Source organism: Netta rufina (assembly GCF_964035555.1).
Source record: "Netta rufina genome assembly, chromosome: 20".
In the NCBI taxonomy this organism is placed as follows: domain Eukaryota; kingdom Metazoa; phylum Chordata; class Aves; order Anseriformes; family Anatidae; genus Netta; species Netta rufina.
Window position 1 is genome coordinate 3,695,507 of NC_140144.1, and position 144,179 is coordinate 3,839,685.

General features: G+C 42.1%; 2 protein-coding genes across 3 annotated transcripts in view; both read right to left on the minus strand.

The window, feature by feature from the left end:
* TNFSF8 (TNF superfamily member 8) overlaps positions 1-364 on the minus strand; it is a gene marked incomplete at both ends in the record, with an annotated part of 14,043 nt that extends 13,679 nt beyond the window's left edge. The window contains one exon of the mRNA XM_084298787.1: positions 170-364. Within this exon, the coding sequence (XP_084154913.1) occupies positions 170-364 (195 nt within the window). The remainder of the gene's footprint in view (positions 1-169) is intronic.
* A 31,496-nt stretch (positions 365-31,860) lies between these two features.
* Positions 31,861-105,044, minus strand: TNC (tenascin C). 2 transcript variants are annotated; one of them, XM_084299179.1, is made up of 24 exons: positions 104,976-105,044; positions 78,613-79,205; positions 76,356-77,669; positions 74,351-74,614; positions 73,282-73,397; positions 73,023-73,179; positions 72,136-72,405; positions 70,808-70,993; positions 69,999-70,088; positions 69,035-69,298; positions 58,826-59,098; positions 56,510-56,782; positions 48,398-48,670; positions 42,806-42,928; positions 41,547-41,690; positions 40,256-40,375; positions 39,640-39,783; positions 38,675-38,805; positions 37,595-37,727; positions 35,700-35,851; positions 34,661-34,757; positions 33,863-34,024; positions 32,475-32,638; positions 31,861-31,997 (listed from the first exon to the last, which is right to left on the minus strand). In XM_084299179.1, the coding sequence occupies exons 2-24, from the start codon at positions 79,073-79,075 to the stop codon at positions 31,887-31,889; spliced, it is 5,424 nt and encodes a 1,807-aa protein (XP_084155305.1). In that variant the 5' UTR covers positions 79,076-79,205; positions 104,976-105,044; the 3' UTR covers positions 31,861-31,886. The 2 variants fall into 2 exon arrangements, with proteins under 2 accessions (XP_084155305.1, XP_084155306.1); XM_084299180.1 differs by lacking the exons at positions 48,398-48,670; positions 56,510-56,782; positions 58,826-59,098.
* Between the last annotated feature and the right edge of the window lie 39,135 nt (positions 105,045-144,179).

Here is a 144,179-nt window from a genome sequence, read left to right on the forward strand (position 1 = left end):
TTGCTCTCCCTCTTTGTTTTGTCCCCTATCTTGTGTGTGTACTCATTACAGGTGGCAGAGATTGATCTGCTAGCTACAGAATATTATTTGGAGAGAGGGAGGTTACATTAGAAAATAAAGAAAAAAGAACAAAAGAAAAAGGCAATGAATTAAGTGAGAAATTGCTTACCGTCCTCTGAATGACTAAGACCATGATGGTGGCTAGTGCAAAGACGAGTAATGTGGCGAGGGTAGCGATGATGAAATACAAACATGTTTTGTTAGTGGCTCCAAGCCTCCTTGAAACGGTGTCTTCACTCACATGCATGGCTGATTCATGAGAGTCCTTCACCTGAAAAAGTGTTTGCTCTTGTGCCGAGCACATTCTTATATAGCTCTCAGGGTACTGCTCTGTATCTCCCCTTGGTCAGGTTCAGGTCGCAGCCCATCTCTGTTCCTGGCAGGATTTTCCCCCTTCATCCTGGCTCATGTGATCTGGAAAAAAAACTTCATCACTTGTGGTATGAAGAAAGAAGGACCTGGGGGCGTGATGCAGGTTGCAGCTGTGAAGAGGGGAAGGAGCTTCATGTTCTTGATCAGGGATTTCGCGACAGCCGTCTTGTATGCTGCATTGGAGGTTTCTGATGTCAGAAGGTGAATAGTTACCAAGATCAGTCCCCCCCCTCCCTGCCGCTGGCTTTCTGTGAAACAGAGAGCTATGCAAATTTTGTTTCATTTTATACTCAGTGCAGCTACAGCTCGGTACAGTACCTCACCCCAGAGCGCTGCCTTCCTGTTGCACAGAGTAATCTCTTGTGATTCTCCGCAGCGTCCCAGCGCTGTGATCGCCGGCGCTCTGCATTGACCTGGGCTTTGTGTCTGGTGGCTGCTGCTCCTGCCTCTGAAGTCTGCAGATGGTGGGTGAGATTATGCTTGAACATTTCTCAGAAATTGTCAGGAAGATGTCTCTGATGCAGGACACAAATTCTAGGCAAAGGCATAGACAGAAAGTGGTCACACCAAAGTAACTGAAAGCATGATGTCAGGATGTGCCTGCAGAGCATGTCTGTATTTGCTTCCATGCCCTGACAGCAGCTGCTGAATTTATCCTGGTTTATCCCTTGCCCACAAGTATCTCTGTTCCAGGCTTGTTCTAGCACCCAGCCATGAAGTTTATCACCAAACCCAATCGAGACTTCTCTAACTGGAAGCACCGCCACTGCTTTCCAGCGTGGAATCATCAGTAATACCTAACCCTGCATTTTTTGTGTGAGATGACTGCTTGCTTTCTGGCTAGCCCAACTCGAAAGACATTTTGGTGTTCTGAAAATTTTCACAGTTAGATGCATGTCCTCTTTTGATTCATAACTATGGAAACCAAATAACTTGTGTAACAGATCAGGATGACTAGGATTATTATTTATCTTAGCTATTCCCAGTTCAGTGATATACGGTCATCAGAATGAACAAACAGGATCTTACCAATGGTCCATCTATCTCAACAGCTTGCCTTCTGTAGAGCACAACAGGAGATGCCTTGGGAAAGATATCAGAACAGAAAAAGCAGGTAAAGTTATTTATTGAGTGTAATTATCCAGGTTCCTCTGATTTTGGCTAATGGGACTCCCAAGCCAGACGTGGTACCTTTCTATTTTAATCTAGTTCTGCTTTATACCCCTGACATTAAGACATCCTGGCACCTTACTGTTATTAATACTTAGCTTTAAAAAATATCATCAGAGCACAGCAGTACAAAAGCTTGTATAGATTTCCAAACAGTGTTTTTCAGAGCATCACTTATCACTGTGGAAACAAGCAGTCTATTTTAATCAGGAGACAAAGGGAAGAATCCTCTCCTGAAAGATGAGATGGTACAGTAAGATGCTTGGTCAGGGCTTCCTCAGGAAGTCTGTCACTCAAGCCTGGGAGGTTGGATGAGGTGGATCTTCACCCTCTCAGTCCTGCCTCATGGCAGCAAACATTTTGGACAGCACCTGAAAGCAGTGGTTCTCAATCACCCTGCTATGCACTGGAAATTAGTCTTGATTTGCAAGGAAAAGAACTGCACATTCCTGAAGGCTCTTTTGACCCCTTCCAGCAGCCAGTCCTGCAGAGCTTCAAACCTATCCTTGGGAAAGCAGAGCGTGGAGGCGTTTCCAAAGAGCATCATTGCTCCGTAGCAATGTGACAATTGTGAAATGCAGGAAGATCCAAACTGCAAAGATCTTGCAGTGACTGACGGCATCTATTATACTTTAAAAGACATTAAGCATCTCTTGCTCATGGTGGAGCAGATACATACCTCAGCAAGGAAGATGACTTGCATGAGAGTAATGGTGTTGTAGTTTTAAGAATGTCCCAGCATCTTCAGTGTCATGAGGAGAGCACCGTCCTCTGTGAGCTTGTAGGTGTTTGTGGCTGTACAGAGATGTGCATGGTCAGTTCTACCTGCAAATGTCAAATACTTGTGCTAGCCTTACGTATAAGTAGATAACCAGATACTGTAGTGGTGATAATGATAAAATGAGATCAATGAAGGCCATTAAAGGGAAATGGGAAAAGTTCAGCCCCTGTGCAAGCAGGTGCAAACCAGATTAAATTTGGCTTGTTACTTTCTAGACTAAATTCAGTCAACCCACTAGCATGGCACTTGAATGCTGCAGTGTTTAGTGAGCCAGCAAAGTCTGCTCGGAAGGTCACATATAAAATATATGGCAGGCACAGAGCGTCTGCTTGTGCAATGATATCATGCAGTACAGATTTCAAAGACAGCAAACACCTAAGAATGCCCCAGGTAACAGCAGGATCAACAGATGATTCCTCTTCTTTCACCGAGGAGGGTGAAATGCCTTGAATTGTCGAAGGGAAATACTGCTCAGCCGAGCCAGATGTACAGCTAAGGCAGCCAGTAGTTTTGCAGCAGGATAACATGACAGGTTGACTGGATGCTTCTGCTCCTGTAGCTTTGTCTTAGGCAGTAGATAAACCACCTCACCTCCCTGTGAAATAGCTGCTCTTGGGGTACAGTGGCTGTATACCCTGGCTTGAGGGTGGTGATGCACTTTAAGACATAACTTTAATGCAATGCTCTGTTACCCTTTATGTCCAACAACCTCACTCTACAAAACCTATCATGCCAGCTGCCTGATTATGCCTGATTTCCAGAGCCCAGTTCACTGTTTTCATGCCTTCTGAGCAATGTTGCATCCATTCTCACAAGCTCCAGTTGAGAGGCTAAATAGCAAGTGCTTGCCCTGTATTTGCATTGACTCTTCAATATGAGGCGCCTGCTGCATCCTCTGCAGCAAAGAGCTTTGCTTAAAAGGACAAAGAGGGAGAAAACAAGTGAACCACAAAATCAGCAGTTCTAATGATTTCTTGGTAGAGTTTTCAAGTGAGTGTCTTTAGAAGAAAAATATGAAATATCCCAGCCCCCTTTTTAATATTTATTTATCTACTCCTCCACTGAAAGGAACCAAATAAACTTTCTGAGAACTGAAAACTCATCCATGTGGTCAATGGAAATTCACCTTTGACTGAAGTTTGTGAGAACTGAAAACTTTTCTGAAAGACATTAAAAGCCAATTCTTCAGAGACATGTATGTGCCCAGCTGCCACTAAAATCCAGAGGCGTGAAGAGTGCAAATGCCTTTATCAGTTTCTGTTTTGATCCTCAGTGGGAACTGGGTCCGTTTCTCATCAAAACCATCATTCATGTTTATGCTCATATAGTTTACTGCCAAAGCTTTGTCTTTAGATTTCCACGATCTAAGAGAGCTTAGAATATGTACCATGATGTATCTTTTATTATCGTGTATGATTCCTCACCTCATCCCCCTAATTAAGGGTTTTAGATAGCAAATATGCTTTTGGGCTCTTACCTTCAAAGAGACCCTCTTAAAGAAAGAGCTCTTTGACTACAGCTAAATTGTAAATCACTTGAAATGGAAATGCAACATCAGTAAACTGAGGTTACTGCAAAACATCATTAGTACTCAAGGTATGAATCACAGGATTTTAAGTTTCCTCCGATGAATCATTCTCTTGTATTGTGCTTTGGTGTTATGTTTGTACTCCGCATCTCAGCCTGAGCTGAGGGAGATGGATGCCTGGGCCAGGGTCCTTCTGCTTGAGCACTCCTCGCTCCTGAAAAATGCTTCAGTGCTTGATCCTGCAGGAGTAGCACATGCACTCATAACCATGGATCAGCAGAGGTCTGGTCCACCTTGCCTTTCATTTACTGAGACATGGTAAAGTACATTACCTGCTAGATGGGCAGGTTATTGTGAGCATCTCCAGAACAGTTCTGCCCCCCACCAACTTCCACCAGGGGGAGGAACTAAGAGGATATTCAAAATCCCAGTGATGCCTAATTTCCATTGAAAGTCAGCAATTCAAGGATTGAGAAAGATCTTTTAAAATGGTATTTATTAAAAACTGTACCTATTTGTGTGATCCTGATCCAAGGCTGGTCACAGAAGGAAGTAAATGACATTCCAGTATCACACTAACACTGCTGTGATGATATTGTTGGCAGTTACCATAAAAGAGTTTTCTGAAGGAGATGCTGCATATCTCATCCAGGCTTTCTTCTGCTCTTGCAACACATTGGAAGGATTCCAAGAAAAGCAATGTTCTTTTCTCATTTTGTTTCTGCAGTAAAATTACGGAATAAAAATAGACATCAGACAGTAGGAAAATAAGAGAAAAGAAAAAAGGTTAGAACTGCCATTGCACAGTATTATCTCCTCGGGAAGCTACGTAATGTTTATTTGTGCTGTGCGACTGTCTTTGTTGTTCAAAAGAATTATATCACTCAGCCTTGTAAGGCAATAGAAACACAGGTATATTAAATTAGCTGAAAATTGGCTATAGGGGGAAAAACATCTTTTTATACTGGAGGTGATATGCACCATCCATCTCTCTAGAAGTACAGGTAGAAAGCAGAGGTGTTAAGATAGATAATAAAATGCAGTAATAAAGCAGTATAAATGGAACAGTTATAAAAGTACAATAACTTCCACAGATTTGTCAGAGAGTGCATTTGCTCAGTAGGAGTTATTCTCTTCCCAGACAGTACCAGTTCTGCCCATGTAGCATCCTTCCCAAAGAAAGGAGCTACCTACTCTCCTGGAAAATCTTTGGTATTTTTCAGCAACATTTGCTGTCAAGAGTCAATCAAAACAGAAATGTTCTTTTCGGAGCACTAATCCCCTCTGCATTCTGATGAATGGCTTGGGAGTAACAGGAAGGAGGTAATGCATGAATCACCAAGCTGTAAGAAATAGGAAGATTAAAAACATACCTTAAATCAAAAGTGCAGAGTTCTTTAGAATGTGATTTTTTCAAGCATGTCTGGAGTTTTCAGGTACCTCAAATTCCAATTATTCAGTGAAAAAACACTGGGAGAATCTTCATGCCCAGCATGGTGTTCATCACTTCCTGAACACCAGGCCATTTCTGAGTGATTCGAGCAGCGTAATCAAAAATGGAGCCACCCAGAGCTATACTCAGGCTCTGGTGCCTACTCTGGATTCTACATGTAAAAGAAGAAGGAGGCGTGCATCACTTTGCATGGCAGGAAGAAATAGCTGTAAGCACTGAAAGTTGCAGAACCAAAGGACTTTTGGAAGAGGTCTGCAGAGACCATGCTTTGACCCTCTGCTGTGAGGGAAGGCAGCACTGCAACCTGCCGCATCCAGACATCCCAGGGCTGGCAGAGAGATGCAGCACTGTGACCAGGGCATCTTAGAAAAGGATCTTACAGTCAACATACATAATAGATTCCTAGCTTTTAAGTCACGAAGGGGCCATTAGATCACATAATCTGGCATGCTAATTCAGGTAAAGGCCATACAATATTACTCAGTCGTTCTCAGATCGGCCAAAAACCTTGTTGGTTATTTTGTTTGTTTATTTGTTTTCAGGAAAAAAAAAAAAAAAGAATCAGGTTGATGAGCCATGCAAAGAAACATCAGGTGAGGGCTGACTTGTGAGACAGGCAGATTTTTGTTTTGCTTGAGTTGTGAGACTCAAACAGATTTTTGCAGTTGTGTATGGCCATCCCACCCAAAATAAAGAAGGGTGAGGCACACAGACACCTGGGGCTGCAGGTGAGCAATGGATTTGGTAATGATGACAGTGCCGCTTAGGTGGAAAGGGGAACTGAGGTCTCTTTGAAGACATCAACATAAGTGCCTAGGGGGAGGAAATGCCCTAGGAGGGGCATTGCTCTGGAAAGTTGAGTTTGCAAGAACAGGAATTTTCCTGTGTATGAATATGAATATGAAACTTAGTAACTGGTAAGAAATTGAATCCTGAACTAACAACTAGTTGATCTGAGTTATGTCAAAAACTATTATTTGTGTTCCTTGCATGAGAAGAGTGTATCGAAAACTTTTGATTGAGGAGCGATGAGTAATTTGGAGATCAGGTGAAAAACAGTGAAACATTTCCAGGGGATCAAATCATCTCTGGTTAAACTTCACTAGAAGGGCAGAATTACATGACACCTGAATTTAGCTGACAGTGTAACATACACAGATCAGAAATAAAGGCCACATGAAAGCTGGTCTTTATTTGATGGCTAATAAATCTCCCTGTATCTTATAAAAAGGGAAATATACATAACTTGCTCGGTGTGGCATCTTTACCTTAAACCCTATCAGGAAATAATATGTGAACCAGGGAAAAGTCAGTCACACCTAGCTTGAAGCACAGTTCATGTATCACAGCAGGAGCATAACTGCATTGTGAAAGCATATTTATAATTCTGGAAAGGTGAAAGACTTCTGTAGTTCATCCTCCTCAAAATAGTAAAATACCATCACTCATCTTCTCAAAGAGGAGCCTGGGAAGTTGTTTATTTTTTCCCAGTCCTTATAATGTGAGGAAGGAAAGAGTTTGCAAAAGCTGTTACACCACTGTAGGCATATTGTGGAGTACATGCTATTGTATACATACTGTACATACATGTGTAGTGGGTTTACGTGGCAAGGTTTTGGTAGCAGGGGGCCATAGGGGTGGTTTCTGTGAGAAGGATCTAGAAGCTGCCCCATGTTTGGTAAGGGCCCCACTGCTGACCAGAGCCGAGCCAATAAGCAATGTTGTTTTGCGCCTCTGTGAGAGCATATTTAAGACAGGGAAAAAAACGCTGCACCACACAGCAGCTGGGAGAGTGATAGGAGTGAGGAACAGCCTTGCAGTCACCAAGGTCAGTGCAGAAGGAGGGGGAGAGGTGCTTCAGGCGCCGGAGCAGAAGTGCCCTGCGGCCTGTGGTGAGGCCCATGGTGAAGCAGGATGTCCCCCTGCAGCCCATGGAGTACCACGGTGGAGCAGGGTTCCACGCTGCAGCCTGTAGAGGAGACCATGGTGGAGCAGGTGGCCCTGCACCGACAGAGGCTGCTGCCTGTGGAAGACCCCTGCCGGAGCAGATTCCGGGCCGGTCCTGTAGCCCGTGGAGAGGAGACCACGCAGGAGCAGGTGACCTGGCAGGAGCTGCTGCCCGTGGGGGAGCCAGGTTGGAGCAGTTTCTCCTGAGGGATGGACCCCGTGGTACAGACCCGTATCTGGAGCAGTTCTGGAAGAGCTGCTGCCTGTGGGAAGCCCACGCTGGATCAGTTCATCAAGGACTGCATCCCGTGGGGGGGACCCCACAGCACAGGGGACGAGAGTGACCGAGAAGGAGCGGCAGAGAAGAAGTGCTGTAGACTGACCATAACCCCCATTCCCCCGTTCCCCTGCACCGCTCGGGGGGAGGAGGTGGAAGAGAGTGAACGGGGGGGTGGAAGGTGCTTTTGGTTTCTTTCCTTTGTTTCTCACTTCTCTAGCTTGTTAGTAATAAGCAATAAATCTTACTATCTTCTTATGCCGAGTCTGTTTTGCCCGTTACAATAATTACTGCATGATTACTGCACCGATGGGCTGAGGTCAACTGCATGAAGTTCAACAAGGCCAAGTGCCGGGTCCTGCACCTGGGGCACAACAACCCCAAGCAGAGCTACAGGCTGGGAGAGGAATGGTTGGAGAGCTGCCAGGCAGAGAAGGACCTGGGAGTGATGGTGGATAGTCAGCTGAATATGAGCCAGCAGTGTGCTCAGGTGGCCAAGAAGGCCAACGGCATCCTGGCTTGTATCAGAAGCAGTGTGACCAGCAGGGCTAGGGAGGTGATTGTCCCCCTGTACTCGGCTCTGGTGAGGCCGCACCTCGAGTACTGTGTTCAGTTTTGGGCCCCTCGCTACAAGAAGGACATGGAGGTGCTTGAGCGGGTGCAGAGAAGGGCGACGAAGCTGGTGAGGGGCCTGGAGAACAAGTCCTACGAGGAGCGGCTGAGGGAGCTGGGCTTGTTCAGCCTGGAGAAGAGGAGGCTCAGGGGCGACCTTATCGCTCTCTATAGGTACCTCAAAGGAGGCTGTAGCGAGGTGGGGGTTGGCCTGTTCTCCCACGTGCCTGGTGACAGGACGAGGGGGAATGGGCTTAAGTTGCACCAGGGGAGTTTTAGGTTAGATGTTAGGAAGAACTTCTTTACCAAAAGGGTTGTGAGGCATTGGAACAGGCTGCCCAGGGAAGTGGTGGAGTCACCATCCCTGGAAGTCTTTAAAAGACGTTTAGATGTAGAGCTTAGGGATATGGTTTAGTGGGGACTGTTAGCGTTAGGTCAGAGGTTGGACTCGATGATCTTGAGGTCTCTTCCAACCTAGAAATTCTGTGATTCTGTGATCTTCTCGTCCTTATCTCAACCTTTGAGCCCTTTTCATCATATTTTCTCCCCATTCCTATTTGAAGACGGGGAGTGAGAGAGCGGCTGTGGTGGAGCTTGGCTGTCCACTCAAGCAGAACCACGACAACATGCTACTTCACTCCCCCCCCCCCCAAAAAAAAAAAAAGAAAAAGAAAAAAAAAGTAAACAATAAAATAAACGAATAAAATAAAGTAAAAAAAAAAAAAGTCATAAAAAAGGAAATAAACCCTTTACCTCCTCAGACAGTGACCTAACCACCAGGACATGTTTTTCCTCAGGATGTGGAACTGTAGAAATCCTAAGAATGGGGCAAGAAAGATGTTTCAGTAATCATTAAATGATGAAATATGGCGCTTTTTATTTGTGGCTTACTCAACAAGGTCAGATAGAAGCCACTGGCAGCATTTGGTTACTATCAGGCAGCAGCTGCTTTCTAGTGGCCCGTAGATAAAGGTGAAAATCACCATAAGAAGAGCAACACATTCCCTCCTTGGAGCCATATAGCCCTTGGGCACAATCAGCACCTCTAAATGGAGATGTTCAGAGTCAAGCCCTACTTATTTACAATTACACTGATTTAAAGTTGTGTTCATTTACATCTCCAGATGAGCATTGCTTTTGCAGTGAATTTTCAGAGTTGTTTAGCATCAGGCAAACTTGGTTCTCACAAGCTCTGCCTTTTGACAAGGGGCAAGATTTTCAGAAACCCATTGGACAAAAATTTATCCGGGCTCACCAGGTCAATCCCAAACACAGGTGTCAGCGTGAGCTAGACTGTGCTTGCTTGGTGTTTCACCCAGCCAAAAATAGTTGAGTTATATGGGGTGAATCATTTTGGTAGTGCTTGTGTTCCGAACCAATGTCATGGAGAGATTGTGGAAACAGCCTAGACAAGTTGTTTGGTCTAAGTACCTGTCAGATTTCTAACTCTAGGGAAAATGACTGGGGGATCTTGTGATGTAGGATCATAAGCCCAATGAGCAGGCAGTAGATGAGAGCCTAATTACCAGAATTATTGTGAAAAATCACACCCACTATGTGGGAGAAACACCATCTTTCTGAGAAGGAAGCCCAATTAAAGATAACACACCACATTTGGGAATGAAATAATAAAAGGCCATTATCAAGCAGGAATGAAGTAGGGATCGAGAGCTACCTCGGCTAGGTGCATCTAGGGTGGAGCGGTACCAGGAGGATGCAGAAATCATGGCATCACTGCGTCGCAAGGCAGCCGGGGCTGCCCTGGAACTGCCAGGGTGTAATTGCCTCTGGAAAAACTGCTTGTTCATTTACTTAAGCCAGAGAAAATGTATGAGTCATTGGACGATGAAAAGGCAAAATTAAAAAGACCGTAGCCTTGAGCTACAGTCCTTTTTTGTGCGTAAGAAGGTAAATATCAGGCAAAATAATGCATCTGCATTATCTGAAAATAATGCATATTTTCACCAGAACAGTTACCCTAAAAATGTCCAAAGCTTTTATCAAAGCTGTATTTCTTATCCACAAGAAGGACATCTCCAACATGGATCCGGTTCTGTCTGCTCTCCCTGGAATTAAATTTGGTGTTTCTGTCTTTGATTTCAGTCACTGCATACAAAAGCTCTGTACATTTCCATTGATATTCAGATCATTTCTACTTCAGCTTCCTTTGAATTAATGTAACCCAGGAACCTCAGCAATGTCAGTCTCAATTTATGCAGGCTTAGGCTGAAAATTTTAATCTTGTCTGTTCTTGATTTTTTTTTTCACCAAATTCTTTTTTTCTTTCTTTCTTTGATGCCTTTATGCAAATATGTCAGTGCCTCAATTGGTCTACAGCACTCCACTGTTTGTTTTTTTCTGATGGAAAAGCAGTTTTTTCATCCTGTCCAGAAGAGCTGGACACTGAGATGTTCCAAGGACAATCAAGAAAACTCATCAGCATGAACAACTGTACCAAACAGCAAGTGGTTTTCTGTCAATGCTACTTCTCCATACTTTTTCCCCAGACTTTTACACAATGGAGGCCTGCCAGCCAACACAAGGGTATCCAGCTGATTAGAACAAAACAGATGGAATTCTGCAAGAGGAGGCTCAGCCATGCCTTTGAAGGTGCTACCTTGAAAGCAGCAGAACACAGGTACAATTCACAAGTAGCCAGAGAGTCATGGAGTCCACCAAACACCAGCCATGGTTCAATGAGTCAGCAGCAAACACAACGCAGAGCAACTCAGTGGTGCTGAGCTCAGTTAGCAAACCTGACCTGCGGTTTCATACAAACCCTTTTTCCTTCTTTTAGACTACATGGGTTCATGCCCCCTGAATTTCGCTCTCAGTTTCAGGTATGAATGAATTCAAAATCTTTAGGTAAAATTCAGTGAGAAGAAACTACCTAGTTTTGACAGGTTTCAGTACAAACCCAAGCAAAACCACAAAATTGCTCATGGTTTCCAGACCAAACCATATATTTCACCTAGTTTTTTGGGGGTTTCATTATGAAATTTTCATGGAGTCAGAAAAAAAATAAGCATGCAGCTTAATGTCCCCAAAGCACTTTGAACTGCTATCTACACTTCTGTTTTCTGAGAATAAAATGTTTGAAAGTGTGTATCTTTTCTATCAGCCAACGGTAAGATAACTGATTGCAAAGAGATGGTTCTCTGCACCGTGTGAACCCCCAGTTTGCTGTAAGTGCAAATGGATTGGCTTACTGACCCTCCGTGGCTCCTGGGCTTTGGATTTGATTTTGGTCCTTGTGTTGGGCTTGTTAGTGTAGCTTCAGCCTTGAGTACATGCCTGGAAGAGAAAAATAAATAATTCTCCTTCTCAAGGTGGGAAATCTATGGATGCTGCAGGCACAGCATAGGCAAGTCTGCATCTTTTACACTTTCTAGAGTAAAGAATATCTCTGGGTTTAAAGAGACTTGGAAAATACTGAGACTCCAATGGTGTTCTTTCTTATTGCTTAATAGTGGTTTCTTCCAGCAGAGAATAAAGCTTGTATCATTTTTAAGTCAGGTCAGAAAATTCGTCAAGCATTTGGTAGCTACAGCTACTCATACATGTGTAAGTGTGGTGCAACAGGGGCTGTGCATACTAACATAGCTTCGGACTCGAACTCATGATAGTCAAGCAGCAGACAAAAGAAAATAGCAGTGAGATGAAGACACTGAGAGACATATATTTTACTACAGAAAATTTGTCACGAGATATAATGCATTTTCTGTGATACATAAGCAATTTTTTTTTTCCTGGACACATTTCTGAAGGCTGTGTCTCACCTACTGAACCAATTCTGTCATCTAGAATACATCAGTACTAATTCTCTTGCTGAATTCCATAGGAACTAGCTTATTGAGCACAACTGAACCAGGAAACTCAACTGGACTAGAAGATTTCATTTTAAAAGACATCTAGCTTTCTTTTCAAAGACTTCAAGCTATGATGGAGTTGCCATTTCTTTCAAGGAGTCATGCCAGTATTTAAGTAACCTCAGCTTCATGGATTTGTTTTTCTCTCCTATGGAGTTGACAGAGGCAGACAGACAGGAAGATAGAAAAGAGGAAAGCCCTGGTGTTTGTTCACCTCATCTGTCATTAACTCTCACTTCCAGTGGTCCAAACTTTCCTTTTCCCAGTTAAATTCACATGGACCCAGCACCAAATTTTCTTAATTCCTCAGTTTGATTAAATAAGTAGACTAAATTGCTTACATTTCTCTAAGTAAAGGCATTTTCTAGACCCTTGATCATATACTCAAGCATACCATTATAACTATTTAGCAGGGAAAACTTGTAACAGAGGATTTTTCTCAGAACATGCAGGATGGGAAACTGCAACTTCAAATAGTGCTTCGAATGAAAAAAAGAACACACAGCAAATAATTGAAAGTTAGAGACACCCACTCAGATGCAAAAATATCCCATACCTCTGTGGCAAATATAAATGTAATTAGGCAGTTTCAGGATGTGTCTTGACAGGCTGTTTTGTTTTGTTTTGTTTTGTTTTAGCTGTTTTCTGGAGAGGTATGGCCTATTGGTAAAACTCAGACTGAAAGGAAATCTGGTTTCACATCCGGGCTGCACCACAGCTTTGCTGTGTGACCAGTGCCATGTCACGCCCTGTGTCCCCTTCCCTGGCGGCACAGGGAGGGAAGCAGCACCCTTCCCCAGGCCGACATACGGCTTTGCTGTCTGGCAGCATCCCTTGAAAGAGCAGAATTGTTTTAGGTGAGGTGGTGGTGACTTTGCCTTAGTTTCGTAGGCCAAAAGCAGAAGGGAAGAAGGGTGGGAGGTGAGGGAATGAGCGCTCTGCAAGGAAAGGCAGCCGTGCACTCTCTGAACTTGTCTGCTTGTTCTGCAAGGAGACAGGTTTGAACCCAGAAGTGAGCAGGATGCGCTAATGTCTTCGGATATATAACAGTGTGCCTGTCTCCAGCATTTTCCTCCCCAGAACTCTTATCTTTTTACAAGAAAGATCTACGTGATTTCTGCCACTTTACAGACAGAAAAACTGAGGCACTGGCTGGAGAAGTGACTAATGCAGCAGGGACATCACACGTCTTTCTGAAGCCTTTGCCAGATGCTTTTTGAAAACGAGATCCTTGGGACTTCTACTGTGAACTCAGCCAGACTGCAGAAATGGCATCGGGGCCAAGGCTCCGCGTGCCCACGGGCAGTCCCTAACAGTCAGGCAAGCCAAGGAATGAGGGAAGGAGCCTGGTGAAGATTATGAGAAAGAGGAGGAGGTGGTGTAGGTTGTGAGAGAAGATGAAACAGCTTTGACACAAGCAAAGGAAACTTCAAGTTTGGAATTTCAAAAAATCGACTCAACATTTCTGTCGTAGCAGATAAGCATCTATCTGCTTTATTACTGGGAATCATTTTTATTTTTTTTCTGATTATAAATAGAAACAGAATGCTACTTCGTTATTTCCTCTGGGTTTTTTGGGGGTAGGTACATGTGGGTGGTAAACAGCTTGCAAAGAGGTTGTTGTTATTATTATTAGTCAATATGAAGAACCAGAGGGTAGCGCCTGAGGCTGCGACGCACTGGGTATGGGATAGCCACAAACCAAATATAGGTCATTCACTCAAGCACATCTATGACGAAGGGGAGAGAGCACAGCCGAACCACTAATCTGTAGCTGTGATTATTGTTGCTTTGCGATACTATCTGTATCGCTATACAAATTTTTTGTGTGTGCCAAAAGGCAAGCAGAGACACAAAAAACCTCAAGGGCTTAAACTAACAATGAGACATAAAACCATCAATAAGCAGCTGAACAGAGCTATCAGTGCGCTTGTTTAAGAAAACTTTTTAGCCTCAACAAAGCCCTGCTTGTGTCGTGGTAACAGCGAGCAGTGGAAACGTGCGGTATTGGTTGCTGTACAAACATATTACAAGATGCTTTTGTGAATCTGCAGTCTAAACAGGCGATATAAGGTCTGATAGGAAGACAAGCACTGAGCTTGGGTTATCACATTATATCAGGCCATTATGGTCCCATCTTCCAGCCTGAAGTGCATGAACTGCCCTTGCTTACTTGGAGCATCCCCAGTGATGGGCAGCAAAGCCCATCGGGGCTGGGGACGAAGGACTGTCCCGTGAGGCACTGGTCTGGCCTCGGGGAGAGAGAAAGGTAGGGATGACCTGGGTGGGGATTCTGGGGATGGAACTTCTGGGGCACCCACAGGCGTGTGGGCTCCAGGCAGGGTGGGGAGTCCCAGCAAGTGATAGATAGCTGGTAGGTACATGCCAGTAGGTTCACCAAACACAACAGGAAACTCCATCCCATGGGAGAGTATTGGGTGCCATGCTCCATATGTGGCTATTGTGGATCTATCAGGCCAGTACAGGCTTTAGAGTGGCCTTCAGGGCAGCCCTGATCACCAGTGTGGCTCTGTCCTGAAAGATGTGACCTGGGACAGTCAGCTGGTCTGTGCCAGCTCCCACACCAGGACAGGTCTTCTGAGTCCTGGTCCAAAACGGGTGCAACCAGCTGGGAAGGATTCAGTAGATTCCCCATCACTAAACAATGCTGTTTTATTGAAAGCTAAACCCCTTATCAGAAAGATGGCCGTTCTGATAACACAGGTTGGAAAATTTAAGAAAATAATAAATTAACAAATTTGAAAGAAACCATTTCAGCATTTTGAGAACTGAATGATTTCATTTTTCTAAAAAAATAATGTTTTGTTTTGGAACACTTCGCTTGATACTATTTTATTTATTCGATGTATTTATTCAGCTCGAAACTCTGGGAAACAATCAAGCCCTTTGATCTCCAGTTGCTACACTTTTGTGGTGGAGAAAGGGACTTTTGCTTTGTGACACATTTCTACACCTCAGTGTAATAAGGACCAGATGACGTTGCACAAAGACATGGGGCGAGGGGTCAGGGACCAGCAGACAGGCAAGGCAGGTGGGACATGGGAAGAGCTGCAGGAGAAGTAAGGAGCAATAACAATTGGAGAGGGGTTGTGAGACTGAAAGATTAAATCCCTGGGTCCACAGGAATAGGGCTCCCTACCTCTGCCACCACTCAATCTCATTTGGGAGCATTGTAATGCACTGGGCCTCACTGGGAAGTAGGTGTAGGGCTACCAAAAGGGGGTGTCTATTCACAGCATAGCCATACACCCCACAGAAGAACTGTGGTGCTGTTGGTGACTCTATTAAAGCAAGATGAGATGGGGCTACCTTCTAAACAAGAGCACATCTTCTTCCCTGCTTGCTGCAGCACTTGAGAGTGGCAGAGAGCTGGAGGAGGGAGCTGGGGTGAGGGGGTGCCTGGGGTGAGCCTCAAGGTGGGGGCAAGACAAGGGTGGAGAGATTGTGAGGCTCTGCTCTGCTCCACACACCTCCAAACTGGGGAAGGGATGGAGATGGCCAAGGGGAGGGCACAGCACAACCGGGCTTTGCTGGAGGAGCAGGTGCCTGTCCTCATGGGTGACCACAGGGATGGGGGCAACTGCTCCTGCGGGGCAGCAGACGGCCACTGGTGACCACACTTTATGTGTGTGGGGAATTATTGGCTTGGGAATCATTTCTTCTGAATAAAACCAGCGGCTGTGACATCTCCTTCACACAAAGGGGAAATTTCTGTAGGGCACAGAGGAGAATTTTTTCTTACCTTTCTATATGATGTCAAAATCTAAATATTTAGCCTGACCTACAGCTGACTGCGTGGCATAATGGAAAGGAAACCAGCCAGGCAGAAAGCAAAATGACAGCTCATGGGATGGGCCTACAAATCAAAGCTCATCTCAATCATAAGGAGACTGCGAAGGCTGATAAGTTTAACCCTGGCAAATAGTGAGCTGAGTAGCTGGATGGTAATAAACCTGTTAGGTTAATTGAAAGAAGAGGAGGAGGTACCACAAGTGTTCAGGTTACCACAGAAGATACTCCTAGATGGCTGCTCTAGATGGGTTGCGCTTTCAGCACACCTACGGTGGAATTGGTTGTGATAGTCATCTCTCCGAGCAAAAAGCCAGCTTCCATCAAACGCTGCAGCTCGAAAGCTGGGAGAAAATGGCTCAATGAATCATCAGTTCATTGGAAAAGGCACTTTCGGGCTGGTCAAGCCAGTTCATGAATGTGAGTTGAATTTTGCTGAATGGTTGTGGCAAAACCACATATTGCTGAAAAGTTCTGGAAGTACTGAAATACTGGAATTAAGCAAGATTAAACAGTGTTCTAGGCAGATCCAAGCTGAATTGTTTTGATACTTCTGGCAGGTTTGTTTCTTGCCAAAACTTGAGGTAAGTGATAGAAACATTGTTCCTCTTTCATTAACTCGCTGATGAAGATACTAATGCACACTGTAATAACCGTAGATATGATCTCCTTCTCTGACTAATTCAGAGCACAGATTTGAGCAATGCTCACCCATCCTCACAAAATTATTATTAAATAGTATTCACAAATCAGAATACCATAAGCAGAATGAAAGAGTAGGAAAATATCTGCTAATAATTTCCTGAAAACTGCATGTTAAAATCCCCTCCCTGGGACTCACTTTAATAGGATGAGTAACTATTAAATAAGTGTGAATTCAGCCATTCATGACCTTGCAGGAGATCAACAGTATTAGTTTTCAGCATTAGTTGGATAGAGAGAGAGCTGTAATTTTATCTTTACCCCAGAAATAGCAGCAATAGGCACCGAAAAGGTGTGACCCATATGTACATAAAACCATTGTGGAGCAAGCAGATGCAGATTGTCAAGGGACACTTAACAAAGCATTAAAAGAGGTCACCACCCACAGTCATTGGCCACTGGAGTGAGTCAGAGCACTGTTCTGAGTCAGACCAAATATTCATTTAGCTGAATACACCATCTGCAAGCACAGTCATCAGATGCTTTGGGAGAAAGTATAAGCAATAGACAAAATATAGCAGTCATTCACCTGAGTAATTTAATTTCTATTTTAGTTCAGATACACACTGTGACAATGAGATCCATAATTGAATTGTGCTATGTAAAAAACAAATTTTCCTTTCATTTATTTTTATGTTTTGAAGGGCTTGCTTTCCTGGAATACTTCTTTGACATGACTGCAGGGGGTTCAAAGGAGGGCCATGAAGATGATGAAAGGGCTGTTAGAAAAAGGCTGAAGGAGTTGGGTCATTCCACTCTGGAGAAGAGAAGGCTCAGGGTGGGGGCCTCACCATAATATTCTAGCACTTAAAGGGTGGCTACAAAGAGGATAGAAGCTCTCCCTTCACAAGGACCCACATGGAGAAGACAAGGGGCAACGAATACAAGTTGCACTGGAACAGATCTTGTCTTGATATAAGAAATTTTATATAGTGAGACCAACAGGAACAGCCTCCACAGGGATGAGGCAGGACCCCCGTCACTGGAGGTTTTCAAGATGTGGTTGGGCAGGGTGCTAGATAAGCTCACCTACTCTCCCTTTCCCACAAAGGGCAAGACCTGATGATCTTTCAAGGGCCCTTCCAAACTGGGCTCTTCAATGATTCCGTGACAAGGGGGGATTCACCCCTGGCTCCCTGCATCCATGACGTTTGATATTTTCCAGTGCTCCTTCATACTTCCGTTCTTAGGGGTGATGGCAAAGCCCAGAATCTGTTGCATCCTCTAATGCTTTGTGCTGTCCCCTCTGCCCGCTCCCCTCCCACCCATCCCACTCCATCAGGGCTGAGACAGCAGCGACAGCATCAGCAGACATCTGTGACAGGACTTCTCTGCATATTGCACTCCACTTTGTAATCAAGAGCACGAAATAGGCACTTTTCAGAAGCTTTTGCCTAGCTCATGCTATGTACCTGTTTTGGGGTGCTTTGTGCCCTAGAAGCTGCTGGCTCTCGTCCGTGACTCAGCTGCTGTCGTTTGTGCTATGAGGGGGCTCCATCCCTGGCACACTGGGACAGAGAGCCTGGCCGTGTGGAGGTGCAGCCACCTGAAGTCCCAGCCCATGGGAAAGAATAAGGACTGCCCAAAAGCAAGGTGTGTTCCCCAGCATGAATCCTACAGGGCAGCGAGACCAGAAGAGGAGCATCCCCCAGCAGCAGTTGCTGGTGATACCCAGGGGACAATGAGGGCCAGGAGTCTGTGCCTGTGTCTGCACTTGGAGGAGGAGGTGCAAAAGGTATAAAAATGGCAGGGGACTGCGTTGGCATGGGTCCTTGGGAAGAAGCCCAGGACCCCCACATATCCCCCCCAGGCTGCCCCCGTGCACCAGGCAGGGACAAGCTGAGCTGCCCTGCTGCAGCTCGGGAGCTCCTTTACCACCAGATTTATCCAAGAGCAGAAAACCCTACACTTGCAAAGAAAAATTGAAAAAACAAACAATATTTACACTGTAAAGTATCTGAAGCAGTTTTTTACGTTTGTTTTTGTTTCAGCTGAGGCCAGGTCAGTTTTTCTTTTGATCTATAGTAGTCCCCCCATCCCTTGCGAGGCACAGTGTGAACACACTTTAGACTAGCTGACAGATTTCTGGTGTGGTTTTGTATGGTTTCCTGCGAATCAGGGGCCATTTGTTGTTTTGCAATTTTTCAGAAACCCACAAGTATGCCTAAGTGCTACGAAGACCTAATAAACAGGTAGGTGTTGTGAGAGGTTAAAGAGGGGCAAAAAAACTGCAGCACTGCCACGGCCAGCGAATCGCCTGGCCCCTTGTTGCTGTCAGCAGAGCCGCGCTGAGGTTGCCGGCAGCAGCAGTGAGCACGCCACGCTGAGGGATTTCGCTGTACCGATGAGGCAGAGGGTTGTGGAGCTGCAAGAAAAATGCGGTTAGATTTTACTAGCACCTGTGGCAAATTCCTCTCAGAGGTCCTCCCACAAGGCAGAGTACGAGCTGCACATGCCAACGCAGACAGAGCAGGAGGAGGGAGGTGATGGTGTCATATGTTCCCCTCGGGCTCGCTATTTTATTTCTGAAAAAAAAAAAAAAAGCTTTAGATTTCTTTGTTTTTTCTTATTTTCTTTCTATTCACAGGGGACATTCAGTGGAAACTATTACAATGGCACTGTAGGAAAGAGCCTTGCACCCTCTGTCTGTGTGCTGAGCTCATCCTGATCCCTGTGCCTACAGGAGGAGAGCGCCAAGGAGGAGAGAAAATGCTTGCATGGTTAAAGCAAGGGGATGGCAGTCAAGGGAGGAGGGTGATGCTTCTGGCTCTGGCATTTGTATGGATCAAACCCAGCATTTACTGCCTCAGTGCTTGGGTTTTGACACAGATAAAATGGAAATCCCTGTTTGGAGCAGTGGGGCTACTATCACTTGGCACGTCCGAGGGGTTCCAGTAGGAAGTGCTTTCCATCAAATTTCTCTTTGAGAAGAAAAATTTAAGAAGAAGAAAGATTAGGAAAATATTTAAAATAGAGAGTGGCAGTAAGTAACTCTTATTTTGTACTCTTGCCCATGCCCACGTGCCCCTGGAGTGCACACATTGGTGGCCGTGCTTTTTTGCAATTATACAAGCAATGACATAAGGGTAGCCTTCTCCTATAAGCGTTCATATAAGAAGAAAGCAAGAAAGTTATAGTATCAATGACAATAGGTGATCTATGAACCAAACCATCTTTCTCTCCCCAACCACAGCACCACACAATGGGTTTTCACTTTCTCCCAATGGCCCTGAAAACATCCTCAGCCCTAGGAGCCGACTGTTTTGGCTAACGTTTCTGTACCTCAAGCTATGAAAACAGGCTGCGGCTCTCACTAGGGAAGGCACTCCTGTGTAATTGCTGATATACCTCTTTCTTGGTTGGTGGGTAAGAAGAATTAAACCACTATCCTGTCTCTTACTCTAGAACATACAAACCAGCTCTTGAAAGGACAATGACATGAAAATCTTGTGGCTCTTACAAGGGCTAACTATGTATCCTTTGGCTTAAAACAGAAAAAGCACCAGGACCATTTATTGCTGTACACTCAGCTAGAACCAACGTAAGCAGGGAAATATGCTTCTGATGTGAAAACTGGCTTTTTAGCCAGTGATCAGATTTGGAGAATAGCTCCACATATCAAGCTTTTTGATGTCCTCCTTGGTGAACTTTTTACTGATTTGCTGAGTATCTTCAGACCCATTGGCAGTCAAAGGGAAGGTCCTGCAGCTGAAGAAAGAAGCCTCCAAACCTGGCCACATGGGAATGGAGTGCCCCCAGCATCACAGGTGACTTCCAAAGAGTGGTCAGCCTGCCTGAAGTGAGAGCTCTTTCTGCCTGGCTTGGACCTCCACAGGCTGTAGGCTTCAGGCTGTCAGCAGCTTTAAACCATAAAGAAAGAGAGTCTACCAGGGAAACATGTTGGAGTGATGCTCAGACTGCACTCATGGCTGCTTGGAGCTATCTACAGGTGGTTCAAAGTGATGCATCACTGCAGTAACTCCACTGAAACAAGCTGTGGTAATTCGGGGATAAATTTTCCTTGCTGATGAAGTCCATCCGGCAGCTTACACGCAAGTGGGCAAACACAGCACTGTCTTTGGGGCTGTGGTGCCAACTCACAGCACTGCTAAGATGCAAAGCTTTGTTAGAGATAGCTGAGTGGGGTGGCATTTTCTTTGAAGAAGGTTTGCTTTCTGTGCTTTATTTTTTTTTTCCAGGAAGAGATAGCTGAATCTCAGAACTGATGTGCTCCAAAGTCTTAAATGCTGGCACTGCTTATTAGTTGTTTGTGCAGTGAAGAATATTCTTCCTTATATAGGCCTTACAGAAACTAGGTCAGAGGATTAACGTGAGTACTGGTTGCTAAAAATCCTCTTTGACAGCCTGCCTTCCTTTATTATTTTCTCGCCTTGCCATACAGAAACCAGCACCCTCCAGCTTCCCTATTGATTCCTGCTGGGGCAAGCTGTGATGGGCGCCGCACTCCCTGCTGCCCTGCAAAAACCTTGCCCGTGTTTGTTAGCCCCTGATATCAGATGTCATCCCAGGAAGGGGATGGTGTTTTTCAAAGAAATGTGGCAGTGCCATGTTCAGTTGATTTGTCAGTGGAAAAATATCTAAACGCAGTTGCCTGCAGGGGCTAAGGGGTGGCACACTCAGGATGCCCAACCTTTGTTTTCTGAAGGCGCTGTACTGAGAAGAGGGCAGCTGGGCTGAATGCCAGGTGGGGTGCTGGGTGCTTGTACGATGCTCCCCTTAAAAGCTATCTCTTCCATCAGGGCTTCTAGGAAATAGTGCATTGCAAATAACGATAATAATAATAGAAGCCTTCTGCGAAATGTTTGCACTGAAACATAAAATGCCATGGAATATTCTTGCTTTTAGACACTGTTGTTAACTCCGAAGGATCAGTCGCCATACATTTGAGCTGATGGGTTATTTCTTGCCAAGTTATTTACAGGAGATGACATCTTTCTGTGGGATACACATATATAGATAATACATGTACCCACTCATATTCACACATGCACATCACCGATAGAAAACTTAAAAACTATCATTATACACCTACATGTCTAAAATAAAGTGATTTCCTAGCAGGAATGACACAAACTATTAGAAAGATTCAAGGTACATACATATATTCTTAAACTGATTCCTAATCTGTATGCACATACGTACTTATCTCAACACTGAAGTGTCACAAAACAAGACTCTCAGAGCAGATTTTTACGTCTCTGGATGCTCACTTAGTAAAGTGTGCCTATTTCCAGAAAAGCCAGGTGCACAACAGCCCCTGCCGAAATCTGCTGTACATTCAACACTGTGGAAATGTGATCACCTGGGAGGGAGCAAGGTCCCAACAATGGGTTCTCCTCCTGCAGCTTATCTCGAAGCCTTCCACTTGAAACTAAAGCAGCTGAGGTTTCTTTGGCCAGTAATGTATGCAGAGCTCAGTTCTCTTTGCTACAGAAGCCCTAGGCTTGATCGCGTGTTCAGTTTGATTTTTCAGTTGGAATCAAAGTCACTTGTCAGCCAAGCTTTATCCTTCCTGCTTTCTTCCCCAGACCCATCATCAAATCAAGTGTGCGCACAACATATCCAATTTAATGTGGGCACTGACTGTTCCGACAGCTGAGCGTGCCCATGTTTTGCTTTCTGTCTGCTTGCTAGCTCCAGACTGCCCATTAGCTGCAGCTGTCTTTGGTTTTCTTGCCTTTGTGATAGAACCGATGGGATATTCTCTTTTTTACTGCCTCCCATTTAAATGTAAAGCTGTTTTCTCGTCTCAGAGATGCCATGTGTCTCCATTTCTGCTATACTGTAGGGTTCCCTGGGTAGCCACATAGGTAACATGATCTGGTGGTGTTTGCTCAGAGTTCAGCTATGATGAAGAAAACAGACTTCTCCAGAACTGAGTGTGCTACAAAGCCTCCCAAATCCTTGCTTTATTGAGATGAGAACTGATGAGAATTGCCAAACTGTAGCAAGGAGAGAAGCTCTGAAGTTACCGAATGTTAAATCCTTCCCTGAGAGAAGCAAAACCTGAGGAGCATTAAACAAAGCTACAATTACACAATTACTGTGCTTACTTTGATTATGTTCCCCACCTGCTTGGGCCTTAGGCTCATGAAGCAAGCTTTGGTCTGGGACAGATCCTTCCCAGGACAGAGACACCTTTCTGGTTCATCCTTTCCTTTCTTCTTCTGTAGTGTACTTATACATATAAACAAGTGAATTAAATATAAGCATATACATAAGTGAATGAAGTGAATCACAGAATCACAGAATCATCTAGGTTGGAAGAGACCTCCAAGATCACCTAGTCCAACCTCTGACCTAACACTGACAAGTCCTCCACTAAACCATATCACTAAGCTAAGTGATTGCTACAGAAGTCATAAAATTCCCACTCATAAACACACTATAACAATAATAAAATCTATAATAATAAAAGAAATGTGATTTTATCACACAGTAACAGTAGAGTGAAGTAAAGTATCCAAACGTGACTGCTTTAGAGTATTGGTGATTTCTGTTTGCTGTAAGTGTGGGGCTGCAGGGATGTTGGAGCCACAAGCAGCTGCTAGCTGAGGGCCAATGCTGAGCTCCTGTATCAGAAGGCAGCAGGAACAAAAGGGTTTCTGCTCCTTTTATACATTGCAAGAAGTGCTGAAATTTATGCTGAGCTGGTAGCACTTTCTGGTCTTTATACCCATGACACTGAGCACGTACCAACCTTGCAATGATTACATAAGTAAATATATGTGTGTGCACACATTTTTACATATAGGTGCGTGTTGTCCATGTGTATGTACACACACTCCAGTGAACAATGACACACTAGTGGAGCTGCATTTGTGGGCAAGTGCATATCCAGACAGATAATTTCTGAATATGCATAGATAAACACACGTGCATGCATACAATACATATACACATACACACTGGCTGTTGAAATACAGCTGCCTCGAGGCTGAAACTGTTTGGCAGCTCACGGCAGAGTTCCCCTGCACTTGGGGCTTCATCCAAGCTGTGGAGGGAGGAAGGTTGCCTGGGTGCAGGATGCTAACCCAGTCTGGGCAGCTGCTGGGGAAAGCATTTGCCCAGGCAGAAGCACAGCCCAAAGGCCTTGACAAAGCCACAACAGCCCACACCAGCCTGTGCAAGGCAAACAGGAAAGAAAACGCAAATGGGACAGTACCCGTAGCACTGCATTGCGGGGTGGTGCAGAAGTGACCAGGGATGTGTCACCTAAAGTGACTTATTACATCCTCCAGCACTTGGGGTTTTACCAGGGGAGTTTCCTGCCTGAATTCTTGCACTGGTCTGATGGCATGATGGCAGTCGTATGTACGGCAGCACAGCTAACAGGCGCGCACACTTCCGTCTGCACTCGCATACGTGAGCGTTGCAATCTGTACGAGGAGCAATCCCAGTCCCCTTGCAGCTGAGAGCTGCTCTGAGAGCAGCACTTCATGGAAGAGATCCTGGTCAAGGGTCTGGGACAGGGGTAGAAAGAGGGCTTAGAAATGAGGCTTTGCTCAGAGGCCCTGAAATTCTGGCAGCTGAGATACTAGCTTGTTTCAATGAGAAGAGTTCAGAGCTGTGGCTGGCACTACGATCGCTTGGAAACACTTTTGGAAAGGAAAGTCAGGCTGGTCGGATGCACTCACACACATGAACCTGGGGAATTCCCTCCCAAGGATCCATGTATCCAGGTACAGCCACAGCTGGAAGCTATTCACTCAGAGCTTCAGAGGTGTCTCCTGGCCTCTTGGCTACTGGGTGGCTGCCAAAACAGTGAGGTGCCTCCTGTGTTACTTGTTCTGATGAGCTTCTTAGTAAAAACGCACCTGCAATTAATCTGACTGATGTACCAGCACTGCAGTGTGGTGCCTTTTTTTTTTTTCCAGGCAGTCTGAAAACTATGCCTGGAAACTATAAGGCATAGGATGCACACAGCTTGTATTTAGAACATTAAAAATGACATATCTGGGGTTGAAGCTCATTTTTACCATTCATTTGCTATGGAAAATTCAAATGGTTCAGGGTATAGACATACTCAGAATACGATGGATTTTTTTTTTTTCACTTTATCTCAGCCAGTTACACTTCATGGATCTGTCATAATGGGCTAGAAATTAGGGAAGATAGCATGTTTTTTTTTTTTTTTTTTTGGCAAAGTGCCTTCCTTGCAAGCAGTGCCCTGTTTGCAGGAAACCTGCAACATCTTATTAATAAAAAAGTCCCAGCTCTTCCCAAAGCTCAAGTCCTTTACACCCGGATTGCTGAAAAAGTGGAAATTATCTGCAAGGATAAATCTGGGTAGTTCTGCTCTCTAGTGACATAGCTGGGAATTTTTTCTTCCACGTGGACTAAAGAGCCTATGTCATGTTGCTTCTCCTCTCTCTTTGCCAGTTACAGAAATAGAAGGGCAAAGCAGTAAGTAAAGTAAAAGTAGAGGCAGAGGAAGGGCGGGGAGGAAACGAGCACTTTCAGTCCTGAAAGTAGTTTCAGTTTAAGCAGTGGACAAATTTTCAGGTTCGCTGTTGTTTTTAACCCTTTCTGCACAACCAGAAAGCAGGGGGACGCCTTCGGCAAAGGGAGCCGCAAAAGTGGCAGTGAAAGGGATTGTCTGTACTGAAACCACCCTTGTGTTGGTTGTTGGGGTTTTGTTTTGTTTTGTTTTTTTCCCCAATCTGTCTGTCTGTCTGTCTTGCTCTCTCTTTCCTCTTCACAGCATATAATTTACAGTAAAAACACAGGAAACTGAATGATTTCCTCTGAGGAAAGTACCTGACAAAGAGGTGAACGAGTAAAATCAGCGTGCGTTTTGACTTCATCAGTACCCGCGTATCCTCGAGGGTTTGCAGATGCTACCTCATAGCGCAGGCCTTTTTTTTGATTTTGCCCAAGCAAGCCGGCCTGGAGGCACACCAGGCATCAGCCTTTCCCCGCAGCAAGCCAAGCAGAGCTTGCTTTCAATTTGGGAATGCCAGCAGCTATTAGTGGCACTGCCTGTTGTATACCAGCAAACCTCTGAACCATTACTGCCTCTGTCACTACTGCTCATTCTGCAAATGGTGCTTTGGAAGCTCATCTTCATATCCAGAGGCTGCAAAGCGAGGCTGCCAGGCTGGCTCCTGAAAGCTGCAGCAGGAATATGGGGCAGGAGGAGGCAGGTTGCGAGCTCCTCGCTGCGCAGCATCGCCATAGCTGCCATTTCAGGTCTGTCCCCTCTGTTCCCCTCTGCAATCTTCTGGAAGTCAAGCTTGGGAAGCAGCTGTGACTTGAACCCCCTACATCACAAGACCCCATTGAAAAGCTAAGCTTGAAATGTTGCGATTTCAGAGATCCTGAAGAGGGACTTTACCCTAAAAAAAAAAATAGCCTCAATGTCACCCAAAAGGGCACAAATGAGTAACTTTTCAGATACCATCTCAGTGAGGTCTCAAGTTCCCCATACTTTAAAAGTGACTACAATGAAGTGGGTATTTTAGTGTGCATGTATCGAAATGTAGGAGTAGAAGGGATGAAAGATAGAGATTATAGACTTGGGTAGATCAGTTCGTCTGCTTAACTACAGTGCAACATCTTCCTCTATCTTTCTTTTCCATCTCCTACTAGCTCCATAAAACCATCCTTCAAATTATGGAGGTGTTGAAATGCTTGCAGGTGGTTTTATTTTCCTGTCCTGTTCTCCGCTTTGGATGTTATTTCTACTGCGGAATGAAATAGGCCTGATTCATCTTGCAGAAGGAACATGATTGATACAAGTCCGGATGGAGACTCATTCTCAACCCCGTGGAAATTCCTCGCCAAGGTTGCTAGTCAAGTGAAAACCTCTTCAATGTACAATCATCAAGGTTGTGTTACTGCTCCTAAGCTGCTTGGGCTGGAGCCAGGGAGAGTTTGTGAGCATCTGAGGATAAGCCAGAGCTGTTCTTACATTGTCTATTTTTTTTTCCTGAGAATTGTCTTTCTCTCTCACCTAAACCAGCTTCTTCTTTACCACAGAGAGGTCATGTTATTGTCTAGATTGAAGGTCTGATTAAGATGTGTTTTTTTACAGTGAGGCTGTCAGCCTTCCAAGAACAATCATCATATGTGCAGCTTTTGCTGATATTTGCTTGCAGTCTCTTGGTTACAACCACTCCTTGTTTATCAGGACAAACATATGTTGTGCCCACATAAAGCTGCTATGGCACTGCGGGCTGAGATTTCTTTACCTGTTGAGGCTGCTGGGGAAATACCCAAGAAGGAGGCATACGAACAAAGACTAAAGACAAGAGGGTTTCTAAGCAGACTTTTTTCAAAGAAAATGGTAAGGAAATCCTGAACAAGGGGTATCCCCACCTGGAACACTAGTGCTGCTGAGGGGTTTGTGTCTTCTTTCCTTTCTTTTACACGAACCATTGTTTCCCCCACTTCCCATAAAATACATTTAATTATTTTGTCTGATAGATAACTCATAGAAGATCTTAGATCTGTGATGTTATATGGTGGTGTCTGCTGCCTGCTTACTGTTTCCCGTCTGTCTGTAGCTCCTGACCAAGTGCAGAGAAGCAGCAGCAAGCAGCCAAGCACTGTCTCAGCACTCCCAGCTGTGCTCCAGAGGCCTGTGTCACCTGGGAGGCAGAAGTATAGCAAGGTACCTATGAGGCTGATGCCACAAGAGCAGATATTTCATACCCAGGAGCTCAGAGCAGGCCCTTCTTCCTCCAGTGGTCTGCCCTAAGCAGACAGTGCAGCTCCTTGCCATTTTCTGGGTGGAAGACCAAGCTGCAGGTGACACCTAAACATTTATATTCAGCTCACATTTCTACTCATCGGGGTCTGACTGAAAAGTTTCATTACGTTAAGCACACAGAATGTTAAAAAAAATAAATAAATAAATAAAAAAGAAGAAGAAAGAAAATAAATGAAAAGAAATCAAAAAAGTACTGCTCCTGCAGAGTTTAACAGCCCTCAGAGTTAATGCGGCAGCCGCAAGAAGGTTTTTGACAGCTGCAGTTTCGGATTTGGGTAGTGAAAATTGAGGCCAAAGGGGTAGCTGGGGCAGCCACTGGACCGCTCTATACTCAACTGATAGTTTTATGTGCTCTTCAAGCCCTGGTTATACCCAAGTGCTCTTAAAGTAAAGCAAGTCAAAAATGTAATTTCGAATGAAGTGACCTTGTACAGGAAACATGGGAAGCAGAAGATGCCTTCTGTTACAGGTCACTCCAACAGTTTGAGCTACTTGTTCACTAATGCAGGCTCAGAGAAGATGCCCAGGTTTTGTGGTTACATTTAGCCCAGCAATAGATGCAATTAATGCCCTCGATTAACAAAGAAGATGAAATAGAGTCAGGAAGAGAGCTAAAGAGCTCCACCTAGAGATGGTGGAGCTGAAGAGGGTGATCTCCTGGGGTCAAACTGAGCTGGCCTTAAGGTCCTGCTCTGGTTCAGGCAAACAGAAGAATTAAAAGTTTCATCATCTCCCACATCACAAAGGAGGGCTCTAGCCACTCGGTCAGTGTGGCTGCACCCTCATGAAAAAAAAGCAGCATTTAGTAGTCTGAGTCCCACTGCAAGCCAGAGGCTTTAGTAACCTAAAAGCTGCCATCACCTCCAGCCTCAGTTCCCCAGAATGCCCTATCCAGCTGTCTTCTGCCCAAAGCTTCAGCAGCTGGCCCGAGGGCCCCACCTCACCCAAGCTTGAGTAAGAAATCCAAGTCTGAGATTGGGGCTTCAGTATGAGAAAGGGTTTCTGCAGGGCTGGCCATGCACCTGGACTGAAGGAGGGAGGTTAAGTCCAGTGGAGCTGAACAAGATGCTTTGCCACCTACGTGTCTCAAAAATACCCCTTATGGATACTGGCCTAACCCCATGAATTCCATTCACTTCCCAAAATATCTCCTTCCGTACCTCTGAGACCTTAAGACTAGCTGCCCAAACATTTTTGAAACCCTTCCACTCCTGCCCCCCTGAGGCTCCCACACTGCTTTGTCATGTAAGTGGTGTTTTCTTTAATCTGACAAACTAACCAGACAGGCATTTGTTGTGCCCTTGGCAGGTTTATAAATTAATTTCAAGATTGTGTGTGTTTTTAAGCTATTCTTGCAAGTTAAAAGCAGGAAAGGAGCAGAGAGAAAAACCTGAAAGCAAATAAATGTTAAAATAGCCATGGCTGAGCTGCTTGGTACCAAATCAAGCTTGTGTCAGCTCTGAAGGGTGTTTTGGCATGTGCTACTTCAAGGGTTTGCCAGTTTCTCTCTCACAGTAGTAATCAAGAAAAATATCAAGCAGGGCATCTGACAGCGAGTAATTACAGGAAATATCATCTTTCTTCTGTGCAGCGTGTGCATGTCACTGCTGGAGCAAGGTACAAATCTCAGCCCATCTCCAGCAGTCCTGCTTGGCTCTGCCAAGCTACAAGACATCACAGTCAGATACAGGCAGCTTTGTGATGTTACCAGAAGCAAGGAAATAGTTTTATAGATGTCTATTCTTCCCTTGAATGTCTGCAAACACACTGCGAGAGCTCTCAAATCCCCAGTTATACAGATTTAGTGCAATTTTCCAGTAACAGAAAGAACATCTTTAAAAGGGAGCATGTTTCTTCATTACTGGGTTTGCTTTCTTTTATAGTGCCAATCACTTGCTCCAACAAACAGCAAAGAGGGGCTGTTAATTATAGAGAATGGATTTAATATGGTGCTGCAGGTCAGCCCCTTGGCAGCATTCTGGAAGGTTGAGGGAGATTGTGCTCCCTGTGCGAAACAAACAACATGCACTAGTACAAATTCACACTTGGAGGGGGGGAGAGGGGAATGTGTTCAAAGTATGTGGAATAATATTAATGAAGAAAGTAAACAGGAGTTCCTCTTTGTCATGTGCTTTTGCTGTGACCTAGCTCCTACTCCTGGAAGCCCCCCAAAAAACAACAAAGAAACAAAAACCCACCTTTTCTCACAGGTCTCCTTGCAAAGTTTCTGCTGCGTGGCCACAGGGCAATGCTTTACTACATGTAATTATTTTTTCTAACAAAGACCTCGGCTGCAGAGACACCACAAGCAGCTGGGAGGCTCTGCGTAGTGCATGCCACCGTACAAGAAGGCAACAGCCAAAGATGGCAATGTCTGGACCTGGATACCTGCAGGATTTATTTCTAAGAGCTGCCAAACAGACCGGGCACAGACCAAGACAGGCTCCGTGTGCCACCTGCCGGTGGCCAGGCCACAGCAGTACGCTTCAGGTGGATGAGGAGAGGAAGCCAGACTGACAATAAAGACACGGAATAGAAACCATGTCAACAGAAGACCCTCAAAGTTTCACTAATTAGGTCCTTCTCCTGCATCCCTAGCTAGGCATTATCCTTTCTCAGACAAAAAATCGTCTGTCCCGTGCAGCATCTTAGCCTGTGGCCCTAATGTGTGCTCAGCAATGAATAGCTGTGCGCTATCATTCCCAGGAGGTGCACTGTAAATACCTACAAACATTACACCTACACTAAACATTGCTGAAATACAGTTGCTGAGACTGATTATTAATAACACACAGCACACGTGCTTTGATGCTTCTGTCTGCAGCACCATGTGTCTCCGCACAGCAGTTCCTGTTGTCCTTTGGTTCCCTCACAGTGACGCTGGTCTCTGCACACCCGAGCGTGGGAGGTCCCCACCAGGCTCTCCCCTCTGGGGTGATGCCAAAGTTTGAGTCAAGACTGTGAAGAAGATGGCCCAGGCACATAATCATTCCCAAGGGCTAACAAACACTCAGCTAAAGCTCTGAAACGTGAGAATTGAAGGACTGCAATAATATATACATATAGTAAGAAGAGACATCAGAAATTAGGAAGGAGACACCCAATGGCGAAGGGAAGTGATTCCCTCCTTCCTTCCCTCCCTCCCTCCTGATTTTGGAGCTTTGTAGTGCTATTTTTCATGCGCGCACACTTTTTATACCCTGTGTCAAATCAGCAATATGTGACCTTACTTTGTAGCACGTACCATTAAGTCTTATTCTCAGAGCTGATCAGATCAGAAGACTGAGAGCATCTTCCTTCCCGGCCGCCTCCCAGTGTCGGCTGAGGAAGGGGCTGAAACACTTGTTCTGTTTGAAAAGTGCAACCTTGAAGCAGGGCAGAGAGACTGGGTTAAAACAAAAGATCTTTTATTGTCTCCAACTGAAGAGCATGATACAGAGGAACTACACAGAGGTTTCATTCATACAAAAAGAGAGCCCTTTATTTACACAAGTGTTCAAAGTCACCGGTGGTACCTAACAACTCTGTACTTTCCTTGCTTTCTTTTGTTAGTTCTTCCCACCTAGATGGAGCGAGCGTTGGTCAGTAACACTGAGAAAAAACATGTAAAAGCTTTTGGGCAGGAAAAAAAAGAAGCATGTTCTAAAAGAAATCAAATCCTTAGAGGCCTTTCACTGTAACAAAACCAGCAGAATACTTACAGCCAACCACTAACAAAAGGAACAGTTTTCAGTATGGACTCAGCAGCCTGATCATTTTCAGCCTTCCTTTTACTTCCCCATGTAAGTAAATATACCCTGGACATGCACAAACTCAACATGTATGAAAAAAGGTAGAAATTTATTTAAAAGTAATTGTGCTTTTATTTTTTTTAAAAAAAATTTACAATCAGACACTGTCCTGCTGTGTTTCTGAAAGCATGGTTCTCATAAAAATGACAAAAACTTAGCTTATTATTATCATTATTATTATTACTTTGTCATTATATTAATAATATTAATTTTATGCTTAAGTTTAAAAATGCACTGCTTTCCCTTCCCCACCCCTTCCTTATCTGTGGTACTTGATATATATATAAAAAAGGCTTTCCGACAACCAAAGGATTTCAATTATATCTAATAATAATAATAATGATAATTAATCGTACACATTTCTGTGTGTAAAAATATGGCTGGTTCTAAAACAAACTACCAATATACAAAGCTGTTCTCCCTCCCCTACCCTGGGCCACCCAAGAGATAGTCAGACTGTGGAAGAACTTCATCCCAGAGGCTGAGAAAAGAAAAATTAACAAAACAACATACAACCCTTGAGATCGCTGTCTTTGGCGTGAAGGACATTACTGGTGGGCAGCAGGAGCTGCTCTGCTGGAAACGCTGGGGCATGTAAGGCTTGTTGGTTGGACTGCTGCAGAAGCCTCTGTTGCGCCAAGGGTCATCAATGCTTTGGTACAACTACCAGCTCCTCACACCCCTCCACCCCAGTGATGCCAGAGGATTCCCCCACACCCCCTGTTCTCTGTCCCTCCCCCCCATTGCCCTGCCTGTAGCCCTTTCACCACCCCAAGGCTTTACGCTCGCTTTCGTCTTCCTTCCAGATTTCGGAAGCTTGAGGGTCTCAGCTTCATCTCTGCGAACTGGATGGAGTACTCATGGCCCTTCCAGTGGAACCAGTTAACACCCTGCAAAGACAAAGATGAAGCATGAGAAGTCACACATCCATTTCTTACCCTGCTGTCAGCCTTTGCTGCTTGCGTTTCAGATCTTGTTTTCTAACTTGGGAACAGACAAAACAAAGTAAAGGGACTTTGGGAAGTACAGGGGCCACTAGCACACATGGCCTGTACAAGCCAAGTCACAAGCTGTCCCCCAGAGCTGTCACTCTTTGCCTGGCCTTCATGGCACGAAGAACATTTTGTTTCACATATTGTAAACTATGATTATTAGACTGCAGACTTTAGAGACGCCCATGGAAAATGACACAAAACCATCAGTATTTCCCCAGCTGACAAGAAATTTTTGTTTTGTGAGCAACTGTCTGTTGTCTGGGGTGTGGGCTTGGTTGGTGGGCTTCTGGCTAGCTGAACCACTGGACAGATCCATAATTGCAATTCCCCTTCTTCTCATGCAGTAGGGAAGCCTTCAAACACCAAACTCACCTGACTGTGGTTGTTGTCACCGTATCTGCCCATCAGATTGACTCGGTGACAGTTCTTGTACCAGAATGCACCCTTGTATGACAAAGCACAGTTGGTGATAGCAGAATCATTGTCCTTGTCAAAGGTGGAGAAGGACCTGCCGTTATGGTAGGTCATGGAGTCACCTAGGTGGGGATGACAAAAGAAAGAAGCAGGTCAGTGGCTTGTGTGGTTTAGATTACATGGGAGTGACCATTCTGCACAAAAATTTGGACTGTGTGTCTAAGTCATTTCAAAATTGACTTGTTTTGCTTCAGAAGGATGTACACAGTTTTTGTTGTTGAAGGCAGCTCAAACATTTTTCCAGTTGGTCTGTAACCCCCAAGTCATTCAGTGGTTATTCACAGAGCTGTTCCTGCACATCTGGTTGGAAGCTGGACTTCAGCCCTGAGCAGAAGGCAGTGTGAACAGACTGATCCCAAATGGACCCCCATAAAGCATGGGCAAAAACCAAAGGAGTCACCACACTTAGCTGGTCCCTGCAATTAAGACACCCATCTTCATTAGCCTGAAGCACAGAAGGAGAAATGTCTGCCTGCAGCTGACTTCCCATTCCCAAGGCCTGGGTACTGGTTTATAGATGGGTGCAGTGGGAGCAGCCTTCAGTGCATATGTGCCATAGGATCTGTGTTACTGTAACATTAACCTTAGCCCTAAACACTGAAAAATGGGAAGCAGTAGGACTGAATCCTAATCTCTGTAGCAGCTACTACTGCTCTGCATCAGTGTGTTTGCCCTAAGCAGACATTAATTCTACTGCTGCTTATCAACGTTTGTCTGCTTCCTTATTAGCTGTGCAGAAAGTTCATGTCAAGGTCACAGAGCAGAGTCCACACACATCTTTGTGGTCTGTTTTTTGCACCTTACAGTAGTATTTCCCTTTAAGACACTCTCTGGAGCTGGATTTCTCTCAGTCCTCTGAAGCACTGAAGAGGATCCAGTAAGGGCTGCAAGCATTGCCCCAGTATGACAAAAGGCAGATAATTTGTTCAGCAAATTAGAAACCATGTTATAGCAGTACTTGGCTGCATATTCCACTGGCAAGATGAGACTTTGCCAAGTTATTATTAGCTGTACAAATGACAGTCAAGCACTGACCAAACGAGATATGTGGCTGTTTAATATACTTGTTTATATTCTGTCATAAGTATGCCATAAAAAGTGGCACCTAAATGACTGGAGGATTTAGAATGGAAATATAAAAGATATTGTTATTTTCATATTTTCAAATACCTGACATACAAGAAAGAGGTACCTGCTGTGCTGCTCATCTGCAACATTGACACAACGGTAACTTGAGCCAACTGGGAGGAAATTGAAGAACAGAAGCAAAAAATATTTCAGCTTACCTGCTGTGCCGCTGTACCCATCCACTCTTAGCCGGTACCGGGTCTTCGAGTCCCCGACGCTGAACTTGTCGTACACAGCGTAAGCTGTCTCGCCTCTGTCTCGCAGATCCACACGCAGCTCATACTGGCCCTGAGAAGTGATTTTGTGGAGGTTCTCAAGACCTGTGGGAATACATGAACAATACGTTTGTCTTATAAAGGGCATTTAACTGGCCTGTGTAGATACACCAGGACATCAATACTGGTTGGGAGGGTGAGCTATTTCAGTTTTATGGTAATGTTGGTGCAAAACCAAAGAGAAACAGGCAGATTTAGAGACCTTCTCAGCCCTTCAAATCACAGCAGCATGAAGCCCTTAGAGAGATGTAATCAAAGCTGGTGCTGTGTGATTATCTTTCATCTGTGAGCAAATAAAATGTAGTGCAATCTTTGAACATTTGCTTTTTACTTCTATTTACCCCACTTTACTTTGTCGGGTCATGGTCTCTTGTTGGGAACACCCTGGGAGTACAGCAAGTTTGCAGTTGCTTCTCAGGTTACTTTCTGACTTCTTACAGAGTACCACTGGGCATTGGTTTGGTACATTCAGTGACCCAAGTGTGACATTCATGAACTGCAACTGAAGGGCTGGACCTGGCAATCTGTCTGCCCTGCAGCATGCTGTGCCGAGTCTCCTTTGCCTGGACTATGTTCTCCTTTACAAATACTCTTGCCAACTGAATGGAGGCTTCCAAGTGTCTCCTAGACTTTTGGGCTCTGTGTTTTATTTTTAGAATAAGATAAATTCTTGCCACTTACCTATCCAGAATTCATCCTTAGGATCGCCAAAGCCAGCCGCATAACTCTTCCAGTTCTTGTAGAAATCTTCCTTTCCATTTTGGCGCCTCAGGAATACCTATAACCACAGCATGCAAATGTTGTTGCCAAACTGCCTTTGACGGAAGGGACACCAGCAACATAGCTTCTACAAATGCAGAGCTTGGCACCCCTATCACTCAAAGCAGCAGTCTCACCGCAATTGTTCCAAGTCAGGTTAACATTCTTTGTATTTTTTAGGTAAGTCTTCTCTACCGTGTTCCCAGGATACCCCATGTGATGTGGTCTTTTAGTTTCTTTTCTCTCCTTTTTTAATGGCCCCACACAGCTCTGTATTTTTCAGCCAAGACTTTCGACATCCCCGCCTTCTACCCATGCATTTCTCCAGCTCCTTTTTCTTTTCCCTGCCCTGGGTCCCTCTGTCACGTTCATATTTGAGGATGCCAGCACAGACAGCTGGCATTTTTGTTGCCATTCATTTGTTGTCTGGGTGGGACACAGCCTCTGTAACAGCCTGGGAATCCTGGCCAGCCACCATGTCGTGTGGCTGCTGAACAAATGCTTTCTCTGACCTGGTTCCCCGTGTTGTAAAGAGGGCGCCTCTGCTTTAATGTCATTTACTCTCCCATCTAAATTGAGTGAGTCCACCCTTGTCTCACCTATTAACTATTTAAAAGTTATTAAAGATGGTCATTTCAGCTCCCTGTCCATCCAGTGAAGAGACATCAGGGTTTGGGGGCAGCAATTCATGCCTTTCTAAGTGCTGAGAACACTGAGATGACCCATTCCCTGGAGACATCTGTCCCTCCTCCAGCTACGGAGAGCTAACAACCTCACTTCTAGGCACCTAGGTGTCCTATCTGTGATAAAATTTGCCAAATTTATAGACAAGTCAGCTCTATTCTGATAACATTGCTCTGTGAGTGACACTGTAGGAACACAGAGATGGGATCTGCTACCCCTGCTCTTGGCACAGGCAGATGAATGCAAAGGTGGCATGGGCTCCCTCCCCCTTACTCACAATCCATCCACCCCCATCTTCGGCCATGTCACAGAAGACTTGCAGAGGCTGGGTCCTGTCCCCATTCAGATAAATTGTGTAGAGCCCAGAGGCTACTTCTCCATTCAGGAGAGCCTGGGAGCAGTCTTTAGGGTAAGGATAGAGAAGACCAGCTGCATGAAAAAGAAAAGACAAAACAGTCCTTAAGAAATCAGCAATTACAACAAACCTGCTGAACTTAAATGACTCATGAAAATCTGTGGTGGGTCAATGGCATGGCCAGGTACAGAGCTCAGGAACTGGCTTGCAATTACTAGCCCCCACACAAAAAACTTTCAGTTAAACACCAGATGATGTATATTTTTCTTTGGAGTAAGCTTTTACACATCTGTCTATGCTTTTGGAAGAATTGTGAAAGCCAAATAAGTACTCCCTGCTATGATGGGAGTATATCTGCCAGCTAAATACTTGAATGGCATGCCCTATGTTTACAGCACCTTTTGGGTAAAATCAAACCTACCAATCTTTGCTTATGTGACAGAGAAGGAAGGTGGAAATGGAAAAGCAGAACTACAACTAAAAATAAATAAATTGGGCTTTGTTTTGCTAGCAAATACAGTATTAAATACTATAAGACCAACATTTTAATAAACAAAAGCAACAATAAAGCTTGAAACTACAAGGAAATGTCACCAAGCACTTTTTCCTGATAATTAATAGTATTGTCACAGCCAGGGCAATTTCTAACTCCAAAAAACTTTTTTTCTTTTTAAATCCATTTTGTCCATTAACTTTTGTAGCCAATGGTCTAATTAATTAAGTGATGTTCTTGGTATGTCCATCAGAGAGGTTTTAGCAGTTGCTGCTCCCCTTCCAGTGTGCAGCACTTCACTGTCTGTGCCTTGGCTACCAAGAATTAGCAACAGCTTTGGGATGTGGGGAGAAGCAGCTCTCTGCAGGGAGTGTTTCCCTCCCTCCTTCAGTGTTTCCCTCTCACTTAAACTAACCATACATTTAATGTAAAGCCCAGACTCGAGCATCTGTCTGGACAAGGCTGATGCTGCATTTGCCTGGGGCAAGGAACCTCATTCAGTCCCTGTTTATGGTCAATTTGCCAAATGTCACTTAAATACACGCAGATTTAATTCTATTTTTGGTTGCAGATCCCAGCCTGTTGGTGGTATTCACCCTGTTTTACACAAAGGCTGACTGTGAGCAGACTCGGGGCAATGTGACTTTTATGAGCACTTTTGTGAGTCCTTGGGCTAAAGTTTGTGTAAGGGTAGAAGGAGCAATGGAACCAGCCTAAGGGCCTGCTAGGTCTGAAAGGCTAAAAGCCGTGAAAAGAGAGACAAACAACAGGCAAGGCTTTCACAGTTAATACTGAGCAACATTTTATTTTCCTTGCCATCAAAAGATGTGTCCATGAGACCAGTGACGGACAGATATGTCAACTATGAAGTGACCTTCAGAGAACCCAATCTATTCTGGCACTCAGCTTGCTGGAGAGCTGTCCCTTTAGAGTTGGAACAGACATGCCAGCATCACCATGTGAAAACTGATCTCAGAGCGAGGAGAAAAACCTGTCCAGAAATTCTGCTCTGAGGACTGCTGAACTGATTTTTATGTCTGTGCATGTGTTTTGCCTCATTTCAACCTAAAATGTGGATTTGTTTTAACAGATTGCTGCACATCAATACAGAGATAAATCAGGGTGTCTGTCTGGATTTTAAAAAGTAATGTCCCTTTTAGCATTTTACATGGGAAAAGCAGGATGTTTCATCAGAAAGAGGACTGTAGAGATGATATGGATGTAAATTTCAACCTGCCAGTTTGGGGGAAGCAGATGGCACAAAGACTTAGGGAGAACAGGGACTTTTGCACTTTTGGCTGCTTACACACTCTAACGTCCTTACTTGTGGTGAAAATAGTCTGGATTGTTCTGCTCTTCAGGGATCTGTTCAGTGCCTGGAGTTTTACCGTGTACTGGGTAGATGGACTCAGCTCTGCCAGGGTGTAGGAAGTTGTCTCAGGGTCTAGGATGACTTCCTATGGGATAAATAATACAGGGAAACCTCAGTAAGAAAATTAGAAGTGGACTTGCAACATATTTTAGTTTGTCAGATTATTTGTGGTAGTTATGATATTTTAACCATTTAAATTATTTAATACAAAATGTGTATTTCTCAAAGATTTTTGTCATGATAACATTATTTAGAAAAGCTGTCTGGAAATGAATGTTAAATGTCATAGTGTGTAAGTTGTGTGGTTTAAAAACAGGTCAACATAAATGTTTACATACCTTGAATGTTCATATTATATACACGTCTCTGTGAAACTCATAAAAAAATAGGTAGGAACACCCTTTAGGACAAGCCTGGAAATATCAGCCTCTAGTCCTCAAAAGTTTTTTCTTTGCAACCATAAAGGACTGATTTTCAGTGTGCTCAAGTAATCTGTTTTCCTGAAAATCCCTTTCTAACATCCCAGGCTGGCCATTCAAAGTCATCTGTCATTTTTGCTAGGAATTACTTCATACAAGTTTAAGCATCTAGTTTAAACTAGTCATGTAGGAACTAAATAAAATTATTAGAGAGCAAGAGGCATTTCCAAAGGCTTTAGGCACCTCACGCACACAAGGCTGGGTTCTCTTGTGTTAGGAAAAGGCAATCCCATTCTATGGGGTTGTGAGTTTGCTCCATGACACAGGTTTGGAATAAGAGAAAATAGCTGCATGTGCCTTTATCCTTATTGCTGAGAGATGATCATCAAAATTCAGGCTGCAAATAAGCTTCTGTTTCAGGATATAATTTAAGAAAGTACTTTAACACGTTTTAAATCCATTCATGTTCAAGCTAGCACTGTAAAAAGTACATAGTATTTTACCACGTTTCTCTTAAGGCATGTGCTTAGGTAACCAGTGCTGGGCACTTCTGAGCATCTCTACTGCCTAGTACTGAGGCACAGACCTTCTGGTGTGGATGTAAATGCTATACCTTGACTTTGCCATCAATGGACTCGTAGATCAGGAGATAACCAGTGACAGGAGCACGTGGAGGCCTCCAAGTTATCACAGCTGTTTCTGACTGAACCTCGGTAGCACTTAAATCTCTTGGAGCATCCATTCCTGAAGGAGACAGTAGACTAATTACAATCACGTTGATTCAGAGCTTAGTAGAGAGGCTGTCTTATGAGCGGGGTATTAAAACAGGCCAGGAAAACAAGGTTTCCCTCTGAAGAAATTTGACATAAAAAAAAAAAAAACCAACTTTTAATTTTGTGATTTAAAAATACTTTCCCCTCTGGAAGTTTTAAAATACAGGTATTTACTTAATTTAAGTTAAAAAATTGGCTTGTCTCAGGTATGTTGGTTTATAAGCAGCTGCATTGAAATGTCTTTTGAAACAAAACCATGCCTTTCAGTATTTCACACAAGAAGACAGATCAGTATTTCCATATTCCCAGGAAAAAAACTTTGGTTCCTATGATGCCTCTTTTGAACAGGCAAACCTTTCACAGTCGGTCTTGCTACAGACTCCCTTCTCCACCATAATTATAACTGAATTTGCTCTTGGCTTTCTAGTAAACTCCCTGGGACAAGTCAAATAACTTTCTATGCTCAGGAAAATGAGAAAGTGCACGATTTCCTTGATGTTCATGAGTCATAAGGATGTAACCAACTGGATACATTCAGCACTGGTACCCCAATATTACCCCTCAAAGATGCAGCTACTGCTATTGTGAGAATCTGTAGAACTGGTGACAGAAAACCACCTCCTGGGCCAGCCACACCAGCTTTGTAGTAGGAAAAATCTCCTGAAAATGCTATCAAAATTCAGGTGTCTAGTAAAAAATTATCGACATGCTGGCTGACTTTATGGTAGTAGAGAAAAGTAGGCCTGGTAGGACTGGGGGAGATACAGCCCTCCCCCTCTCCCTGCAGTGAGGTGGGAGACAGCACCTGTAGTGAACTGGGTGGAGAGGGTCTCGCTTTTTTGTGTGTCCTTCACTGCATGGACGCTCAGTGTATACTCAGTTGCAGGTCGAAGGCCATTTAGGTCATACTCCACAGTGTTTCCTGATACCATCTGAGTAACTTCTGGCTCTAGGAAAAAAAAAAACAAAAACACAGAAGAGAACCCGGTATTATTCAGACACGTCATTATGTGCTCAACTCCACGCTTCACTCAGTGATCGTTTTGTTACCAGCTGGGAACCAAGTGCAAAACAGTGAAAACTCAGAGCTTGTCTCCCTGCTCACACCTTTGCTGAATCTGAATTAACAGAAGAAACCTTTCTCTAAAAGTATTAGCACTCTCTAGTGTTCATATGAATTATAACACCATGTTTTCTTTTCAAGAAGATTGGTTACCTTTGTTCATGGCTGAATTAGGAATGCATAACTAAAATTATGTTATTTGAAATGCTTCAAGCAAGGCTTCTCCATCAAGTAACAGCCCTGCTCCCCTTCCCCCTTGAGCCTATCTTCCTGGAACCACATTGCTGCACCCATTTCTGAGCATCTCTTGAGAGCTGTAACACTGTCAGCTCCCTGACCCATCACTAACTCTTCTTACCATCCTCAGAAGCATAGGAGATAACGTAGTTATCCACAGCAGCAATTGCTGGCTGCCAGGTTGCCAGAGCCTCCGAGTCTGTAATGTTCACCACCACTAGTCCTGATGGGCTGTCCAGCGCTGAAAGAAAGAGGATAGCAGGCTGAAAGGATTTGACAAATACTCTCAGCTCTGGGCAATTCTGTGTTGGAACTATATGATGTAAAACGTGCAAACATTTCTGCTTGATGCAGAAGCTTTTATGATTCCCTTTGGAACAGTGCAGCTCTGTAGCAGAGACGTCAGTGCCTATTAACAGACACCAAATGTGTCTACTGGAAAGGGAGGTCAATGCATGAAAAGATTAAATGCTGGGAACAGATATAACTAACTACATTCTCAGATCAGTCTTGATATCAATCTTATTAGCTTTGACAGAGCTGACATATTTCTCTAGGCACCCTCAGGTCTGGACTGCTTTTTGGAGCAAAATCATGACACAGAGCTTGGGAAAAATAACCATCGTGACAGCAATTGATAGCCACCATGACCTTCCACCAGTTTGCCCTCCATGTTTAAAAATAAACCAAACAGCCAGCTAACCATCCAAATTCCCCAAACATCCTACCTTGCTTCATCATGGGACTTTGTTTTGTACCTAGTTTTATGCTCCTGCACTGGGAGAGATACCTGCCCTCGGTACAGCTGGAATAGGCTATAAATTGGCTATAAATTTGCTATGAATTTCACTTTATTATCCAATATGCATCATCTTGTCCTTGCCACAGTTCTCTGAACACTTGTCAGACTCCAAAAAAGAATGAATGAACAAGACTTCAAGGTGGCAAAAACAGGACCATAGTGGAACCTTATTTTCCATAGGGATATTTAAAGATAGATTGAAGAAGTTAGAGTTTTTGCATTTAGGACACTGTCTGGAACTTGAGAGATATGGAGAACACACAACAGAAGCTGGGCTGAACTGCTCAGCTGTTCTGTTTTCCCACATCTGCAAAATAGGATTAATTAAACTTCTGTTGTTTTCTGATGTATTAGGACTGTGAACCCATGAAGTGTCCCTGTCACAAGGAAAGTCAGTTCAGCTTTAGCAGAATGGAAGCCTGATGAAACTTACAATGTCTCCACTCATTTTTAATACAGACACAAAGGGAGAGTAGATAAGAAAAAAGTCCTACAGTTTGTGTAGATGGCAAAAGTGGGATCTCAGTGGGTCTTCAGCTCCATTTCTTAAGTCTATCCTATGGCACAGAGAATGTATTTGAAAACCTGCTATTTCTTCTTCATATATTACCTGTTTTCAGAATTCCAGAGATGGGTTCACTTTCTTCAAAGCCTTTCACAGAGATGATATTAACATTATAGTCTACACCTGGGACTAACTTCACCAACTTGGTCCTTGTCTTACTTCCATCGACTGTAACAACATTGGGAGTACCTATGATGAATACAAGTGCAAGGGATTAATTGCAGTTCTCCAGTAAATGTTTGAAGCATGTGTTTCAAGTTAAACACATTGTGACCAACATGGATGTACTTGTATGTACAGAACGAGATGAATTTTTCGCCAGCAAACTGCAATCACTGATGTCAAGGAGCAGCCTTGGGAAAACATATTGTGGCCATGACATCTGAATCTAAGACACTGTTTTCTGTTTTTAACTAGTGGAATGTCAACAGTAAGAAAAAAAAAAAACACAGTAGTTCTGTTCAGAAAAGTAACATAATTTATTTTGAAAACACAGTACTGTCTACATACCAGTTCATAAACCTGTGAGGACAGGACTTGCTAGTTTAGATCTGCTTTGTTTCTTGTAGGAGATGAACAGAGACAAACTTTTTCTTTCACCCATCTCCTTTCTAATAAAGATGTATCTTATATCATTTCAAGTTGTGAAGACTTAGGACAGATGCCTATTTCAAATTCTGGGTTTATTCCAGCAAAACACTTAGGCAAGTGCCTATTTTTATGACTGTAGATTTCTCTGAAGATTTTTTTTGTGGTATCATTATGTATTTAATGCTGCACACGTGCTTACATACGACATTATCCAGAGGCCTATATCTTTACCTGTCTTATTCAACAGCATTTCTTTATGGTCCTGATGTCTGTAGTGTTTGCTTTTTAGTTGCTTCCTTTCAGAGATGTCCCTAAGTTATGCTAAAAATTTGCTTAAGTATAGGAAGTTTTTTAAACTGAACACTAAAACAGGGATATAATAGATGCAGTGAAATAACACTGGGGAGCACTAAGAAAAATCACTACCTTTGAAAAGTATTACAACCATGGATTATGATTATTTTTTCTGAGGGCCATCTTTTGCTCATAAAGTGCCTACAAAATAACAAGGCAGTTTTGGAATATATCCTTATTTAGGAGGCAGAGTGTTTTGTGAATGTTGCCTGATGAGGGGCACAACAATTCCAGCATCTAGCTGTGAGCTCCCTTACAAGTCTTGTCCTTGGGACAAGATTCCTATGCACTGAGAGTTGGATATCAGTGCAACAAAACCTTTCTTCTCTCTCCTTTGCCATGTCCATTCCCACACTTACCTCCTGTGACAGGGACGTAGGAGATCCTGTAGCTGTCCACGCGGGTGCGCGGGGCTATCCAGCTGACTGTAGCAGAGTTTTCTGTGATGTCAGAGAATGAGATTCCCTTGGGAGATCCAACAACTGTCAGTGGAGAAGAGAGGACAGACACACCACATAGAAAGAAAAGATAAATAATTTGTTTATCAGTTATTAGTGCTCTAACAGTGATTTGTTCCTGTATCCCAAGAGCTGATGCTACCAATACTCTCTGCACAAAACAACATGAATCCAGGGAGTAGCAAACAGTTAATGGTTTTATCATGTAGCCTACTTGGTCTAAATTTGCCTTTTTCGGTAACAATACAGCAGTGCATAGCTTCAAAATACCCTAGACATCTATCGACAAATCATGTTCACAAAAGTAACAGAGATTTTTCAGTGTTACAGAAAATTATGGAGCAATACTTACAGGAATATTATGCTATTACCCAGAGTCATTGTACTTATCATTTTTTCTACCCCAGTTTCCACAGAGTCTCAGAGCCCTAGCTGTGACACATGGCAACAGCAACGCTTAGCAATGCCTCTTCTTCAGCATAAGGTTTCTACCACAGGATGCCTAAAAGAGACCTGGACTCAGTTGTCTGAGTGCATCAAGGGTTCATCCTCTCAAGCACTGACTGCCTGTAACTTCTGTTTGCTTAACACCAGAACATTGGATTTGCTTCTTGGAATCTCTGTTTGAGACCATGATGTTTCCTAGGTACACCCATCACCAGAAAGGCACTTGTAGTTCACTGCAGCTCTTTGTCATACAGCCCAGCCTCACCCAGTATAAACCTGAGCACTAGGTTTGCCTACGTAAATAAGATCAGCAAGCTGGGACAGATTCATTAGGATGACCTGGTTGTTTTGCTTTGCAAACAAAGCCTAACAATTTTTGCCCAAATGGCCCAATTTTAAGATGCCAGCCAACATATCACAATCTGAAACATTCTACTTTAAGGCTTAATTAAGCTACTGAAAACACAAATTGAAAGGGCTTCTGGAAGGACATGGTCGAGACCTAACCCTTCAAAGTTTACATTGAGCATCTCACTTCCAGTTTGCTTTTTTGACTGTAACCAAAACAACCCTGACATTTGTTAAAAGGAACAAACAGCCACACATAGTAGGGCATTAGCAGAAAGGGGACAGATACCAAACATGAACCACATTAAGAGTGGTGGAAACAGGCTGTGGGCAGGGGAAGGGGGACAAATGAAGTCCACAAGTGACTGTGCTTGAAATAGCTTGGAAAGAACGTGTCTGCAGGAAAGAAGTCAGAGAGGGCTGTTTGTTCCATGTGTCCCCAAAGATCTAGCAGCAATGCAGTAAATCAAGTGAAAGTCAAGGAAAGAAAAACAACAGAGCTCTCAAAGCTCTCAAGAGAAATGTAAATTATTTCTCCGGAGTTCACAAGACATTTTGGGCTTAGAGGGCTTTGCTCATGTGGAAAAGCCAAAGAAATAAAGATAAAGAACTAAAGATAATGAAGAAAGCAAGGTGGGGTTAGTAAAGCTGCATGGCACCCAAAGTTGCTACTGGTTTAGCTACAGTGTGAAAGAAACAACCATAAATAAAGAAAACCTGTGAAAAAGAAAGAAGCTAAAATCACACTGATCATACTCTATGGTGTAGGTGCCCTTAGTTACTGATGAAAATTGCTAGTGATGACTCTGGAGAGCACAGCTCTCTTTGGACCAGCATTTGGGGTTTTAACACACTCACAGACTTCAGCCTTGCCCAGAAAATCAAGTACCTAATCCATCCCACCTGAACTCTGCTGTGCATACTTCTGTAGGCACAAGCTTCATGCATGTTTTCTGCACCAGGTAAACTGCCATGTAACAAAGAACAGTATACAAAGAGCCTTGGCTATGTGAGAGTCCAACATTCCCACTACTCCAACTACTTTTCTGGGAGCAAATGTGACAGACAAAGCATATAGGACAATCCGAGTAAGCATTGGTCCTGGAATGAGTCCCAGGCAGGTAACGGAGCAGTTCCTTTGAGCGCAGGGAAATGAAGAAGCAGCAAATGAATCAATCTTCTTGGGCTACCTGAAAGCCAAAATTAAGCAGGCATAATAAAGCTTCTGTCTTGTCACTCACGAAAAGCTCAGCACAGCTGTTGGACAGATACAAATGATTAGCATTATCCTCCAGCACCATCCCTCATCCCTCTATGAGAGACTGAGGACCTTCTGTGAGGTTGTTGGAAAATCCATCAAACCTGAGTTCTTGCCCTATTTTTTTTTTTTTCTTCTAAAAAAGTTCTTTCCTCATTAACAGACCACTGTCTTTCTTCAAGCAACAGGAAGCATCAGACTACATTTATCATGTAAATAGATCATGTGAAGTGTTTGGGGAGCCTCTCAGATGAAAAATGCCATCACAGCGTGGCAAAACATCATTAGAAGAAGGGGAAAGTAGCAGCATGAGACCCACACTTCCTACCAAGGATATTAAGTGGCACATGGCCATATCGTGGTCCCCTGCTGATGGCTGAATTGCATTTCAACAGACATTATATAGATGAATTTCCAAGAGACACAGACCTCCTCTGAGAGCAGCAGTGGGCAAACTTTCTGGTGCCAACTCGATTAGGCACTGCTGGTCTGTACAATGCTGCCTCACACTGCTCTGATTTTGTGATGTATGTTTTCTATCACACTAGAATTGATGAAAGTAAAATGACAGACAAATGCAGAGAGTGGGTACCATCATCACCCCAAACAGGATAACTTTTAACAATGTTATCAGCAGCAGTTGGGGAGGGGGGAATTACTGCTCTTCACTTGTATGTACAAGTAAATGCCACCTGTTATGGAGGAAGAACTGTTGGTGTTGGCTGGAGGAAAACAGGACTTCATCGTCAGCTCCCATGCACAGCAGTTTCACACCATGCCCCTGGTGTGATGGGAGCCAGGGAGATCAGCCAGGCGCTGAGCCACCAGCTGCAGAACCAACACAGCTAAACGGAGAGCCTGACAAATCCCAGTCCTGCCCGGCTCCCTCCTCACTGAAAGCCCGTGGCTGTCACTGCATCGCCCCCCTGGCTGAATTCTTAAAAGAGAAAAGGAACGAAACCCTAGAGGAGGACAAGGCACCTAACGGTGAACACTGTGAGGTTTTTCCTCCTTCTCCCTGCTCGCAGCAGCTGGATGGTTTAACACACGAGGATAAGAGGTCGGACCCTCAGAAAGGATAGCTCAGTGATGCTCAAACCAGACAGCTTCAACTGCACTCATTTATACCAACTGCAGATCTGTCTCTGGCGGCTGTGTTTGTGTATAGAAGGCTGTGTGCCCATGTAGGGAAGAAGGGAGAACTGTGAGCGATAAATACAGAGAAGGAGTTTCAATACAGATTATTTTCCTGACTTCATTTCTACGGTAATGTTTGGTTTAGGTTTGCTGGTCTGTTTGCTAGCCGTCTTTGTTCCTACTGTGATTTTACTGTTTCCTCTACTAAAGCTCAAGACTTTCTAATTTATTCCTTGCTCGCTCATATATTGTACGCAGGCTAGAATAAAGCAAGGCTGCTTACGAGTCTGTCTGAGCTACCCACTCAGAGGCAGCAAATGTTTCCTTGCCAGCAAACTGGAAATGCTATAAATATACACGTGTTTATCTAAATAACCAACTCCTAAATAAGAAACTAGTTAGATGCCTTGGTGGCCCTGGCTGCCCAATGTGGTAACATGCAGTCTGAGTTATTTAGCTGGATTTTTGTGGCTCCGACTTTACTATCAATTATCCATGGGCTATTTATAGCTGAAAAACATCTTTGGGGCTATTGGTGCCACTAGGTGACATGTGCTAAATCTCTCTTAAAAACTGAATAAGAATGTAGTCACAAGGAAAATGATAGCTGTTAGTGGTTTACCATAAATATCCTGGAAGTCAGTGAAAATGGGAACACGCTGCTAACAAGTGCAATTGAATTTAAACATCCTTCTCCATTAGGAGACAACCCACACGAGCCTGGAGAAAGGCAGCTTGTGATGGATGTATGTTCTCCCTCATGTAAAGGCCTGGGTGAGTGTGTATATGCTCATGCTGCTTATTCAGAGGATGTGATGGCAGTCAGTGGAGCTGGTCAGAAATGTGCATTTCTAACAACTGGCACCACAGACATTGAGGTGAGTCATGAGGCCATGCTATTTGAGGACAAGTTGTTTCATATTGAGTTATTGTTGGTCCTTTCTGTGGGCTGTCTGCAGTATACTACTACAGCTGGGCACATGCCTCTTTTACACTTTTTTGGTGGCTTCCTCACACGCTGAACTTAGTTGTCCTCTTCTTGGCCCCCTCCTCCCTGAATTAGGTCGATCTGAAGTAATTATTTTTTCAGATCAGCAAGCCCAAAAGTTTTCAAAGAGAGGATTTGTGTCAAAGAGCATTGCCTCATTTTTTATATATTTTTTTAAGATTTAACTATGTTTCAAAATGGAATCATGATATTGATGGAAAAGAATTTGAAAAGTTTCCTTCAAAAGTGCCAAAATGAAATACTTCAAATTAAGAACCCAATTTTTTGGGTTCTTAATTTGAAGTTTTTTGCTTAAGTTAATCTGAGGAATTCAACCTAAGCCTCAAGAATTTTTTACATGACTGGTATCTGCAAATTTTCATACAAAAACAATATAAGAAAAAATATTCCAGTTATAAATAGCAAAAAAATTTCTTCCTCTCCCTGACACTGAGAAAACAAGGCTGTGTTCTGGTAGAGATTTTTCATAAACAGAAGTTTAGGCTAGCTTCAGGATACTAGACATTTACAGTTATATTTACAACGTGTCTCACAAATTGTGAGACTATGAAAGGCAAGAACTCTGACTTTGTGGAATTGGCATACTGCAATTGAAAATCAGGGCCTTGGAATTTTTAAACAAAATAGCATGAATTGGCAGTCATCCCTGCATCTTTTCCTCATGATGATTTTATCTAGGCTAATTTACACCAGGATTTTTGACACACAAGAATGACAACATATAGCAGCTTCTGCTGGGGGAGTTCAAAGTTTTGATTTTGCAAGAATGTCTAGTTTATTTTGAATTATTGAACACATGTTGCTCCTGTTAAAACCAGTCTAAGTTAATGGTGCTTAGTCCTTTGCTGATAAAGCCATAAATAAACTTCTCAATACCTCTGTTAAATTCGTTTTGTCATCTCTCTTTTATAGGGAGGTAAATTATCGAGGAGATACACAATTAATCTGGTGAAATCACTGAAAAAGGCTGATAGTCATTATTTCCCAGCTCTTAAAGCCAGCACTTTGAATGCTAGACTGCTGTCTAATTCCAGATCATGGAAGTAATTAAGTGAACCATATTAAATAGGCACTGATGAAGCTAAGGAATCTGAGACGATTCACTATAAATAACTACATCAATACACTACATGATTCACTATAAATAACTACATCATGAAAAAAGAAACTCATAAATGACATGCAGGAGACAGTTCGAAGACCTCGGTAACAGCTCAAATTGGCTAGGAAAAGGAGAAATGTTAAAACAAACAGGCACAAACAGATTATACTTTTCCTACTGTAAAGACAATACCTGTGGTTGCTACTGAATTTATGGGTTGGGAACGCCGTCCACTGCTAACTCCATAGAGCTCAATTTCATACTCAGTACCCTCTTTCAGCCCTGTTATATCGTGGGTGCGCTCATGGCCTGGTACTATTAGTTCCAGTGGATCAGATTTCCTTTTGGTATCCCTGATTCTTAGAACAAAACTGTCGAAAACCCCATCATCCGCAGTCCAGGACAGACGGAAGCCGTCTGGAGTAGCATCTGAAACCAGAAGGTTGTCGACCTCGGGTTCTGCTTCTAAAAAAGGAGAAGATAGCAGTAGGGGAAAAGAAAGCGATTGTTTTAATCAGTTCATTAGTGACCTGCATGAGGTCTGGATATAGCATACTGCAAGAATCCAACCACAGTTCAAAGAAAGGGAAACAATCTGCTGGCTAGTGAAAAAAAAAAAAAAAAAAAAAGAAAAAAGAAAAGAACATTAGCATTTTACAAATACTGAAGATGTATGTGAGCGTGTTTGGGTGCATTCAAACAGTTCAGTCTTCAACAGCATATCCACTACATGGAAATACACCATTTGCCTCTGCCATGCAAAATTACACATGCTAATAGTAAGTTCAAAGTGCATTTGTCCCTTGCTTTTCATTGCATTACCCATCATATGTGAAAACTTCACGTAGGATAAAATCAGGCTTTTGTTATAGATCTATAGGCATGCCTGTAATACTGTCAGGTCTCTGTCTGTTAGGAGGACAACACAAAAGCTGCTTGAAAGAGTCTTTTCCTTCATGCAAAACCCTTATTCCATGCATTTCTGGCCTCTGTGATACCTCTGAACAGATGAATCCTTCACTTTGATAATAAAAACAGGCTGAAGCAGCAATGGGGAATCATGAAAATTCATATTCCTTAGCACACTTAAATCCCAAGTGCAAGACCTACTGTCTTTAGCAAACAAACCCACTCAAGAGGATCCCACGAGCTGTAAGACATTAAATAACTACAGCACATCTTCAGCTCAGTATGGTCAAGCATCACCACCTACAGAAATGCTGCCGGAGTGGTTACTGTCTTACAGCATCTCTAATGCAATTCTATCTTCCACAAGATGTTCCTATTTATTTTTTTGTGAAGCTCCAATCAGGTAATCCCCAGCTTTACTGCTGCATAATCAGTAACATGCAGATGAGACTTGATGGTAATAGGGCTAGAGAATCGGTCTGCAATGCCTTTTCAAGAAAATTCAAATGCTGCTGGAAAACAGCAGCTATGATGAGGCTGAGAACATGAGCTAAGGTTTTGTGGAGAGCAAAATGCCATCTTTACAGTTGGCAGTGATCACACTCGATTGTCTGTGTGTGAAACCCACAGACAGAGTGAAAGAAATGAGGCCATAGGCAGGAAAACCAATATGACTTTCCTCCTGAAGATCCTGACAGTTGGCAAGTTGGGGAATGCTGACGTGCCCAGCAGCTGTTAACAAGATGAGCTCCCACATGCAGCTAGCTGTCTCAAAAGACTCCAGTTAGAAGTACCTGCATGAACATAGCAGAAATTTTCACCCCTCAACCCACGTCATGCGTCTCTACAGGATCCCTCACAAAGACAAAAAGGAAACGTCAAGTTAAAAGGAATGGAATTTCATTGGTGACCCTATCAATCACAAGGAGTTATGTGTAACCACGATGCAAAAAAGGATGCAAAAGCCAAGGTTTGTTTTGCAAATGGACCGCATAAAACATCTTCCATGTGAGAAGAAAAGCAAGAAAGATAGGGTGGGAGAGAACAATTCATTCGCATTAAAATACCTGTAATGGCCACAGTGCTTAGGGGCTTTGTTTGGTGCCCCTTGGCAAAACCATAAAGCATAACCTCATAGCCAATGCCAGTAATAAGGCCTTTAAGCTTCAGTTGCCGCTGGGCTCCCGTAAGGAGGAACTCCTGTGGGTCCAGCAGCTTGCCAGAATCCACCACGACTACAAGAAAGCTGTCAAAGGCATTCTCCGATGCCATCCACGACACTGTGAACCCGTAAGGGTTAATATCAGAGACAGTTAGGTTTCCCAGTGGGGGCATGGCCTCTAAAAGAAGGGAAGGTGCAAAAAACACACACACACAAAAAAAAAAAGAAGCAAAAAAACATTGCAAATTAGAACGTGTCACAGATTCCAACACACATAAATCACATTTTTTTTTCCCCCAAATATGGATTTAATTGAAGTGTATAGTCCGGACCACAGGACTAGGATTTTCAATGGAGCCTCTAAAAGTTAGATGCTCAATTGTTCATTTTCCTCAAGGGTGTCTTAACACCTCATCTCACAAGCTCCTTTGAAATTCCTTCAAAGCTCAATGTGCAAGCACATTTCTTTTGTTACACATGCACTAGAAAGCAGTTATAACAAAAACTGTTTGAGAAATTCTACACATAAGGCTTTCATTTCCTTTCACTTGTCTCCACCACGGGTGCTTTAGGGACAATTTTCAACCTTGACATTCACAGTTCCTATATTTTGCATTCTTTTCTCTCTAATTCACACGAATATCTCCAGCTTTTTTTTTTTTTTTTTTTTTTTTTTTTTTTTTTTTTCTTTAAACAGTGGAGGGGTCAGCAGTGCCAGAAGGACTGCCAGAAGCAGGGCATGAATCAGCCAGGGTCATAGCTCTTGCAAGTACTAAATACTTGCAAGATGGCTTTTTGGGGGGGATAGGAGAGAAGCAAGAGTTTGCACTGGCAGAGGGCAGGGGCTAAATGACTGCAAAACAGAGCAATAGCCTAACCAAAGAGCTTCACAGGCAGCTGCTAGGGTGGCATGTTGACAACTTAAAGAAATTCCAGTGAGGGGGCTTTCTTTTTCACATCAGCATGACACTTGCCAATGTTTAGAGCACACAGACCAACTTCTCAAAACTTTCCCACCATGTCTCTGAAAAAAAGGCCAAATTTTCACAAGATTGTTTCTCAACAGTTTTTTGCTTGCTCAAAATCTGACAAGTCAAATAGGAAGATCAACTGGCTCTGTTAAGCCCTGGCCTTCATCCAGGTTCCCGGGCATTGCTAAAATTCTTCTAAACTATTTGACAAACCTTGTTTTGTTGGCCCAGGAGCTAACTCATCAGATCTTCCATCGCTCAAATTCCACTCACTTAAGAAAGTACCAGTTCCCAAAGATCCCCATTTCAGTTTGGTAAACAAATAATGAGCCCCAAATGCTGAAATTATTTTCTTGGGATAGGTGTTGAGTGACACCAACGTGCTAAACCCAGAAGGTTTATGAGAACTGTTGGCACATCCTAGTGCTCTGTAGAGTGCCACATATTTATCTAGCTGTGGGAAATTTCCTCAGAAAATACCAATGTCTACGGTTTGTTTTCAAGAAGGAAGCATTTGTGCTCTGGTGTAGCAAAAGATCAGGAATTTTGAAAGCAAACACTTGCTCACTTCTATCTACACGTCATCAGGGGGCAGATCAATGTTGGTGCAAAATGCAACCATTTTCCCTCAGGGAAATGATCATGGTCATTGCCTTTCACAGAAAGTGCTGGCCCAGATGCTGAGGGATGCTGCTACTGTGACTAGTTCTCCCACTGTGCATTAATGAAGTGAGGGGGGGAAAAGAAAAGGATTCAATTTCTGCTTAATCCTATTTAGGCTGTCATATGTCTATGTGACAATCCCTAGCAGTGCATACTGGCCACATTGTACATAGAATGTGAACTCCGTGGTATTTATTTGATGAGTTAGGCATGTGATGTTCAATTAATCCCAGTTAAAATCTAGCCAAATTATTCAGATGTAGAGGGAACATCACAGAACAAGAGGTGTTTTAATATCCAGTCCTCTCCCTCAGATGGAGCTACTGACAAATTTCTCCCTTAAACTTCAGGATTCGAAGAAGATTATTACACATGGGAGAAAGACCCTAGAGGGCTCTTGACTCACTTTAAACTATTACTCCTCCTGGACAATTTTTTAAGGCCAACATGCCTGCTGTGACCCATTCCTGCATGAAGCTTGCAAATGAAAGCATTGTTGCTGGACCAGATATTCAGTGCTACAGAGTCTGCTCTTTTATCCATGCTGGAATATATATTTTTATAAACTGATAAATATACCCCAAACCTTTAAGCAGGTACCTGTCATGACAAAAGCAGTGAGGGGCTCTGTGTGAACACCTGCATCGGTAGTGCCCTTAATGTTAATGTCATAGCCAGTGTAATCTAGCAGGCCTGAGATGTGAGCGCTGCGAGCACCTCCTGACACCGTAAGCTCCTGGGGTTCGTGTGCTGCATAGGAATCTCTAATGTGTATAACAAACTTGGCAAAAGGCCCATCTCTTGTGGTCCAGGAGAGGTTGAAGCTGTCGGGGGTAACATTTGTGAGTGTGAGCGTGCCCAGCTGTGGCTCAGCCTCTGAGGGAGAAAGGAACACAGGTGAAGAGAGAGCATTACTGAATAGGGTGGGGGAATTAGCCACGGGGGGTTATTGATTCTTGAAGCCAAAGCTGAAGCTTTTAGCCTTGTTTTGTAGTGGTTAAAGTAAAGAGGAGCACCATAACAGCTATTTTGTAAGGTTTTGGAAAGAAGCCAATGAAATTAGTGCTGACTTTTTGTTGTTGTTGTTGTTGTTTTCATTCAGTATTTTTAAATACACTCAATTTTCCTGTTGAAATGTGGCCTGATTTACAGAAATGTCAACAGCATACAGCCCCATGGTAAAACCATGGGAACTGCAGTAACTCAGCACTAGAAATGTAATGGAGATATCCAGACCCAAAGCAATTCCAAAATAGATGAAATAGGATTTGGGCAGAAGTTAGGTGGGTCCAAACCAGACATCCTTGAAATCCCATTTCAGCTTCTTCTTAGTGTTCCTGTTGCCTGGCAACGTAGATACAGAACCCTGAAGTTCACCAGGGTTTTCATCCTGGTAGTGATCATCTCAAGCACTAATCTCAGGCCAAAACCTCCCTGGATTCCACAGCTAAGGTGTTCCTCATCCCCTGATTAGGCATAATCAGGGAATATCTAATGGACTGGACAAAGCAAACAAGCAAATGAACAAAAAACACAAAACCAAGAAAACACTGCTGTAGCTCTCCCTCTTTCCAACCATTCAATGGTAAGGGCTTTTCTTGAGAAAGCGAAGACTTTCCTTTTCTGCAAAAGGAAATTTAAAATCACCTCTCTCCCCTGCTAAGGGAGAATCTCAGCTTTTAGGCTATAGAAGGGGGAGAGCTTCCCACCATTCCTGTTTTAAGCTGTTCCATTTAGCATAAAATCATCAAGGATTCACAAGAGCACAGAAAGACCACAAACGTGACCCTGCAGTCAGGTGGTCAAAGAATCCTGTGTCTGCTCTCAGGACTGAATTTCTATTTTTTTCTCTTGCCAATTGAGTATAAACCAAGAACACCTTGGGAAATGCAGCCTGTGAGATACAGGAGAATAACTGTGTAAGTGATAAATGTTGAGAGAAAAGCAAGAAGGACTTGTCACACTGACCAAGAGAACAGTGCAAGAATGAATTCCTTTTTTAAACTAAAACATGAACTGCTGCAAGATGTTCCAACTTTTAGCTGCCGTCCCCAGTGGCAAGACTTTTAGATAACAGTCCACCTCCTTCTCTGGAAAAATCTTGGAAGAGGTGAATCCAAGTGGCCCCGATTAAGGACACATGCTGCTGTCATGCTGCCAGCCCGTGGCCATCAACGCCCTCATGGCTAACAGTGATGAATTCACCATGTAAGCACAATACTTCTGAAGACAGGGGAGGAGATGAGAAAATATCCACAGTGCAAACAGGCTTGGGAGGAGAACCCAGTGAAACCGAGCATGGAGCCATCAGCCCTGCATGCAGCTCAGAGCTGACAAACCAATCCTTTCCAGTCTGATTCTGAAATGGCCACATTCCTTTGCATGCCATTTGCATCCAGTCAGGCAGGCTCACATCACCACAACCAAACTCCGAAGAACACTACATGCAAAACGAGTGGAAATTTTCTTTTTCAGTGAGTCCTGCCATCACCAAAGGAAAAGCTCTGATATCCAGTGAAAACAGACAAGTTTTAAAGACTCAGAGATAGCAAGGCAAGTGAGAGTGGTGGGCTGACCATCAAGAAAGGGTGTGCTTCTTGTTTGAGCCCAGCTCTCTGCTGGGAACACGTAAAAATGCCCAGCAGAGGAGGAACCAGCACAAGGTGACCAGACCACTCCATGCAATCTTGGCTGGTCATTTAGCATGCTGTATGAAAATCACATAAGAGATGCAAATGTCTTGGAAGACATTTGGTTTTAAGATGAAAAAATCAAAACAACATGCAGGTGCCTCTCTGGTCTGACAAAGATATGAAGGCCTCCCACCCACAACAAAGCAAGAGAGGATGGGACAAATGGAAACATTCAGATCAAGTGCAAAGATATTCTGTGAAAAACATCAGCCATCTGGAGCATGTCAGTTATATATACACAGTACTTGCAGATAAGTGTATATATAATGAAACCAATCATGGTTTACTACTGGCTCCCTTAATGCTGGGGGCACTTTTTCAGCCTTTTCCATCGTCTCAGATATCTCTTTTTCCAAGTGCTCACAAGCTCATTTTACTTCAGCCTCCCCTCATGGTGATCTTCCTATAATTTACCAAAGGAACGATGATGAGTTGGAGCCACGTTTTAGAGCAGTTCGGTGGACACAAAAAGAAAGAAGAGAAAAAAGCAAACCTAGAAGGTGAAACAAAGAAATACCTGTGGTTGCCAGTGCTGTCAAGGTCTGACCACCTTGCCCATCAATTACACCATGGAGTTGGATAGTGTAATTAGTGGCAGCTTTGAGGCTGGTGACTACATAGTGCCGTGAGGCCCCTGGCACTGTTTGCACCAGGGAGTCCAAAGGGAAGTCAGAATTTCTGACTTCTAGAATAAAATGGTCAAAGGCATTGTCCTGCGCCTCCCACGTGAGCAACATGGTGTCTGAGGTAGCATTTGATACAGTGAGTTTGCTAAGGAGAGGTTCCTCTACTATAGGAAGAAAAACAAATGGAAATACGTTGCAATTATTAAAACCCAAAGCAACAAAGTAAAATTAAATAAAAGTTTGAATTTACCCACAGGTCACAAAGACCAACTAGCCCTATATTTCTTGATGTTTTCCACATCACAGCCCCTGTGGTCACCCTGCCCACACTACCTATGACTCAGTGAGGATATTTACAATCTGCTGATGCTAGAAAATGCAGTTCTATATTATCTTGATCACTCATGTTTGATATTAAGCTCAACATCACTGACTACCTTAATCTATTGCTATGACAAATTGCTGTGACTTTTCCTAAGATCATGTCAGCAGAAAAAAACCACAGTAATATTAAATGTTCAAAACATGAGCTATTATCTGCCTGCTATCAGAATACACCTTCTGCTTCTGTAACCTAGTCCTCTCCTTCCACTTTCACACTGTAACTGTCTACAGCACATTTGACACTTAACTTCCTTTTCTTTGAGTGTTTTCTGGAAAAACTGTCAACTGTAAAACCTCAGGATGTGCAATATGCCAACAGCTAAATGCCTACCTATTTAATTTACCAACATCAAGTAAATGCTCTCTTTCACTATCTCATCTAACATAAACTGAATTAATAAATGTATCAGCCTTGTAGGAGTCTGCTGACACAGACTGAAATGTGCCTGAAACCCATTTAGAGAATCAGGATAAAAACTGTGTCTAGAAATTGGTTTATCTGAGAGAAGGAGTGTGTCCTCTATGCTGTCTGACAAACGCATACTGCAAAAATAACATAATGAATCATCTCCCACTTGCTTCCTGGGAAATTTATTTTGATTCTCATCAACAGCAGAAGTTGTCCCTACCCTAACGTTTGAACAAGAGCAAACATATTATTATGTGAATGAAATCACACCATACTGTGATTGACTGCCTTTGCTGGATGGGATAGTGGAATAACATTCACAGTTCAAAATGTCTGCAGCAGGTCGTCCTTAGAAGGTGTCAGACAGTGAGGTAGAGAATTTGGCAGTGGGTAGATTGGTAGGGTAGCTGAGGGCTAGGAAATGGGCACAACCTGCAACAAAGAGTTAGAAGAAAGCAGAATTAGCATTGAGGTAGGTTTTATGTACCTGTTGTAGCTGCAGAGCTTATTGCCTGTGTGCGGAAACCATTAGAGATCCCATAGAGGTAGACAATAAAATCAGTGCTGGGGGAAAGCCCTGAGATATGAGCTGTTCTTGAATTGCCTGAGATGTTGAACTCCATGGGCTCCAGCAACCTGTTAGAATCAATAATTTCAATAGTAAAGACGTCGAAGTCCCCATTGGTGGTTGTCCAAGAAAGGTTGAAGCTTTCAGGAGTAATGTCGGAAACGGTTAGCTCACCAACTTCTGGGTGCACTCCTGAGGAGGGAAACAACATTGGTCAGAAGGGAACAGCCCAGTGTCTTCTCCTACTAGAAATGCTGTGCTTCATTCTGCACATGCTGACAGCACTCCATGCTGCCCTTGGAGAAAAGGGTTTAAATGGAAGCTTGCTACAGCAGGCAAACAGGTTTTAAGGGGAAGAAATCAAATGAAAGCATCTCAAAATGCTAAAAAAGAAGAAAAAAAAAAAAAAAAAAAAAAAAAAAAGGAAAGGAAGGTTTAAAGCTATGGCTACTTCCCTTTGCAGCCATGTGTCTTTGAGGTCTGAGCATGAAAGCAGTTGCAAAAGAACATTTCCAAAAGCCCCAGGGCATTTGGACAAGTCAGCTTCCAGTTTTAGGAGAAGCTAAAACTAGAGCCATTACTGTATCCAGAGGAAAAGATTGTGTTTTGTTTTAGTTCTTCTACTTTCCCTTTCAGCTTATGCCTATGAAAACTGGCATGTAATTTGGGAGCTGGAGCCAAAATGCAAAGCAGTGATAGCTGCCTTGGGGTTTCTTCCTCTCCGTAGGCATCCCTGACATGCTACAGGAAGGCTCAGAAAATTCTGACAATTGCAAGTCCCCAGAAAGGAAAATTTTGAAAAGCCGGATGCTGAGTATGACCCAGAAAGGGAAGGGAAAACCTCAGCAGGGCATCTTCTGGTGTTTTCATTAAGTTAATAAAAGGAGAGAACATTGCATATTTAGGCAGGACACCCATGATGTCTGTTTTCTTGTTTGTGCTTCTACTGCTTCCCTTGTCTAGCCACATTTGTCTATTTTCAATGGGCAATCTGCTACCAGCTCATACTCAAGACTCTCAAAGCAAAGGACTTCCAGACTGCAGCAGGACACAGCCCAAGGCAAGTGCCTTGTGCCACACACATTTCTACTTAAGCCAAGCTGCTTAAAGCACTATTGAAACAAGCAAGCTTTACCGTGTATAATGTTTTTGTTTTGTTTAGTTCTTACATGTACTTTTATCTCCTTCCGTGCTGAGTAATATGTGCTTGGGAAAAGTAAATAGAGCAGCAAACTTTTGGCTGTCCCACAATTTTGGGAGGCTGGGAGGTTGCAAAGGTCTGTAAGGAAGCCCAGAGGCAACAGATATTGTCTACAAGAAATAGTTCCATCACTGGTGCCCCTCTATTGTCAATTCATACCCTGTTTGTTATAATGATCGTAACACTTGGAAGAGTCAGTGAGCCATACAGAACAGACATATGTTTATATTTGCTTCTCACAGTAGAAACTTGTGATGAGCAATACTTTATCCAAAATGCAGTGTTTCACAAGATCAGCCAGAAAATTATTTCTGTAGCTCTTGCTTAGTTTCATGCAAGCTTTTGATAATGTGGGGCTTACCCTCCTTCTTTCAGGTCAGTTTTATCCAGAGTACTTTGGTTGAATTTGGTCTTGCGTTGTAATTTTTTCAGAACAGTCCAACTGTTTAACAACCTTATGTGGCTCAATATATGATACCATGCTTGGAGGAAGCTCACTTGTGTTCTTTTCTATATGAGAACATACAGAAGGTGTCTGTCCTTGGGTCAGACACACACACTATACACTTGAGACTGGATTTATTAGGAAGCTGGCGCAGAATTTTGGAAATAGCTTCTGAAGGGTAAAACACAAACATGCTCCTGGGCTTTGATTATCTGGGTTACAAAGAGCAGATTTTATAATTTTTACAAGGCAACCTGGGCTTTCCTGAGCATGTACAACAGCCAGTTGGGTTTTGCAGTTAGTGTCAACCAGCAGAGAAGCAAATAAAAGGAACAAAACAAGCCATTCTGAGGGGGGTAAAAAGAGCATTCCTGAAAGCAAATGGCTCCATGGGGGCGCTGAGACTCATATTGGAAAGTCTGATCATGAGACATTTCCATGCCAGAGATGTTCAGCCAAGCTTTAATGAGTTCAGCGCGCCCCATGCAAAGTAGACCGAGTGAGCAAGCTTTGTCGAGCAGTTGCAATTGCTCTGGCTCATGTCCCTGTCTGCAAAGGAAGGGAGCCATGAGACTGGATGAAAAGATACCTGTTGCAGTTTCAACAGAAAGGGGTTTGGTTCTGTAGCCATTAATCACACCATAAAGTGTGATGTTATAAGGTGTGTTGGCCTTGAGGCCTGTAACATTCATAAAGCGCAGTCTGCCTGGGACTGTGATATTCCGGGTTTCTTCTGGGTTGTCAGCCTCCTGCACCTGAATGACAAAGTTCTCATAGGCCCCGTCAGCTGCTGTCCAGGTGAGCTGGAAACCATCCCAGCCAGTCTCTGATACTGATAATTTTCCAAGCTCAGGTTCTTCCTCTGAATAAGGACAGAGAGTCAGTCAGTTACTCAGATTACAGACTGGTGGTGGTGAGGTATTACTTAATGACTTTCAGAGCTAATGAACTTCATTTGTAAGCAAGTGACACGGAGATGCACCCCCACACACATTGACATTCTCAGCTGCCCCGGATAACTCATAAAGTCTCTTCAGAGACTTGGCAAGACAGAACAGAAAGAAAAGAACCATAATAATAAATAATATTCACAGTAATGCTAAAAGACTGCTTACAGAAAGTGGTTTAAAGACTGTCTTACAGCTGCGAGTGTTTTGCCAATATTAATTACAACTCCCTATGAGACAAGTAAGTATTACTATAACCACTTTATTCCAGCTAGTAATGACTTGGTGTTTGTCATTTTAAAGTGACTGTGAATACTGCAGTAAGCCTATCGTAAGGCTAGAAGGATGCTGAGCATCTACTACTCGGGATTCTGATGTTTATGCTTTTAATTGAAGGATGATATTTATTCTTCCAAACTATTTCTAATCAAAAACAGTTAAGAAGGGAACATTTCCTTCAAGTCTACATGTCTCCAGTTTAATGGAGTTATCTTCATTACATTACATTACATTATTCTGCCCCGAAAACCTTTCTGGAGGCAGAGAAGCTTGGATTTTCAGAGTTATTGATATTAATCTAAAATTGAAATCTACATTCACAGAAATCAACATTTTTGTATGCCATCACAAGGGTGGCCTAGGAAGTCAGGAACCATCAGAACTAACTCTCTGATGCTGTTTTATCTGAAAGTTTAGGTTGTTTTCTCAGCAGGAATAGAAAATCCTCCAGTACCGAGGATTTTCTTAAAAGTTAGCAGTCACATGAGAAAATGACCCAGTAATACCTTATTTTTTCTACATGGAAAATCTTGCTACATGATCTATCATTGGCCAGTGGGCTGGGATAAGTTTCTAGCACTTTTCTCACTTCCTTGCATTGTTAACACATCGGCATTACAGTAAGAACTGAGTCTAACTAAACAATCCCAATCTGCCTGCCTGAGCATTTGTAAGAGATATGACACACAGAGGGAAATGGATCTGAATTTTTCAGTTCTAAACTTCAACTTCAGACTCTATGTAAATTTTGAGTCAGTAAGGCTCTGAAATAAATGAGAACTAGGCTTAGCAACATTATTCATATAAATTTTCTTCCTGTAAAAAACAGAAAATCTCTTGTGTGAGTGCTGCATAGCCTTGTATAGGTAGGTAGGGCTGCATTTTGAGAGGTAACACTCATGGGTAACAGTCAATTACCATCAGTGAGATTCACTAAAGTATAGCAAATACTACTATCCAGGAACATCAAAGTCTTGACAAGCTTTTTCTATCCTGCTAGAAAGGAAGAGATTGTTTATGAAATAACACCATGTTCAACAAAAAAAATGCATGAATCCTAGAGCTGTTTAGCTTCCTCAGTAACAGGAATGAAATACTCAGAGGCAAAATATAAATCATGTCAAGATAGCACCATTTAGCTGAAAAAGAAAGCAGAACAGAAAAGGAACGGGTTGAATCAGAAATAATGATCTTTTGGTGGCAACAGAAATAAATAAAACAAACACATTGCTTAAAATGAAAATGAAACTAAACCAAAAGTTAAAGCAAGGCAAAATATTTCACATAAAAGCATGATTATAATAAGTAATGCAGTAACCATCACAGCTTAGAAGCAACTCAAATTTCTCCAAAGAGTACTCAGTTTCATTCACCTCCGGGATGCAGAGTCCCTTTTTCTCCTGTTTATTTCTCATGCATGCCTGAAACGGAAGCGCACTCAACCCCATCATGCTCTCTAGGGACAGAGAGATTCTCATATAAAATCATGCACCAGGTTGGACAGCTGGAGATCTCTGAAAGCCTCATCCGCAAAGCATTCAACATATGTGACAAAACAATGATAATGTCATGGCAAATGATATCAAGGGATGATGTTTCTTAGCTTTTTTAAAAAAAAAAGAGAGAACAAACCATTGAGAGATAAGACTGCTCTAGCCATGTACTAGGTTCACAATGATCTTTGTGTTTCTATGTGAATATATTATCGCACATCATGAATTTAATTCTTGGCTGATGGTTTGCTATAGTCATTAGTCTCTGGCTATGTTCTTTAGGAATTAACTTTGACATTGTTACTTGAAACATTATTGAACTGAACTCTGTGGCTACAAGCCTGTTTCCTCATGAAATTCATTTAAGAGGGACAAGAGGTAGAAGTTTTCAGAAAGGTATACTCCCAATGTGTTACAATCTTTTTTTTCCTCTAACATCACCACTTCCATGCCAATGCTGCAAACTGCAACCTCCTTGTGATTTTTCTTGGGTGCTTTGGACCACAATCCCTGTAATATCTTGCTATTTTCATGTCCCTTGTAAATAGCAGATGCATCAATGCTCCTCTTTGCATGCAATTTGAAAAGAGAGAATTGATGCTACATCACTTTAAAAGCTGTATGGGGCATTGTCCATGCTACATAACCCAAAGTTCTCATTCCATAGCAATAAGAGTTTTATCCCGTGCAAAAAGAAGTAAAAAAAATAAGAAAAAAGGAATCACTCACAAAGCCTAGCATTTCTGCAGTGGAACAGCAGTACGAAAATGGAGTTCTGTATTTCAAAGCAGAAAAGGAACACGTGGCTAATGAATCCATAGAAAATACCTGTAGCAGCTAGAGCTTCCAGGGACCAAGAGAGCTGACCTTGAGTGCTTCCTTGGAGGTTAATCTGGTATTGTGTGCCAGCTGTGAGATTGGTAATTTCTGTTTCTCGTTGCTTTCCCAGCAAAAAGATTTCCTGCGTTCTGTTTGAGCTGGACAGGTCTTTCAGAGTGATAAGGAACTGATCAAATACCTCATCCTGTGCTGCCCAAGACAGGGTGAAACTACTGGAAGTCCTGTGCGTTATATTTAGGTCACGAAGAGCATCAGTGACTTCTGAGATGGGAAGGTCAGTGGGCACCACAGGCAGAGCATGAGAACCAGGACTCGGGTTTGTTAAATAACTTAACTCTGTAGGTGCAGGACTGGTAGGATTAAATGATGTTTCACTGTTTGATTCTCCAGGTGATGTGACTAGATGTGCTAAACAAAGGTAAATTACAAGTTAAAATTTTCTGAAAATAACCTCCCAAATATACCCAGTGACAGCTAACACCTACTACAAAACAGTTTCTGTGTTTTCATTAACAAGCTCTAAGAACAGAGAAAAAAAAGGTAGGTACTTCTATTTTGGAGACTGAATCCAAGCCACAAGCAGAAGTAGCATCACCAAGCACAACCTGGTTCTCGCACAGAGCCACACTAACCAGGAGACCCAGAGCAACAACCTTTAAACACAGATCAGCTGACATGCTTTCAGTGGAGAAATGGATAGGTACATTCTCACTTGATGTGAATCAGGACAAGCTCCAAAGAACTTCACTGATTTACATCAGTGAGGATTTGAACCCTCAGTCTCTCAAACATGCCTTTTATCTTTACTACAGCACGTTGTTGCTACTGATACAAACCAGAAGTGGAATGCATGCCAAACATCACAACAATATCCAAATCCAAACAAAGAAACAAGACACAGAGAAACATGCTAAATCTCTTCCTACCCACATAAAAACATGCTTGGAGGAGTTATCCACTCCGATACATGCAGAAATTTAAGAAAGGGGAAGGGACCCTTAACTAAAAACCAAGACAGAATGAACTTGTGGGATTTTTCTTTAAAGAGATCCAGAGGGATGGAAGGGAAAAAGGCTTGGCCTTCAACATGCTGAAGATCTGTGACAGTATCTTGTAGCACAGTCAGGTTCTGAAAATCTGAGAGCTGTGGAAATCGCAACAAATGGTTTCTGATCACTGCTGCAAGGCAACAGGCAAGTGATTTTTCTGACACTTCAATTAGCCATGCAGAATTATCTCCTCATTAGTGGAAAACCACATCATTTCACACCTCAATGACTGCCTTGCTTTCATGCTCCATGGCATTCAATTAAGAGAGAGTGAGTCATCTACCACCATCAGTTCAGCACAAATACGTACTCAGGATTCAGTATCTGTCTCCAAATTCACACATGTATCAGAAAAAAAAAAAAAAAAAAAAAAAAAAAAAAGGTTTTAGATGAGAAAGATCAACTTAAACTGTTTTCAAATAAATGCAGAAATTTTATCTTGAAAATATACTCTCAGGAGAAGTATAGACCCAGAAACGTTGCTTTCTGCTCACCTCCAGAAAAGAGCAAAGCCTGTGAGGCAGTGACTTATATTTACATATATTATATATTACATATATCATATCAGTGACAGTTGACTTAGGTAAGGGTCCTCCTAAATTACACCAGCATGTGATCTGAACCAGGCCCTACATATCGTGCAACCCGAAGACAGCAAAGTTGTCATCACACCAGCAAATGTGCAATGGTAACTGCTAGCATAGTTCATTCTTTCTTGGAAAATGTGCTGTCAGAACTATTCCCTGACCACACAAGGGTGACTGAACTTCTGTAACATCCCTATGGAACAAAGCAGGAAGACATGCAGCACTGAACCAGTAGCCTTCCCTGACTCTCAGCTGCTTTTGCACAATCATAGTGCTGGGAACAGGCAAAAACCTATGGCATCAAGCAAGTGCACTGGTACTTGTTCAGACTTAAAGAGGCTTAAAAATACTTAACATGCATAGTGGCAGCTGGGCTTTACTGTGGATTACAGGAGACATGCATAAATAGAGGGAGTGAACAGACCAGCACAGAGGAAGAGAGCAGTACATTATACAGGTAAGCTCCATGCCATGGAAGGTCCCACTGGGGAACAGCCACGTACCTTGAATTCAAAAACCAGGACTAAGTGTCCAAAAATAGAAGGGAAAATGAAAACATGAGGCTGTCCTTAAGCTGGCATACTAAGAATCCTTCGGAAACCCCAAGAAATATTAGTCAAAATTGGCTTCTCATTTCCCCTCATTTTCCTTGAGCTATTGATACTTATCCCAAATTCCCACCAATTATAGTATAAACACACAAATGGGGAACATAGCAACAGTTCAACTGCATTATCTAAAAAAGGAGGGACCAATTCCTGTAACTGGCATTTTAATTCAGCATTTTGCTGTCACAAGTGGGTTAATTTTTTGTGACATCTTTGACAACTACATGGGTGGTTACCATGTACAGGCTGTCCTACAAAGCACGTACAATTTATGTAGTTACATTATCTCGGAAACTTTTTTCAAACCTAATTCTGAGTATTATCTTGTGTTTAATGACTGACTCCACAAATGAATTTGTGGTCGAGAAAGGGTGGTCTACTGTCTACACGCACATATAAATGCACAGGCACACAACTATTAGTACATTGTGTAATAGAGGAATATGTGGCTTTGTGTACAAACATGCAATGGGTAGAAAAATGCAAGTGATATGAACATGCAGAAAACACTTGGATACCATAGATAGTATCAGCATTCAACATTTAGAATACAGAATATTAGCTACAGAGTGGATAACAGAAAATTTGGAAAACAAACTGTAGGATATCAAGACCAATGGAGATCAAACACTTGACAAAGCAAGCAGGGCAATATATGGGAAGAAAACAGAGCTATAGGAGCTCTAGGTGGGTGGCTGATAGCCAGACAGGCTGATGCATGATGGTGAGATGAATAAATAGAAAAAAGAGCTGAAAGTAAAGAGGAAGGGAACTGGATGAACAATAAACACGCTCTTTCTCAGACTGGAATATTTCTTAATATCATTCTCTTAGTAGAATCTTCAGGCTGAATATGGCCTAAATATGTCCACACTGCTGCTGCTGGCCTTTTGAGGAATTCCACTGTAATGCTTCACTGGAGTTTTTACTGAGAAGAATGTTAATGTCCTGCCAGGACATTTCCCCGGTTACTCAGGATGGAGCAAAGAGTATTCTGTATTATTTCTTGCTTCCGTCTCTTGGATTTTACATTATTTTCCAAGAAGGGCTATCAGCCAGTTTCTCTGCAGAAGTTCTCATCACATCGACCTCACTGTAGGATATGGCTGCAGTTTCCTGAAAGAGGGTTGCAGAACCACAGCCTACCAAGATATTTGTGTTCTTTTAAAAACCCTTTGGCTAAATGGCTTTCCCCTCTCTCAACCAGCTGATTAAGCGGTCTTACAGTGCCTTTGCACCCTTGAGTTCCAATAATAAAGCATTTCAATAATATCACAGGCCAGAAATAATACAGAAACTAGAGCTAAAAATCTTCATATTGAAGTCTGAGATCCCAGGTACTCTCAGCAGAGGAATCAGCTGAAGAAACGGACAACCTTTAGTGGTCAATCCATTTTCCCAGCAGTTGGCACTGCAGTTTCCCACTGAACTAGGTCACCTAATCACTCGTCCCAATGTTCCTTTGAGTTTGTATAAAGAAGGGTGGTGCAATCTGAGACTAGTAGAAGCCAGGAGAGGAAGAGCAACTGACGCATGACACAGACAAGGGTCTTTGGTAAAAAACATAAATTTTCTTAAAAACATTCAACAGAATGGAAAACTTGCTTCTGCAAGCCATGCTCCTATGTGCAACTCATTTCCAGAGGCAAGACAGTATCTTATCCATGATTCATCAGCAGTTGCTGCACAATCTGGGTCCTTCAGCAGAGGAATGTGAGGTTGGCACTTGGTTTCTCTTATGTTCACTCATTTATTTCCACAGCCTTCTCATGCCTGATGTATTGCCATCCCTCCTCCTCCAGGACCCACATTGTGCTACGCAGGCAGGGCTCCAGAACCAGAACAAGAAGGAACAAAGCTGCAGTCTGAGTGCTCAGCTTTCTCAGAGCTGGGTTACGTGCTCGCTCTGCAGATTAGTTGTCAATCTCGCACAACATTCTCCAGACATGCTGCCAGGAAGGTCCCTCCAACTAGTAAAATGGCTCATTTTCTGTGACTTTTGAAGTAGTTCTAAACCAAAACCTGAGCACAATGCTGGGAAGGACCTTTAACAAGAGAGACCCTGCTTTGTGGTACCTTAGTTAGTAACAGAAAGGAGGTACCTGTTGTAGCCACAGCTTCCAGAGGAGGGGAGCGCTGTTCTCCAGCCAATCCATACACCTTGATTTTATAGGAAGTGTTAGCTTGGAGGCCTTCAATCACAGCACCTAGGGAATCTCTAGGAAGGAAGGTTTCTGCAGGGGACCCAGCTGCCAATGACACTTCCTTGTACTCCACCACAAAACTAGTGTAGGCTCCTGTGTTCACATACCATGAGACACTAAGGCTGTGGTCTGTAACCCCTGAGACCACAAGGTCCCTCAGTGCATTGTTCTCCATCCCTGAGATCTCTGGGGCAACAAAGCTCCCAGAGCCAGAAAGCTCCTCTGGGTCAGGAGTCATTGCCTGCATTAGGGTTAGACTACGTGAAGCTACAAAGAAACAAACAAGCAAATGACAGTGTGAAATATTCAGTCTTTCCATTTCAGTAGAATAAAATAACATTTAGCTAACTGGTCACTTTATAATTTTTAGCATCCCTTGAATGCAGAATCATGGACATCAGTATAAAAAAGCTTTGTATTGAGCAGCACTTCATCCATATAAAGAAACAGAAGCAACATAAGGCTGCCATCCTGCGGTGTGAAAGATTTCATGATGTGCTTTGCTAAAGGTCTGTGAGCTCTCAAGGTTTTGGCTACCTGTGTGCGCTAAACTGTGGAAAGATAACCAGGAGAATGTGAGAGAGGAGAGAGCACCAACAGAACATCTTCAGTTCTGGGGCTGAAATAAACCTTACTCTCAGTGACAGATGATTCACTGTGCAAAGAAACAAAAATAATCTGCAGGAAACGAAAGCACTGAAGCTTCTGGATACCTGCAGGCAGAGAAACCTAACCAAACCATCAAGAGGCTGGGGAGACTATAAGATGAAAAACTGGAAATCTGAAGAAGCAAAGGGAACTGAAAGAAAATGTTCTCAAGCCTCCCACAGTCCCTGACTCCCATGCTCAGTGAGGACAGCACATGCCCCTCTGAACAGCAGGACTGTCTTCTCCACCCACCAAGAAGAGCTAGTCCAGGCTTAGCTGTGCTACTGGCACTTTCCACATCAATCATTGCTCTCTCTGCATGGTGTCTCCAAAGCACTCTCCTCAGCAGTGCAATGGACCTGAGGTCCCCCAGAGCTCTGCAAGAGAGGGCAAAATAACAAGTTTGTTTTGCTTAGCCTGAGGACTAGAGGACCCCCCAAGTACTGGGAACACGGAAGAGGAGGCCTGGCTAGAGGCTGGAGGAAAAAGTAAACCAAAGAAGTGATCTCTTGTCTTATAACCCCCAGGCTTACAGAGCACTTCTGCCTCCCCATGCTCTTGTGTTTGGATTTGCCCATTCCTATACAGGAGGAAGGTCACTGAGACAGGTTATGTCAACTACTGCTGTTGCTTCTACACAGCACACTGCAGAGAACTTGTTGTTTACTGGCTGATCTCAGTAAAGACATAAAACAAATGCGCTGGTCAGACAAACTTGTTACAAGAAAAATAATAATCCAAAGAAAAAAGAAGGCATCTTTTGGGACTTTGGAAGCTGGTGCTGGAAAGACCAAACTGTGAAATTCCACAGCATGTTGTTTCTGCCTTTTCACCCTCTACACGTACTTCTTTTGAGACTGTTCAGTCTTCAGACTGATGGGGAAACAGATAACTTTGGAAAAATTGAAGCCTACTCACTCAAGACACATAAACCTTCAGCTTCTTTTTGCATGGATGTGCTCCAAGACTTCCTAATTTTTCCCTACATGGGACACAAACCAGACTTATGCATCAAATAAGTAATTCAGGACTAAATCTTTTCTGTAGTTTACACCATATCTTATAACTCTCTCCTGTACTGGATTACTGACTCTGTAAATTCATAGGTGCTGCTGGCATGAACACTGCTAGGGAATATGGCACTGTTGGTTTTTGTTGTTGTTGTTGTGTGTGTGTTTGTTTGTTTGTTTTTCCCCTCAGGTCAGTTGTATACAGTTATTAGTTTGTAAAATCCACAACTTCTGGCACATGGTTACCTCATAGGTGGTCTTTTGTGGGGAAAAGGCTAAAAGCCTATGTGCTAAGGAGACTAATTCTAGCCCAACTGATTCTGATTTTACTGCCTCTGCTGTCTTATAGCAACTGAGGCTATGCCTCACAAGATTTAGGCTGAAGGCACTTAGAGATTCAGGACTCATTTATATTCTATACTGAGATACGATCTGTATGCAACCAACTTTGGGTCAAAAAGTTTCAAAAACAATAAAACCTTATTCAAGAAGTGGTGCGTTGATTCTAGTTAAATAGAGTCGTTTGTACAAATGGAGATGGCAGAAATGGACCCTTTCTTTGTAGACAAGTAAAACAGTCATGGTATCCAATGAAAACAGTGACTGTGACCAGATTTGTGACAATAGCTTGTTTCTGCTTTTGGATGAGAAAAGTGAAAAAGGGCAACAACAGAGCCCTGCTGACCCTGCTGAAGCATGATGGGTGGAGGCATGCTGTGAAGAGAATTCATTAGGCAAGAACAAGCAATGTTAAACACATTCTGGTTGCTCTTCCTCTTGGTTTTTGGCTGTAGAAAATAAAACAAGTTATAAGACACAATGTACAAAAGCACAGCCTCATTTAAAACAAAGGACAAGGTCTGTATTTTCTCCAGGACAAATAGCTTTGTTCTTTGTGAGTCTTCTCAAAAGGAAAGCAAGAAATCCTTGAGAATATGGAGCTAAACACAGTAGTAAGGCAAATACACAGCTATCCCTCAGTGAACCTGTCATGCTAGAGAGAGCTAAGTCTGCTCTGCAGGCAGTGGATGTTTTCATGCAGTTCCCCAGACACGGCTTACAAAATCAGGTGAAGTTTTACTTGGGCTAGTCAATGACCTTGCACACGGCACTCATCAAAAGCTTTTACTCACCAGTTGATCCCTTGACAGTTGTGGGTTTGCTTTTGTGTCTGCCCTTCTCTGCCACCAGACTGATGGTGTATTCTGTCCCTGCCTCTAACCCTCGAAGGATAAAAGAGGTGCTATCCACAGGGATCTCCACTTCATTCTTCCTTCCAGAAGGACTGACGTAAGTGAGGCGGTAACGATCAAACTTGGCCACTGGTCTTCTCCAGCGAAGTGACAGGGTGGTTTCTGTGCGGTCACCGACTTCCAAGTCCTTGGGGTTATCAAGATCTATGGGTCAAAAAAGCAAAGTTAAGCTGTCTTGGTACTGCTCTGGGACAGTTTTTCAGGCATCTGTAGACACAGCAGCAACTGTACTGGGTGCCTAGTGACAGCTCAGAGTCAGATCTGCCATCTGAGCTTTTGAAGCCCTGCTGCTTGAGGTGGAGGAAGATGAAGTTCTGTTTTACAGACACACCACACTAAATCTAAATTTCCACCACTTAAATTCACTTCAGCAATCACTACATGAAGAAGAGAAAGAATTTAATCCCTTACAGCATTCACCCAGGGAGAAAAAAAAAGGGAGTGTTGTAAGAAAAGTGCTGTATTTGAAGGATAGTCAGGACTGTTGAAACCCCTGAGGCTATACTCTTTGTCCAGATGACGTTTCAGCCATAACCACCATTCCTGCCAGAAACCCTCACAGCTAGAGAACAATTATTATAGAGCAATCAATTATTACTATGGTGAATAACCAAGAGTGTTAAGAGATCCTGGTACAGGAAAAGAAAGCCAGAGTCAAAGATCAAGATCTCTGGGAAAATACTTTTTCTTTTATTTGTGGGGAAATGTCCCATTTGTACCAAAAAGAAATCAAGAATTTTCTAAAATATTTCTTACAGCATTACTTAAAAAGGGAAGAAGCTCCAGAGTGGCTCCAGCTATCTGCTGCTTCCTGCAGAGTACAAGAGAGGATCAAGCTACTCACCAGTGCCAGCATTAATGGTAGCAGGAGCACTTTCCCTGTCCTGTTTCACTGCTGTCACTCCAATGCCATATTCAGTTCCAGGCCTCAAACCTAAGAGATAAGGGATAGAAGCATGAGTCCCTGTCCATGGAATTTGCTTATTGGCATCTGTTTAAATAAACGAGTCTGAATATATGCAAGATTAGATACATGCTTTTGTGCATATGCAAAGAGTTGAGGTTTCAGTTGCCCTCCAGCTGACCTGAAGTGAATAAATCCTTTTCCACAGACTTGCCAGAGGATACAGACTATGGCTGGCTGAGATTACATGCTGAACATTGTGCAAATGCATAGTCAGAGATAACTTCTACTTTCAAGAGATTGCAGTGTAGGTACTCCTGCCCCGAGAAAAAGATCCACATTAAATGAAGAAATCTACCATTGTAGGCCAGTGTGGCAACTTGCACACACCCGGAAAACCTGCAGGCTGGCATCAGTAAATACCATTCCTAGCACATACAAAAGCCTCTTGAACTTAAAGATGTCAAGCCATCTCTGCGAAGATATGTAGCAACCTAGAACCCAGGCGAGTGACTAGTGGGGTTCAGAGACGCACATGGAAGCAAAATGGCTACACGTCTGCTGTTGGCTAGTTATCCATCTGAAGTACATAAATACACATCACATGGACTTTAATTTAATCATTTCTACTCAAAATGTGTAACCTCTGCTTGTAGCTCTTATGTATAGTTACCAAAAGGTTTTTTGGTCCTGTGCTCAAGGGTGATGGCAGCAGCATGACGTTAATAACAATCTCCCAATTCCCTTACCTGTGAGTGTAGCTCTGGTTGTTGCTTGGCTGCCCTTTGGCACTGTGATCTCAGCATGGTCTCCACCAGAAATGGGAGCAAACTTAATTCGGTAATTATCAATGTTTGCATGGCTATTCTTCCACTCCAAAGTAATGCTATTGTCTGTCTGTGAAACTCGCTTCAGGTTTCGTGGAGCATCCAAGTCTGTAATAAATACATAAATAAATAAACACATAAATAAATGGAGTAATGCTCTTATGACAACACACTCTTATGACAGCCATTTTTAGAAACACAATATGATTCATGAAGCTGACAGATTTCCTCTTATATGATGCCACTATATTCTCAACTACATTAATTAGATGTCTTTTAGCATGAAGTGTAGAGTTTGCTAGCTTTGGGAAAAAAATCAGTGGAAGAAATTCACCATTTATCTCCTGAAACAAGCAAAAGAAAACCATTTCAACTTCAGTAATTAATTTTTATTACAAAATACATAGTTGTGGGAAAACATATTTGGATGAAATAATACTTTACAAATACCTTAGCTTTCCAAATGAAAAAAAGTTGCTAAGAAAAAGTAAAAGACCAACTCTAGAATGTCTGTTCAGTTAATATCTTGGGCACATGGCTGAAGAGAACTTTAAATCTCAAAATGCAAGGTGAATATTTTATAGAAATGCAATAGGCTTTCCCTGTTTATACCTATGGTAGGCTCAAATCGTGCTCTGAATAAACTGCCACATTTTGGGATGAAATGGGAGGTAATTCGCCATGTACCATCTACTCAGGTCCCTTAATATATCTAAACATTGACAATATGCTGAAGGACCCACATTTTCATAAAGCATTCACAGGATAACAAAGGAGCAAAGAAAACTTAAAAAAAATACATGAGAGAAAACATTTGCAGACCTGGAGAAGGAAAAAGAGCAATGTTCTCTGCTAATCTGCTATGGGTTTAGACAAACAGAAATAAGGTCTTTGATGGAATAAGAACCATGGAAGATATTTAGCTCAGCAAACAGAGAAGTAATCCGGAGGAATTTGTTTTATGGAGTAAAGATTTATGGTATGATAAGCAAAAGCTTCTAAGTGACTTAATAATATAATTCCCATTTTCAAAACACATTTAGAGACTGGAGAGGCCTAAATGTTTTGATGAGCCAGTAAAGTATACAAGACACAGAAAACCCTCCATTTTCATGTACCTCTATAATACCATTGTTTCTGTGTTGATCTTGTAACTATTAACTCAAGCAAGACAATGCAAACAGCACAGGAAGATTGATGGTGATTACATTAAACTCCCAGAAATCTGGATTGGTACCCAAGCTTCCTACCTGTGACAAAGACTTCTTTCATGGGGTCACTTTCCATGTCCCCTCGCCGAGAAATAAGCGTCACTTCATATTCTGTGTGTGGTCTCAGGTTTCCAATAGAATATTGGTTTTCATCCTCAGAAAGGTCAATGGTAGTTCTGTCCCCTGGAACATCCTTGGGGCCATAGGTGAGCTCTATGCCTTCAATTTCAGCCAAGGGTTTGGACCATGTGATCAGAGCTGTGGTGTCTGTGACATCTTTTGCCTCAATTTGGCTAGGGGCATCAAGCTCTGTAACAAAAGAAGAAAATGTCTTTTTTTTTTTTTTCATTTTCAATAAAGCTTACCAGAAAACTATAGCACTTAGGCTTTTAATTGCTTCAGAACAAAATTAAAATGAATGGCTCCTACAAACTGAAGCTTATCTTCATATTTTTCATCCTTTACTTTTTACAGCTGTAGAAGAAAGTGCCAGATGGAGCCAATTCGTAAGAAACAAATTCATAAAAATTCATTAACATCTGAAGTTGCCAAAACAAAGACAAACAGAAACCCTAAGAGTCCTGCATAATGGAAGCTCTCCCCTAAGTAATTTCTTTACACCAATACGACCAGGAAGAAAGAAGTTCTAGTTACTATTGATGCACCTTTTAAAAAAGGATAAAAATAGATAACTGCTAACTACCTTCTAAATAAAATTAAATTTACTTTCCTCTTCAAAAAGGTAATTTAGGAAGGAATTAATTTATCTTCATGTCTTCCTTAGCAGCTCCAATGCTTCCCCCCCCCTTTTTTTTTCTTTTCCCTATATAAAGCTTAGCTTTCCAAAAAAATTTTAACACTACCAAGACTACATCAAAAAGCAACTGTTTAATTGGTTGCACTATACCAATACAGGTTATGCTTACTTGTGGTTATCACTTTGGATAGTCCTGGTCCCCTGGTATTGTTTTTCACTATATGAAGGGATACATTATATTGTTGCCCTGGTGCCAAGCCTGGCTGCATATATGATGTCTCTGGCCTTTTCAAGCTGCTGGTTATATCTCCATTATCGTCCTTTTTCTGTAATACATGAAACAAGCATTTATTATAAAAACAAAAAATTCAGGATCTTTCACTTGGACAAGAACCAAAGCTTCTGTACAAAGAACATTGCTTCCTTACCATATTACGGAAGACCAGCTCCCAGCCATCAAATGAAATGCTCAGAGGATCCCACTCTACCTGGACAGATGTTTCTCTAACAGATTTGAATTTCAGACCTTCTGGAGCAGGCAGATCTGTGACAGAAATAAATAAATAAATAAACAAGTAAATAAATAAATAAATAAAGGGGATAATTACATGTGCAACAAGTAATAAATGAGGGCACTGGGGTGGGACAGCTACATCTATCCACAGCTATAACTTTCCACAGCTTTCCATAGCTTTTCACAGCTATATCTATCTGCCATGTAGGGAGCTGTATCTGAGATGTTTTAACTCACTTCACAGCTAGGTATTCTGCCTTTGGACAGACATTCCTCTGACCTGTTCTAGATTTCACCTTAGAATAAAATAAATGCCCTCGAAATGCCTGTTTTTGCCCTCTTGAAAGAACCTCGTGTGGCCATTTGAAGTTAGGTGAGATAAATCCTGCCCCAAGTCTCTCAGAATGAGAACAATGACAGAAGTCAAAGAGCATCTTTTGAGACTGGCATGTTGAGATATGATTGTGATGGGCACAACACAAAAAGGGAAACGGACAACAAATTATCAGATAAGCAGATAGAAAAGCAAGTTGTGGTAAAACACATGGAAGATGTAAAACCAATATAATCTCCATTTTAGTCAAAAGATTTTGAATCCAAGTGATTTCACATTACTCTTATTGTACTTTCTGTATTTATATATATATATATATATATATATATATATATATATATATATATATTTATTTATTTTCAGGAAGCATTACCAGAGTTTATGAAGAAACTGAGGGTTTTAATTTACAAAGACCCCACAATATTCATTGTCTTGAGATGGCCTCAGAGAGCAGAAGAGCTAACAAACATTACTTTTAACACAGACATTGGTATTGAAAAATAATAGAAAATGAAAGTATGAAGGCTGTCCTTGTCCAGAACAGAAGGTGAGCAGGAAATAGAAAATACAAAAGGAAGAAAACCCTAACAAAAATAAATGCTTGCTACAGAACAGACAAATGAGTGAATAAAGAGAATATTAAACTCACATGTTGCTACTCTGGCACTGACTGGAATACTCTTCTTGTTTTTAAGGATTGCAAAGACACGGATAAAATATTCCACACCCGGCTCCAGTTCATGAATGGTGGCAGATGTCTGGTTTCCTGGTACAGTGAACTGCAGATCTAAGCCACCACTGCTGGTAGGGACATAGGTGACAAGGTACTCATTGACGAGATTCTCATGCTTCCATTCCAGATTTACAGTTTTATCTGTTACATTTGTTACAGTCAGCTCTGTTGGAGGAGACACTAGGGAGGGGAAAAACAAAACAAAACTTTTCAAGGCTCAGAAAATAATGACCTACCCAGTTTCACATTTTCCCAGAAGCAGTTTATAAGAATCATCTAACAAATAGGGAATGGGGAAGCCATGCCACACAAATTAGCCACTTGTAGAAAGGAATGTTCAGTTGATGAAGACTACAGATGTTTCCAAAAGTCATGGGCCAATTTCTACTTTCATACTTGCATATAACCTATGGCTGACTGTGTTCCAGATCCTCCTCTCATGGCTACTACACAAGACTACTATAGCTGGGTCGTTAGGGATTCAGATGATTAACTCAACTGCCAGCAACACATGATTTTATAGTTGGAAGTGCTGGGGTTTGGATATACAGAATTGCACAGATTTTCCACAGTAAAATAAAACATGATTATTTTTGTAAATACTTTCAATAGATTACTCCCCATTTGCATGCACAAGGACACAGAATGTGGCTTGGGAGCCTTCCAGGAGGAAGAGATGAAAAATGGGAATTTCTTTCAAATCGTATTCATTGTCTTTTACAATGTTCCCAACCCCAAAGTACTCTTTGATTACTCTACAAAGATCTTAGTTCTAAAATACCTCCCTTGGGATCTCTTAAAAAAAACCTGCCTCCTTTATAGCGTAACACCTGTCATTATCTAGCTGCCAACATTTTCTATCGATTTCCATAGAGTCAGTGGTAATGGGAAACTAACCTGGTTTTATAGCTAAGTTTCCACTCCAGTTGATTCCATTATTTTACTCTAAGCTTTGTCAAATCTAACAGTATATATGTTCCATGTATATATATAATACACACACACATATATATTTTATTTTAGTTAGAAAAATCAATTTGGTCACTTGAGTGAGAACCAAGGCCCCTGCAATAATCCTGAAAGCTTGCATGACAGTATTTGTGACATCTGGCAATTCCATCATGATGGGTGTCTCATACTCAGATAGGACAATCTTATTTTCTGCTCTTGCCTTGCCTCCACCAGGGATCCAGCTCAAAGGTCCATCTCCAAAGTAAGGTCCTTGGGGTCTGAGCCCTTAGGGTCTGACAGCATACACTGTCAGTGCTATGCATTTTGGTTTCAGCTCCCACAATAGTGATAGCATTGCAAATGCAAGTTCCCTTTGTACTGGTCCAGTGTGGGACTGTGAACTAGAAACTGCAAGAAGTACTTGATACCTAAGCTCTTTATTCCCTGAAGTTCTTACCCACACCGCCTCATTCCTGACAGCATTATTTTTTAGGCAAAATTCTGTCCATATTCTCTCGACTAATTCTGCTTAGTATCTAAGTAAGAAGTTTCTGAATTCACCTCCCTCTTTCTCCACAGCTAGTACAGTTTCTTTAAGATGCATCTTTTTAGCATCATGAGAAACCAAAAGGTAATAGTGACAAACACCCATCCGGTGATAGCTACAGCTCCAATGGCATTGTATCAGGAGCAAATTTGGAGACAATAAATCGACTATTACCATTATCAGCCTTTTAGATTGCTGACCACCACAATTCAACAGAAACCACTACACTATATAACCCTGAAAAAGTAAGGGAGGTGAAGTGCTTTCTCTCAGTGCTGCAACTCCATCAATTCAACTGTTCAGACTATGATGAAGAAGAGCAGAAATAGCTACGTGGAAGACATTCATGGACCCTCCAAGGCTGATAGATGGACACAGAGGATTACCCAGGGGAAGCAGATGGAAAGGGTCATTGCAACCTACCATCAGAGCAGTCGATTCCCATGTAACCATCCTCGCAGACACACCGTCCATCGATGCAGCGGCCCACATTGTTGCAGTCATTGGGGCAGGACCGTTCACGGCAGTCTTCCCCAGTGAAGCCCTCATGGCACACACAGCGCCCGTTGACACAGCGCCCACGCTGGTGGCAGTCGTTGGGGCAGGACAGCTCACCACAGTCCTCCCCTGTGAAGCCATTGTCACACACGCAGTGCCCCTCCACGCAGCGCCCACGGTTGTTGCAGTCGTTGGGGCACCTCAGCTCACCACAGTCCTCTCCCGTGTACTCCTCGTCACACACACACTGCCCATTGATGCAGCGTCCGTGGTTGTTGCAGTCGTTGGGGCACCGCAGCTCACCACAGTCCTCCCCCGTGAATCCTTCGTGGCACTCACACTGCCCGTTGATGCAGCGCCCGCGGTTGTGGCAGTCATTGGGGCACCGCAGCTCCCCACAGTCCTCCCCGATGAATCCCTCGTCACACACGCACTGCCCGTTGACGCAGCGCCCACGGTTGTGACAGTCGTTGGGGCACCGCAGCTCCCCGCAGTCCTCGCCGAGGTACCCCTCATGGCATACGCAGCGCCCATCCACACAGCGCCCACGGTTGTGGCAGTCCTTCGGGCACCTCTTCTCACTGCAGTCATCCCCAACGAAGCCCTCGTGGCAGACACACAGCCCGTTCTCACAGCGCCCATTGCCATTGCAGTTGTTGGGGCAAGTCAGATCCCCACAGTCCTCTCCAGTGTAGCCCTCCTCACAGAAGCAGGTCCCGTTGACGCAGCGCCCGCGGTCAAAGCAGTCGTTGGGGCAGATGAGCTCGCTGCAGTCCTCACCGGTGTAGCCCTCATCGCAGACACACTCGTTGTCCACACAGCGCCCGCGGTTGTGGCAGTTGTTGGGGCACAGGGGCTCGCTGCAGTCCTCGCCAGTGAAGCCCTCATGACACACGCACCGCCCACCCACGCACCTCCCGTGCACGCTGCACCCATGGGGGCAGAGCTCCTCACTGCAGTCTGTGCCTGTGTACCCCTCAAAGCACACGCAGACCCCATCCACACACTTGCCTTGGTCGTTACAGTCGGAAGGGCAGGAGGCCTGGCTGCAGTCCTCGCCGGTGAAGCCCTCGTTGCAGGTGCATTTGCCCTGTAAACACACTCCCCGGTTGAAGCAGTGGTGCGGGCAGGCTGGTTCAGAGCAGTTGGGGCCTTTCCATCCAGGCTCGCAGACACAGCCGCAGATCTCGGTGCTGTAGTTGCCATGTCCACTGCAATAGGGTGTCATGTCCAGGCGGCCTGTATCAAGAGTCAGGAAACCCGTTACCCCCTTACCTCTAGGATGTGTTAGGCCAGTGTGACACACAACCTAAAAGGGTCTGATTTTCCCTGTTCCCTACAGGTCTGATTTACAGAATCACCAAAGGTTTTGAAAGACACGCTCCCACTCTCTCATAAGATTTAGTTTACCAGGAATGCTTTAATTCACACTGCTGCCAGGGAAAAGCTGCTGCCAACTAATAGCTAAATGAGCATCTTAGATTCCTCTGCTCTTCTCAAAATCTCTCTTCCACTGACTAAGCAGCTTTCCTGACTGCTTCATTATGGCACACACCCGTATTCACCAGAATGTGTTCTATGTTCACCAGAACATAGAAAGCCAGGCAGCACACTGTGTCATCCACAGTGAGACCAGATCTGAGTTCAGAGAGACAGATTACAGCTGTACCTATGTTTTCTCTATCTTATGACCAGCGACTTACCTCAGTTTAAAAAACAGCAGGAGGTATACTTTCTTTTTACCTCTCAAATCATTTGTGCTCACTAGTACTCATCTATTGCTTATATCCTGCTATATTTTTATTGGTCTCTGTTAAGGAAAACTTGGACATGAAAACAGTTACATTGGCAGCCTGCTTAAGGGGACAAAACATGGAGCCAAAAGCTTAGACTGTGTGAGTTTTAATCTAAATTCGACACTGACTGTTACCTTGTCCAAGTGCCATACATGCTCAATGCCACCACTACAAGGCAGCCCAGACAGACTCCTGACCCCCAGATCCACAAAACTGCAAAACTGTGAATGAACCAAGCTGGCAAACGCATTCCCACTTTTGATTACATTTCAAAATTAACAGGTTGACTTTTGCTCATTCTTGAAACAGATTTGAGTATCTACTCTAAACAAGATCTGCTGCCAGCGTAAGAGTTTCCCCGAGAGTGGCTCCCCAGTCTGCCTTACCTTCTGCTGTCTGCGAATTAGGACAGCATCCAGCCCCGCTGGCACACTGCTCCCGGAGGGAGGATACCAGCCCCTCCAGCTCCTCTAGTCTGCTCAGCAGATCCTTAATATCTGGGGCAGCTGCACAGCCACAAGCCCGGCGGGGGATGTTGATACGGTGAGTGAAGACAATCTGGTTCTCATCTTTCACCGTGTGCTCCTCGTAATTCTTGACAGGCTCAATTTCTGCCTTTAGGTCTGCATCGCCACTTGCTGTATCCAGGTCCACAGAGCAAAGGGAGCCAACAGGCAACTTAATGTTGTAGACATGGTTAAAAACAAGGGGCTGGCAGTCCTCTGGTAAGGTCACATTTAGCCCAGTTTCCCGCTTCTGCCTGATAATTCGCTTGATGAGTCCACCACTGACATGCTGGTACAGCAAACCTAAGATTGCACAGGCCAAAACCTGCATGGGGAGTCCCATTGTGGCGTTCAGTTCCTTTTCAAAGCTGATGGAATCCTATGTTTCTTTGGCCTTTGTAGTCTGGAGGGGAAATTGGACAGCCAGTTCAAGCCAAGTTGGATTTCCTTTCCTTTTCTGTCACACTTGTTTCCTAAAACAAGAAGAAGCAGTGTAAGAGATGATCTGCAGCTATTCCACCCAACAAAAGGCCAGTGGCACTGGGTGTGTGCTGGTGTCCCTTAAAGAACATGGCTGTGGTGCTGCTCAGTGTACGATCTCACTTGACCAAAATTGCTGAACTTGCTCGTAAATTACAGTGCAGATAGAGGTATGTACAATAAATCCATGTTCTGCTACTGTTCAACTCATGGTAGAAGTCTGCATTTCCTTCACCCGCTAGGGCACTGCTTGAAGGATACTGCAGGCTGGACCATGTGAAAAACTTGAGACACTGTCAAAAGGCCTATTAACACTAATAAGCCCATAGCAGCCCTTTTCCATATGCTTTAATTTGTTTCAATTTCTAGGGAATCTGAACTGTAGGGCTCGAAGCCCAATAATAGGTTTTACTACACTGACGATCTGCCTACAGCATGAAGATAAACAGAGCTCTCTGAAGAACACTGCAGGTTAAGGGTGCTAGTGTCAGTCTTTGCATCATCATTCTAGCAATATTTTAGCATAAAAGTAATGAGATGCAAGAGATTATCCCAGATGAGGCTCCAACAAGGGAGACACCGTGTAAGAAATATCAGCAGAAATATAGGAAATCTATCAAACCATTGAGTACAATAGAAAACTTCAAAGGACAGGAGAGCAAGCAGGTGGGTAGGAGGGAAAACCAGGGTAAAAGAAAATGCACACAGATACACCAAACTGGGGCTGGAGGGGAGGGAAGAGAAGGAAAAGAAATCCTTTGATCATCTCAGTTCTCCCAAAGAAACCGAAAGCTTTTTATGGGTAGAGGTGTAAAAAGTCTTTTTAGCAACCAATAAGCCTTTTCATTACACAACATTTCTCAGTGTCTTATCTTTCACCAGCAAGTATTTCACTCAATACCTTGCATAGGGTTGCAAGCACCTGGCTGGGATTTACTAGCTCTTCCTGAAACTCACTCTTTTCAAATAGCTTCAATATTACCTCTTCCTCCTCAGTCTGAACCCATTCCTTTCAAATTATATGAGTCAGGGGAGCTGAAAGACATCTGTTGACTTCCATGCAGAATCAGCCCTTTAGCATGCACAGTGAGAACTAAAAGCAGCTAATGGACAGACTAAACAAGTGTACCTCTTAAATGTCATCTTAACATTTGTTTTTCTTTCTGCTCGTTTAAATAGTTAGGTCAGTGACTGGGCTTTCACTAATTGTAAGCTTCTTCCACTCTTCTGCTTCCCACAAAGTATATAGGATCATTTTTCCCATACTATTCCAGCTGCTTTTGTGAAAAATAACAATCATACATCACACACTTTACTGAAGTAACTTTGTGTAGACAATGTTGAGCTCACAAGGAGTGAACTTCACCCCTTTTTATTGGCAAATAAATCAGAAGTAAACATGCAGTGGTGGAGGCTTTTGTCTTGTGGAAAAGCATTCAGCTTGAAGCCATTTCTAACACTTACCCTGTTTGTTCAAATATGTCTGCAACCCCTATCTGCACCAGAGGAGATCACAATTAGATTAGATTAGGTAGCTAATAAAGAGTAACAGAGACAGACATGGTCCAGGCCTCATTTGTGACTCAAGCCAATCCCTAAATAGGGCTGCAGTTCATGAAACATATTCAAGACAATATCTGAAGTGGGATTTAACTTTCAAGCACCCCTATATGTTTGCAAACTGCAAATTCCATGCAGTGGAATCCCATGTGCTAAATACGTTTTGCCCTGAGACAAAGTTATAGAGCTGAAATTGATGCTTAGTCCTCAAGTAGTTGTTTAAGGTACACACTGCTTGAAAGAACAGAACAAACTATGCACCTAATTCTCACTGAATTTCAGTTTGAGTCTCAGTTTATTTATGGCTTCTGTAATTCCCAGCCTACAAGAATATTGGCCTTGTCCAGACCTAGAAAGCTGATGGAAGTCTTTCTGCTAACAGCTGTGAGCTTCCATACCATTTTATGGGGATACAAACTGCGATTTTTGTATATGCCTGGAAAATAAAAGCCCTGCTTCTGACAAAAGCTATTCACTGTTGCCTTCACTACAGATGAAAGCCACACTAATACTATTAGTTTTACTGGATATTCATCACATTAGAGTCAGCCAAACCTCTCAGCCTACAGACAATACTCAAGACATAATGTATCTTGGCTGACATCCTTTTGAAGTTTATGAAGGGTGGTCTGGAAGAAGCATTCCAGTGTCTGATCTGTGACCTCTGTGTTTTGAAAGTGAATGTGATGTCTGAGCTAATTTGGATCAGGTGTTTCTCCTCTGATCTGCCAAGGGCCCAGCATGATAAGCTGAGCTCCACTGCTAGATCTGAGATCTACAGAACAAGACACCTTCATACAATTATTTGTACATTAGCCTTATTTTTGGCTGGAAGAAAAAAGATGATGTCCTCCCATCTAATATCCTTCAAACATATCTACATAACAGCTCAGGCCATGATGGACCACCCAGGAAGGCACTTCTAGAGAAAAATGGAAGACAGCGATTGCCAGGCTCAGCTGTTCCTTCATTTATTTTCCAATCTTCTTCCTTTCAGAATGGCCCAAGTAGATTTTGCTTAAAAGTTGCAGACACACTACCTCTTGGAGACAAACTTTTCTTTGCAAACATCAGCTGCTGGATTATTTACAGGGACCTAGAAGTCTGGCAGCAAGAGTCTGCAAATAAAGGTGACTTTTCTCATCATGAGCTTGGACGTGCTGCAATGCATATAAAAGGTGTTGGGTGATGTTTGTGGCATGTTTGTCAGATATGCTGAGTGACTTGTCTGCCCCAAAATGTGTCCTATTTTATAAGCAATAAGTCTAATAAGAAATCCTACTTGTTTCTTACGAACTGTGCCCCCTAATGTCTTACTACCATCCTGACTACAACATGACTGCTTCAAAAATCTTGGCAATGACTATGTGGTTCTGCAAAATCTTCTGCTTGTCATGAAGAACACTACATTCTAACAGCTCCTCTCATCCCACCTAATTACTGGCATCTTTCTGTGGCCATCACCCTCACTGGGGCAAATCTTATCTTTTAGTTCTCTCCTTGTAGATCATCCCATGCCAGAGAGCCTGCAACCACAAAATAAATAATAACAAAAGGCACTGTGGCTTCTTACACCTGTCCTAATTTTACTGGATGAGATGTGACTTCCTGCAGGCCTGAATTTTGCAGTCATGTCATTTAAAGTGTTGTGGCTAAAAATTAAGAAGCTAATCATGGCATTTATGCAGTACTAGCTGACCCAGAACGTATTAGGAAAAGGAAATGTCCTGTATGAATAGTAAGTGTAAATATTAGATGTTATCCAAAGAGGGAAAAAAAAAGACCATTCCTAGAAAAACACTCCTTAAAAACATGATCACTACATGGTAATGCCCCTAATAATATGTGGTGGAAGTGAGATGGACTGTCAATAGCACAAAGAAAAGAAACAATTTTCATTTCCACTACACGCCCTTTCATCTGAGGATCTCAAAGCGCAACATCTGTTTGTCTGATTGTCAAAAATGAGAAAATATTAAGGTTATTTTTTGTTTTAGATGACTCCTTTCCCCTCATTGACATCATAACTTTTTCAGCACATTTATATTTAATTAAAATTTGTTTCTTAATAGGAAATGGTCAATCCATCTTGGAAAAAGCTGAGGAACTCCTGAGTCCTAGGAAACACTCAGCAAAGGTAACATATGAATATTTCCCTTCCCCACAGATGTATTTGCTAGAAACCAGCAGGTGTGAGAAATTAAATTAATATGTTTGCATAGTTTACAGTTCTAGTTTACCGCTTTGGTCTCTCTTGCAAATTCAGGAGTGGCAGAGCTGTGAGATTATTTGCCGGCACATGGAGCGATAAATATGCAAATGAGATCCCTGTGTGAGTTTAATCAAAACAGATTGCAGCAATGAAGAAATGGAGGTGTTAAAAAAATATCTCAGCTGTCCTTCTTAAAGGAGGCAGAAGGTTGATTAGATTTGCTCAGGCACCCTCTACATGTCATGGCTTGGAAATTAGACTTAAAGAAGGCATGATGAAAAAAGAGGGAGAAAAAAGACTACAAATCCTCTCCAAACAGATACTTCCAACATCACAGCAGGAAGGGATCACATGATCTCAGCATATATTGTATTCAAGCACACCTTGTTAAACATGGATGGAAGTATCAATGGGAGGGATTCTGACAGAGGGGAAGACTCAGTTGGAGGAGAACCACAGCCCTCTGCAGAAAACAGAATGGTGCATTTTAGGGCTTAGTAATTGCTCATGTCAAAATAGCTTTCTGTGATTTTTTAACAGAAGAAATTCTATATTTCAATAATTTCCAGCAAGGTGTGATCTAGCCATCTGTTCCTTCAAGACTGGGGTATACAGCAGTGCCTGTGTCTCACTGGCCTCATGATATCACAGTGCTCTTCTCCTTATCTATTGACACACAGACAAGAGTCTCGCTGGGAATTTGATGGGACCTGGGAGACTCCCTCATTGCAGACACAGGGAATTTGTGCATTTTCTACAAGGAATAAAAGCAGTACTGTTGCAGAGGATTAATAAATTGAAGCAGTCTGCCAGTGTGCATTTTTACAAGGAAGATTTTCAAAAGATGCAACCTTTTGAAGAAAAATTGCTAACAATATAGCTTTGCCAAGAGCATGTGACTCTAGAGGCTCCAGGCATCTTCTCAAACAGATGGATTAAGTCTGAAGTAAATTGAAATGTTCACAAAGAAAGAGACTGAGGGAGACTGCAAGTTTTGACACAGCAGGCCAAAACATGAACAGTTCTGATTTCATCATCTTTCACCGCTGTTTCCATAAATTTGTAACTACAGAAAATCATTTTCTTTCCATTCCCAATTGCAACTGGGCAACGGAATCAGCAGGGAGTCTCAGTGTAGGTCAAACTATACTATGTCACAGTTTAGAGCTGAAATTCATAATAGTCCTGAAATATCAGTGACAAATGTTTCCAGCAGACACATCCAAAGCCAAATTGTTGCTGTGCTTTTCTCCTTTATTTACATTGTAATCATTTTGGAGAAGATTTTTAAGGCAGCCAAATCTGACTCAGAAAACTGGAAATATAACTCAGAAAATCCACTGTTTTCTCTGTACGTGCAAAGAGAATTTGCAGTTGTTTCAAGAACAATCGGAGACCACAGATACAAACAAGACTTTAGGAGGTGAAACTCCAAGGGGCAATATTCATAATTCAGAAATTTTCTTTGAAGTCTTAAGTCAACTGTAGAAGCAAAGGAAAACCTGTTTTCACAAGTATCAGGGAAGAAAGAAAGAAGCCAACTCCCTTATTCTCAAAAGTTCTATCAGCTGAAATGCAGAGTGATAAACTGTAATCCATCCAGGTTCCCAGTTGCACAGTGAGGATTTACCTCTAATTCATGTCCAAACAACTTCACGTCTATCTCTGGTCAGTTCATGAAGAAGTTCAGTCCTGTGTGTGTTCTAGGGATTCCTATGACATCCCTACATTTCTGTAGGGAGCTGGGTTTTGTTTGTTTATTTATTTTTTAATTGAAAAGAAATCCCAAACCTGGTAAGCCCCCAAGCAAACAATGGATCCAGACCCAGTGATCCCACCTGTTTATAAATGACAACATGCAAAGGCATGGATTTCAATGCCTTTCTCCTACCCAGCTCCAGATTTGCAGACTGAACCTATTCCTGAAAGTCAAAAGGACAGAAAGGATTAGCCAAAAAGACCTTTCTGCCAGTGGATGCCCAACAGCGCCAAGAGGAAGAAAGCACTCCATGGAACAATGGTGCAGAGACAGAGGCAGAAAGGAAACAACTGGAAAGGAAGTTTTTAAATACGCTGAACTAGAGAAGCACAAAATCTAAAGACATGGGATGATATGGGTAATAAAATCCTCTTTCTGATACAGAAATGATTCAGCAATATCCCTAAGTCCAGAATGAGGGTCCCTTGGCATCCACGTGTGTTTTGGGGGGAAAGAGAGGGGGAGGAAGGGGGGAAAGGAGGCAGAAAACCTTTTTTCCAAAAGTTTTAGCAGTTAAAATGGAGAGACAAAGCCTCATTCCTCCATTTTAAATATGGGAAACTGAGGCACAAAGAGACACTGAGACACCTGAGCTCCTAGAAGCCTCTGCTTTAGGACTAGGCAAGTCTCAAAGCTGAAAAAGGGTCCAGTTTTGCTAAGTCTCATCACAGCAGTTCAAGCACAGGCACCTCACAGCACCAGACCCTAGAACCATACTTTCTTTTTCCTTATTCTGCCTTTATGACTTCAATTCTTACTATTTAAGAACAAACTGGCATTTTCTCTTTGATGTGGTTAAGCTCCCACAGCTCAGAGCTCTGGATACATCCTGAAGCCATCTGCGTTTCATCCAGTGCTGGCACTGGATGTTTGCAAGGAACCTTGGTTCCTGGGGCTGAGAACACTCACACAGACCGGCACTTTGCACGCTGAGATGGGAACTGATTTTCGCAATTAATTCTTGATCGATTTCTGAGCTCTCCTAGATTAGAGTTGTCATGTGCAGAATGCATGCATTATATGTTCTGCGGGCCTCATCATGCCAATGTACTTACTCTTATAAATAAAAGATTTTAGACTACCATAAATGAGCCCTGCAGTAGGTCCTGGTGATCATTTGAATTACAGTCAGACTTGTACCTCAGACTGGTTCAAAGAGCAGCAATAAAAAAGATTCACACACACTTTTTGCCCCATCCAGCCCCTGAGGTCCTACATTAAACACCACTCAGCTAAGCCTGAACTCCTCACTCCAGTTAATTTTTCATCTTTGGCTTCAGCTCTTAGGTAACATTTCTGCTTTTGGGAAGCTGTGTAGTTTCTGGTTCACAGATCCTACTGTACGTCATCTTTAAATAAAACCATTTGGATTCCTTTTAGCCTCCGCCCATTCTACCTTGGCTGAAAAGCAGCATATAGACAGGACTTTGCCAAGGCTCTTTGAGAAGGAATTTTAATTAATTGCTTTGTGTACAATTTAGAATTTAGCAAAGGCTCATATTTCAAAGGCATCAGCATGACAGTGCCACAAAGAGGGAGGAAAAATAACCCACTGAAGCCAACATCCATAAAAATGTGAAAGAGCTATGGTAAATTCTGAATGATAAGCATAAAAGCAGCCCCTTGAGAGACTAAACCTTCTGTCGTACAGTGACTATTTTGAGTTAAATTAGCATGATTATTCCATTATAAACTACTTTGTTTCAAGAGTTTAGTATTCTTAGCCATGGAAAATCTCCCTAGGTCTATCCTTGTTCAGGATCTCAGAGAGAAAACAGACATTTCTAAACTAAACAATGAGCTTGGCTGTTTTTCAAAGCAGAGCAGAAGTTCAGAGATCAGAGGTGGTCTTCTTCCAGTATCAGTAACATCTTTGATCAGTTAAGTGTTAGTGAGCATATCTCATGAATTAAATGAAAAATGAAGTCAACTGGCAGAGATGCAGCTGGGAGAAAAGGACTGCTGAAAACATGCAATAATTAAACAGAAGTGAAAAACACATTATATGATGAGGTGCCTGCAATAACAGGATATTGAACTCTACGACCAAAAGGTGCCTTCCAGTTTCACAGTCCTAAAGACTTTTTTGATTTATGTTTCTTACAAATTACCTGGCTGATGATGAGAAAAGCAAAGAAACTCAGCCTGAATATACTGCTGCTGCTGCTATATCATCGAGAGCAAAGGAGCAGGAATTCAGAGGACAGCCAGGTGTACGGAAATGGCACTGTGTTGGGACTTGTGAGATCTGAGGATGTTCCTAATTTCTGGAATGAGTTTAGCCAAGTCAATTAACATTTTGATTTCTAATAAGTCTATAGGAGATTTGCATCCTAAACAAGTTATAAATAACTGAAATTAAATGACTTAATTCCTTTGATACTTCCAATTTCTTTGAGAGATTCTTCAGTCTGCTCTGTAGAAAACTTTCCCTCCTCTCAGTTTTTCTGCCTAAATTCTATGATCTTTATCTAAATGAAGTAAGAGAACCTCTGGTACAGAGTATCTACCTATATTAGAGCAAGCCAAACATGTTAAGGAATAGCAGCCAAGTGGCTACAGTTCTTAACAGGAGGTTTGATCGCAGTCACCTTCTGAACGGACCACAGATGGACAGTAGATAGGATTAGCGGTGAAAAGGGTGAGTGAGATGTCTTTGGATATTTTACATTCTGGCTGGAGCAGAGCTGCTCTGAAACAACTACCATGTTGTTTAGGGCTGCTGGATATAAGATACTCTTGTTAAGGCCATGCCTACGTAATTATTTATAGATTAAACTCAATGCTTCCTTTGGAGCCATTCCAGAGGCCAGCCACCATTGGAGGAAATTAAATAACAAACCTGTGTTTAACATTATTAAAAGAAGATTAGCCTCATAGCAATGCTCTGTGTTACTGAAGAGGATTTACATTTCAAGTGCATTCTACACATCCCAGGACAATACCGAGAAGAATAAATCCCCTCCACCTCCCACAAGGAACAGGAGCTGAAGAGTGGTGCTTCCCCTTGCAGCAGCTTTGCCTGGGCAGATCTGTGCGGCATGAGCCCCCAGGGACTGCTACAGATCTCACCTCCTGCAGAACACCCCCAGCATCCATCCCCTGGCTGCTCACAGCCAGCTGCTGGAAAATGGCTTCAGCAGGATGAGGACAGCCACCTACCCGGGGTGGGTTGAGGCGTGCTTATAGCACCTGGAGTAGGGATCAAACCACTTTATGGCAGGATGTCAGACTAACAACAACCTGGTTTGATCTTTCTGGGGCCTCGTTTGGGGCAAATCAAACTTGTGTGCAAGGAGAAACAGCTCCTAGGCATAGTCATGGGCCAAATATTAGAAGTAACCTGCAGATGTGCTCCTTCTCCAGGTAGCTGAAGGGGTGGGTGGTTGCAGCAATAGCCCCAGACCTTGTTTGCACAGCCAGCACTGCAGAGCAGAAAAAGATGCAGCAGAACCTGCACTACCCTGAGTGTCACCTCCTGCAGATAACTTCAAAGACATAAATCCATCCTGCCACACTTAAAAAAAAAAAAAAAAAGCCTGCTGTCCCTTAAAGAAATGTAAAGGCATGACTTGTATTGTAACATGACACACTCATACTATCTTGAGCATATTGTCTTAATCAAAATGATAACAAATATCAACTGGGAAATCTCAAGAACAAGGGTTTGCAACATCTATTGTCCTACCAACAGGTATCACAAGTGTTATGCAGAACTCACATTTTCATGATCAGACCCTAAGGGAACGACATCTGCTTAATCCTATAATATCCCAGCTTCTTTTGGCTTGTGTTTGAGCCTTATGACTTTTTAAACACAGTTGTTTTATATCCCATGTTTACATAAGGACACTCCAACGTGGCATTATGTAATAGTTATATATAGCCAACCAGACGCGGGAAGAGACCCATATTAAACACAGAAATCAATAGCTCATAATAACTCACTTTTGGTGTCACTGGAATTGGTAAATTTATCCGAGTTCAAACTGAATGAAGATAATTGCTGACTTAGATGTGTAATGTAGAAATATTCAGTCCGTGCACATAATTTGGTGATCAATTTCTCATGTACTGTATTGGTAATTGTACAGAATTAGAAATAAATAAATGGCACATCTCAATCCATGTTGAGTATGTCTTGCCTTAAAGCATGCTCCTGGGCTCCTGACTATGGATAACGTGACTTGTACCAAACATACCTCCAACTCGTGACTTGGCAGGATGTTGTCATGTCAGTTAATTTTACTTCATCAACGGCAGAGACTTTTCCTGCCTTTTCTTGGAGACCATAAGGTCTCTGCTGCTATACATTATATCCAGCACAAGTGTGTCTGGGTGGGAGGCTGCATGGCTCTACACGTCCTCCTCTGCATTCACAAGGGAAATACAAACTATGTCTTTGCTCTGACATTTCAAAGCACCTGGCTAGAAAATATCCACGTACTTCCTGAGAGTGGCTGTAAAAAGGATATTCTAAGAATTGATGCTGTCAGATGGTAGTGCTAGAAACCCTGAGAGCACCGAGACAATACAATAGTGCCGCTTCTTATACATTAGGGAGAGATGTGTGCCGCCTTCTGGCAAAGGGTTAGTCTTGGGAGTGCTGTATCTGATGCCAGAAACATTCCCAGAGCCAGCCCTTGGCTGTCGAAGCTCCAAGCACCCAACAAAACCAAGACAGACAATGGAAGCTGTGAGTGAAAACCAGACTTGCTCCGCGACTGCAAACCTGTGCCAGAGCTCCCTGGTTCCAGGAGGGCAATGGCCCAAAGGCTTGGTCCAGCCAGCAGCTTTTGAGTGCACAGCAGGTTATTTGTGACCAGGAAAATCTGCCTCTTGTGCTGAATTTCCATACACTTTTAATCCCAGTGACTGAGGAAGACGTTGGCAAAGCTTATGCCCCGCTGAAGGCAGGCGAATAAAGCACCTCGCTGCAAACGGAGCCTAACATTTATTTTGGGTGTGCGATGGAGTCTGAATTCATGTGATAGAGTAATCCTGTCGATGAGGTCATGTGTTCCTCTGAAGGGGCTTCTTTGTACCCTGGGTTAGTTAGCAACCCTTTTCTGTTATCAAGCATCTGATTAAACTCACAAAGGAAGGGTCTTTAAAAAACAGTCTTGAGAAGTGAATAAATAAATTGTTGTGGTTTTTTCTTCCTTTTTTTTTTTTTTTTTTTTTTTTTTTCTTCCATTTTATCCAACAGGAAAAACAGAGAGGAGTAAGATGGGGAAGGGGCACCAGAGAGGGAGTCGTTCTCAAATGACAGAACAAAGCTCTTAATCTATTTTTAAATTTTCTACAGCACCCAACTCTGTGGCAGGTAATAGTTATATGCATCCATATGGCACGTTTCACCTTGAAGGATCACAGTGCACCATTCTAATAGGGAAAGCCTTCCAGAAGCCATCCTATACCACTCACTGCTGGAGTGACACAGAACCTACTTTCTGCAGTAGTGAAATCCTTACCAAAACACTGGAGGTAAATTAAAACATACCTCACATTGTTATTTGACCTGGAGAAAGACTCAGCCCTTTGTACGAGAATGTTTTGCCCTGCAGCTCAGACACCTTTTCTAGTGTTTTGTAGTCCCCTACACCATGTGCCAGGAATAGCAGCTCAGCTCTGACAGCAGGGAAAGAATGAATTTAGCTAAATCATCATTAATTTCCCTTACAGGACACAAATCCAAGATCACCTTAGATTGTGAAGTCTAAGAACAGCAAAGCTCAAGATGTTAGTAAGCTGTAAGATACATGTTTTTAAATACCTGTGCTTATTAGAATTGTATTAATTCACATTAGTTATTTGGTTACCTCAGTGGACCATTATATTAGAAAACAAACAAAAAAACCTCAGCTCCTCTCCTTGTGGATTGTTTCATTTAGTACTTCCCTGCCCTCTCCATTGGTTCTCTTGGCAAACAAACAGCTGTATAAACGTAGGTCTATTAATAAAAGAGCAGTAGAAAACAGCTGTGACCGACTGATGACAAAGTAACAGATTGTCCTGGTTTCAGTTAGAACAGAATTAATTCTCTTCCTAGTAGCTGGTGGAATGCTGTGTTTTGGCTTAGAATGAGAAGAGTGCTGATAACACCCCGATGTTTTAATTGTTGCAGAGCAGTGCTTATACCAAGCCAAGGACATCTCAGCCTTTCGCTCTGTCCTGCCAATAGGCAGGCTGGGGGTGCAGTAAGAGCTGGGAGGGGACAGACCCAGGACAGGTGACCCAAACTAGCCAAAGGGGTATTCCATACCATCTGATGTCATGCTAAACAATATATAGGGGTGGCTAGCCGGGGGGAGGGGGCCGGACTGCTCGGGGTTAGGCTGGGCATCGGTCAGCGGGTGGTGAGCAATTGCATTGTGCATCCCTTGTTTGTACATATTATTATTACTTTCCTATTATCACCATTGTATTATTATTATTATTATTATTGTTATTATTATTTTGTTATTATTATTTTCATGTCTTATTAAACTGTCTTTATCTCAACTCACGGGCTTCACTTTCCATTTCTCTCCCCCGTCCCAGAGAGGGAGGGGGGAGGGTGAGCGAACGGCTGCGTGGTGTTTAGCTGCCGGCCGGGTTAAACCACGACACAGATACAGCTGGTTGAAAAATTTTTCACAACCCTTACTTTGCCATTGAAAGATACCATTTTTCATTCAATTCTGAACACTCAGCAAGAAGAAAACTAAAGTATCAGCAGCATTTCAGGAGTTTTCTCTCTCAACAAGAAATTCTACCCTACACCTGAGAAACCATTCTGAGGAAGTCATCTTTGAAACCAGTAATTTCTGTTCTGTGGGTTTGCTTTGAACAAAGTGGCATTTTTTAAAGAATAACTGCCTCAATCATGTCTTCAGCCTTCTTCTTCCAATAAAACACAACACATTGCCTTCAGTTACTAAATGAAAAGTAATACCAAAGTGAAACTACAGTGCTCATGTGCTCCTCCATCCCAGGACAGGAGAAAGAAAGTGAATTTGCATTCACTTAAACCTCTAAAAGTAAAGGGCATCCACAGGGAAGTAAAGGCATGTCAGTGCATTGCAAAACACCATTAGACACCAGACGGAATTTTCAGGTACCAAAACACTTCAAGAACAGCGGTACAAATGCTGACAAACTTTTTTCTGTTGGTTACTGATTGTGTCATTACTTTCCTATTTCTGATCATCTTGGGGGCACAGATTCTTATATTTGCAAGGCAAGGCCTGCTAATTCTACAAAGCCCACCACAACTATGATAGCTGCTGGTAACTAATATGCCCTCCCACACCCGCAGCACACTTGGCAGGAACCAGGCTTGGCTGAAGATGTGAAACAAACAGCTTGAAAGCCTGTGAAAGGAGAAGAAAGAATTGTTGAGGAGGGGTAGGTGGGGAAGCAGAGGGGGCAAATACTCAGATGTCTCTGTTTTCTAATGGGATTTTGCTGTTTTGGTGTACCAGCCAACCCCACTGTCTCTTTCCCTACAAAGCATGTTAGACCAGCTGGTGAATATGACCTGTGGCACTCCAGTGACTCTCAATAGCTAAAAATATGTCTCAGCGTTACTTTCTGTAAAAAATGCAGGGTTTTTTTGAGGCAAAATGAGGATAAGATCATGTAAAAATAATGCCTCTCAATGAATTCATGTGAATAATGCAAACTACAGTGGGTTGACTGAAGCAATGTCTCACATGGCTTATGCTGCAGCTCCTTTCTACCTCAGGGCTGCAAAGCCCAGGAAATGAAAATGTTCCATCTACAAAATACTTTTTTTTTTTTTAAACAGGTTAAGTGTATTCTCTTTATGATATAGAGAGATGAAACTGTGAATATTGAGTTGAAAAAGCCAAGCTAACGTTCATTCAGATCAAGATTCTTTTTTTTTTTTTTTTTTTTTTTTTTTTCAAAGTTATATTCTAGCCATTTGCAACAGTGGTTTGTATGTTGGTGTGATTTGGGTCCTGCCATGCAGGCAACACAAAAAAAAAGGAGTAAATATCCTCTGGATTTGTCCTGCTGGGACATGTGGGAGGTGACTGTAGGCAAAGGAGCGCACAACTCCCTGCTGCTCTACCACAAAGCTGTGGTTTGTGGTGCTGTGAGGATGGACATCTTGGAGACACTCCTTTATGAAACTGGGGAACACAAACTGCCAGATGGACCTACTGGGGAGTCAACTGCTGACTGATGGGAAAATTAAGATGGAAAAAAAATAATTGAGATGAACTGATGTCTAGGGCAGCCAAAGAAAACATCCATATGGGTGTGACAGTTCAATGGCACGGTGAGGCGTACGCTGCAGCCTGGTAGTGTCATTGCAAAGTGAAAAATGAATAGGTCTCCCACTGAATGGATTCTCCAGGCCTGGAAAAACTACCTCTCAACAGGAGTTGAGACAAAAGCTTCCCAACCAAGGGTCTGCACTCTAAGTCTTTGGAACCATAAGAGGAGAAATGAAGCTAATTAGAGCCAACTTGTTAGGGCTGGACGCGTGGGGTTCCCACAGAACCGTGTGCCCCCGGCAGAGACTCCTGAAAGTGCTCACAACCTCGGGATTAATAGTGGTGTGGCCTCGTGGTTAGAACCCAGGACTGAAACTCAAGTTTCCTGAAACAAAATTATTTTACAAATTGTCTGGTATGTCTCAGTTTATCCATTAGTAAAACCCCACAGGGGGAGCATACTGCTTGGTGAATAAAGGATTCCAAGGACCTCACGGGAAGGTACTGTCAAATTCTTATTTCAATACTTAGACACTTTCCTGAAGACTTCTATAAAATTGCCAGAAAATATATATGGAACAAAGAACTGGAGAGTTACCCACTACAATATAAGGATGAAAAAAAATCTCAGAGAAATATCCCTGGCACTGGAGAAGAAAGTCTGACCAGAGATGTGCAGCAAATATGCAGATAACTACATGACTGCTGGAAATTCTAGGGTAACAATAAGAAACTGAATACTTAATCTGAAGCCAAACCATAGGATGTGCCAAGCCAATTACCAGAATAAAAAGATGAACCCATGGAAATAAATGATAAGGTTAACAAAACCCACAGAGAAACACACCAGAATTTGAGAAAAATCTGTAACTGAGACAAAATAGAAGGGCCCAACCAACTAAGCTATATCTACAGAATGCCCTTTCATCTATAACAGTCTCCAGACATTTTATGAAATCAGCAGAGGAGACATTCATGCACACACGTACACCCAACCTTCCTCCACAATGAGATGTGTCCACCGTTGTGTAGCAACGCCTGCTGCTGTTACACAACTGCCGTGATTCATGCTTTCGGGCAGGAAGCAAAGAAGAATTCTACATCCAGCTCAAACCACACAAGGAATTTTATCCAAGCCACAAGAAACTAGCTAGTTATTTTAAGGGGTAGAATACTCAAATGTGTCATATATAAACTGAAAGAGAGAAACTCAGAAGAGGTAACTATAGGAGAACCAGCACCAACTCCATCCAGCCTAGCTCTCAATGACTGAGACGAGACACGAGTTAACAGGAAACGCAGTGTGCACTTGGGGCTCGTTTTTTTGTTAAGAGCTCAGATACCTGAGCATCAATTTTCGGAAATGGGAACTCAGAAAAGAGAAACAAAACAAGCAGGTCAGTGGGGTGCTTTTGAGCTGCATTCAGACTCATGGCAGGGTGCACAGCAATCAGCCCAGTACAACGATTTGCTACAAACTTTTGAGATTAAAAAAGAAGAAAAGAAAAAGAAAAAGAAAAAGAAAAAGAAAAAGAAAAAGAAAAAGAAAAAGAAAAAGAAAAAGAAAAAGAAAAAGAAAAAGAAAAAGAAAAAGAAAAAGAAAAAGAAAAAGAAAAAAGACAAGACAAGACAAGACAAGACAAGACAAGACAAGACAAGACAAGACAAGACAAGAAAAGAAAAGAAAAGAAAAGAAAAGAAAAGAAAAGAAAAGAAAAGAAAAGAAAAGAAAAGAAAAGAAAAGAAAAGAAAAGAAAAGAAAAAAGAAAGAACTGTGCATCTGTTAAACACTTTTTTTTTTTTTTTTCTTCCATCTGCAAAGCAATCTCTGCTCTTTCTGTAGCTTTCAGAGCTGGAAGAAAAGAGCCTTTGACTGACACAGCCTAGACAAAAACAGTATTTCCTTTTCCAATATTTAAAAACAACAACAACAAAAAATACCACTTTTCATAACAAAAGCAATTTTTGTACACAGTCTCAAGCAGAAATCACTCTTGCCCCTGAATACATACTGTACCTTTTAATGAAGCCTTTCTAATAGCAAAAGCATTTGCTTTCTCTCTTGGCTTTTTCCTCCCCATAGCAAAGACGTATGTAGAACTGGAAAAGATCTACAGTTTTCTAAACTTGTCTTTGGAAAGTTTCTTTGCCAAGTTACACTTTGTCAGGAGCTCATTATTTTCTGGGTAGACACTAGAGACTTCACTTTGAATTATTTTGAGGGCTGTGCTGATGCCGTTTCAAACTCTGTGATTTGTATGCTTTTTTGCATGAATCACAGCAACTTATGTTCATTCCACATACAAAGATCTGTTTAATTTCCAGACCCTTCTCCATAGTGTTTCTCCCAAAACCATCCCTAGGTTTTCCACAGCCCATTTTACAGAGTGTTTTTGTGATAAGATAGGAAGGGGAGAACTTCAAGACTTCTGATTTTTTTTCTCCACTCCTTTCGCTCCCTGGCTATATGATGCTGGTCCTCTCTCCATTCCACATTTGAATCAAGACCAAGGTTTGATTGAATGAATTCATACAATTCTGTCTTCATCTGCACTTTAGAGGAGCTATCCTGGATTGACAGTGAGACTGCATGTGGCCCAGCAAGCTGGACTGTGTAGGACTGATGCTATCTCCATCAGCAGAAAAAACAGAGATGGACTTTGCAAGGCTGAGCCCAGAAAACTTAAGACCTCCTAAGTTCCATAATGAAAACTAGAGAGAGAAAGTAAAAAGCAATGTTCACTACAGAGTACAAAGGTCTCAGAATGCTAGTTCAACGTCAGGCTAAGCAACAGTTTCCGAGAGCAAAGCAGAAACCAATTCTGGGGATAGAAATGTGGACAGTTTCATTTGCCCCTTGAATTTGAATTCACAAGTGAGGTGTGAAGCATCTTTTTTTTTTTTTTTTTTCTCTACTGACAACAACAGAGAGGAAATGAATCACCAATACTACTGCCAAGTACAGTATGAATACGTTAATAAATAGGTGAAGAGGTGCGGCTATAAGCAGGTGCCAAATTCCTCATCTTACCAAAGATGCTAGTGAAAACTACGCTGTAGAAAATAGGATCTTCGCATTCATAAGAACCATGAGCTAATGACACATTAAACAAATACACACATAGTATGCAGGTGAATAGCTTAAGCACACTGAGACGACATTGCTTTTTCAGTGTCTCTGATGAAGCTGTTTTTTAAATTGCTTGTGCTTCTAAAAGAAGAGGTAAGCCAAAAATCCACTCCATATACCCAACATCACATTTTTTCCATATTTTAAGTGAGTTGAGCTGAAGGAATGTCACGTATATAGGCAAGTGAAGTGGAATTCTGTTTTAATGGCTTTGCTCTAACCAAGTGCACAAATAATTTACATGTGCATTGGTCTGAAATAACAAGAAGTGTTTAAGAAATATGAGTTGCTAGAGATGATGCTGGTCAGCAGGCAGCAGGATACGTTCAGAATTCATTGTGGATATTCACATGCAGTTTGTAATTTTACTTCAGTTTGACCATATGCTTATTCTAGCACTGCAAATGACACCTCTGAACTGTCTCAGAAGTCAGCCACAAAAGCCTGCGTTATTTTTGGCGATCTGAATTATTATTACTTGCCTCCTGTCATTAAGCAGACTTTGGCCTTCTTAACAGAAGCTGGGGAAGCATATAGGTAACCCGTCCCCAGAAAAGTCTTTGTTTTTCAAGCAATTATTAGTTTGTCTGGGCGGCTTTTCCTCCCCACCAGAGCTCCTCTGTCCTTGGTACTAGCATCTGAAATGTGCAGGAATGTGCGCTTTTTTTCTAACTCACAAAACCACAGAAGGAGTTCCTTGAAATCTGACTTCCAGTAACAGCCCCCAGGCTAGCTGGCTGCTTGGCCTAGTTCTGTCAGCTGCCGTAGCATCAAGAATCTCCGTGTTTGGCAAACCAGGGTATGGTAGCAAATTTTAGCAGAACAAAATATATAACAAAGAGTGACGATGAAGTGAAATCAACCATAGTGTGGCAACACAAAATAAAATACAAATTTAGATTCACAAAATACGAAGCAAATCGCATGTGAGGCACTTGAAAACAGAGAAGGGGCCATTTCTAAACAGTCCAGTTGGAGGATTTTTCTCAGTGCTCTGATTTAAAGCAGAAGCACTTATATAATGTAATGGAAAATACAGCCATATACACGGCTCTGAGCAAGTGATTAGTTGCAACGGTGACTGAACTCGGACAAAACTCTGCCCTGCTGTTTCAAATGTCAACAAATTGGGCACTATTACACTAATGGGAGACTTGAGAGACCTCCACCACCAGCGCTCTGACCTCCTTTTCTTAACCCGCAGTGACTTGAAACCTGTCTGTGTTAATGTCTTAGCTGACAGCAATTTGAGCCATGGAATAAAAGAAGGGATGTGGAGCTCAATTATCCAGCAACAGATCTCCAGTGAAATCAATGCAATTGTGTCACATGAGAATTTGGCTGGCAGCCTCGGAGGTCTGCAAAAGAGAAAACCATCCCTCAGAAATGCATGCTGAAATGAAGCAGACAAGGAATAATGCAATGAAGTGCTGCTTTATGCATGAAAAATGCTCGGTGGGTTCTAATTTCCTCTCCGTTAGACTGGTCCTTCCCCATGTAACTCCAGAAGCAGTACTCCTGACCTAAATGAGCACGGACCAAATCAGATCAAGGCAAGGCATCTTCTCCAAAGAGAAATTTCTCCACCGTATGATTAAGACAATGACAAGCAGGTATACTCTAAGTATATTCAGCACCCCGTAAAACTGCTCATCTCAGCAAAACAAGCTATCTCTCCAGGTGAACCAGCTAAAGTTAGATACAGTAGACTTTTATTTGCATTAAGGCCCCCTTTTTATCAGTCTGGTAGGGCATAGTTATAGGATATTAGGATATAGAATTATGGCATATGTAGGGCATATTTATATTTATCAGAATGGCACATTTCTTACTTCAAGTGTGATGTAAATATAAATCTGGAGACTCCCATATCTGTTCTGAATAACATAACTTGCAGAAACGAGAATCAAGCCACAACCTAGAAAGCACGGTGTAATTCCAGATCATTTCCCTTTTCTTACAGATGAGCCTTCACCCACATGAATAGTGCCTTTGAAACCATTAGTAATGTGGAAATGTTTTCACAGCCAAATCTGGAGGGATTCTACCCAAATCAAAGCATATAAACTCATTCAAAATGACCTTCCTCAGCACTGACATGGCACTACCATGTCATTGGTAAGCACGGGGCTTCTACTGAACACAGATGGGACAGTGACACTGAGATCCTGCAGACACAAGAGGCTAAGCACCATGTCCACTGATGGGGAAAGCATGGGCAGGCACACAGGCTTGGCTGGCAGAGCAAGACATATTTCCCTCTTTCTGCCAGTGACCCTCTCAAATCCCAGTGTACTGTTACATATAATTAACAGTATATGAAATAATAGCCTGAGAATGACAAGAAAAGTGTAAATAGCATCTAATGCATCTGAGCAGGGCTCTACCTCTCCAGGTCCTTCATTCTTTCCATCAAATCTGTAACCACAGGACTTTTGGTTCTGGATCACTGTGATTGACTTGCTAACCTGTAAAGCGTGTAAGTCTACATCTTAATTAACACTTGGCAGTGGAAATAAAAATTCCCTGGCTTGCAGATGGTATATCCTCCTATAAACACTTCTCTTGGACACCTATCTGGAAAAATAGATAGGACATTCATAAGGAGTGCTCACTATGGGAAATGCCAGCATTTTTTCCTGGAAGCTATTTACACTGCCAAGATACTTCAATAAGAAAAATGATCTGAGACCTTTCCCTTAATATGCATCCTGTTCTCATTTGACTTGTAGTCTACAGTGTGCAGCATTCATTCTCAGTCAGACTTGAATTACTGCAGTACAAGCAATGCAGAAGGGAAGTACAAGCCACAAGTAAAGGAAAAATATGTGTTACACTGTGTTGCACTAAGAGGAATGGATTGCCTATACATCACAAGCTACCTTTATATCTTTCTTGGCATAGACCTTTGTCACACAGCACAGAGAAACTATTTAGGAGGATTCAGCATATCCAGAAGAGGCTGGTTTTCCAAAAGAACCAGTAGAAACAAAGAACCAGTGCAAAGTGGACACTGAGCTCCCTTTGAAAGCCTGACAAACTGACTTCTGACAAAATGGGATCATGCCAGGCCAAGAAGGAAGACAGCCACTAAGGTCTTGTACTGTGCTGTACAACACATACTGCAAGTAAAGCTGCTAGCCTGTCCAAATAAAGGCTTTTCATCAGACCAAAGAGACTGAACCCCAGTCACAAGTGCTCAGCTCGCAGTTGGCTGTCCCACCTGCTATCCCCACACCCTGCCTTTAAGGCAAGTCCAAAGCCAATTGACAAAATCTGTCTATTCACAGATCTTACAATTTCTTGGGAACAAGAAGCAAACTTCTTTCCTGGAATTAAACCTTTTTTTTTTTTTTTTTTAAATCCCTTTTCAGCAGGCAATCCTTAATGGTGGAAATAACAACTTAGCCAGTTCTGATGAACACAGAGGGAAACGATCTCACAGTTTAATTTCTGTTTATAGTCAGAAGATGTTTACATCCCCTTTTAGTTTTGTGCTGCCAGAAAGATGTAAAAGAAAGTTAGTTTAAAGAAGAATCAAGACAGTTTGGGTTGATATTTTGGTTAATATCCTAATCCCATAAAAAGTTATTATTTGGAACTTTAGGTTTACAAGGTTATGATGTTCCAGTGCATCCTGGGAAAAAGCACAAATGCTCAAGTACTTCGTTAAAACAAACCCATTACAGTGGAATTTCTCTGGGCACCGAATTTCAGACCCTTTGAATATCTTGGCCAATATCTATACACATATAGTCAATGGTACAGCCTGGCATGGGTAAGAGGCAGACTACTACAATACACCTTTGTCATGCCTATGATTCAACCAACTGGTTTTGAAATTTGTTTAAAAAAGATTTCTGTTCCACCACCCTGTTCTTTCTACTCAATTACTAAAAGGAATATGTTTTCTAAGCATGAAACAATATCATTTTTGTCAAGGGTCTGGAAATTGAGCACTTATATGAATTGAAGAAAGCTTCCTTTCTCTTCCCTGTGCAGTTCTGGTTACAGGGAAAGAGCTTTCTGTGTGAGTAATCTTTCTAAGTAGGAAGCAGAGCTCCCCTATTGCTAGGGAAGAATGGACCTCCAGTAGGCTAATATGTGATGGATGACTGAATGCAAACTTGGCAACGTTGTTCTCCGCTCCCCAAAGAATACAAAATGCCACAGGCTATTCGTACACAGGGACTCGCTGGTTGGAAGTTCTGAAAACTTGGCAACGTCCCACCTTAGTTTAATTGAAACTACAGTGGCAAGACAATTAAGGATGTGAATTTGGAGAAATTGCTTCCAACAGGATGAATTTATCTTTGGAGGCTGACTCATGCATAAGTGAAACAAAAACATACATGGAAGGTTATTCTTGTTGACTCCACAGCCTGAGCAGCAAAATCTCACATTAGCTTTTGATGAGTGCTTCATGGGATATGTCAGGCCTTGTGTATTAACTGGTATTCTTTAAAGACACTTTAACTACATACACATAGACTAACTGAAGCTGTAGAGGTTATTTTGTTATGTCAGTAGCAGGATATGCAGTATGTAGAAGAGAGAGAAATGATGCATACAGAAATCCAGTAAAATATTACATTAAGGCCATGTCTAGTTATAATTTCATGTATACCATCCCAGCAAACTGTAAAGAGCTTTCTCCTAATAGTGAATGTTAAAAGAGATACTAAGTAATTGAAACTTTGTACTTTCAGCAGAAGGATGCCTATTATATTCCTTCTTTTAATGCCCAATTACTTTCTGCAGGACTGAGAGACATCTCTTGTCAGGCAGAATCCCTTTCTGCCTCCCTCTCCTCAGCCTGCCCACTCCACACAGTGCAGTTACATCATACATTGAAAGATTTCACTAGCTGGAAGAATGCCCAGTTTTTAACTTTTCCCACATGTGGAAGGCATTTAACTTCAGTTCAGATTGGACAGAGGATCGAACGCACGAATGGACAGTGAGCGCTGAGCTAGGGGGAGTTTCACACTTGTATAAAATCCAGAGCTCAGTGGAAACTGAGACAGCTCAACATTGTCTGTCAGGGCTGTTCATTTGATCTGCCTTCCAGTACTCCAATTCCTTCTTCTTTTCTCTTCACAACACAAACAATTTTTTGGACTGCTAATGATAGCAATTGTAAGTTCTTTATGGCAAACAGCATCACCTACTGTGTCTGTTCACTCTTTGTAATACAATGAGATGCTAAAATGTTGTAGCAATAGTAATAACATCATCAGCATCTAATAAACTCCCACACAAAACCATCAAGCCATAGACAGCAAATCCACTTCGATACCAAGCAGTTTAGTCAATTAAATCACATCTTATAAACTCAAAAATAAGGAGTGTGTGCAGATCACTTCTATCTCCTGAGTTCAAGTTTTGATATTTTCTGTCCAGAGCTAAAAGTTACACATCCTACAATTCCTTGTGCCAGCTTTGCAAACTTCTGAGCTTGGATGATGATAAAATATTTGCCCATTAATTTTATAAGCTGTAACAGTTATTTTCCCTAGTTTCCTAATTTATTTGCTAACACTGATTATTCTGAAATAATAAATCAGCCACTTCCTTAAAACTACTAGGAGTAGCTACTACACTTAACAGTATTTCCACACATTTACAGTTTGTAGCCACTGGTTTTGATGGCAATGATCAGTCCTTAAGAAGGGTACACTAAGTTCACACCAGAAATTAAGTCAGAGAAACTGACTTAATGTTGGTAAACCAGGGCACAATTTGAAAGCCCAGTATCTCAACCTGCCACAGTTCAACACAAACACCTTTTTATTATTGAGAAGCTGGGATTTCTAACTTTCCAGTGATACAAATCATACATTTATAAGCCTGGAACTTCATGAGACACCAGACCTTTAAAATGTCCCTTTCCCTTCAGCTCAGCAGTACTGTGATGCTATGTTTCCAAAGTCGAACACATCAAGTCACAGACTTCAAATTAGAGTAACTTTTGCTAGTCTGAATTTCTCATGTTTCACTGTGTGCCATACATGTAGGACAGGTAAATGTATAGCTGATAACGATGCAGAAACCACTCTGCATTTATACTTCCTTCCAAATGTAATGTCCAACTTAGACAGACAGCAGGGTTCAGTAATGGAAACAGCCACTGAATGAAAACTTTCTCCCTTACAGATTTGCCAGTGTGGGACATCCATTTACACCCGACTACTATTTTATACAAGCTATACTATTTTACACAAGCCAGTATACTTCATTACTGCTTAGCACCACTCAAACCTCTTGGAGCACACCCTACAAAGCTATAGGAACAGATGAACTGTCATAGGAAAAAGGCAGACAGCAGCACAAACAGGTCTACTATTTTGAATGGTTTTGCCAGAGGGATGACAGGGTTAAAGCTCTGGCTCCAAAGCAACATCACTGTTTCACAAATGCACTTGCTCCTTAGTTCTGCTTTGCTTTTGGGAAGGAAAGGATGAAAAAGTCCCGAGAAGCACAGGCCTTCCCGCCTAATCTCATCATTTTATCAAAAGTGAAACAATACTCAAGTAAAAACTTTGACAGTCTCTTTACAGCAAGTCAGAACATCTTCACATGCAAATAGTCTTCAGCTTTTTTTAGACACATTATAAAAAGCAGTAATGTTAAAAATAAGCTACTCCTGGCTGAAGTTTGAACACCTATAAAAATGCTATTCTAGCAACAGGATAGTTAAGTTTAAGTGAGTACAGGGGAGACATGTTCCACCCTTAAAGAAGAGGTGGGATCAAAGAAGGAATAGATTTGCATTAACAAAGACCTCCAGCTAACAAATTACCTGTAGCTTTGCAGAGCACTTTTTAGTCTGAGTATAGGAATATTTCAGCTAAGCTCTAGCATAATTAAGCACTTATAATTCAATGGGAGGATTGGATTTGGCTTGTTCTCTTATCATATGTCTATTTCCACAGTATACCTGGATGAGACTTCTGCTACAGAATATCAGATTCCCTCCAAATGAGACATGACACACTAATCTGCAGTCTGTATGCTTTTCAGCAGATCCTTTGGCTCTCCTGTGGCTTTGAAAACACTGATAATGTAACGGTAGTTAAAGGATTAAGGACTGGAACTTGCAAAGAATTTTCTCTGGGCTGGAAGGAACCAGAAGATAAAATTAATGAGCAAAAGACCGTGGCAAACAAATAGCAATTTGCTGAGGATAGTGATGGTGATAGAGTCAGTGACACTCGGGATAAGCAGTGTCCTGTACGGCATCCCTCTTCCCTCTGCCTCTTCTCAGCTGCTAATCCCCCTGCTCAATTCAGATGCACATCCTTCCCTGGGTGATGGTGCAGAGGTAGCAGCTGCAAAGAGGCTCGCCCTGAACTCCCTGATAACTCTTCAAGTGCTTTCAAAATTCACTGCCAGGGAAGGTCAACTGCAGACAGATTGTGTCTCTTACTTTGGCTAAATACTTTCATTTGCTCCTGGGTTTCTATTAGCAGTAAGAAAAGAAAAAAAAAAAAAAAAAAAAAAAAGACCAAAAGACCCCATAACCCTTTTCTGCAAGTCCTCCTGGAATTCAAAGCACAGTTGCTACCCCCCGCTGTCCAGCTCATTCACTGACTTAGAGCAACCGTAAGGTTTCACAGATCTAAAAAGGCAAACACAGAACCTCACCATAATAAAAAGGAAAGAAAAAGAAAAAAAGTATAACATTAATGATAAACTGTGTAAAATGAATTTTTACTATTTTTTTTTTTTTTTTTAATGGTGAAAAAACACATAACAGCTTGACATGAAGGTTTTTGCCCAGTCCATGCACCTCATTGATTTCTATTCTTTTTCATAAGGAAAACCTGATAAATACCTTGCTATGCTTTTTAATTCCATGTCTCCACTATGCAAGGGGACATGCCCCGGTCCTGTCAATCTGATCGTATCTCCTCCAGCATGACACAACACAGACTTTTCAGAAGTTTAGAGCAATTACCAAACACTCAACCTCCCAGTAGCCAGAGAGTGAATTAGGTAGGGAAAACACTGCGAAGGTGATGTAACACAGAGTTTTGAGTAAGAAGGCTTAAGTCTTAAATGAAGGTAGGTGCAATGGCTTTCTCCCAGTCAGTTCTCTGTTTTAAGTCAATTTGAGGCTAACTGGGGAGTGCAGAGGCAGTGACGCAGAAACCTCAGTGCAGCCGGCAGCAAGCAGTTAAAGCAAGTGCCGGGTTTTTCCATGATGCTGGAAGATTTCACTCTCCCGCTGTCCAGAACCCACCCATTTACTTGGCAATAAGATACCAGTTGAATCTTCCTTTGTCTTTTGCTCCCCACAGCAGGCTCAGATGTTATGGGACTTCTAAAAGAAACTAGAGCCAGAGGGGGCAGGGAGGAAGGTGACAAAGGTTCAGAGCAAAGCAGTGTGCAGACAGCAAAGGAAAAGGGCCCGATTCTTTCCCAAGTCACACACAATAGCAAACGAAGAGGAGTTACCTGGGAGGTTTAAGAACTGCAAGTGGATTGCACCTGGTACACGGTGTGAGGATCTGGACACATTTATATTACCTGGCTAGTCAAGAGGGAATCCCAAATCTGATTTTCTACCCAGCCTGTCAGTCAGGTTTCTGCCCATATTCCTGTAGATGTCCAGCTTTAACTTATCCATCCTTCATTCATTCATTGGATCAGATTAACATCATTGAGAGGTTTCTTACATTATCATGGCATCGGATCACACAGACAAACCAAAGGCAGGCATGCTCCAGTTCAAAAATCTTCCCTCCTAAGCTCCCTGACTACTCAGACTGAATAACGTCTTAGCCGTGAGAAGCTGAAGGCTGTGTTATTGCAAACTTGGGTGGGAGAAGAGCTCCTGGGTCTTTTAATTCAGGAAGGAAGCAGACTTACCTTACAGACTCTGACAGAGATTAGATCCTGCTGCGAGCAGCCTCCATGAAATAAAGATGTTAAAGTCAGCTATCAGCTTCTGACTTTGTTGCCGTCCTGTCAAAACTCTGAGAAGTTGTGATGCCTAATTCTGTGTGAGTGTGTGTGTGTGTGTGTGTGTGAAAGAAACGTTTGACAGTAAGGCAAACTGGTCAGATCAGCCAGATTCTGCTGGGTTTATATAGCTGAGCTGCAAATCCTGATCCTTGGCTCATTCTGCTGTAATAGGATGCCTGAAGGCATTTTTTTCAGTTTTGCTTTAAAGGAACAGCCTCTCTCTTTGGCTTAGCTTCTGAAGAAACACACACGCACTCACATACACACACTGTCATACACAGACACACACACAAAAAAAGAATTTGCATGCAATTTATGGCTAAAGAAGGAAACCCCTGAACCATTAAAAAAAAAAAAAGTCAGCTCAGGGCAAATGACTCAGAAAGCAGAATATTTTCCTTACAGCATCAGCAAAGTACATTATCAGGAATTTTAAACCCCTCATCCCCATTATTTCAACGTTGCGAAAGAGTAGCAAACTTAAATAAAACCAGGGGAATCACAAGCAGGCTTTCAGTTCCAGAAACTCCTACAGAACATGCTAGGACTAACGAGCAGTTAGTGCAAATCAACCCCACTTCACTGGAATCAACTAAAAAATTCAGATTTACACAAGCTGACGATCTGGCACACACCAGCATTTTTAAGCTTGTGATGTTTGCATCTCAGTGTACTGCCTCTGCTCTCTCAACAGCTGGAGGGAGAAAAGGGCAGAAATCAAGACAAAAGTCTCACAAGCAGAGTCCTAGAAAGATTCTTTGTTAAAAAAAAAAAAAAAAAAAAGAGAGAGAGAGAGAAAGGGAGATAGAGATAAAAGCCCAGGGAAGAACATGGGAGGGCTTCCCTTTCTTCTCAGATCTGATAAAAAGACATTAAGTGGTTGTGTGTGTGTAAAGATAACGCAACCACTTGTTCGAGGCTCATGCTTTTCTGGTCACTGCATTCTCTCTGTGTCCCATCCCGGAGCTATCAGGAGCACACATGGTGCTCACCTGGGACAGCTGCAGGGGCCTTGCTGTCTCTGATTACCTCTGAACTTCACTCAGGCTCATGGCAGAGTTAAGATCACAGTTAAAGGATTCTCATTAGCACTGACCTGCCTCTTACCTGCCATCACACCCAGCTCACTGCTGCTGTAATGCTGTTGTTTTGGTTTGATGTTGGTTTGCTTCTTTTGAAGGTTGGAGGTGGTGGAGAGGGAAAGATTGGGTTTCATCCTTAACTTCCAGGTCTACCTTCTAGGATAAAGTATGAAATTCATATAACGACTCAGGTTGGAAGGGACTTTGAAGATCATCTAACTCCAACCCCCCTGGGTTCCTCTGCTGCTTCATGATTTCAGAAGCAAGATTTATCCAAATACTTCTGAAGACAACTTTACATAGCAATTTCAAGAGACTAGGAGCTTTCCAGTAAGAAACAATGGGATCCTACTCAGGAACAAGGATGCTCACAAGAATTAAAATTACTTGCCCAGGCCCTTCTGATCATTTTCCTTTTCTGAGTGCACCTTCTCCCAGCTGCCCTTTCTCTGGCTCCATGGACTCACATCACTTTTAGGATTTTTTCCTCTGCTGTTTCACAGGCACAGCACTACTATTTTCAATTTCTGCTTTAATTTTTTGACATGCTGTGTTTGAGAGCAGTCATGCCCTAAGAGCAGAGAGGAGAGCCTATCAGACAGACTCAGAGCCATTGACAACTCCCCAGTAAAGGCATCGGATCCTCTCTGCTGATTCTTAAAGGTAAAACTTGTTCTGGTCATCTTTCTTGATCCCAAAGGCAATGGGGTTACTGTACACCCCGATAAATCTTCACTTTTTGTATGCAGTTCTCAGAATATTGTCCAAATGATCCTGGTGCGGGCCTACATTAGCTCTCCCCCCATTACACAGTTCTATGAAATTCAGTTAAAACTTGCACTCAAGGACAAAATCTGGAGATATAACACAGATTTTCCAATAAAATCTGATGGAGACTGAGAAAAAGATGGTTCCCCATACACTAAGCCACTTGCTGTCTGTTACTTCAGTAGTCCTTTCACATAGATGTGAAAAAAACACATTATTCCTCTGTCCACATCCACAAGTTGAAACAAGACAGGAAGCTTGTGAGTAAACTACGGGAAGCATTATGCAGGGTTTGTTTTTGCAGTGTTTGCTAATAACAGCTTTTTTGCCAAGAGCTATTGAATAAAAATTTAAACTATTTTTTTCTCCTATCATTCCCCACCCAGTTACCTGACTTCAAACAATATGCCTTATGAGTTTCAGGTAAGAGTTCAGGCCTGTTCTTGGTTTATCTTTTCCGGCTCACCCATCCTAAACCACACTCTGTGGCAAATACTGAGCGATACACTGAGTCAGGAGCAAATGGTAGCATGAAAGAGGGAAACATATTTTAATCAGAAAGATAGCTTTAGGTTGCGATCTTTAATGCATGGGACTAAAGCGGAATGATGTGCCCTGTGGTATTCTCTTTCATTAGATAACTGTCGATAGCAATTGATTTTTTAATTATTTTTTTTTAATGAATTGAGAAGGGAGTAAGTAATTGAACGTTAATATTTGTACAAACAGCTGGGTTTGTTGCTGTGTTGTTACACACAAGCTCATACTGCAGATGAAATTCAAACACGTAAGGACAATCAGAACAGACAAATCTAGGAATAGTTAGATGACAGCATGAAATCTAGGACAGCATGGAAGTATGAGAGAAAAACAGTGAATTTCACACTATATACTCATCCTCACCTTGGGACAAAATTGTTGCAACCCAAGTAATTAGACTTGGTTCAACTTTAATACCTGGATTGGTTTACTCCATCCCAGGAGTAATTTACTTTGTAGCAGCATATCTGACAGTGTGAAAGCTGCCCTGAAGGCAAAGAAGTGAGCACAGCAGGAATTAACATCCTGTTAGCACAGCCTGAGATGTGTATTGCCACGCACATGGTGCAGCCGAGTTCAATAGCATGCAGATGGGAATGCACTGAGCCACTGGAATAAAAGTTATGAAATAAAAGGCCAGATCATCGTGCCTTGGGGCAGGGAAATAGGTTCTTGGTTCGAGCAAGAGCCAGGAGAAGTGTTCAGTGCCTGTGGCTGGAAGGAAGTACATTTCTCACAGCAACCTGATGTTGGAGTAGGACAGAGCTCAAAAGCAGCATCCAAGAGCTCGGTGGAGATGGCCAGGGCTGATTCAGAACTGGCAGCCTGAGAAACAGAAACCAATTGGGTCATGGTGCAGCAAATCCCACTCAACACAGTTTATCGTACTTAATGCTAAGATAGAAAAAATAAAACAAGTTTTAGAGACAGATTATAATATTACAGGATCTATCCTTAAGGTGATATCACCTTAAAAAAATAAAAAAAAAACTTTCTAGGCTCCTTTCTATGCACCAATTCTTATAGTACAAGTAATTTCCAGAGACATTTTGATCCTTTTTCACTGAATAGACTTCCCTTGTATTTTCTGTCCCTCAAGCCAATATTCACTAGGTTTCACTGGTACAGAATAAAGTCCACACTGCTTTTGTCTCAACATCAGCACTGCCATGATTCCTTTGTGACCATAGCCAAATACAGGTCATTCTAGTTCACACTGAGTGGCATTCCGGCAACCTCACTGTACCTTTGGCTCCTGGGCTACCATCTTACCTGCTGCTTTTCAGTTGATTTCCCATTAATTTGCAACAAACCATGATCCCAGTACATTCACTGCTTCTTACTTGACAATCATTTGCAAACAGACTTTGATTTCTACAAGTGCACTTACTGTTTAGAATCACTGTGCTAATATATGAGACAGTTTAAAGGAATCTAGATATCTAAAACACTGCTTTAAATATCTGCTATTTGCAGCAATTCATGTTGCCCCCATACTAATATTTTCCCATTCATGCAATTACTCCCAAATAGATTATGGGCTTTCAAAAGCATTACAAACTTCTGGCTATTTGTCCAGTGCTTATATTTAGGTGAGAACACTATTTCATATAGTCATTCACAGCCCATCCTTTCCCAATGTTATGAACACTGGCATGACCATGTTCAACCATGTTGAAGATGACATTGCTCTGAGGCTAGATTGATTATGGTAATTACAACCCACGTTGAAAACTGGAAAAAGGTGGCCACTGTTTTATTATGAGAAAATGCAGTAGCTTATTCCTAACCCAGGGAACATCTGACAGAAGCAGATGAACACAAATCTGAAGGTGCAAGTTTGCAACTAATGCTTAGATCAGCAGTACTGAGAGTTTCAGTGGAATCAACTGGATGTTTAAATACAGAATACAGTAACGTTTGGCCCCATAATGTCCAGTAAAACCAATAAAATAGTAAATATCATGTCAGTCACTAAATTAAAAAAAATAAAAATGAAAATTTTGGATTTTTTGAGGGATGATTTCCAAAGAAGATAATGAAATTTCCTCTATTATTTGGATTTAATATTATTATTGTCAGGATGTTTCCCAAGGGTAGCATTCATTCCCTAAGTGAAGAAATAGGATGCAGCTGTGTGAGAGCAGACCCACTGGGTTTGTGCACTGCTTGTATACAGGAAGCCAGTAGCAACTGATACCCATTTAGCCTTTCTTTAAACATTTTTTTTAAAGAGCTGATTATGTCTTGGCAGTATTTGTATGACCTGGAAAGAACACAAGCTGAATCACAAATAAAAGGTAATTGAGAAAATGTTGGTGTTTAATAAAATTATTTCAAACTCTCTTATCACATCAGTGAAAAGAAACTGTGCCTGTTAAAGGATACACAAGAGTGGAGCCAGATGACTAATACAAGGTCTGCTGTGCTCTGAAAGATGATCTAATCATGTCTGTCATCCCTTTCCCTAATATATAAAATATATGTTCTTTGCAAGGTAGGCAGAAATACACTGATAATATATGCTAAACAACAGTTTGTTGTTAGTGGTATCCAAAACATTTACAAATAAAATCTAGATAGCGCTATGCAAAATTCACTCAAAAAAAAAAAAAAAAAGTCAAAGCTTCACTGCAAGAAATAACAAGTAAATTGAGAACAACCAGTGCATAAGTATTTTCCATCCCAACTGATGGTGTCAGCCTCTGTGACACAGAGTAGATTCTAATCTTCACAAATATCTGTCATTTATTGTATTTACAGTAGACTTTATTAGGAGTTTATAAAACAAAATATGTTTTTTGCTATGTATCAAGGTAGAAAGAGAGACAAGAAGGAATATGCCAAAATTGTAGAGGTCTGAGAGAGAAAATGAAGGTTATATGGGATGGCATAAAGATTTTATCAACATGTTAACATTACTCGTAAGTGGTTACGCCACAGATGACAGAGGGAAAGTATTTGATCTGCTTGCCAGTAAAGGTTTTATATCATGCCATGCCAAATTGTATCTTCTAAGTGCTTGTGTTCATAAAAACATTTAAGCACATTCTTCTATCCATCACTAAAAAATTAAGTACACTTCACTATAATCGTGTATTCGAGCTTATTGATGTCAAAATTACAGCTAATGAAGTCAAACACACCCTTAAGTGACTTGCAGGAACAGTTCCTCCCACACTTAAGTAGCAACAACAACAAAATAAAGTCTGTAGTGCTTACTCATTCCATATGAAGGATTTTCAAATGTAATGACAGCTGCTATCAGTCCTAAAGTGATCAGATTCCTAATACTAATAACGCCTGAAGAATTGACACATACACAGCACAAACAGATGTGAGAACACTTAAGTACCCTTTTGTTAGAAAATGGGATACAATTTCAGCCAACAGTCATCACAAGGACTTGGCCTGGGAGGAAGGTAGCTCACATTACCCCCAGGAATGGTCCCAGGGACTGTGAGCACTTAGGTAGAGATGAGGGTACTGAATGAGTGTGGTAGCTGAAAAATGTAGCTCTCCACAGAGAGTGGAAGCAATGTTCCTTTGGTCTGTATCTTGGTATATCTAGTAGGGTTTGTTTAACAAGAACCTGTCTTGATTTCGAGTAGGACTTTGATGGGGCTCATCGGAACTGCCTTTGTTATGCCACAATTACACCCAACCACACCACCTCCACACCACTGCAAAAAAAAGTCGATGTTCTGGAGCCCGTGATGCCCTCCTGGACTAAGTGGTGGCCTTGAAGGGCTCTGCAGTAAGTGGTGCCTGAAAGAAACACTTCCCTGAGTGAGATGTGATTCACAGGGAACATATTCAGTCACTAAGAAACACACCAACTAGAAATGCTCACCTAGTACAAGCAAGAGGCAACTCCTTGCAGGAATGTGTACCTGTCCCACAGACATTTCAGTTTGCTGCTAGTAAATGTAAAAATCTACTACTTTTTTATTTTTTTTTTTTTTAAAAAAAAGGAAAATAAAGGTTTAACAAAAAGTGACTTTAGTAGCTAAATTCATCGTTAGTTTCATGACTTCAAGACAAATATCTAATCCGAACTGCACGTTTCATTAAAAAATGTCAAAGCATTTGCACATTAAAAAATGAGATGGGAATTTAAAGGTCATATAGATTTTCCCTAGGGCACAGTGAGCTATACATAATCCAATACAGTTTAGTAAAACAAGTTTGGCAATGAGCATAGCACTTTTTGAGAGAGAAGCTATACTAAAATTGAACATCACCAACGTGAGAACAAGATCAAAGACTAGGAGTGGGATTCTCCAATACCCAGCCAGAAGCCTGTGTGGCAAATTTAATGTTTTCAGCTATTCATACTGAAAAAGATAAAAACAAAAACAACAACAACAACAATAAAACAGCCTTGTCGTAACTGTTGCTGTAGGAGGAAGGCCTCTTTTCTGAGGAAAACAGGAGCAAAAAAATCTTTCCTAACTGAAAAAGGAAAATTACAACTCATTCTAGTCACTCATGCTTCAGGGAATGCTGTCAGTCTCAGAGCTGTACCTTGCCTGGTTAACTATTTAACAGGTAAACCATATGAATGTAAGCAAAAATAAATAAATAAATAATGAAAGAGAAATAAACTTTGTAAGGACTTGGATCCAAACTTTAAAGTAGAAAGCTGGTCATCACAGCTGATTCAATGCTTTAAGGGAAAGGGAATCTTTAATTCCCTTAATCCTTTAAGGGAAAGTGAAAGGAATCCTTAATTCCCTTAATCCTTTAAGGGAAAGTGAAAGGAATCCTTAATTCCCTTAGTCCGGGAAAGGGAAAGGGAAAGGGAAAGGGAAAGGGAAAGGGAAAGGGAAAGGGAAAGGGAAAGGGAAAGGAAAAACTGTGGCTGGAACAGGAAATGTCCCAAGCCATCCCTCTTTGTGCTAGTTCTAGGCATTTATGCCTCTAGGCTTCAAAGGATACCCTAAAATTGTTTGAAAATAATAAATCATGGTCACAAATTAGCAACCAAGAATATTTAGATCCTCTGTCCCACTTCTGGGGATGAGCAGCAGATAAAGTCATTACAGAAAGTCAAGAATCTGACCGATGGAGAACCAATCATTTGCTTTGTAACCCGGCCTCTGCAGGCAGCTGAAGAGGTGAAAGGTTCACTGAAATAGTCGAGACTCAGCCAGACAACAGAGCTATTTGACCTGCACGGCTTTTGTACAGAGCAGCCAAGTCTTTTAGTGTGCAGGTTGGAACTGCTGGGCTCGCTTTCAAGGAAGAATCAACTCTGGATGTCAAACTACAGGTTCAAGGGCAATATCCTAGGGCAGAGGGAAAGCAGTCTGGTAGGTAAGACAGACACATACCCTTGAAATATAATTCAGTCTTCCTCAAGTACTAAAAAAGTAGTTTTTGCAGCTATGTTTGCCTAATTATTGCCTCGCTTTTTGATAACGTAACAAAAAACAGGGTCAAGGAAAGGCAGACTTGGGAGAATCTGCATTTGCATCCCTTGCTCCCATCTTGCCAATTTTAGTGAAAAGTGCTAACTAATTAGCATCTCCCTTTCCTCTGTTGTTTGTTCTCAGAATAGCCCCTGGCCAGCTGGGATATCATACCCGAGCTGTCAAAGACCAGCAAGGACCAGCTGCACAATTAAGCCCAAGTCACTCATAGGAGCCCTCAAGAATGTCCTGCCTGATCTAGATGTTCTTCTCTAGCTTGCACCCAGCCACGAAGAGGCAGGAGCACGGTCCTACCACCCTGGCACTGCCCATTTTCCCCGACATGGGACACATTTCCCTTTCCATGGACACAGTGAAGAGATGGGAAAAGGGAACGATGCCAGATCCCAACTGTGTAGTGTTGAGGGGGAAGACAAGCTCCTTCTGCTCTCCCTTCAGGTATCGCTCACTGCTCTGCAGTGAGTCATTACGTGAGGTTGTTAGCAGTGAGGTCACATCATAAAAGCAGACCAAAGGAGCAGAGGGAGGCCTTTTTTCCTTGCCTTTCTCCCAGCATTTCCGGAAGGAGCCCATACACCTCTCCTCATATCCTGCACTGAGCTTCTTCTGGGACCAAAGGGAAACCTCAAAGCAGATGGGATTTAGCTTACTTACGTTTTCTATAGCTAACTCAGGTTTCATTAAAGACAGCTGTAATCCCAGACTTCTTCAAATGCGTTAGCTCAGCTCTTACGTAGCTTCTATATCTTTAGAAATCCAGGCTCAGCAATAATTTGAACCAAAAATGAAAGAGTGAATTTGTCAGAAACATTGACGTCCTGAATTGAACAACAAAAATTACAAGTCTGTAATTGAGCCCTGAACATCAGTCCTGTCTTGTTTCCCACTTTTTCACATCTTTAACAGGGCAGTGAGGTCTCCCATAGGCTGAGACTGGAGCCCTTTACAAAACACAGCAATAAGCAGAATATATATGCTAGAGTAAGAAAGGTCATAACTTACTGCTCCTTATATCAAGTGCCTTTCCTTCATGCTTGAAAAGTCAGGGGCACCCTGTTCTCTCTCAGCTTGAGGCTCTATTAATGTCAATAGAAAAACAAATTCAATTTAAACTTTCTCTCTTCCTCATTATGGCCTTTCTTAGCTCAGATTTAAGATTATCACCCTTTCAGAGCTAACAAACCAGGCAAACCTTCTACAACAGAATAATTCACATCGTTCCATGTTGAAATAAAGTTGCTTGTGACCCATTTATGTGACAGCACAACAATAGGAATCATGTGTGCTGCTTTTATTCTGTATACAGTTCTTTCATCCCCATGCTTTTGGAGTGAAAGTTGTATGACAGTATTGTGCAAATATTCCTCCAAAACTTCATTTACCAAATTGAAGTTAATTGAATACATAAGTTTAATTCACAAAAGAATGGATGTTTCTTTTACTGCACTAACAATATCAATAATTTAATAATACCTATGTTTCAAAACAATCAAGACTGAACAGTGAAGTCTTGTTGCTGTGTGCAGGGTAAATTCAGTTCTTTGGTTACACCTTACAATTGGCAGATGCTGTCTATAACAAGGAATGCACAGATGCACACAACTAGGATGAATATCTAACCAAGAAGAGTTCCTGCTGTAGATCTCTGTTTTTATCTGTTGTCTCCAGAACAGGCCTGATTTTGCTAGAGTGCAGTTAGTCTTCTCTCATCTAAAATAAGTTTAAGGGCAAACATTTGTATTATGAGAGCTTTTTCCTACTGTTACTGGTTTAAATCACATTTATTCTGGCAAAGGCAGTGCCTCCCACAAGGCTGATTTCTAAAATTGATGCCTGGAGAACAGAGAGAGGATGCAGAACCTATGCAGCTATCAAATTCCAAATATTTTATTTCCCTTTAAAAGCTTTTTACAGACACCATTATGCAATGAGGATTACAAGTACTCATGTAACAGCCAGTGCTTTGGTATCCCAAAACGATCATGTCCAAGATTGCTCATTACAGTTAGGAAGTGATTCCATTTGGTAAAGCCAACAAGATACTCCATATGTCATGAATTCCAGTCCATTATAGCTGAATTCTGCCCACGTCCTCCTGCTGTAGTTTTCCTACACCTCAACACGTTAACTGCCACACAGAAAAGTTTTGTGTCTCACTACCTGTTGTTAAATGATTAAAAAAAAAAAAAAAGTATTGTGGGAAACTTAGAATCCAACACATCAAGCGTCTTGGATTTCAACTTGGCATTTGGCCAGAGCGCAGAAGCACTTACGGACTTTACACATATTTCTCCGATAGTATCATGACTCCCCTTTTTCTTTTTTTCTTCCTTCTGTCTACGTTACCAGCGTCTGTTCCCAATTTGCTGTGTAATGAAGTGACACAGGGTTTAGGAACGTCCCTGGAACAAACTACCAGCCCCCACCGTCTACTGCAAAGGGGAGACTCGTGGCTCTGACTTCATGGCACCCGGGACTAACAAGCACAGAGCTACTGCAGCAGCCCTGGCAAGAATAAAAAAAGCAACCAGACTCCATATGTCCGCCCAGCACTGAGGGGGAAGTGAGTGAGGACAGATTTTCCATTCTATAGCCAGAGGCCCATCTTACGGGAAATTTTGGTCAGTAAAAGCAAAATGTTACTGGAATGTTGCCTTCCTTGAGCTTGCATGGATTTTTGTATTATTAAATTTGGAGAAACAGGTGTGAAAAATTCATCCCTTTCCCCATGGGGCTTGTTCAGACGTTGCAGATTGCGTGGACTCTGCGAGACACGAAAGGGCTTCTGTCTGGCAGCATTACCTGCAGACGAATACCTGTTTCTAATTAGGCACGGGTGATCCCCCCCCTGCCCATCCCAAGGCAAGCCAGAGGGAAAGCATCTGGCAATAACAACAATCTTGTCTGCTGAAACAAGTCGCCAAATAACTTCCTTTGCATTCAGTATCCCATGAAGTAGCTGATAAAAAAAAAAAAAAAAAAATGAGCTGGGACATCTCAGCGCTTTGTGAGCAGCCACAAGAAAAATAAACTGCCCTCTGCAGGCAGAGGATGCTCAGCCCCACTGAGAGACTGCCATGAAATGACAGAGGCCCTGCTAAAACAGACTGCTCTGCCTTTAGGAAAGGCTTCATAGAGCCAGAAAGCATCTTCTGTTTGTGCCACCCCTCCATCCATGCTCCCAAATCTCAGGCACTCAAGACAGGGCTGCAAGGCAGAAGTGGTCTTGCTGCATTGGCTCTCCTGTGCTACCAATAGGAATGCAACATGACTCATTTCAATACTCACATCTTGGTGGCTTGATAGGCATTTCATATAATCATAAAGGTTGGAAAAGACCTTCAAGATCATCTGGTTCAACCAGCCCCCTACTACCAATGTCACCCACTAAACCATGTCCCTAAGCACCACATCCTAACTTTATTTGTAACCTGTCAAGAGCATCGGCTGCTATAAGTAAGCTTACATGCAATTGAGTGGAGGTGTCACAATCCTACAGTACTCAGAAACGTTAATTAAGAAGCTCATGAGATCTACTGGGGTATATCAAGTCATCAGGCAACCTGACAACAACAGCAAGAACAGTAGGGAGAAATGCCCTCCCTTTGTGTTCTGTGAGGCCTCTGTTACGAACTGCATATATTTAAAGATCCGTTGCAATTCAGGAAGGAGAGTACAACAGATTTTATCCCTTTCAGTGACTGCTTCAGACATCAGAGAAAGTTTCAGAGATTCAGGAGGTCTTGGATTCAGGGGAAAAAAAAGGCCAAAGAAAATAGAAAGCAATTTACATCTCTAGACTAATTGACACTTGAGGAAGTTTTTAAGACAATCTTGGAAGTGACCCCTGGCACCAGTGCCTGTTCCAATACTGTGGTAAAGATGAATAAATTAACCCTCAGCAAAATAGGAAAATACATTTATTTTTATTTTTTTTACCTCTACTGGCAGACAAAGCAAGCAGCCCAGTAAAAAGGGCAAAGAACATACAAAATGTTCTTAGTTTTCTCACTTAGCCCGTGTTCTTTCCAGAAGCTGATGGCAAAGGATACAGTTCTTGTAAGAGCTACATTGAAGGGAACAACAGACTACAGACACTTTTCATGTTTTTTTTTTTAAAAGTGGATTAGGGATTTAAGATTTTTCTTTTGCATTTAAAAAAATCAGCCTTGTGCATGAAAGACTCAGATGGTTATAGGATTTGTTTGTAAAGTCCTGAGAGGCCCCGTGCACAGCATTTCCTAGGGCCAAATCCAGCCCCCCAGGCTGTGCCCACTTCAGAGTCTGGTATGCAGCAGGAGCTGCACCGCACTGTGCTCTCTCCCCCCATCACCAGCACAGACCTGCCCTGGCCTGTGGCACAGCAAGGTGGTGGTTCAAACCAGATACTTATTTTGCACAAAGATGTGCTCTTCCCTTTCCCTTTTTGTTTCTAGCCCTTATACATACATTCTGCTTAAGTGTGATGCATGCACTTAAGAGAGAAGGTATGAGATGTGTTCTGAAGAGGATACTTGTCTTCTAAAAGCAGTGTTTCAAAAACAACTAGACATTAATACGATGTTCTTTCAAGTATGAATGGATTCTGGACTATCTGAGAGTTGGCACTTCTTTCAGAAAAGCACTGTAAGTGCGGTGTTTGTTCCATAATTAGCCGTTTCAGAGAGAAGTTACCAGACTGCCTGGACTGCTGTTTCAACCTGATAGTTCTCATTTTCCTACGAAGTTTGATGGAGTTGTTCATGTAGCTTACCTTTTTTTTTTCTTCTTCTTTTTTTTTTTTTCTTTTTTTTCTTTTTTTTGCTTATCACATTAGAGAATCTGATGAAAGGCAAATCTACTTCAGAGAGAGCTGACATATTCACCACAATAGCATGGGAATGCCTGACCTATTGTTACAATGCCTACCGTGGATTTAATATGGGATACGAATGTGAGAGCCTACAAAAACCTCAGGGTGTTTTAACTTAAGCAAAGAAGAGAGTGAGAGGAAGGAGAGCACTCAAGAGCAAGTTCTGATCCTAAAGAGCTGTAAATCCAAAATAGCTTCCTAGAAACAAATGACATTACTCCAAATCTTGGTTGGTATAAGTGAACTTGCCTCCTAAATGACAGGTCAAGAGTTCGGTGTTCTAGGATGGAGGAGAGGAAGCAGTTAATGTTTCACCGCACTGTAAAAAGCCAACTGTGTCAATAGATTATATTCCACTGCAGGAAGACAGCTTCTAAATGTGGTTGAATTTGACATCATCAGAAATGCATAGGTGCAGCCTCCTATATAGTATCAGGAAACACAAGCCGAGACATACTATGCCAATGGAATATTTTTTTTCCTGAGAACATGAATAATGCGATCACTGAAAGTGTGGCTTGGGGAGCCTCACGACTCAGGGACTGCAAATCTCAAATTCCTTCACAGATTAATAGGTCTACTTGGAGAAAATGTCAGCAGTCCGGACACTTCTACAAAGCTCTCTCCAAATGCCCCCACAAAAATTCAGCTTGGAAACCAGGCAGAGCACAGCATGACACCAAGCCTTCCACAGAACTCTGGGACTCACTGGGCATAATCTGAATGGTTTCTTCTCCTTGCTAAATGTAAGCAGCACAGGGGAGCTTATAAAAATTATTATAACATATTTAATATTCCAAAAAGTTAATAAAGTTAATCAGTGAAAGTTTCTGATCACAGACACAACCTAAGGTAAATTATAAAGAATTGGGAAAAGATAAGTTTCCATTCTCCAGGAAAAGGGTTAAAAAGAACACAAAATGATACCACATGCAAGTCTGCGATCATGGACACTGACTACTAAGTTAAAAACACACTTGACTCTTTGTGTGACTTTCCAGGCCTGGATAATCAGGTGTCACACTATGCCATAACCAGCCATCTCTCTGAGCAGACCGTGATGGGCGGTGGCCAGAACAGCAGTTACAGACACCCTCTTTGCTACAAGCAAAGGCCTGTACTCAAAATAATAATAATAATAAATAAATAAAATAAAAGAAGGATGAAAGAGGGAAGGTGGCCCTGGTAATCAACCCAAATCATGGTTCTCTCATCCTCAGGACACACGGTACACTGAGAACCAATATGTTGAGAACAGGCCTTTCCAGCATGTGCAGCAGACACTAGACTGCTGCCAAAATCTTTCCACAGAGAAACATCCTACCTTGGTCAGTTTACGCTGCTTGCTGTTTAAAATCCTTTCATTCCTCACACCGTCAGTGGAAATGACAGGTAGAGGAGCAGGCCCTCGGTACCTTCTGTTCTGCCAGCTGGGCACCATGAAGCCACATGTCACCATATTCAGCCTGAATTTGGGAAGCCTCAAACAGCTTGGAAAGATGTTTCATCCTGCTTCATAAACTATCCTTGCATCACATACAGCTCTTACAGACAGCTGCAACCTCTTGAGTATCTCCTTTAAAAAGCATGCAACAGCTTATTTCATGCATATTTTCAACACAGATGAACTGTGGTTTGTTGCAAAGGGGTTGGGTTTTTTCCCTCCCCCCCCCCCCCCCCCCCCCACTCCCCCCCCACTGTTCCAAGAGCTATTTCCAATGTTTCCTTGGTAATTATGCTTTACCCTCAGTCACTGCATCTGCACTCTAAAGGCAGCTCTGCATATGCCCTCACATGAGATCCCTCTTATCTCCAAATATCAATTGTTTGCTTCCTGAACCAAGTGCTCACAGCAAAAAAAGAAAAGAAAAAAAAGTCAGTCCACTGAGTATGAGTTCAGAGTCATAGATACTGAACCCTCTCATCTTCAAAGATTATTTTAAATGACTTTAAGGAGGAAAAAATAAATAAATAAAGGATAGAAATAAACCATGAAAACTTTATAAATGTATATATGTTTATAATATATATATGCTGATCGATGCTCTCCTGAACACCAGCCAGCAGTGTACCCAGGTGGGCAAGAAGGCCAACAACATCCTGGCTTGTATCAGGAATAGCATAGCCAGCAGGAGCAGGGAGGTGATCATCCCCCTGTACTATGCTCTGGTGAGGCCACACCTCGAGTGCTGGGTTCAGTTCTGGGCCCCTCACTACAAGGACACTGATGCCCTAGAGTGTGTCCAGAGCAGGGCTATGAAGCTGGTGAAGGGCCTGGGACACAAGTCCTGTGAGGAGCGGCTGAGGGAACTGGGGGAGTTTGGTCTGGAGAAGAGGAGGCTCAGGGGAGATGTTATTGCTCTCTGCAACTACCTGAAAGGAAGGTGTGGGTAGCTGGGAGTCGGCCTCGTCTCACAGGTAACCAGTGATAGGACTAGAGGGATTGGCCTCAAGTTGTGCCAGGGCAGGTTTAGGTTGGAAACTGGGAGACATTTCTTCTCAGGAAGAGAAGTCAGACATTGGGATGGGTTGCCCGGGGAAGTGGTGGAGTCACCATCCCTGGGGGTGTTCAAGGACCTGGTGCTTAGGGGCATGAATCAGTGGGTGACATTGGTGGTAGGGTGATGGCTGGACCAGATGATCTTGAAGGTATTTTCCAACCTTAATGATTCTATGATTCAATGAAAGTGTAGGAAATAAAGTTTCTGTCCAAACTGTTTGGTAACAGGTTCCCTCTCAACACAGCCCTCTTTGAGCCCCACTGCAGTCCTACTGCCAGAAAGAGGGTGTTCATATGCACGTAGAGTTGAGCCAAGATTAAACTACCACCATACCTCTGGCCTGCAGTACACGTACTCCATGTAGGCAGTTGGCTCTTTCAAATACAAAGAGAAAATAAAAGATAAAGACAATCGCAGAATACCAGAAACTCCTAGAAAATGAAGTATTTTCTGGAGTGACTTTTGGCCTGTTATTTCCCCTTGTGCCAGGGATTTGAGTTGGATATTACAGTGCTGTGTGGCTTCCTTCCTCGTGCATGCAGAACCGCTCTGCACTGACTTTGCAGCTTCGTTTGCATTTCTGTAGCAAGATAGAGAGGGAGTTTCTAATTTCCATGATCATTTTTGACTGGCTGTAGTGCTCTCCCTCAAATTACTAAGCACTTTCAAGTACACAAAAGAAAGGAACGTGATGGCTGAATTGTGGACTGCTAATACATATAAATATGTATTTTTAAAAGCTGTGCGCAAATTTGAAAAACTCATACCCCTATATCAGTTAAGAGAATAATCTAATTAACAGAGTAACATTGATTTACAAAGAACCTTTTCATTTTTTCTAGAGCAAATACTAGAAAAAAAAAACATTTTGACAGTTGCAAAATTCTTCTGAGATCTTTAACATCAGCTTCTTTATAAAGACTTCCAGGTTAGCCCTTGAACAACTGTGATCTTTGACCTTGAAGCTATATGATCTCTCTGGAAAGGCAACTGTTCATGCATACTGATGTACTCTATGCCCATTTAGAGAATATTTAGGTTTCGCCTTGCTACATACGCATATACTGGCAATGTATGAGGATGGAAAGGACAGGTGGGGTCTGAACAAGTTCAATGCAGGCTCCTTTCACAGCAGCTGGAAGAGACACAAAGCCATAGAATAAATGAAATCCATAAGCTCTCTAGCTACAGAGTCTTCACAAACTTGTAACACAGGACAACAGAAACAGCACAATCATTTTAAGCACCTAACACTATCCCTTTAATGACATAACTCGCTGAAGTTGAAAATGTACTCAATAAACATGGCTTTGGCTCCAATTCACACTGTCTGCCAACATGTACTACAAACAACTTTCCAGTAGACAATCTTGAACAATCTTCAATTCAGGCTTCCCTTGTAGCATCAAGAGGGGATGTAAGAACCCTTTTAAGTGTTCTTACACCTTGTGAACTCCAAAGTAGGAAAAATCCCAGAGGCTTATTGCTCAATGTTGTCGAGTTAAGCTGGAGCAACCAAAATGATGTCATCAAAGGCACCAACTCTGTTTCTTGGAGATATTTGGATGAAAAGGCTGTGTGGGGGACTGATTTCATTTAGTAAGAATCCCAGCTATAAACAGATTAGCAAATTATTGTGACAGACAGTAAGCCTTTCGTGAGAATGTTTATCACTGAATTCCACAGGCCAGGATCCGTCCAACTCCATCATCTTAAAACATAACCAAGGAGTACAGACTTCCAGGAATCGCATGCTGCTAAGGAAGGTGCTGCAAGGCATACTGGAAGCTAGAAGCAGACTGGGGAAAAGGTGGCTGGGGGAGTCATTCTTTCCCAAATGTCACTCCAGGGATCAAGGCTGGAAGTCAGAGGACAGCAAGCCAAAGAGCTAAACACATCTGGTTGTGTGGAGGTGTTAGCCAGAAGAGTCTGACAGATGTATCTGTGCCTATGAAACAGGTCCCTAAGGCATCAGGCTAGTAGTGCGAGTGAAGAAAGATGTTTGGTTTGAGCTTTATCTACTTCTGATTACTGTAGCACTTTCTTTCTTCAGTAAAATAATTAGTGTATTATAGAATCCATTCTGGAAAAAGATAGGGCTAAGTTTGAAAGTTGAACCTGAAAAAAATGAATGGTGCTTTAGTGCAGTTCTTCCCCTTTCCAAAAAGTTTTCTACATGCAACTCATACTGCATTTTGTATAGTTACAGAAAATGAAACAAAGGCCAAATAATACAGATAATCTCACATACAGAGTCTGTGACATAGCCATAAGCCAGATCTCACTGCACCCAAGAGGATGCTTCAGACAAACTGAATCCTTCATCACTTTGCCAGTCTGCAAAAAGAATGAGTGGTTTCTGGGCAAGGCAGAGCTAGAAGGTTTTTCTTTGGAATGGACATATCTGGGAAAAAATGTTTTAGCTTTCTAAACGGGAAATAAACCAGCAAATAATAATAACAACGACAACAAATGTTGCCTGTCCCAACAGTTAAGTTAAAGGATTCTTTTCCTAATGATTCACAGTAACTGTCAGACCCTGACCTTGCAGACACACAGTCAGCTGGCTACTACCCTCTGGGCAGCCACATCATGAAATCTGGCTCATTAGTGTCATGCTGACTCACCAGGACCCCAAGTACAAGGAATAATGAAGCATAGGGGTTAGAAGAGCCAGCAGGCAACAAAAAAACATCCCTGATTCCAAGCTTCTGCCTTCAACAAACCAAAGAACTTCTTCTAAACATTAAGGTTAATACCAATACAGGAATAATTCCTATCTCGAAACAGGCATCGCTAACTCTTCACAGCTTTTTACCTACCTGTCTGGAGCTTCAGAAGGATAGCCAAGATCTGGGGAGGAACAGATCCTTATATAAATTTCATGGGCTCCAGGTCTGGCCTCATGAGCCTTTGCCATGTTTGCCCTTTACATTGTGTAATATTAATGCTGAGTAACAACACATTCCCTACCAATGATGGCTATGTTCATAAATATTTACAGCAACTGACTGAATGAAACTGTACTTTGTTCCATCCACACTTCAGTGTGTCAGGGCGCCTAAACTGTTACACTGCCAAATACAGAGATCTTCATGAAATTTAAAGCAAGAGAGTTCAACTTTGCACAGAGTTCAGCCAATTTTCATCAGTTGCAGATGTTGTTTTATATATAGTTTACTTTTAGGCCCTCATAATGCCACCTGTTTCCTCACTATAGCATTAGATATCCAGACTACCTGTTTTGTCAGCTCTGGTGGTTATGGTTCCCCATGTTTGCACTGAGAAGTCCCTCCTGAGCTCTGAAAGCTTCACACACACACAGCTTTATGCACCCTCCCACTGCTCCTCCAAGACCTTAACTTCATTGAACTGCCAGTGTCTTATCAAGGACTGATATCGATTCTCCGGTCTCATACACAGGGACGGGGTAGGCTATTTGGTCCATCCTTTCCCAGTCTAGCACACATACAATTCTCCCCCAGTTAGGAATAGTTATGAGTTTCAGCTGTCTGACAGCTCTTTTCCCATTATGTTTGTGTGAATTGAATAGATCAGTGCTTTCTCTAAACACATAGTTCAGGTACAGAGCACCCCAAGCACTGGATTTGGCTTTTTGGCTGAGGGCTCTTTTTTGCCCCCTGAGTTTATTCACAGACTGAAATAAACATTGGGGTGAGATGAAGGCTCTAACTCCACTCTAATTTCATCTGTCATAGCAAAAACACTCCTTGGGGCCACTGCAGCAGCAGTATGTGGCTTTCCCCTTCTTGATTTTGTCCCACATTTCTAATTACTGGTAAGAATGTACTGTGTCTTTTTTTGTTTGTTTGTTTGTTTGTTTGTTTGTTTGTTTTTGAATACAACTAGTAGGTATGAATAGAGTTCTGTCATTTCAACACCTGTAGAGTCCATTCATTATTTCTAGCTGCTGTTTCTTTGCTTTCCTGCATATTGGACACTGTTAAATGCCCAGAGGAGCTGTGGGTGCCCCATCCCTGGCAGTGTCCAAGGCCAGGCTGGATGGGATTTGGGCAGCCTGGGCTGGGGGGTTGTCCCTGACCATGTCAGGGGCTGGAACAAGGCTTTAAGGTCCCCTCCATTTCTAAGAAATTGCCTTTTAATGAAGGTATTGGCTTGCTGCACTTAACTTCATCGATCCTGAATATAAATAAAATTTCAGCTCATTGGATTCCAGTTTGAAATGTGAATCTTAGATCTGGAAAAGACCAAGAGGAGACCAGTGCTGGAATTCACTGAACCAAGTGTCATTTGTTGCTTGTTTGCAGAGGTGAAAGCCTCACTCCAATATCTGGCATTCATTTTTTTGAATATATGTACTCCCAGCCTTCCTTCCTGCGTTAGTATGTCATTCAGATAACAGTAACTCCTTGTTATTCCCTGTAGTGATAATACAGTTGCCTAGGAGTTAGATGAAAGGTCCTTCAGAGGGAATTATGCTGTATCTTCAGTATACAATAGGCTCTATACCTTTTGGCTCTGCTTTTGGTTTCTTTGTTGTTTTACCTTGTTAACTCTAAAGGAAAATCATTTAAAAGGTACTAACCATGATCAGAGCTCAGAAGCATGAAGATAGTCTGGCAGTAAATGCCCTGATTAGCCCCAAGATACAGATAAATCATTTAATGTTCATTGTGCCTGAGTTTCCTCATCAGAAATCCAGTGATACTTTTAAGCCCTTTATTTCCTTTTCAGGGCAGGAACTGCCTTAATTTCTAGGCCCTCTGCACATAAAGTAACAGTTTAAAGCAGGGCCTGTAGTAAGATAAAATCAGAATAAAAGCAATAAAACTGCAGACAAAATTTGACCAAGAACATTCATCACACTATCCCCTTCTTGGTTATTATGTTGAAAGGCTCAAATCAGAATGAAATTCAGTGCAAAGCATCAACTACATAAAAGCAAATTTCCACAAGCCTGGAGTTTAGAGAGATATTCACCTATGATATTAAAGGCAGGATACCACTAACTGAACACACAGCTCTAGTATATCCCAGCAAATGGTATTTATGAATAGCTCCTCGATGTCCAGCTACTGTGAGAAGTATTTATGAAGCATGCTGAGGTGGATTAAAAAGGAGAGGAGGATGGAGCTAACTGAATGGCCTATCACAGTATCTCCATCGCTTTCCTATCCCTATTTGGAGGGAAGGGGAGCTTTCCACATATCTGCACGCTGAAAAGGCTGTAGGTCTGAAATTTACGTCAGCAATTTGCACTCTCGCTCACTGCACTGACAGATACAAGCTCTGCCTGGTGGGATCCAAATTGTTGTAGGACCTGCTGAGTTTGTTATTTGCACTGCAGTGTTTAAAACCGCTGCAAAGAAACCCAGGGGATACTAAGCAGAGCGACTCCTTTCCTGTCAAAACGTGTAAACATGCACAAATACGGGGTCTGTATGGAGAATATCAAAGTCAGGTAACACTCAGCCCAGTGCAACACCCCATGGCTGTGGGGGGATCAGAGTGTGAAAGAGTTCTTGTTTTACATAGCTGCTGTGAAACGTCACGCAGCCTGGGGTTAGAGCATGTGCTGGCTGCGTTTCCATACCCTGAGCCTAAGTCCTCCTTCTGGCTGTCTGGAGCCAGATTGTTTCAACCTTTTGTTTGCTTTAGAGTGCCCTTCTGTCTTGCTTTTCTTGAAACAACACATACACTGCATGCCAGATGCTGCTAATCTAGCGATGCTGACTTTATGCATATTCTGGCTTCATGCAGAATGAGAGAATCACTAATGCCACAGTTTGATATAGGGCACAGCAGAGACAAATGATGCGGACGTGCAATTCTCTCACATTGTGTGAGTATCTGCACAGAAATGTCTGCTGCTGTCTGGGACACACTCTCCAGCCTCCAAACACACCCGCAGACTTGCTCTTTTCAGGTCTTACAGCCCTACTGTGATTTGCATGGAGACGTAGAAATTGTGGCACAGATCTTAATCTTCATGAGAATAAGATTGACATCTTAATTCTTTATAAAGTGCTTATATGACGAAGGCCTACAAGACAAGACTGATCTTGGATTTATACACTGAAAGGATATGACTTCCTATAACCTGAGTATGTTGGGCTAGTGTTATATAGTCTGAGTATGCTTGTGTTCCAGGCCAGATCTCTATCTGATACAGCACAGCTGATTTGGAAGAAGTCATGCTGAGTAACAAGCTGGCCTTCTCTCATTAGTTTGTCATTTTCATTTGCCTTTGCTATTTCAGGAGACCTGCCTGGAGTTTCCCATGCCAGATACAATCTCCAGGCTGTCCTTTCTCTGTGATGACACAATAATCTTTAATTGCAAGCCCTTGAGAAAAATTTGTAAGGATTTAATGCACCATTCTTCAGCAGCTTTCCCCTTCTCCAGCTCAAGTTGAAAACAGTTGGCTCAGAGATGCAGCTGCAAAAATCTGCTAGCACAGTATGCAGTTTTGTTGTTAAAACAGAAAACCTGAAGCCACACACCACATCTTTCCTCCAGATGGGGAATTGCTTCTCTACAAAGCCATAAAAGTGTTGATTAGCAGCTACTTTCTAAGAGAAAGGAGAAACTGCTTTCCTTTAATCTTCTCTAGAACCAAGCTACTTGCTACTTTTTTTTTTTTTTTTTTCCACAGTGATGCAGGGATGCTGCATCCAGCAGGTATATCTGGCAATCTGTACAGTTATTAATCCTCTGCATACGTCCAGCCTGTTCTGAGAGAAGGCTCAGGCTCCCTGTAAGTCCCAGGGGTCCTCAATGGTCGGAGCAATCATTTGGACAACTTTTTTGCAAAGCCTCTTTAGAAGTGGATCTCCTCCCATTTCATCCCAGCAACAGTAATTAAATAAACATGTATTTCCTTTACCATTTACCCTTCCAAGAGTGAAGACAGCTTTCATCAGGGCATGGAATTGAAGGCCCTTCTTGCACCTATTGTGCATCTTATACTGGAGAAGCTAGACAAGGAAAACGAACTGAGCTACAACTAATGATCTGTAATTGTGCACGTACAAAGCCTAACTTTAGCACTTTCTTCTACAGTCATCGTCAATTGCCCCCCTTCCAAGGATGTGAATTGTCACTCAACCAGTGCCACAAAGTCACCACTGAAATGAACAGGATCCACATGTGAAAACAACTTTCTAAATAAAAGACACGTAGGGGGAAAGCTTAAATATTCAGTAGGGCTCTCACTCTCAGGGAATAGAGCTGCAAAACAAATTCAGTAGTGTTTCAGGGTAAGCTGTTTATCCTTTTATTTCACTTCATTACCTTCGGCCAAGGCTTTAAGGTTAGATCCAATAAAGGAATTTGATGCTCAGAAGCTAAGCAGAGGCCCTGTTTCAGGTGTCTGCTTCTCCCCACCCCTCAAAGGCCATTAAATCTCATTTTACTATTGGAAATTACAAAGAAGGTGAAATCACTTTGGAAAATTAATTCCAGAGGATTTGCTTCTCTAATTGAAACAGCTTTCTGTGTGGGGACCATTGGGAAAGCAACATTTAGGGCAGGAATGGGTAGGGACTTCACAGATATTCTTCAGATAGAAGACACCAAATTAAAGTGTTTTATAGCAGACAAAAACCACAGAGGCCTGATAGACAGAGTACAGTCTGTGTGTGAAAACAGAGGAAAAAAAAAAAAAAACATCTGTAAGGTGCTCTGACTCTTCAGACATACATTTTGCTTGACAATGTACCTGCACCTTTACCAGGGGTTTGCCAGAGAGCTCAGATATAAACCCTGACAAACTGGAACCACATAAGGTATGTCCAGGGAAGAACACAAAAACAATACCCTCAACAGTCAAAAAAAATACTTGTAGTATTTTCTGAGATCAAAAACCACCTCCCATTATACAGCACAGACGTTTGACCAATGAAGAGAGCCAGCAGGTTCTCATACACTAGAGACAGGAAAGTGGCTCTCCTCCAAAAGGGTGGTGCAAAGAGATTTGGAAAGCAGACAAGTTATGAGTGGACATGCCTTTGCCATATGGCATCATTTTGAACTACAGGTAAGTTCATGTTGAATTTACCCTTATTTGAAAAAATCACTCCAATCCAACTTCAAATTCATGGATGCCAAATGAATGTTTAAAGTTCAGGATCTAAAAACTTTTGGTGAGTCAGTGCCTATGTTATAAGACTATATAATCATGTAGTTTTAGGAGGAGTACAGATGCAAGCATAACACCTGATTGTAAACCATTTAAATTATTGGCAACAAAGATAAATGTGCCAAAAATGCATTAATAAAAGGTTTTCATAAAATCCAATGATGAAGGTCATCTCCATTGGATGATAGTAGTACTCTTACTGTCACCTAGTGCCTGTGAATTCCTTAACATCCTAAAAAGATAAACATTTGGTTCTTCTCATCCTATTTTTACATACTAAGAAAAACTGAAATTATACAAACAAATTTCCTTCCTTGCACAGGAAGGGAATAAAACATAGCTGTATAAACTGAAGAGTCTCAATTGCACTAATGCACACATTGAATTACCTGTCCTGGAGGGAGAGAAAATGAAATTTATAACTTTATTAAGGTCTCCTTATGCTACCAGTTTGGTATGAATAAGCTCTATTTCAAACAAGAACCAGGACTTCAGTCTTGAGCCCCTCTTGTACCTTATTCTTCCAGATATGTAAACCCAGTTCACAACTGCACTGTTTACATAACAAGATGTTCCAGAAGCAGTGGAACAGACTGAATTCCTATTGATTTGTGTCCTTTGCGTCTGAGATTTCCCCTCTGCCCTCCTCTGCCACAACATTTCTATCAAGTGTGAGACATCATGTTCTGTTCCTATTTAAGGCCTGCAGAGCCTGACTGCCCAGCCAGTAAACGCGTATTTACTGGGTAGCTGACTGTGACAGACCGTGTGTGTAACAACTGAATTTTCATGTCTGTAATGGCTGAATTTCCTGCATTTTCATTAGTGGGCATACAAATTTGGTTATTTTGCTCTGCATAGCTGCTAGGTTCGTGAATACCTTGCAGGTTTACTAACATCAGGACTTTTAGTCCTCAAACATCTGATCAGAACCTGATGATATGTCGAGTTTAAAGGCATGTGTGGAGTGCCGGGAGAGGAGACATGCCAGGCAGGCTGGGCAGACAAACTGACAAATATGTAAGTTGTATAAGCCTTATTTCCTTATGAAAACATATTATTTTTTTATTTTTTATTTTTTTTAAGAAAAAAGGAGGAGTTTTGGAATGCTCTATCTTTTTCTCATTTAAACAGCTGATCTGTTTCAGAGTTAAATCAAGCCTTACTATTTTTATTCTTTGCCTAATAAAGAGATCTAACTTTGTGTGAAAACAGACATTGCCTAGAACTTCCATGGGAAGGTGAATAGCTAAGCAGTGTTGTACAACTACAGAAAAATATCATTACTCTCCTGAACAGTACCTGAGCCTTCAGATAAACCTACAAATCAACCAAAGCTGCTCAGCTAAATCTACACTCCAAAAGGTAACTGCATGAAATATCATGTTTATCATCACATTGACACACATGTGCAAGGATAGAGCGGGTTTCTCAGTTACTTCTCTTTCTAAAAGGGCAGTACACAGAGGGGGAAAGGGAGGTTTGCTGCAGAGAATTTGGAAGTAAGATGCTACCCATTTTGAGCAAAGGAAGAATTAGAGCCACTAACCTTGAGGAGGAAAGAGTCCACCAAAGCTATTGTACACTGGCTAATTTGCTTTTACCCTCTCATGGAAATGCTTGTTCTGTACTAACAGTTTATGTTCTAGGGCACATGTAATCAAACAGCATATCTCCTCCACTTGTAACACATGTAGGCAGGTAGCAAGCCAACAAATCCCTATCTGTGAAAGCCCAGTGCTAAACCCAAGCTGATACATCCTTCTCAACACCACCTGGGATGTTAATGCCATTTTAACACAGAGCTGGTGCCCACCTGATCAGCTCAGAGCTCATGCTGTACAAGTACAGGATCGCTCACTCCTGTCTGTGTAGCCATAACAAAGCTTACCTTTGGAAGCAGATGAGCTGAAACAACATGAACACACTCAGAAGAATGTTCTTAGGAGGATTTACTGAACAAAAAAGTAAGAGAATGAATGTGGCAGTAGTTAATGCCTGCAGACAAGTCTTGAGCTAGTTTGTTCTCCATTCTGCCCCAGCAGCAAGGCAGCAACAATTCCCTTTTCCCTCTGGTGGCCTGCCGCTGTAGAATAGGCCACACTGCAAAACTACTTTCAGCAAAGTCTGATGAAGGCATCAAGCCCTAGCTACACTAAACTTTTTTTTTTTTGCTTTACACAGCAAATTCCACCCCCCCTACAGATCCATGACCTAATTCAGTCTCAAAAAATCCAGTAGAAGCACACAGAGAAAAACCAATGAACAATCTGGAATTATGGCACTCTCTCACACAAGACTTAAGCCATTTCATCCTTGATATATTATTGTTGCTCCCGACAGCTCTCTGCATGTGATTTGGGGCACGCGGCAATGACACAGGGCATGGTTGTTGTAAATGTTGTAGCAACAACTTAACAAATTCCTGTTAAGAGAGATCAAGGCAACATGTCATTTGCAGAGAGCAGGATTAGGTTGCTTTTGTGTGATGCTCCAGAAGGCTTAGGAACTCCTGACAATTGTTTGGAAAAGAGTGACTTTTTTCTCCCTAGGAATAGATTATTAAAGAAGAAAGTGTGTTATCTGCTTGTACAAAGACCAGTCAGGCAAAAACATCGTTGACATTACAGAATTCACAATGAAGAGAACAGTAATGGGAAGCAGATGCGAACATCTTATGGTTCAGGAGGCCAATCCAGACCAACAAAATGGGTATATATAGCTGGGAAGGAAGTGGCAACATCCTCCAAAAATATTCTGCTGACTTGACTTCTTGCTTGTCGAACTCATGAAATCTCCAGTAATTAGATAGCTGTAGCAATGTCTGGGCATTCAGATTTCATGGAAATAACTATGTTTGATGGTGGGACACAGACTGAATCTCTGCACCCTCTTCTATTAAAAAAAAGTAGAATCTAATTCAAAAACTTCTTCAGCTTGTTGTGTAGCACATTCTATTTCTCTGTCTGGAAGACAGAGAAGTCTTTGGATAAAAACCTGCTGTTAATATATTTTATGAATCACTACCTGCACTACCTACTTGCCTAGGAGCTTTTGAGAGTGTGCAGACTCAAGTCTCCTTGTGCAAGAGGGCAATTTATTGCCTTCACTAAAGATATGAAACAGAAAAATGGCCTCGATATTTTTAAAGATAATGAAAGTGGGATGTTGTCACGACTCGGGCGTCTCAGTTTAAATAGTTTAAATAGAGGGTTTTTTTTAACATTTTTTACATTTTTTTAAACAGTTTAAATACCACCTCCACTTTTGACATTTTTCACAGCAAAACTCCCTTGATACCTAAAGCCCTATTTCTTCATGTGCCCAGAATTATAACCATTTTGATAGGACTGAACAACTTTTCTCCCTAAAACCCCCATGCTATACACTGCTTCCCTGTACTTCTCTGGGTCTAAAACTGGCATCTTCAGGATCACAGAAAGTTCTCTTCCCTCCTCAAGCTGAGTTCTGCACGAATGATGCTGGAGAATAGTTCAGAGTTTGCAGAGAGAGGGAAGATAGCTATCCCTTTGTCTCCAAAAAAGAAGTTCTCTTAGCATGTGCACAGAGAATTGGACACTTTACACTACACTGTGGCACAATCCACATAAAGCCGGTTCATAAAAAAGAACTGAGCAGTTGCTGAATAAAGAGAGCAAAGGCAGCAACTCTGTAGCCCAGTAATAAAGGCCTTTTACAAGAAAAAGCGTAGGTGTGCATAGTTAATGCTCTTTATATTAAACAGTAATTGAAGGAAATTTAAATATTTAAAAACAAAAATTTTGTTAAATGAAATAGAATTGCATCTACTGAGGGAGTTACCCACTCATGAGGTCATCAGTATAAATAATCCCTCTTTATTACCAGCAAAATGTAACAATTCAAGCTGCTGAAAGAAAATGAGTAAAATTGTGCCAGATTAAACTCCAGTGAAAGACACAGAACTCTGCATCTTCCACTTAGGGTCAGTATTCCTGATCCACCTGATAATGCTGCTCAGGCTGTAACTATCAACTGGAATAGCTTCTCACAGCCTCAACCTCAGAAGTCACGGCCTGATGTCCCCATCACTGCACATAAGGAAAAGGTTGTAGAGGAAAAAATTTACCTTTCAGGTAACAGTCAGTTATTATACTAACAACCTGTGAAGAAAGAAGCAGTGAGAAACAACATTAGGCTGATAGAAAACAGGCCTGACTCAGGTTTGGCCAGCACGTCCTGCATTTTCCACATCCTTCCTCTTTTTTCCGTCTGAATGCCTACTTAAAACCAGAAAGCTCTTCCAAGAGTTTAGTGGAAATAATGCATACTTTATATAAAGATTAATATATTCCTGCAGTAATAATATAATAACAACAAAAATAATAATAAAAGACTGCCAACATAATCAGCTCCCTCATAGATTTGGAGTACACAACTGAAACGTGTCAGTCTTCAGAGCCAAAATAGATATTAAGGCAGAGGGAAGCACCGCAATGCCTAGACTAGCTAAAAGTTTCAGCAGAATTATTTAATTCAATGATTTTAATGATTTCTAAATCCACAAGTTCTTTTTGATCTATGCTTTCTCTACTAAAACTGTTGTATAAAACACTGGCACAAAACAAATGAATTTCCTCTTTCCAAATGACATAGGGTACCAACAAAATAACTATAGCCTTCCAGAACTGATCTACTTTTAAAAGTTTAGCTACATATTTAATACAGCTCTCTAAATACCATGAAACTGCTTGTGAACCCTACAGAAAATTCTTTCTGTTGAACTGGTTTTCCCCCTGCAAAGCAAGAAACCTTGTGAGAAAGCACGTCCAAGAAGGCTGTGCCAGACCACCTACCGACCTGTTCAATGCATGCCAAGAGCTGCAGGATGCCAAGTGGGCCAGTGGGTTTCTCGGCCCAGATGAACTGTTTGTGTCCCAGAAAGGGCAACAAGTTCAGCCACGAGACAAAGGAGCATTTCTTTCCTGTTCCACTTTTGTGTCTGCCTGTGAGTTTGTTGTTAAAAGTGAATGATTAATTGGACGCTGGGGAGCTGTTGGTATTATTTTTTTTATTAAACCAATGGACTTTTCTCAACTCAGATACTGAACATTTAAAATATTGTTTTGTTTTTGTTTTTTTGAAATGTTACATTACTGAAGTGCATGCATTTTTAATGACACTTGACCAGAATTTGTACTTAGCAGACAAAAACAGTGAGCCCCTGCAATGTGTTAATAAGGCTACCGCCAAGTTCTGCTCCCTAACACCAGTATAAATCTGAAATAAAATCTCACTTCTGTAGAGAAGTGACAAAACTGTGTATCCCTAAAATAAATCAAAGCAATACTAGTGCTGCTGCAGTGTATGCTGGGCAGCTCACACCACCAAGAGGCTGTTATAGCACTGAAAGAGCCATCAAAGTCCAGGATATTTGGACACAGTCTCGCCTTGTAGGATGGGAAGGCACAAGCCTCATCACATGAAGACCCCTCATTACCAAACTTCTGTGTGCTGCTAAAAGCTAACCAGTACCTAAGTGAGCCACGTTTCTCTTTTTTTCCCTTCTCTAAGGCCTGGCTTAAGAAAGCTCCGAACAGACTCAACGTCTGTGCATGTGTTGTGGTGAATAAATTTTTACTGAGCTCTCCTGTGAATCTGCCTTACTTCATAAGCTACAAGCTCTTCAGGACAGAAACAGATGCTTCTGGTACACATGGGCTGTATCTAGAAATGCCACTAGAATTCATCATCACCATTGGTAACAGAGTCTTTTCAAATGTCACTTTAATCCGAAGTCAGGGACAGTAAAGTACAACCAAAAGCACAGAAGTGAAGTTCTCTTCCTACAGAAATCAATGAGAATTTTGTCCTTGACTTCAGTGGAGCCAGGCTTTTATGCAGTGTATTTGTACTTCAGGTTTCCCGTGGTGAATAAATAGAAATGAAAAGCCAAAGTCCTGGCACCAGTCTTATGAGTCAGACAATCAAGTATGTGCAGTATGCATTTCTTTAGAGGAATCAAACTTTTAGGACATTAGTGTCTAGATATACAGCCATGTGAAACTGTACAGTTAGTCAACACGACTTCTTTAGCAGGAGCAACAACCTCCTGCATGTTTTCTTTAACCGACAGGAAGCCAGCAGGGTTATCAGTCTCAAACAAGTTTTGCAGATACAGAGCTGTTGCTGCCAAGCACACAGGCTTGTTTGGTATGCTGGGTGAAGAGCGGGTACGAAAAGAATACTGTCGACGCTGGGACAGCCCTAGTCAAAGGCTATGATGTAAACAAAATGGTCCTTGAAATGACATTTTGCCATTTTATAACCCCAGACAGTATTTAGTCCCAGTGAGGATTTTTCCCTGTAGCGTAACAAAAGATTCTGTCCTTTTGTAGGTACTTACAACACCACTATGCTGAAAAGGGTAAAGAGCATTTCCACCTTGGTTTCTGCAACTGTTAATAATTAAAATGCTTTACAAACACGTGTTTGTCACATCAGAATTACTGTTCACATTCATTAACTCTGAGTCTTTTGATACTACATTGTAATTTTCCATTAGGAACATCTGACACAAAAAAAGCAACAAAGAAAGTGAGGCTAGTATTAGAAAATACTTCTTATTAAAATCTTTTTACAATGTTCCTTATGTTGTTGGGTCTGTCCTTTATTTGTTAACATATTGGAGATCTTCAGGCCATTATGTACAAACATCTGCATTTTCTTACTTTGAACACCCTCACAGCATACCTTCTGTCTATATACCCGCACATATGTACCAACCACCCCACCTTTGGGCAAAGTCAGTGGGCATTCTGGAAAAAGCCTGGAATAACTGAAAAATGGTAAGCATTGTGCAGAGAAGGCATGTCTCTGGTTTTGCAAATCTTAGAAACATACTTTTACTATTGTCTTTTACAGCTTGTATCTTCTCATGTGCAAAGTAACGCCCGCCTGCTTTGTCAGGATGAGGGAGACACCATTACAGAGCAGGTCATACTGGCATCTAGCAGTTCCAGTAACATTTTTTGTTTATCATAGAATGGTTTGTGTTGGAAGGGACCTTAAAGCTCATCTCGTTCCAACCCCTGCCATGGGCAGGGATACCTCCCCCCAGCCCAGGCTGCCCCCAGCCCCATCTAGCTTGGCCTTGAACACTTCGAGGGATGGGGCATCCATGGGTTCTCTGGGCAGCCTGTTCCAGTGCCTCACTACAGTGTGAGTAAAGAATTTCTTCCCTATGTCTAACAAAGCTACCCTCTTTAGTTTAAAACCATTACTCCTTGTCTTATCACTACCCACCTAACAAAGAGTCCCTCCCTGTCTTTCCTGTTAATCCCCTTTAAATACTGGAAGTTTGGTTTGCTTGTTTTTATTTTTTCTCCCCACACATTGGAGGCCTGATTCTTGAAAAATTGTTCATCTGTGGCATACAATCCTTTTTGCCATGCATCACTGGAGCTTACCAGTCATCTGGGAGCCACTTCTTCATTCAATGCCCCTCCTGCACTGGGTGCAGAGCACACAAGTCCACCACACTCACCACAGCTCACAAATACCAGGGGGTGGGCTGGAGGAGACAGAGCTGCCCCAGCCCATGATAGGTGCTATCAGGAAATCCCATGTTCTCCATAAGAAGCAATATAACGTGCTGCTTTTAGAGCCCTTGAGGGAGATGAGTCAGAAATCCCGGAGCTTTTCTGTTCTGGGTCATCCCCACCTCTCCCTCCTTTTATATCCCCCTCCTTTGCAGAGAAGCTGGGTCTGTGGTGCACAGGCTTTCCATGTCTGCAGTTGCTCCTATTCCCTTGTTGTGGTTTCTTAGCAGCATTCCCGAACCGTGAACTCGTTGATTCTTCCAGATTAGAGCAGTGAAACCAATCTAAGTGTCTACTATTCCCCCCCTCAACGTGGACAGACAGAGTTCAGCTGGTTTCTGTATGGAGCCTAAATTCCAGAGAATGGCTGAAGCTAGATGCTGTTGTTGATGCTATCACAGCAGGATCCTAACTGCACATTTGCACGTAAAGACATCAGTTAAGAGCTCTCTGCTAACAATCCCAACAGCTGCTGTTCTAGCTTTGTTGATGCAGATATCCCAGAGTGAGATATATGGGTGCCTGTACCCTTTTCCTTCCCTCAGATTACTTTTAATATCCATTTAATCATGTTTACTGTTTTTGTCTTTAATCCAAATGATTTCATGCAGCTCAGTCAGCTGCAGCATGACTTTTCCAACGAAAGATACATATATGAACAGTTAGGAGATGTTCCTTGACCAGCCTCAGGGCTGAACAGCCACTGAAGAACATGGACACCTGGACAGCTTAGGTACACAAGATCTGCGGACAGGCAATAAGCTTCAGCTCTTAATTCACTTTGGGTATGTCAGCATGCTATCCTGCAGACAGTTCATTCTGCCTATATTCAGGTCCTGACAGACACAAGCCCCCTTTGAACCTAGTATGGCATAGCTTTTGCTAGAACAGATTTTTGCCCAAGTTAAGGAGCTCTGCAGAGATGCCTATGCACTAGTACAGGCTGTGTCCTACAGTCGTGTGGCTTCTGGTCAGTTCAGTGCATGTGGTAGTCAAGCTCATCTTTACCTGCAATAATCCATGTATGCATAATCCTAAACACTTTCCAAAACTCCAATCCAGGTCTTTTATTTCCCTTAGGTTTCTCTGATAATTTTAAGGTTGCTATTGTTTGTTTTGCAATTGCTATGGTGATTACCTAGGCAGGTGTCTGATTCAGATGATTTATTTTAAAAAGATTAGCCCAAGGTAATGTTAGATTCCTGTCCAGAATTAGTAAGTGTTCTTAAACTGTGCTTACTAAGCTTCCAGCTGTGTGGTACCTCCCGTGTTTCTCGCAGACCTCCTGGGCTCTGGGGGAGGCGCAGCAGCTGCCAAGGCTGTGGGCAATGCTGGCCATTCTGATGGAGCTGCCGATGCTGTGGGCATTGCTTCTTCCTCAGAAGGTTTATTAAAATGGTAGGAAACTAAGAAAAGAAAAAAGTGAATCTTGATAGAATCACTAATGAGGATCAGTAAAAGACAGTAGATTAATCCTAAATGAACATGTCCAGGTATGAAAGGTGGGGATCTTGCACTAGATCAGGATCATACAGGCCCTGGCACCACGTACCATTTAATTTGATACACAATCCTACTCAAGCCTTTCATCCTGTTCAATAAAACATACAAGCATATGCATTCAGCAACAGATTTCAGTGAGTTTTGGACTTCTCCAGTGTGGGTCCTTCACAGTTCCTGCCAGGAAACAGCCAGGTTTCCTGGCATTTAACCTCCAGCACAGGGTCCTCCATGAGATGCAGGGAAATACCTGTCCTCCGGCCTTCCTCACTGACCTGAGTGTTCTTATGGCTGTTTCTAAAACTTTTTCTCCCCTCATGATCCCTGCCTGTGTGGCATTTTGGCATTTCTTTAATATATTTGCACAGAAGCCCCACAAGCTTCTGTGATAGGGCCAGTGGGGAGCTGCTGGGACTGGGCTGTGCCCAGCACAGGCAGCCCCAGCCTCTCCTCACGGAGGCCCCTGTGGCCCCCTGCTACCAAACCTTGCCACCTGTACCCAATACACACTTTTACAAATTTAATTCAAAATTGAGGTGGTTTTGTCATCCTCCCCCTCCCTCCCCCCCTTTAACAGATGATTTGTAAGACCTGAAACACGTCTGTTATCTATTAACAGGAATGCCAACAAAGCTCCCCAGTTAAAATAGTAAAAGGCCACCCAGACTGCAGATCAGAGATGAGCAGCACATTCAGAGTCTGATCTGGATTTGAGGTGAATTTGGCTTTGCAGAAGCCTATAGCCTGCAGCCTCCATTCCACAGGAACATGGGCTCCCTGCTCTGACGCAAAGGAAATTAGGAGACGGAGGTCCCTGCATGTCTGCAGACACCTTACAACATCGCATCCCAAACGGGGATGAGTAACGCGGCATTTGTCTTCCACGCTGAGCAAGCCGCGGCACTGCCAGATCCCAGCCCAGCAGCGGTGAGTCAGCAGCCAGGGATGTCCCCAGCTGCAGTGCAGGCAGTGCAGGCTAACACGAGTTAGACTACTATTTAAGGTCATTCCTAGCTTCTGCATGGCCCTCGGCCAAGTCAGGCTCACGGGGCTCTCGCCAACTCCTCCTCAGTGAAATTACCCCTTCAACCCTGCATGCGGTCACTTCCTCCACATGTCCCCGGTGCTCCAGCCCAGGGTTGCTTCCCCCTCCTCCGCCACCTCCGTGCAGCGTGCTGGTGGCAGCCTGGGACACCTTGCTCCCAGAAGTGCAGCTGGAGCGGAGTCCTCTGGGCTGCAAAGTCAGGGAAATCGCTCACAAATGCAGCTGGGGCTCCAGTCAGACCATAAATGGGGAGCTTTGGGCCTTCTTACGAGATTTCGTCTAGCATTTGAACAATTGTTTTCATGTGACTGTGCATCCGGTAATAAGTTTATGGCACATTGTTTTCGGAATAGCGCAATCTCTGGTGACTCCATAAATCATGCAGGCTTTATGAGTAATCTGGCCTGGGCAAATATGCTAGCTCTGACCCAAATGCATATGACCTAGGTCCTCCATCACGGTCAGATAAGAACACCTCACTTCATTGTAATGAAACACATCTGAAGACCTAGGGAAAACCTTCCCCACCCTTTTACAAGTGTAGAAGTGGATGGAATCTAAATGTCAGCTTCCATTACATCTTTGTTGTTGAGCACACTTTGCCATTAGTTGAGTGATATCCCAACTGATAACGATATTATAGCACAAAAAAATCTATGAAATACTTAAAGGAGAAGACTACGCCAACAGTGGAAAATGTTAGTTGAGAATGATCAAGAGCATAAGATGTAGCTTTGCTTAGCCTTCATTTATTGCTCTTTCCCCTTACATAGAGGCTTCACTCCTGAAATAACGAATAGTTCAGAGATTAAAGTACTGAAGATGCATATTCAACATTCCACCACCACCACCAGAAATCCTTTGCCATTTCACCTGATGCACTCCATGCCACCCTTTCTCATCCGGAAAACTGCTGTAGCAACCCTACCTTACAGGGGTGTCACAAAGTAAAATGTTTTCAGCATTAGGTGATACTGCTTTGAGAGCATAAGACACAATGAGATCTACACTTTGATTTCAGAGGAAAAAAAAAAAAAAAAAGAAAAAAAAGCAAACTTCTCAGCTAGCTGAAAAATATCACTTTAAATTCAATTTCCACCCCATTTATACTTTTTCAGCTTCATTTATATCAACACTTCATTTACCCCCTAATCTGTTCATGTCTCTAGATACAACTGAAGTGAGAACATTCACATTAAACATAAAGGTCTTCAAAGTACAAGGTAAATAAGGACAGGTTCTCGATCCTATGCCCAGTCTTTTTGGGATTATTGAGAAATGTAAACACTTCATTAATTATCACAGTCACAAAACCTTATGAGGTGTCTCACAAGAGAGGCCTCACAACGCTTTGCAGGAAGACGCCCGTATGCAGAAGAGCAGATCATGAGTCAGATATTAAAACTGACGAGGAGAGAGACGGAGCCTGAAGACAATCCAGTGTTTAATTCTGAACTGGAAGAAGATGCTCATATCCAGGATGGTCTCCTAGACAGGCACTAACACAGGTGAATCCCATCTCACACAAAACCCAGAAGACAACAGGTAGTGTGATGCTTTTCAACCCAAAGTTGTCAGCCAAAGGAAACGTATGGACAACACACATCTTTGTCAGATATGGAGCAAGGATGGAAACCCTTGAGTCAGAGCTCCCACAGAAGTCACTAATTACTTGCTGGCTATCTCTCAGCTTCTCATTACGAACTTGCTCTGCTTTGTGTCACTAGCTAAATATTTCTTGGAGCAAGGACAGGAAGCTGTCCCCATATTTGTACCAGATTCCATGTCAAGTGGAGCATTTGGAATAGAAGAGCAATTCACACCAGAGCTGCTAGAGAAGCACATGAGCCAGGCAGGAGGGGAATTTGCTATAGAGCTACTGGGTAGAAGAGGAACACTTTCACCTGAAGTTTATTCCCCAGCAGACTGAGGCAGGCTCCAAGTTCAGCTGCTGAATTCGGACCAGGAGCTAGGGAAGGGAACATCTACAGCGTGAAGTTACTGCAGCTTCACCATGAAAGAGCTGCCAACTTCAGAGTGTTGTCAGGGATGAACGAGATAGCAGCAGTTTAGTCACTGGTAACTTGAGTAGCAAATTTCAGTTTCAGAGGTTTGGGGTGAATCAGGGCAAGTCAGCAGTTGGGTGGGTGGGAGCAAGAGGGATAACTGCAGTGCCTGTGAAGCAGATGAAATAGCTTGGAGGGAGAGCAGAGCACTCGAGGCCCCTAGCTGTACCCAAGACTCATCTCCCTCTCCTTCCCTACACCTGGAAGTGTAAGATCAACTTATCTTGGATGTACAAAGTCAGCTTTCTCAGGACTGCACAATAAGGTGTGTTGTAAGAGTAGAGGAATAACCCTACTTTTAATAATAACAAAATTCTAGGAAACATCTGTCCATTAGGAATATTTAATTCTTATTTCACATGAGAATGTAAGCATGAAAAGTGTGTCCTTGATACCATTCAGAGAAGGTAAAACAGGATCAGAAAAGTTATCCTATCAAAAAGCATCTTCTTTTATGTTGCTTCTCAAATTGCAAAAGAATAGTGAATTTCTTTTAGGCTTTTAGTCTGGGTGCCTCCTCAGGAATAAGAAAGGGAACAATAAAACCTGGCCTATCAATATGCAAGCTGGATTTTTCTATGAGGTTTATTTCTGAGCATGTCAATTAATTTGTAAATTAATAACAGTGTTCTGCAGTTTCCTTTTACATGCCATACAAACATCAAATGCAGAAAATTAAATACCTTGCTTATCAGGAAAAAGGAATCTTTTTTAATTTAGAAGCAAATTGTTTGATGGATTTTGTCTTCCTTTTGTTTTGCCCTAGCATACAAGAAGTATGCTAAGAACACACACACACACAAAAAAAAACGCCCATAGAAAAAAAAGATGTAATTGTCCTAAATTCAAAGAGTGATTCTTGGTTTTGAAGTGATTACGTTACTCAAACCAGCCCTACATTCACCAACCACAAATCCTATTTCTTTTTTTTTTTTTTTTTTTTTTTTTTTTTTTTTTTTAAATGCACAGATTATGCTTGCTTTCATTTAGAAGAAAAAAATTGAGTAACAACTAGATTGGGCACTTTCCCTTGTGCTGCCACCAATCTTTGTTGCTCAATGAAAGCAGCGTTACGTTTCATGTAGCAATTCTGCCTTACTCAGAGCCTGCTATGGTTCCTACTGCAGCAGTGCTGGTCCTGCTGCCAGTGGGGCACACATAGCTGCAAGATTGCTCAAAGATGCAAGCAAGATGTATTGTAAACGTTTAACTGAGGCATATAATACTGCCTTCAGCACTATACCAAGTAATTTGTTGTAAATAAGAAGAATGTGCAAATTGTATAACAGAACTCAACCACACTTCTTGAGGGATGGGGAAAGCTAATTAAGTTTCCTGCAAACTTTGATAACAGTTGATGTAAAAGGCTGAAAGAAAGAAAAGCGTATTCTGGAGCAAAAATAGCTCTGGGAAAAAAAAACAGAACAAATTGCAAAACAGGCCTTATGGAAAGCTTAGTGACGCTTAGAGGGAACTTCTGGTTGGAAAAATGGATAGCACAGCTCTTTGCAGCACGTACCACCTGCTGATACTGCGACACCCGGTGTAATTAGGCAGAACAGACCACTGCAGGAAATGGAGTGAAGCCGTGTAGGAAAACATGCGTTTCAGGAAACAGAACGGCAAAGTGATCCTTATCACTCATGAATTAATCTCTGAGCCCAAGTGGTTCAGCAGTACACACATTAAGCCAGATTGCTGTTCTCACAAAAATTAAAAATAAAAACCAACAGAAAAAAAATGACTTCCAGTAAAGTTTTACTTTATAACGGCTAGTTATCAAAGTCACTTTTGTAAGCACTAAGCAAAAGCTGCTAGCTGCTTCTACCCCGACTTGCAGTCTAGCCTCTCAAGTGCCTGATGTCTGTCTGCTGTCAGTTCATGCCTGTACAATGGCTCCATTTAAAGTCAGAAAAGCAGAACTCATCTTTTTCTTATTCAGTGCTGTTACAGTTCAAGAGTCCATGGTCCATTTACATTTATGGTGACTAAATAATGAGCTAATTTTAGTGGGAAAGGAACAATTCTGAAACTTTTTTTTTTTTTTTTTAATTTAATCATTGCTATTTCTTTCCTCATGTTGTCCCATGTGGTTACTAATCCTTCTCCAACTTTGCTTTTACAGAAAAATGAAAGTGCAGGGATGCTCTGTGCCCTCTTCTCCTAAACAAAATGCTCTTTGTTACAAAAGTAAAAAAGTTCACCCTCACTTCTACTGTTTGTCAGCTAGGTACACACAACTTTCCTGCTGTAAGATAAGCACATCCCACCTCAATTTTAACAGGATCCAAGTGCTACTAAGCTCAAAATAAGGCATATTTCTCCCCAGGTTGTGTTTCAGACCTGATGTTTTTGGACTTTTAGAAGAATTCTCCTCCTTCTGGACTTTTGACTCCTTACAGCTCTTTTCTTCCTCGATCACTTGCTTTTTGTTTTTTACACTTCTATTCTCAAAGTAAAATTCTGAGAAAATTCTGAGCAGAAAATACAGACAGCTCCGAGGGACTTGCTGTAATAAATACATCCATTTCCTATCAATTCTCTCATTTTTGAATTCCTTCCTGTGACATACTTAAATGTTTCTTATTTCTTAATAATGGTGATAAATCCAAAAATACTGTTGCAACATTCAAGAACATCCTGCAAAATACATAAAAAATCACAAATCAGTCCAACGTTATTCTCTGAAACATTCTGCTCATTTCTAGCAATGAAGAGCATGGCTTTGGCCCATTTTTCCATATCAGGCATACTTTTTGTATGATTTGCAGTGGCAAAATACGTCACGGCAAATTTCTCAGAGTTCTACTGAAACCTAAAGGCAGGCCAACACGAAGATGCTTAACACATGACAGCATCAGGGCTAAAACAAGTCAGTGCTGCATCTACATAGGAGAGATGCTTATTTCAGTTAGGACACAAATCTCTCTGACAATTAAACCTTCTGAATAACCATTGCAGTGAGGGTAACTTGGGTGCCATCAACTTTCAAGCTGATACAGATGAAAATGAAGTATAAGATCTTGCAATCCGGCAGGTAACATGAGTAACTAGATTAAAAAAAAATAAAAATCACTTTATTAAAACAAAACAAAACAAAAAAAAAAAAAACAAAAAAAAAAAAAAAAAAAACAAAAAAAAACACATTTCGGGGGGGGGGGGTTCTCATGCAATGGCAGGATAAAATCAAAACATTTTTATTCTATTCAAAAAATGAAATATAGAATCCAAGAAATATCTAAGGAACAAGTGCCCAGTGTACTCTCAGGAACTGTATGAAACTAGGTTCAAGTTACTGCTGAGTGTCACATCTCAGGAAAACATCTTAATCAGCACGGTAGAAAAAGCCTTTCTTATCAGAACTGCACCACTTTTCTATAAGTAATTGAATACAGATTTTGATGACCTGCTTACCCTCCTAAATTGGATTGTATGACTTGCTACAAAGCTCCTTGCAAGAAGAAAATGATTTGAATTCAGCTTCACCCCCTGCTAGCAGCTGGCCAGCCTGAGACAGTTCCCTTCCCCTGACTTGAACCAGTGATTCCAGTTAGGGAGACAGAACTCTTCCAGATAAATTTAATCAAAACCAGTCCACTTCCGGAAACAGCTTTGGA

What these genes read in the sequence shown, in the direction of transcription:
- TNC (XM_084299179.1), bottom strand. Translation starts at nt 79,075, where the DNA reads ATGGGACTCCCCATGCAGGTTTTGGCCTGTGCAATCTTAGGTTTGCTG. An exon ending in ATCCAAAGTGATAACCACAA is followed by an intron (nt 72,406 to 73,022) that starts GTAAGCATAACC and finishes CTTTTGTTACAG; the next exon opens with AGCTTGATGCCCCTAGCCAA. An exon ending in AAATTCAGTAGCAACCACAG is followed by an intron (nt 42,929 to 48,397) that starts GTATTGTCTTTA and finishes CTCCACTGACAG; the next exon opens with TTGTTGGATCTCCCAAGGGA.